Source organism: Hemicordylus capensis, chromosome 4 (assembly GCF_027244095.1).
Source record: "Hemicordylus capensis ecotype Gifberg chromosome 4, rHemCap1.1.pri, whole genome shotgun sequence".
Lineage (NCBI taxonomy): Eukaryota > Metazoa > Chordata > Lepidosauria > Squamata > Cordylidae > Hemicordylus > Hemicordylus capensis.
The window spans coordinates 127744779-127888957 of record NC_069660.1 but is presented as its reverse complement, the minus strand read 5'-3'; the positions used below and the strand labels follow the sequence as shown (position 1 = coordinate 127888957).

At 43.2% G+C, this 144179-nt stretch overlaps 1 protein-coding gene across 6 annotated transcripts; it reads left to right on the top strand.

Moving 5' to 3' along the window:
* Positions 1–24186: 24186 nt before the first annotated feature.
* On the top strand, positions 24187–134734 carry PTBP2 (polypyrimidine tract binding protein 2). 6 transcript variants are annotated; one of them, XM_053247083.1, is made up of 14 exons: positions 24187–24370; positions 26819–26849; positions 52076–52151; positions 74841–75013; positions 80077–80220; positions 93901–94065; positions 95839–95949; positions 116271–116466; positions 129179–129318; positions 130752–130785; positions 131190–131282; positions 132417–132633; positions 132772–132849; positions 132973–134734. In XM_053247083.1, exons 1-14 carry the CDS (start codon positions 24189–24191, stop codon positions 133103–133105), a joined length of 1773 nt encoding a protein of 590 aa, XP_053103058.1. In that variant the 5' UTR covers positions 24187–24188; the 3' UTR covers positions 133106–134734. The 6 variants fall into 6 exon arrangements, with proteins under 6 accessions (XP_053103058.1, XP_053103061.1, XP_053103055.1 ...); XM_053247080.1 differs by having other exon boundaries at positions 24188–24370; positions 129164–129318; XM_053247084.1 differs by having other exon boundaries at positions 24189–24370; positions 132976–134734.
* Positions 134735–144179: the final 9445 nt, after the last annotated feature.

The window sequence follows — 144179 nt, the reverse complement described above, 5'->3', positions numbered from 1 at the left end:
CAACAAGGAAATAATGATCTGCTATTACAAGTCTAGTCCAACTAGAAGAGGTTATTTTATTTAAAAAGAATGTACCAAATTTGGAAAGAGATACAGATACAGATACAAATACAGAAATAACAGAACAAAGGCTAGCAGACCAAAGAAGATTCATAATAAGAAATACAGTATTCACAGGAGTTGAGCTGGAAGAACTGCAAAGAGCAACACAGGCTCAAGATATGGAAGAAGAATTACCACCAACTGAAGAAGTTGCTCAGGCGCAGATGGAGGAGGTGTTGGAAATAGAGGATGCCACTGTTGCTGAACTGTTTCAAAATCAAAACCAGGCAACCACCCCTTTGCCTTCACCTCAAAAACCCCAATGCCATTTAACAGAAAAGCAACATGAACTAAAGCAAAAAAACAAAAACAAAAACCTGAGCACATGAACCAAACAACCACCAGGGTTCGACTTCCAGCTCTAAAAACAGTTGCCAAAAAACAACTTGCTCAGGCATTAAAAGATGTCAATGCTGCACTTGCAGAAATAACAACCAATAATTTGCAAGAAACAAACCAACTAATGTACAATGCAGCAACAATAACAACACAAGAGCTCAGATATAAGATCAGTGGACCTGTAAAAAAAGAAAGCAGTACATCACCTAAATGGAAGATTAGATTAGAAAATAAAATCTCCAGGCTTAGATCAGATGCTAGTAAATTGAAAGATATGAAAGACAAGCAGCTGAAGAATGAAAACACCAAACAGTATCTGATCCAAAAATACCACCTAGATTCAAGGAAAATTAGAGAAGTCCTGGAAATAATAAAGCAGCAAATAACAGCAGTGTCAAAGAAGATTAGCAGATACGAAGCCAGAATTATACAACGCAGGCAGAATCTCCAATTCCAGTCGAATGAGAGACCTTTCTACCAAAACATAGAAGGAGAAACTGCAAGAAACCTAGAAACACCAAATAAAGAAGAAACAGTGCAATTCTGGGGGAAATTATGGGACAATCCAATAGATTATAATAAAAAAGCAGGCTGGGTGAAAGAGGTTGAAAAATGTAACCAACAAATGCAAGATCTAATAACACCAGAATTAATAAGTGAAAGAGCAAAGAAAATTAAAAATTGGACTGCGCCAGGCGACGATGAACTGCATGGCTTTTGGCTGAAACACCTAACAAGCCTTCATAAACAACTATCAAAACAGTTCAATCACATTTTGCAAGGCGGTGATATTGAACAATGGCTAACAACTGGGAAAACTCATCTCATCATGAAAGACCCAGCAAAAGATGCAGTACCAAGTAATTATAGACCGATCACCTGCCTGCCAACCATGTTCAAATTATTAACTGGAATAATAGCAGATGAAGTGATGCAACACTTATTAACTAACAAACAGCTTCCAGTTGAACAGAAAGGAAATTGCCCAAACACCAGAGGCACAAAAGACCAGCTGCTGATTGACAAAATGATTTTAGAAAACTGCAAGAGAAGAAAAACCAATCTAAGTGTTGCATGGATTGACTACAAGAAAGCCTTCGATTCATTGCCTCACACATGGATACTAAAATGTTTAGAAACAACTGGTGTCAGCAAAAACATTCAGATATTTATTAAAAAAGCAATGAGCATGTGGAGTACACAGTTAACAATCAATGGTGAGACACTTGGACAGGTTAGCATTAGAAGAGGCATTTTCCAAGGGGACTCACTATCCCCTCTGTAATCTCCATGACCCCACTTTCACAAATACTAAACAAAACAGGCCTCGGATAACAAACATCTAAAACATCAAGTAAAATCAACCATCTGCTGTACATGGATGATTTGAAGTTGTATGGGAAGTCCCAGTCAGAAATTGAATCACTACTAAACACTGTCCATATACTCAGTAGCGATATAGCAATGGAGTTTGGACTAGACAAGTGTGCTGCATTAATAATGAACAGAGGAAAAATAAGAAAAACAGAAGGAATAGAACTGCCCAATGGAAGCAAGATCAAGAAGCTGGAAGAGAAAGAACATTACAAATACTTGGGCATTCTCCAGGCTGATAACATTGCACACACTGAAGTTAAAAGAAAAATTGGAAGTGAATACATCAGGAGAGTTAGAAAAATCCTAAAGTCCAAACTCAATGGCGGGAACACCATACAAGCCATAAACACCAGGGCTATACCTGTTATCAGATACACTGCAGGAATAATAGACTGGACCCAGGCAGATCTAGAGACGCTAGATCGTAAGACCAGGAAAATCATGACCATCTATCATGCTCTGCACCCCCGCAGTGATGTTGATAGGCTATACCTTTCTCGCAGCTCAGGTGGAAGCGGAATGCTGCAAGTTCGTCAAACAGTAGAGGAGGAGAAAAGAGGCCTTGAAGAATATATCAAGGACAGTGAAGAAGATGCACTTGAAATGGTCAATAATGCAAAACTATTCAACACCAATGAAACAAAGCAGGCCTACAAGAAAGAACAAGTCAAGAAAAATGGAATAATAAGCCACTGCATGGTCAATATTTGCACAATATAAGTGGAAAATCAGACATCACCAAGACCTGGCAATGGCTTAAGAATGGCAACTTGAAGAAAGAAACAGAGGGTTTAATACTGGCTGCACAAGAACAGGCACTAAGAACAAATGCAATAAAAGCAAAAGTCGAAAAATCCACAACAAACAGCAAGTGCCGCCTTTGTAAAGAAGCAGATGAAACAGTGGACCACCTGATCAGCTGTTGTAATAAGATCGCACAGACTGACTACAAACAAAGGCATGACAAGGTAGCAGGGATGATACACTGCACACCTGCAAAAAATACAAGCTACCTGCAGCCAAAAATTGGTGGTAACATAAAATCGAAAAAGTTGTAGAAAATGAAGATGCAAAAATATTATGGGACTTCCGACTACAAACAGACAAACATCTGCCGCTCAAAACACCAGATATAACTGTAGCTGAGAAGAAAGAAAAACAAGTTAAAATAATCGACATAGCAATACCAGGGGATAGCAGAATAGAAGAAAAAGAAATAGAAAAAACCACCAAATACAAAGATCTACAAATTGAAATTGAAAGGCTGTGGCAGAAAAAGACCAGAATAATCCCAGTGGTAATTGGTGCCCTGGGTGCAGTCCCAAAAGACCTTGAAGAGCACCTCAACACCATAGGGGCCACAGAAATTAGGGATGTGCATAAAACCGGTTCTCCCGGTTCGGTTCGGGTCCGAACCGGGTCCGGACCGGACCGGGGTGGTTCGGTTTTGGTTTTGCCAGACCACCCCCCCGGTCCGGTTCGGTTTCGAACCGGTTCGGATCCGAACCGAACCGGTTCGGATCACAAAAAGTGGCTGGTTTTGAAGGGGACATTGTGTTCTACCTGCCACCCAAATTTCAAGTCGATTGGACCTTCCTCTGATTTTTTACAAATTTTTTTCAAAAAATAAATTTTTGCCCATAACTCACAATGTGGAGCCCTTAGGGGCAAAAAAGCTGGGGTGGGTGGTAGCCACCCATGGGTGTCCTCCACCCCAAAAATCCCAAGGCAATTGGTGGCTCCTAGTATTATTGGTGAATTTCTGAAGAAAATTTTTTTTCCCATTGGCTAGAATGGGGGTTCGGGGCTGCCCCAGACCCACCTCTGTGGGGTGGCAGCACCCCCAAAGTGGGTCCGGGGCCATGGCAAAAATGCCCTCAGTCCCTCCCAGCAATCCCCGTAGAGATAGGAGTGATGGTTCTGTTGTTTTTCTGAGGTATTCTGAGTGTAGATTCTATGATAGCTTATGAGATTTCCAATGAGACACCATGAATCCACTCTCATTTGCTATCACAGAATCCACACTCACTCAGAACACCTCAGAAAAACAACAGAACCATCACTCCTATCTCTACGGGGATTGCTGGGAGGGACTGAGGGCATTTTTGCCATGGCCCCGGACCCACTTTGGCGGTGCTGCCACCCCACAGAGGCGGGTCTGGGGCAGCCCCGAACCCCCATTCTAGCCAATGGAAAAAAAATTTTCTTCAGAAATTCACCAATAATACTAGGAGCAACCCAACAATTGCCACCCCATCTTTTTGGCCCCTCTCTCTGGGCGCCCTAACACGTAACACCTAGTCAGTCCATCTTAATGCCTACCTACTACCACCACTCCTATCCAAGCAAGTAAGAGGAGGACACTCAGAGAGACAACACCCACTCTCTGATCTAACAAAAAGGCCACTGCTGTGCTGCCTGCTAGCACAGCAGCAGCAGCGGAGCAGCACACTAAGCACAAGAGCAGCACACACAGAGAAGAAGCAGGAGGCGGAGCAGCAGAGCAGCAGACCTGCCGCTCTGCATGATGGGTGACGTGATGCCCAAAGGAACCACCGCCTCACTCAGTGCCTGCCACTGACTAGGCCCGACAGACAGAAGCCAGCCAACCTGCTCTGCTCTGCTCTGATGCTCCCCATGGATGATGCACACACACCCTACATCTGCATCCCAATGACCAGACCAGACCAGACCAAGTGCGCAGAGTCAGCACAGGCCAGCAGCCACCAGCCCAGCAACAACAACAGCTACTACTGCTACCACCACAACCAGTGTTGCCGCTACAATAACATTCCCAGTCCAGTCACGCGCGCCACAGCCTGAGCCTAGCACACAGCCAACAGCTGCTGCCAGCCAGTGCCTGGCAAGCCCAGCCAACATGAGGAGGAGAGAGCTAACAAGTAGACGGCGCACGCACATCACCAACCCATCACGACGGCGCAACTGCAAGGGGAGAGGGCACAATTACAGGCAGGAGGAGGAGGAGGAGGAGGAGGAGGAGGAGGAGGCGGGCGAGGCAATCCTAGCACAGATTTGAAAGTTTAAAATCCACCAGGACATCTTCTAGAATCTAGACTTCTGTTTTTTCTACCACCAGCTGTAGTGTCTAGTTAGTCAGTGTGCTGTGCAGCTGAGCTGAGCTGAGCTGAGCTGCATGTGAGGAAGGGTGATTGTAGCTAGTTCTTTAGTTTCAGCAGACTGAGCATTGAGCATGGGCAGTGGCCTTGGGAAGCAACACAATTACACGACACTCACCTGCTGCTGCTGGTTCTAGAAGTTGCCTCTTCTCGTCTTCACCTCTTCGTGTGTGTGTGTGTGTGTGTGTGCAGTGAGTGCATGCCTTTTGCCTTGCTGGAAAGAAATGCTTCTCTGGTCCACCACCACATATCTGCTCAAGGACACAGAGGCCCAAGGCAGAGGTGGTGGCACCAGTGTGAGTGCATGTGTGCTGGTGGTGTTTGCCACCACAGGTGTTTTGTGTGTGTATGTGTGCGCTGCTAGCTAGGAGGGGGGAGGGAGGCAGGGAGGGAGGCTGGGAGGCAGGGGGGAGGAAAGGGGAGGGGGAGAGGGATGTAGAGGGGATTGAAGGGGGGAGGGTCCGGCTCAGAGTTGGTCAGCCACATATTTGTGCACACACGTGCTCACGTGTGTGCTTCGGTGGGAGAGACCAGACTCTCATCATCTGCCAGACCGGGGTTGGGGGCAGGTGAGGCGGTGGTGGGCTGGAAGGGAGGGAGGATGGAAGGTGGTGAAGAGGAAGGGGAGAGGATGAGAGGGGAAGGATGGAGGGAGGCATGGGGGGGAGGAAAAAAAACATGTAGACAGACACACACCACACTACACACAGAAAGCATCCACACACAGAGACAGTGCTAGGCATCCATTCACACAGACAGACAGACAGACAGACACACAACAGGAAGAGACAGACTGAGCCTGCACCACACACACACACACAGACCCAATTCCCCCCCTGCACAGTTATCAATCAATATGTTGTGTTGGCAGCCAGTTCATTGCTATTCTGATGGTTTTGGGTTTTTTGCCATCAGCCAACATCAACAGTGACCACAATCAAGATGAACATAAGATGATAATAATTCATTCGTTTCATTTCAAAAAATCACCCAATCATCTTCTCCATGTAAACCAAGCCCCCCACACATGATTTCTGGTGACATTTTCAATAAAATCAATTCATTTGGCATTCATCATTTTGTTCTCCCTTTGTCACCTTTTTTTCTTTCTTTTGCATAATTTTGAGGCTTGATTGTGACATGGGGTTTTTAAAGAAAAAATTATTTACATGTTTATTTACATACAGTATTTACATATCTACACTGCATTTTTGAACGTATACCCGCCGCTGCCGCTAAGTCTAGTACTCCGTGGGCTGTGCTACTTTGGGGGGGTGTGCCGTGCCCACGCCAGGTCCCCAAATGCTGACAGGTGGATAGATAAAGGGCCTGTGCTGGTCAGCATTGGGTTTCTTTTTAGGTGGGCGTGGGCATTGTAAACATCTGGCCAGTCGCAGCACTACAACTACTACTACAACTGCATCTCTGTGTGGGCACACTACACGCTGCGACTGGCTGGCACGGCTCAGCATCTGTCACGTCAGCTCAGCTAGAGGTGGAAGGGGGGAGGGTAGGGATAAGCACAGAGTTCGAGCCAGGCAGGTGACCAACCATGGGGCAACCCACGGTAATCACTCGCCCGTCTCAAACTGCAGCTTGGGGTAGCCCAACAGGGGGAGGTTCACCTTAAGGAAGACCAGCTGCTCCACCAGACCAGGGTCCAAGCGGGAGCGAGAGGGTGTCACCACGTCCCCGGCACGTGAAAACACCCGCTCGCTCTGGACACTGGTTGGGGGGCAGGAGAGGAGGCGCACAGCCACCACCGCCAGGTCCGGCCAGACTTGGCGGCGGCTCGCCCAGAACTGTGCGCAGTCCACGCCGTCTCCCTCCACAGGCTCCTCCAAGTACTGCGCAACGCATTGCTCAGCACTGGAGGGGGGCCTGGCAGGTCGAGCCTCCCGCATACCAGGCATGGCGCCATAGCAGAACCGCTGAAACCACTGGGCGGATCTCGAGTCGGTAGCAAATGGCTGCTGCGATGGCGCCGCCTGGGATGCCGCGCTGCTGGACTGGGAAGAGGGAGGGGAAGGGGAAGCTGACGCCGGCTGGCCGCCCATGCTGCTGCTGGGTGCGGGTTGGGCCGCGAGGGCTGCCCCCGCACCACTACCAACACCCTGGTCTCTGCGGGCCCTAGCGGCCTCCTCCTCCCTAACCTTCTCGACCAGGATGCCCTTCCACCTGGGCAAGTCGTCGGCACTCACGGCATTGCCCTTGAGGGCTGGGTGACAGAGACAAGCGAGGACATACTCCTCCCTGTCTCCCAGCACATCAACGAGCCGCTTGTCAACCCCAGACCTCAGCCTCCCAGCCAGAGCACGACCCTCTGGCGTGGTCAGAGAGATATGGAGTCCACCCATCAGCTTCTCGAGACCAACAGCTGTGGGCAGCGCCTGGCTCAAGGGAGTGGTGTCGCCACACAAGCCCTTCGTGGCAAGCTGGAAGGGCTCGAGTGCCGACACCGCCTCGGACATCTGCTTCCACTCTGCGTTCGAGAAGTCGCAGACATCCAAGGACTCGTCCCTCGCCAGGGCGACAAGGGCTCTCTCCTGCTCCAACAGGCGCTGGAACAGGAGGAAGGTGGAGTTCCACCGCGTCTCCACATCCGTAGGGATGAGATGGCGAGGAAGGCCAAGGTCATCCTGCTTCTGGCGAAGCAGTCTCCTGGACTTCTCGCTGCGGTGGAAGTGGGCGGCCAGCTTGCGGGACTTATCCACAAGCGTAGCCGTGGCAGCAACAGCACCTGCGATGGGGCGGGCCCCCTTCTCCTGGGACGCCCTCAGCTCCTTAAGGCCAAGGGCGTCCCTGACGGTCAGATGGAGCGTGTGTGCCATACACCGTATGTTCACACAGTCCATGACTGTCTCGACAGCGGCGGTAACGTTGGCTCCATTGTCGGTGACAATGAAGCCGCGGGAGAGGTGTGGACACCCGCCAATCCACTCCTCTATCTGGCGGTCGAGTACGGCCGCCACCTCCTCCGCGGTGTGCCTCGTGTCCATCGTCTCCACGTGCAGGACGGCCCACCTGTGCCGTAGTGCATCGGGAGCCACGCCGGACCCGGAAGCATCGCCCGCGGAGGTCCCCTCACTCTCCGGTCCCCACCAGTGGGCAGTGAGGGCCAGGAAAGAAGCGTGCATCCCACTGACACTGGTCCAGAGGTCAGTCGTGAAATGCACGCTTGTCCCGGCCGGAGCTGCACGCAGCTCGGCCGACACGAGCTCCCTGCACCGGCGGTACAGGGAGGGGACCACGTTCCGGCTGAACGTCGTCCTTGAGGGGATGACGTATTCGGGAGCCAGGTATTGGAGAATACGGCGGAAGCCGTTGTTCTCGACCACCTGAAACGGCTGGTCATCGGTGGAAATCATCTCCCCTATGAGGCGGGTGAGGTGATGATGGTCCACGCGAACAATACGCTGGCTGCCCGAGGACTGCGTCCACCGCTGGACGGGCAGTGTAGCCTGCCTGCTGGCTGGCACACTGCCGCTGCCCGCCCTAGTGGCAGATGCACAAGGCGCACTAGCGCTGCCAGCCTGTCCCCTGAGACCTGGGTGGTGACGCTCTAGGTGTCTCCACATAGGCGTCGTACCCAGGTGCGCAGGGTCCCTTCCACGGCTGACAAGCATCCTGCAGTGGACACAGCGGGCGTGGAATGGGGCATCTTGAGGGACCTCAAAATGCACCCATGCACCACTGCCCTTGGCCTCCTGCGCCCTGGGCGCCGTCCTAGGCCGTTTCTCGCAGGGTGGCTGCAGTCCTAGGGGGGGGGGGCGGCCGCCGCTGCCTGCCCACTGCTGCCACCCAACCCGCCCCTTCCGCCCTCCACAGCGGAGGAAGGGCCCGGCTCAACTGGCATCGGAGAGGCAGGCCTCTCCTCCACCACCTCGCCAGACCGCTCCCCACCAGAGTGTCGGGCTTCACGAGGGGGGGCCCCACTGAGCGGCGAAAGGATAGGGGGAAGGGGCCCCAGAGGGAGGGAGAACCTGGCTGCATCGCTGCCAGCCGCACGGTCCTCACCGCCCTCTACCTGCTCTTCCAACTCCACAGTCTCCTCCACCTCAACAACTGGCGGTAGCTCAGCAGCACCTGGTGCCGCCGGCGAGGAGGGACCCGCCACAGCCCTAACAGTGCCTCTGCCTCTGCCGCGATTGGCGGCAGCAGGCGTGGGGAACTGAATCCTGCGCACCAAAGATGGGGCCGGAGCAAAGAATTCTCCAATGGGGAGAACTGGGGTGTCCTCAGGCTCCCCGCGTCCTCTCCCTCCCCGTGCCGCAGGCGCACCCCGCACCTGGCCTCTCCCACCTCTGCCTGCCAGCCTTGAGCGAGCCCTGCCCGCCACACGGCGCTCAGACATGCTGCTAGGTCAGAAGGAGGGAGACTTTAGGAGGAAGGCCAGACAGGGTCAAAAAAATAATTTGGAGGGGCTTAGGGGCCAAAAAAAAGGCAGCTGATTTGGAGGCGGCGGGGGGGAAGTTTGTTTTCAAAAAAGGAAGCCAATTGGGGGGAAAGGAAGACTTTTTGATATGGGGGGGGAAGCCAATCGAAGTGAGGGGGAGGGTGTCCTTTTTGAATTTGGGAGTCAACCACCAAGCCAATTGGGGAGATGGGTCTGGGAGGGGTTTTTTTTAGAAAAATAGGGGGTTAAAGGGTGGAACCCCGGTGTGGGAGGGTGGCACGGGCAGTTGGGTGGAGTAGTTGTGGTGTGGGTGGCAAGTTTTTAGCTTTTTGGGGGGGGGAGAGTGGATGGGGGGAGGGCACAGCACCTACCGGGGGTGGGGGAGGGATGCAGTCAACGCTTGGGAACCTGCAGATCAAAGGAGGAAACCCTTATTTAGTGAACTGGAACACAAAGTGTGGGTTCTGGGGGGTGGTTCTCAAGTAATGCTCCTGTGGGGGGAGCATCAAACTCAATGCAGCCTATTTAGTGACTCTAAATTGCACACAACCAAAACCAGAACCCAGTCACACCAACACAGAGGTTGAACCCACCCACTCTGTGACTCTGCCTGCCCAATGCCATGGCAAGCAAGCAGCAGCAAACACTTGATGGCAGCCTCATGGATTGAACATCATGATCATCATCATACGTGTGTATTGGCCCAGCATGTAGTGGCAGCATCAGAGCCCAGCCAGGACCCCACTCAGACTGCCCCAGAGGCAAGGAAGCACTCTGGCATGGCATGGGCCCAGCATGTAGTGGCAGCATCAGAGCCCAGCCAGGACCCCACTCAGACTGCCCCAGAGGCAAGGAAGCACTCTGGCATGGCATGGGCCCAGCATGTAATGGCAGCATCAGAGCCCAGCCAGGACCCCACTCAGACTGCCCCAGAGGCAAGGAAGCACTCTGGCATGGCATGGGCCCAGCATGTAGTGGCAGCATCGCATCAGAACCCTGGACCCCACTCAGACTGCCCCAGAGGCAAGGAAGCACTCTGGAAGGCACCTGTTCAAAAACCACCTGCAAGATGCATGCAATGCAACGCAACACACAGCAGCAATTTCTTTACTGGGCATGGGCATGAAGACACAAGTTTTACAACAGTACATCTCCTCTCCAAGGTTCCCTCCCTCCTCCCCACACCCAAATGCATTTCAGAATAGGGGTGTCCCTATTTAAAACCGCCAGCTAGGGAGAGAAAGGGGCAACAAAAGGTGCACAATCGCACACGCACTAACCCCTCTTCTTCCGGTCCTTCTCCTGCCACTCACTGCTGGTCACGGATTCGCCGCCGCCAGCCAGCCACCCTGGGCTGAGACACAGCAGGGCGGCCACACGAGGCACACAGGCAACCGGGGTAGTTCAACAACGATGGAGGGGCAGAAGTGAGGAGACAACACTATTTGTGTCGCTCAACTCACCCCCAAGCAGAGACAAAATCAACCAAAAACTATAAAAAGAAAAAAAAAACCGATGGCAGCCGCCAGGTGGGTAGGCTACTGTGTGCGGCTGCAGCTGTGGGAGAGGAGGTGGAAAGTGAAGGGGAGCAGAGAGAGAAAAGACTAAGAGAGAGAGAAAAGAGAGGGGGGGCAGGGACAAAGAGAAAGAGAGGAGAGAGAGAGAAAAGAAAGAGAGAGAGAGGAGAAAGAGAGATGATAGAGAGAAAGAGGAGAGAGGAGAAGCGCAGCGCAGCAGGGAGGGGGGATTCAGGTGTGGGGGGAGGACACAGCAGTAGCAGCGGTCCAAAGAGGTGGGGGGAGCAGAGAGGGTGTGTGTGGTTGGGGGCTAGTGTGTGGCAGGGGGCCTGGGGTAAGTGGAGAGAGTCGGGGGCAAGGAGGAAAAGAGGTGGGGTGGGGGGAGCAGAGAGGGTGTGTGTGGTTGGGGGCTAGTGTGTGGCAGGGGGCCTGGGGTAAGTGGAGAGAGTCGGGGGCAAGGAGAAAAAGAGGTGGGGTGGGGGGAGCAGAGAGGGTGTGTGTGGTTGGGGGCTAGTGTGTGGCAGGGGGCCTGGGGTAAGTGGAGAGAGTCGGGGGCAAGGAGAAAAAGAGGTGGGGTGGGGGGAGCAGAGAGGGTGTGTGTGGTTGGGGCTAGTGTGTGGCAGGGGGCCTGGGGTAAGTGGAGAGAGTCGGGGGCAAGGAGGAAAAGAGGTGGGGTGGGGGGAGCAGAGAGGCTGTGTGTGGTTGGGGGCTAGTGTGTGGCAGGGGGCCTGGGGTAAGTGGAGAGAGTCGGGGGCAAGGAGAAAAAGAGGTGGGGTGGGGGGAGCAGAGAGGGTGTGTGTGGTTGGGGCTAGTGTGTGGCAGGGGGCCTGGGGTAAGTGGAGAGAGTCAGGGGCAAGGAGGAAAAGAGGTGGGGTGGGGGGAGCAGAGAGGGTGTGTGTGGTTGGGGGCTAGTGTGTGGCAGAGGGGTGTTGGGGGGAAGGGGAGGGGGCAACAACAAACAGCAAAGGAGAAACTGGAACAACTCGGGCAGCAGCAGCGATTAGGCTGGATGGGGTGGTTGGGGGAGGAGCTGGGCCTGGGCTAGGGTAGGGTCTGGGAGGAGGGAGGGTGGGGGGGGCAGGCAGGGGGGGGAGGAGGAGGAGGAGGGTAGCAAAATATATAAAGCAATATATATCAAGAGAACACAAGCCAGAAGTTTAAAAAAAAAATTAAAAGAAAGACTATAACCAGCAGAAAAAACTTGGGGGTGGGGGTGTGGGGAGGGGGAACCAAACACAGACTCTGAGGGGGGCCACTAAGTGAACAGAGACAATGAAACCACAATTGCTGCAAATTAATAATAGCAAATGAATAAGTGGAACCAAGCAAAGAAAACTGGACTCGGTTTGGCAGCAGCAAACTTGGGAGAAGGCTGGATGGGGTGGGGTTGGGGTGGGGTGTGGTTGGACTTGGAGGGGCAAGTTTGGAGCAGGGAACCAAAACTGATTATATGGGACAACAAGAAACAACAACAGAATCCTCTGGGGGTGGGGGGGAGGGATTCAGGGAACCAACTCGCAGGGCAGCAGCAGTCAGCAGAAACAAACAAAATGGTACAATTTAAGCAAAACCAGCAAGCAATATATAACTGAAACCAATGGAATGCAATGTGAAAATCAAAAAGTTGGACAACAACAAGGCAGGACAAAGAGCAATAATTAATGGAAGAAGATTTAAAGCAATGAGGATGCAGTGGGTGGGAGTGGGGGAGGGGGAGGGTAGGCCCAAAGGATGAGAAGGGAAAGGGGGGGGAGGGGGGGGAGAAAAGCAGACAGACAAGGAACAGGGAAAATTGGGGGAAATTAAGAAGAAAGTAAAGTGAAGTAACACACAGTATACAGACAAGAGACAGACAGAGAGAGGAGACACACAGAGAGTCACAAAGGGCAGGTGGACAAAGGATTAGACAGAGCACACACAGAGAGACACAGGACACAGTCAGGACTCACAGAGACACCAGAGCAGCCAGCAAAGGGCAAGCAGGTCTCAGAGATGATCCCACAACTGCAGCCAAGAGAAGTTTCCAGAGAAGAGGCTTGGGTTTATATAGGTTTGAAATTCCCTCCTTTGGGAGCCCCCACCTTTGCACTCCCCCCACGGCCAACAGGGTGCCAGCTCTCAACAGTGCAACAGCCAAGCAGCCTACCAGACCAAAGGACTCATTCTGGCCAATCAAGGATCAATAGCGCAGCCAATACAATGCCTGGAAATAGCATCACAAAATGGATGCAAGGAGGAGCAAAAGTTTCGGGAAGGAGACACAAAATGGAGGACACACTTTAAAGAGACACTGAGTGAGACTCAATTTCATTCCCGAACCGGTTCGGGAAACCCGAGCCGGTTCGGTACCGAACCGGCTCGAATTCGGTCCGGCTCGGTCCCCGGGAGGGCCCGATTCGGTCCGGGATCGAGCCGCCGGATCCGGACCGGTTCGGACGAACCGGTCCGGATCCGAACCGAACCGCACATCCCTAACAGAAATCACCATCAGCCAATTACAAAAAGCAGCTTTACTGGGAACAGCCTATATTCTGCGACGATATCTATAACAGCAACAACATTGACAATAAAATTCAGCCATCCCAGGTCCTTGGGAAGGACTAGATGTCTGGATAAAACAAACCAGTCAATAACACCTGTCTGACTGTGTAAATAAATAAATAAATAAAGTGGAACAGCATCATTCCAGAATTCCAGGGCCATCTTTAACCCAAACTTTGCCGTGACTCCATGTGCACTTCTGCAGCCCTTGATTGCTGTAGACCTCTCCCGCTGTGCCCGTCTTGTCATCCCATCCATTCTGTGCAGATTAAGAAAGGGAGACCATAAGGTGCCCTGGAAAGCAGGTTTCCCCCATGTAAATTCATTAAAGTTGGGCAGCAGCAGCAGGAGTGCAGGGACTGCGGAGTATGAGTCAACTGACTGGAGAAGCGGCCAGCGACAAGCAGGGTAGGCATAGAGTTGACGTTTTTCTGGGCTGGTCTGAGCCACCCTCTCTAAGTTTTTGGGAGCAGCCACAGCAAGGAAGCCAGGTTACAATGGCAGGAAGATTCAGATGACATGTTGCTGCTGCTGAAGTTCCAGCAGCAAAACTCACTCAGGGGAGGGGGTGATATGAGGTGTGAGTGAAAAGAGATGGCAGTTTGAAGTTTTTGAGTCATACTGACACACAGAAAGACACCGAGAAGCTGAGTGCAGAAGAATACTGGGATCGTGCAGCAGGGCCTGCAGTGGTGGCTGTGAGGTTTCCTGCTGCCGCCTTGTAGGAGTGCACATGCTGCTTACTTCCACCTAATGCTCCCAACCTGCATATCTGAAAATCAACCAAATATTACAAAGACCCAATAAGACTCCAGAAATCTCTTCTCTAAAGAAAGCCAAAACCTGGGTAGTTCCACCCCGGGAAGTTCTCACAGCTCAGGAAAATGAGGAGTGCAAAATGATGAGTACAGTACCTACTTTCTCTGCCAAAGACCAAAGAGGACAGTTAGTGATTCTTTTCATATTTAGATGAACTCAGACATTTGTGTGTATGCATGTATGCTTTTTTTTTTTTAAAGATGCACCTAAAATCTCTAGGCACTGTACAAAAATGAAAATAAAGCTGGCTTTGCCCGCAGACTTACAATCTGAAATTAAAGACAAGACACATTGGGACAGGGTTCTTCATTGCAAAGGCCACAAGCCAGTGGTGGCTCCTATCAACCCTGAGTGCAACTTTCTAATTGTTTATTAAGCCTGTCTAAAGATTCAGCCAAAGCAAGGCAACACAGCCCCTTGGCACTGTGCAGGGTGACTCTTCCCACCACTCATTGCTGCTCTTTGCTCAGTGCTGGTAGGACTCCTTTGTGGGAAATGGAGCCCCCTTAAGTCCCAGTGTCATTTCGGCAGGTGCACATGGAGTGCTGCTGAGAAGTGTAGGCCTCCCTTGTGCTTTCCCTCTAGAGCTCTCTTAAAGACCCTCTCCCCCTGGTGCTGGGAAAAGCACAGCACTGTGAAGAGGTCAAAGTGGTGGGAAATGGCTCTCATATTGAAGGCTTTTTGCCAAGGTAACCCCTGTTTTAAAAATAGTGTAATCACTGCATTAGGGAGTAAGGGAAGGGAAGCAAAAGGGGTCAATCACTGCCCCTGCTAAAAAGAAAAAAAATAGCACCTTCCAGCTACCCTGTTGATCTAGGACTTACCTTTGAGTCATTTCACTTAAATGGGGAGAAGCAACTTCACAGGATTGACTCAGATGTTACTTTAAGCACATCAAAGGGACTTGCTTGTTGGTTATGCAATAAATAGTACCCGGGTCTAGCATCTTATGGATTAGACCATGCTGTGTAGGTGAGGGGTGAGAGTTTAATGTTTCATCCCTTCCATAGTTCCGATCTAGATTATGCGCCTCTTATATGCATTCATGGAAGTTTTTTTCCCCTAAGGCCAATAGAATCTGCTAGGTGTGGGGAGAGTTTTGATCCAGATTGGGAATAGAGTGGGCAGAGGGTAAAACCTCACACAGTCCCAATCCACATGGAGGGCCCAATCAAACAGCTATTTACGGAATTTAAAAAACAAGCATGCTAGCCCATTCCTGTGTTAACACCTAGTTTGACCATTAGTGTCCGTGGAAGTGTTACGTATGGCATGGGAATCACTTCTTCCCGTTGAGGAGAGAGGTGATGAGGTCCTCTCATCATTCTTACATGTCAAGGATCCAGCTCATGGGCCTATACATTGGATATACTTTGTGTAATGAAATGGGTGTTTCTCTATGGCCTTCTCCATTGCTGCCCTGAGGTTTTGGAACACACTTCCTGATGAAATAAGAGGCAGTCAAGACACATTTGTTCACCTAGGATTTTAATTAGATACTAGCTGACTCGAGTGCCACCGTCGTGGCTGGGCTGAGTGCCGCCGCCGCCGCCCTGCGGGGGCCGAGTGTAGCGGCCACCGCCAGCCGCTGCCTCGCCTCTGCGGCCAGGCCCGGCCAGGCCCGCCGCCTCATGTCCGCGGCCGGGCCCGGCCAGGCCCGCCGCCTTGCCTCCGCGGCCGGGCCGCCTGGCTCCCCGGCCATGGCCACCGCTGTTCTCCTGGGTGCGCCAGCCAATCAGGTGCCCCCGCAGCCCAGCCAATCAGCTGGGCTGCCGGGACACATTTTTCCCTGGCACACCCAGGAGAATTATATATATACTGTAGATTGAGGGTATTCTCACAATCAGTGAAAAGTGGTCTAAGGGAGCTTAGCGTGCTTTCCACGGATCATGGGAACGACCAGCCTCGCAGGCAAGCCCAGTTTCCACAAAGCGGGTAACTCGCTAAAATAACCCTCCCCTTAAACGGGGTTAGCAGAGCAAGCACTCCGCTAACCCTGTTTTTAAAATTGTGTAGTGCTGCAGAGTGGCTCTGCAAGCAGCTTCCCGGGCTCAGCGGTCTCTCCATAATGCCCCACGTGCTTGTGCGGGGCATCCTGGAACTTCAGGGGGCCATGTGGCCCCTGATCCCCGCAGCCCCCACCAGCTCCATGACGGAGCCAGCAGTCGTGTGGGTGGCCGATTCGGCTGCCCAAGGCTGCAATAGTGATCGTCTGCTCTCCCCACAAACCCCCTTCCAGTGAGTCTCACTGATCATGAGACTCATTGTTTTAATTGTGTTTTGACATTCTAAGTTTTAATTGTTGTAATGTTTTAATCTTTTTATCTGTGTTTATTGTTTTGTTCTAAACCGTCCAGAGACTTGCGTTTTGGGCGGTATAGAAATCTGTTAAATAATAAATAAATAAATAAATAACCCCAGATTACAATAATCCCCCAGATTATTGTAGATTCCTCCTTGGGTGTGCCATCGTGTGCCCACACAACCCACGCTGCTTCGTGCAGCGCAGATCACTGGATGCTGGGACCAGTTGTTCCAGCCTCTAGGTATCCCACAGTGCACTGCACAATGAGTGCAGTGCATTGGGGGATTCCCCTGGGAGTCAGTCACTCTAGGTGCCAGACTCAGTGTATGCTCAGACTGCATGCAGCCTGAGCATACACACGACCTCTGCGCCGGGGTTAAGGGCACATCAAGGCCGGGGCTAAAAGTAGGGTTAGACTGGGTGGGAGCACCAGGATGGGGAGTGCCCAGCAACATTGAAATAAGTGAGACAAGTTAGTCATGGCTAACTGAAGTCCCATTAATTTCAGTGGGACTAAGTGATAGTTGGATCCTGCCCTCTGTTTCTATTTAGAAGCTTTAGGGGAGGTTGTGGGGAGATGACTGCATAGGATACCACAAAGCGGTAAAGATAAAAAAACTTGGGTAGGTTTTAGAGGGAATCTTCAGTATTCCATTCCTATCCCAGGTATATGGGACTCCCATACCAAATACAGATTCAGCACAACTTGGCATTTAAAAGCAGTGTAAAACATGGAAGCTGTACCAAGGAAAGTGGAAAAGTTTGAAGATGTGTGGCATTTTCCTGTCACATATAATTGTGTATACTATGCTGAACAGTCAATTCCTCTTGGCTGAAAAAAAAAGGAAGGGGGGCTCAGAAAATCAAATATTTCTGGCTGGTAACATCCATTTTGTAGTTGTTAACATGAAAGATCTCACTAGACCTCAACTAATTTGAAACTGTTTAAAACAGCACATTTAACTCAACTTTGCTAATGACTCTGCCTTTAATGTGTTTCTTTGAACCTGAACAAATTACATGATACATTTACAATGCAGATATATCTGCTTAAGAATTCGGCTATAATTCACAAGCCACTAACTTTCTAATACTCTCTTTTGTGGTCAGTGGGATTACTCAGAAGGCAGCAGTTTGAAATTCAGAAGTCTTGCACCCTGACTCTATGCATGTTTATTTGAAAATAATTTTGACAATATTCAATTATGCTTAAAGGTAAAGGTAAAGTGTGCCATCAAGTCGATTTCGACTCCTGGCGCCCACAGAGCCCTGTGGTTTTCTTTGGTAGAATACAGAAGGGGTTTATCATTGCCTCCTCCTGCACAGTAGGAAATGATGCCTTTCAGCATCTTCCTATATCGCTGCTGCCCGATATAGGTGTTTCCCATTGTCTGGGAAACATACCAGTGAGAATTCGAACAGGCAACCTTCTTTAGTCAAGCATTTCCTCGCTGCGCCACTTAACAGGTAAACCCTAATAATACTGTGCACCAGCAATAAATAAATAAATAAATAAATGAGAGAGAGAGAGAGAGAGACTTACACTTCAAAATCTTTGTGGATCTTGCACATTATGCACCAACACATTTTAACCAGATTTTATTATATTTTTCCAAATACTAATTTAAGAATTATATTTCTTATATATTTTGATGTTGATAGAACTACAGGCTACCTTGTGTATAAACCTTTATTGTTTCAGGTAATATTTTATTACACTTTATAGGATTTCTATTCCCCGCCCCCCCCCCCGCTTTTTCCATAGAATAGCTCAGAATACATGAATGGATTGTGATCCACAAGCCAGTGAAACCATAGTATTTAACTATGCAATATATTTCCAAATTCCAGACCTAAATATTCAGGGTTACTTTCTGTGTGTGGATTGGGCTATAGCTTGACAAGTTGTAATTATACTGTGCATAATGGCATAGCTACTTTCACTGTGACTCAGCAGGGCATCATATGATCATACACCTTTGACAGGAAAATTACTTTTCACCTTTATCACTGCACAACCAGATGCATTATGGGATGATTATGACATCTCCTGAAGCATTCTCCTCCAAGGACCACTTCTTAATTTACATGTTGTGCCTGATATGGATACATGCGCTTCACGTCATTTGAGAATGGTGCACATGCATTTAAACTACAGCTTTTTATATAAGCAGTGAAGGGTTTTTTGGATCTTGCTATAGAGTATTCTGCTGAACAAACAATGATTTAAATGTTCACAGACCATTCTCTTTTTGTGTGTGGACATGCACCATTCTCAACTAATGTGAGGCACATGGTTTTTGAATTCAAGTATTTGTACCCAAGTACCAAATGCATAATGACAAGCTACTCCAAGACACAAAGTTCTATCCTGAGATACAAAGTTGTTCAGGGCTGAACAACTCCAGCTCTCCAGCTGTTGTTGGACTACAACTCCCATGATTGCCAGCCACAGAGGTCAATAGTCAGGGATGATGGGAGTTGTAGTCCAACAATAGCAGGAGGTCTGTTGTTGTGTAGTTCTGTTTTATAATGTAGCAGCTTATAGGATAGAAATATCACATTTTACAAAATAAAGACATTTAGGTGCTGTGTTGTGTGAAATAAAAGCCAACCACAATGCTCTAGGGGGATGTTCCATAAGGGGCATTCTTTTAACATAAGAAAAAGAAACAAATTGCAGTGCAGTGGTTTCCCAAATGGAGGAATATAATGTGGGGTGAAGGACTGAGTCACAAATTTCTCCAGTTCTATAATGTCCTTTCTGAGGTATGGTGATCAGAACTGATTGAATGATTGATCACTGAAGCGCATTTCCCTTTTTGTGTGTGTGTGTGCCCACTTCCCCAGTTGGGAGAGATCCTTTTGGGGCTCCTTACATTCTGTTATAGATTTGCTTACCTCAACTTCCAGATCATTTATGAATACATTAAAAAAACACTGGTCCCAGTACAGATTCCTGAGGGAGCCCACTTCTTACTTCCCTCCATTTAGAGAACTGTCCATTTATACCTACCTTCTGTTTCCTATCCTTCAACAGTTACCAATCCACACACAAACCTGTCCCCTTATCCCATGACTGCTAAGTTTTCTCAAGAGTCTTTGATGAGGAACTGTCAAAAGTTTTTTGTAAGTCCAAATATACTATGTCAACTGAATCACCTTTATCCACACGCCTGTTGACACTCTCAAAGAACTACAAAAGGTTGGTAAGGCAAGATTTATCTTTGCAGAAGCCATGCCAGTTCTCCTTCAGCAGGGAAAAGCATATTTTTCTATATGCTTTTTATCCTTGAGAATGCTTTCCATCAATTTGCCCAAAACAGACATTAAGCTAACTGGACTATAATTTCCCGGATCCCCCTGGATTCCTTTTTGAAAATCGGTGTTGCTCTGTACATCTGGTACAGAGCCTGATAGTAGGGATAAGTTATATATTTTTGCAAGGAGGTAGGCAATTTCACATTTGAGTTCTTTAAGGACTCTTGCGTGAATGCCATCTGGCCCTGGTGATTTGTTAATTCTTAATTTTTCCAGACAGTTTAGAACGTTGTCTCTTGTCACCTCTATCTGACTCAGTTCTTTAGTCTCTGTTCCTGAGAAATTCAGTTCAGGCACAGGAATACGCTCAGTATCCTCCACCGTGAAGACAGATGCAAAGAACTCATTCATCTAACTGTCCAACCAACTCCCTGGCATTTTTCCTGCTTCTGATATATTTAAATAAGTTTTTGTTATTCCCCTTGATGCTTTTAGCGAAATGTTCCTAAAACTCTCTTTTGGTCACCCTTATTGTCTCCTTGCATTTCTTATGCCAGAGTTTGTGTTCCTTTCTGTTCTCTTCATTTGGGCAGGCCTTCCAGTTTCTGAAGCTAGTTGTCTTCTCTTTTATAACTTCATTGACTTTACTTGTTAGCCTTGCTGGCATCTTCTTAGACTTGGTGTTGCCTTTCCTCCTTTTCGGTATAAATTCTAACTGGGCTTCTATTATTGTGGTTTTAAATAGACTCCATGCATTCTGGAGTGAAGTGACTCTCCTGATTTTCCTTTTCAATTTTCTTTTCACCAAACTCCTTATTTTAGATAAGTTTCCTTTTCTGAAGTTCAAAGTGTCTGGGTTAGACTTCTTTGGTGATTCTCTCCTTGCATGTATGCTGAATTTGATCCTGCTATGGCCAGTCACTGTTCCTTAAAGGTTCCACGACAATGACATCTTGTATCAGATCCTGTACACCACTCTGATTGCCTTTTCTCTGGTTGGTTCCGTGTCCAACTGTTCTAGGTAGGGTTGGCAACATTAGGTTGGCCAAAAATTGAGGGGGGGGGGCAGGGCGGCCGGGGACAGGGCCACCTAGGGCTAGGACTTGCATTCACTGCCCCAGCTGGCAGCCACCAGACGCACTTACCTGGTGATAGTCATCACCACCTGGTCCAGGAGGTGGCTGGCAGCTGCTCCTGCTGCTGTGCCGCGGCAGAGCAGGGATGGTGGTGAGAGATCCTCCTGCCTCTCCAACTAGGTGAAGTTGGCAAGCTCACAGGCTGCTGCTCAGGGCGGGCACACTGAAAGGCACGCTGAAGGCACTGCAGGTGGGGCTTGGGAGAGGGCGGCAGAGTCCCTACCCAACTCGCCTTCCTCCCCCAAATAAGGTGATTGGGGCTGATTTCAGGAAGCTGAAATAATCGAAAATAAGCTTTTTCTCCCATTAAAAGTAAAAGACTTCTTGATCCATACTTGGTTTTCTTTCTTAAAAATCAAAACAAAAGAAGCAGGTCTAAAGAGTATCCGTTTTAACAGCATCAAAAATAAGGCTAATGCATTCACTTCTGCAAGTCAGCATCGCCCACATTTCAGTTCTGGTATGAATGAAGCAGACAGCACCAAAAGAGAACAGCTAGCCTAAGATACTAGATCCTGAAGTTCTCTGTCAGACAGCTCATTAACTTGCATGATCTTCTCCAAGTGCTCCATGTACTGGGCATAATTTTACAAGAAATGCGGCACCATCATGCAGGCGTGGAGCCAGACTGCCAGCGGCCCGTGTCCGGCCGCGGCCCCGCTCACCCCGCGTCTGACATCAGATGCGGTGGGAGTGGTCTGGCTCCCGAACGAAGCTGCATGGCTCCGTTTGGGAGCCAGACCATGGCCCCCACACAGGTGCCATTCGGGAGCTAAACCAGCACCCCCCCCGTCTGACGTCAGATGCTGGGGGCATGTCGGGGCCGTGAGACGCAGCCCCTGATTGGCGGCGGCCCGGATTCTTTAAACATGTTCACCCAATGGTAGGCTGCCCTCATGTTCTCAGTCACTGCCAGGTCCTTTAGGCGATCCCTGCACAGTGGCGGCTTTAAAAGTAAAAAAAAAACAAACCTTCTTTTTTAAGCAGAAGAAAGCTCATCCTGAACAGGACAAGCATTTCTCTGCTGGAAGTAAGGACATCCCGTGCACTGCGGGACAGTGGGCAACCATCGTTCTAGGGCACAGTCATTCAGCATAACTAGGGATTTTGTCCCTTTGTTATTACCTGAATGTGAATTTACCCAGTCTATGTGTGGGTGAGTGAAGTCACCCATTATGGCAGCTCTCTCTTTTATGCCTCCCTGATTTCCTTCTGCAAATCCCAGTCACTGTCAGCATTTTGGTCAGGAGGGCGATAGCACATCCCTAGTAAAACATTTCCTTTCAGGCCTTGTGTTGTCACCCGCAGAGTTTCTATGGAGGACTCCGGTCTTCCTGGGTTTTCTGCTTGTGAGATTCTATCCCTTCTTTAACATACAGAGCTGCTCCACCCCCATTTTGCCTCTCCCTGTCCTTTCTATAGAGCTTATATCCAGGAACCACTGGTTCTCACTGTCCCACCATGTTTCTGTTATGCCTACTATAACTATATTTTCATTAACAACCAAGCACTGCAGCTTACCCATCTTAGCTTAGAGGCTTCTGGCATTGGCATATAAGCACCTATATGGTGAATCTCTTACCTGGTGTGTGCTATTTTCCTTATGGCCATTTGATCTCTTTGACCAGCTAGCACATCCTTCTGTCTGCTCTTTATCTGGGTCTAATCTGTCCCCTTCTGGGACACATGCGCAGAAGCCCGAAATCAGCCTGTCTGCCTCATTTGGAAGAAGGTAGTGCCGAGGGAGGGAGTCAATGGCAGTCAATGGCAGCTGTGGCAGTCAATGGCAGCTGTGGTGCCCGGTGAGTGCTCCAGACTTTCCTTTTAGCAGCAGCCCAACACACCTGTCGCCACTCGCCAGCACACCGCCAGCCCCTGCCTCTGCCCCAGAGAGGCGCAGCACAGCCACCATTCCTTTCATAGGACATCTATCCTGCTCCGCTGCTACTTAAAAATGTTTAAGGTGAAAACGTGGGAGAAATTGCATCCCAACCAGAACAAGCACTTCCTCCCGAAAATGCGAGACATCCCACATAATGAAGGATTGTTGGCATCCCTACTCCCACCTTAAGGGATGGCATCTGCCGAACTGGATACTGCCCAGCTCCTTTCGGCTATCTCCCTGGTGCCATTTTAAAAATTTATTTTAAACACCAGGAGTTGGGTTCCATCTTGATTTAAGAGGAGCCCTTCCCTTTTGTACAGGTGTCACTTGCCCCAAAATGTGTTCCAGTATCCTACAAATCTAAACCACTCCTCCCTGCACCACCATCTCAACCACAAATTGAGACCCCTCAGCTCTGCCTGTCTCATTGCCTCTTCATGTGGAACAGGTAGCATTTCTGAGAATGCTACCCTGGGGAGTCTTTGACTTCAGTGTGCTCAGGTGCAGAGGGTGGCCAGCGGCGGCCCAGGTGCTGCCTCCGCAGCAGCCCCCCCAACCCCGTCCCCTGCTTCTGACGTCAGATGCAGGGAGCATTTAACCATGCCCCCCCACATCTGACATGGAAGCATGGTTTCACTCCCAAATGGGGCTGTGCAGCCCCATTTAGGAACTCAGTCGGCAGCTGGAGCAACTCTCCCTGCCTTTTAAAGGCAGGGAGAACCACTCTAGCCACACTGTGAACACGGGGCCATTTGGGAGCAAAATCACCCTCCCACACACACAGACGCGGGGGGTTGTCTGGGGCAGTGGCCCAAGTTCTTTGAACCCGTTCACCCAATGGTGGCTCTGCCCAAGTGTGCTACCTAGCAGTCTAAACTGGGCTTTTAGAACCTCCAGATTGCATTGCTCATTGGAACCGATGTGCATCAGACAGCGGACCCCTCCCCAGCACTGCCTAAAAGCTGACCTACATACACACCCACAACAACTGAGTTACACATCTGGAAAATATTTACCAAAGAAGAAGGGGTGGGGGGACACCCTAATTTAAAAAGGATTCCAGAATAGCACTTATGAGACTTCTCATGCTAGCTAAGTTTGAGCAGCATCTCCTAATAAAATTAAATAAAACTCTTTGAAGGGGGGGGAGGCTAAATTAACTTCCTTCACATAGTGTGCCTTCAAATAAAGCAAGCTAAATATAATAATCACGGTCTGAAGGCATAATTCGAGCAAAGCAGGACTACCTCGGGTTTTTTTATTATTATTATTTTGGTGGTCCCATTTTTCCTGCCTTTGCTATTTTCCCATTGGCCTTCTGTGGGTAAAATAGCCTCAGTCGTGCGGATTGAGCATGCCCAGAAACCTCGCGCATGCCCACTGAGAACAAAGAAGTCCGGCGCTCTGATGGGGAGCAGACTCTAGTAGCGCTCGGCAACCTTCGGCGGTTTCCGTTAGGGCCCGGCCGCCATTTTCTAGCTCCCTCTCTTCGTTCGCTACCTGCGCGGCTCCCTGCCCTGGTCGCCAGCGCTTTGTCCTGTTCGGCGATGGACGGGTGAGTGAGTGAGGGGCGGATGGCCGCTGCCGTCAGGAGGAGAAAGAGAGGGAGGAGGGAGCGGTGGCCGCCGCCGCGCCCGCCACTCCTCCTCCCTTCCCCGTTCGGTATCTGATGGGGCCAGGCAGCGCATCTCTTAGCCAGTGGGGCGCTTCTTCCTTCGCCCCTTCCTTCCCGCCTGCTGGCCCTCGGGGCGAGGGAGCCGGTGTGGGGCCGGGAAGGAGGAGAAGAGGGGCGTGGGTCTTGCGGGGGGGGGGGAGGGAAGGAGGGCGCTGGAGGACAGCTGCCTTCCCCTCCCCCCACCCCCTCGGGGGATCTGCTGTGTCTCTGCCAGGGACTTCTGGGCCCCACATGGGGCGTGAGGTGTCCTAGTGATGTGGGCTGAGATGTCGGGCTAGGCAGAGAGGAGAGGGGGCAACCTGGAAAAAGGCCCTTTCCCCTACATTCCCCAAGAGACTCAATGGTCTGTGACATCCCTCCCTCGCTTTATTTACACGTTTTCTGGCCCTAGAGAGGAGCCTCGCCTGCTCGTCTTTTGCCCTCCAGTCCTCCCCCTCCCCCTCCCCCTCCTTTCGGGTTAGTCGAGGAAGAGCTCCGAACAAGCCCCCTCGTCCCATTTGGAGCTACCCAGACGAGGGACAGGAGAGCAGCAGCAGGAGGCAGATGCCTCGCTCTTTTGTTTCCATTCGCTGCTTAGTGGCCTTCTCTTCTCCAAGGTAGAAAGATGCCTTTGTATGTGCTGGAGACAGGCAGTCAAAGCCGAAGGAAGGAAGGAAGGGATTGCAAGCGTCAGCCATATGGAAACAACACGAGGGCCTTCATTGGTGGTAGGGCACTTGGGTGGGTAGTCTGCAACGTATCACAGACAAGTCTGCCTTTCTATTGGAGGTTGGGAGTCCCGCTCTTGGCTGGAGCCGTAAAGAACACTGAATTCTATTGCAACACTCCATCAGACTGGAATCTGCCTTTGAAATGAAGCTTTCCAGCTCCTGTATACATCGTAAACAGTTGTGTTGACTTCTGTAAGCTGTTGTGTGATGCTTACCGATCATAACCAGAACGTGACAAAGTTAGCAACTTCAAAGTTAGCAGAGAGTTGTGTGCAACTTGAGACCAAGCTGGCTGAAGAGAGAAATATTGCCACGCATACAAGTTTTATCAGTCTCTGGGAACCACCTTGGGCAGCTATTTTCTGTTCACAGAGATGCAGTGGTGGAGTGGCATGCTCCATAAACTTTGTCAATTTTATTGCCCCACCTGGCTAAAAAACAACACATGATCCATTTATCCCATCTCTGATTGCATTAGGCCACTTGTGCTCTATGTGATACAAGGTGAATTCAGATGAATGCTTTTATCAGTTACATGTGATGACAACATTTTGCCAAGATGATGATATCATTTTAATGGTGATGGCTCAATGAGTGGACTTCCTTGATGAAATAGGTTCTCTGACATAATTGAATGTAAGATGGATTTTATAACCACTACACTTCATCCACCCACCCACCCCCCGCCCCGCTGCAGTGTGTTCCAAACATGATTTTCATACTTTGAACTCCTTTAGACAATCTGGATTTCTGGGAACCCCACTCTGAGATGACATATAAAAGCCATGTTACAGGAAGGATAAGCTGGTCATATGAATTCACTATGACTGCATATCATTTGCTGACTCTAGCCTTAATTTTTGTCAGATGGGCTGTGAAATTATTTTTTAGCATTATTTTTAAAGGTAAAGTCTAGTCAGTGTTGACTCATGGCGACCACAAAGCCCTGTGGTTTTCTTTGGTAGAATACAGGAGGGGTTCACCATTGTCACCTCCCACGCAGTATGAGATGATGCCTTTCAGCATCTTCCTATATTGCTGCTGCCTGATATAGGTGTTTCCCATAATCTAGTATATTGTATTTAATTTGACATAAAAATAACTTGGAAGTAACTCTGAATGTCAGACCTGCCTATGATTTGCTCTTTCTGCCTGTGGTTTTACAACTGTGGAGTAGAAAACACTTTTCTGACTTCCATTCATGTTTCCTTTGCTCCTCACCATAGTATTTGGTTGTATGTGTGGGGCCTAAAGAATTTGTCTTTATAATACTTAAGTATGTCATGAGTAAATATAATCTCTTCCAAGCTGCATTTCAGTGTTATGGGGATAGATGGGAAAAATTTGTGAGGACCAAGGTCTGTGCTATGCCATTCAGTGACATTGGAACAAGAGGGTATAGATCATATTTTTAGCACTGTGCTAACTTAGCCCTGTGCCTTTTGTAACTAGCTTTTTTAAAAAAACCTGTTCTTAAAAACAGTATATTACAATTTTTAAAGTTTCCAAAGACACTTAAAATCTATCAAAAGCTTGGTTTCAGCTAGAATGTTTTGCTAACTAGGAAAGAAATAAAAATGAATGTCCTTATCCTAAAAAGCTTGCTTTTCTTTTTCAGCATTGTCACTGATGTTGCAGTTGGTGTGAAGGTAGGCTATGCATCTAACAGATAATGTCAAATGACCAAACCATTGGTATGAAATATTAATTTGTAAACTTGCTTTCTTTGGTCAACCTGTTGATCTTTTGTCACCAGGCTTCAGCAAATGGCAAGTGGGTACTAGCCAGAGTAAGACCCTTTGCTGTAGTTAGTCACAAATAAACTTAGTAGTAGTAGTAGTAGTAACAGATACCTGAATCCAACCAGCTTGTGCTTTCAGAAGAAAATACTGCCTTTCTTGCTACACAGTGAACTGGAATCCTCTTTGGTAGCTTTCTTGCTATATCTCCTGGGGTTTGGGCTGTGGGGATAAAACGGAGATGATATTTCTTCCCAAGGCTTCTGAGCAAAATTTTGCTGACCTGTATATAATTGTATTATATTTAACAGAGATTATTCAGTCTGTGAATGTTTTATGCTTAGTAAGAATGTAAGAATTTTGCTGGATCAGACCAAATTGGGTCCATCAAGTTCAGCATTCCTTCAGCAGTGGCCCATTCAGAGGCCTCTAGATCAGGAGTTCTCAGTCTTTTTTTAATCAAGTGTACTCCTGTGGCAAATCTTCAGCTCAGGTACTCCACAGACTGAGAAAGAGAGTACATACATGTTAGTTATGAGATGGGCTACTCGAGTCACTGGCTTGCATCCAGATTAAGTTACTCATGAGTACTCCCTTTAAATTAATTTCAGTGGGAGTACTCATGAGTAACTTAATCTGGATGCAAGCCAGTGACTCGAGTAGCCCATCTCATAACACTTAACACTTAAGTATGTGTGCATGCACACATACATGAGTGCGTGCGCGCACGAACACACACACACGTAACAGATAGGCCACTATGGTCACTGTCTCACATCCACACTGTTACTCATAAGGAGTCTAATTGAAATTGATGGGACAAGTTTACTTGTCCTTTAAATTTCACTGGGAGTATTCAGTGCTGATTTTCTGAAGCTTGTCAGGTTGAGGGTAGGGGAACACTGAGATACAGCAAGTAGCCAGCCAATCGGGAGCTGAAGTGGAGGGTCTTTGTGGTCGGTCCTCCCCCTTCTGCAGTGTTATACATCACTGAGGATGCATGGGCTTCAAGCTGATAATCGTCAGATGGGGAGCAAGTAGCATGACTGCATTGTGTGAAGCCAGGAAGACTCTGAGTACTCCTAGGAGTACTAGTACCCCCTGCTCTAGATGAACTGGAATGGGTTCAGAAGAGGGCAACAAAGAAGTTGAGGGGACTGAAAACCATGTCCTTTGAGAAATGGCTGAGGGAGCTGGGTAACCTGGAGAAGAGAAGGCTAAGGGGGATATGATATCTGTTTTCAAATATCTAAAGGGCTGTTACATAGAAGTAGAAATATACTTTTGGTCCTGAGGGCAGAACTAGAATAATGGGTTGAAATGACAAGGAAAAAGATTTAGACAGACCTTAGGAAGAGTTTGTGAGAACTGTTCAACTGTGGAACAGTGTGCCTTTTGTAGTGCCTTGTACTTGGGATTATGACTACAAATGTGTTGGTGACAAAGGTTCTATGGAACAACTTGTTTATCCGGAGCCTGAGGTTTATGAAATTGTGAGAGCAGAAGAGGATGAATTTAGGGAATATTGAATACATTAGTAAGAATGGGAAACAACTGGGGCAAAAAACCCCAACTTCACATATAGATTCACTGATGGGATCTGAGCTGTTGGTTACTGACCAGGAGAGAGATCTTGGGGTCATGGTGGACAGTTCATTGAAAGTGTCAGCTCAGTGCATGGCAGCTGTGAAAAAGGCCATTTCCATGCTAGGGATAATTAGGAAGGGGATTGAAAATAAGAATACTAATATTATAATGCTCTTCTACAAATCTATGATGCAGCCAAATCTGGAGTACTACGTACAGCTTTGGTCACCGTATCTTAAGAAGGATATTGTAGAACTAGAAAAGGCGCAGAAGAGGGCAAACAAGATGATCAGGAGCCTGGGGCACCTCCCTTATGAGGCTAGGTTACGTTGGCATTTGGGACTCTTTACTTTGGAAAAGAGGTGACTACAGGGGGGACATGATAAAGGTAAAGTTGTGCCATCAAGTCAGTGTTGACTCCTGGCAACCACAGAGCCACGTGGTTTTCTTTAGTAGAATACAGGAGGGGTTTATCATTGCCTTCTCCCACACAGTATGAGATGATGCCTTTTAGCATCTTCCCATAGTCTGGGAAACATACTAGTGGGGATTCGAACCAGCAACCTTTTGCTCCCTAGGCAACTTACTTCTCCGCTGTACCATTAGGTGGCTGATAGAGGTGTATAAAATTATGCATGGATTTGAGAAAGTGGACAGAGAGAACTTGTCTCCCTCTCTTACAACCAGTATTCTCTCTAACAGGGATTTCCAGATGTTGACTACAACTCCCAGAATCCCCAGCTGCAATAGATTTTGCTTGGGGATTGTTGGAGTTGTAGTCAACAACATCTAGGAATCTCTGTTAGAGGATCATTGCTTACAGTACTAGAACCAGGAGTCATCCCATGAAACTGAAGGTTGGGAAGTTTAGTACCAACAAGAAGTACTTTTTCACACAGAACATAATCAATCTATGGAATTCTTTGCCATGGGATGTGGTGATGGCCACCGGATTGGATGGCTTTAAAAAGGGCTTAGACAAATTCATGGAGGACAGGTCTATCAATGGCTACAAGACTGATAACTATAGACCACCTCCAGCCTCAGAAGCACGATTCCTCTCAATACCAGTTGCAGGGAACAACAGCAGGAGAGAGGACATGCCCTCGCCTCTTGCCTGTAGGTTTCCTAGAAGCATCTGGTGGGCCACTGTGAAACAGGATGCTGGACTAGATAAGCCTTGGGCCTGATCCAGCAGGGATGTTCCTAGTGGTAGGCACTTCTCCTTTACAAGTTTTCAAATGGGCTAAATGACCATGTATCAGGGATGTTGCAGCAGTTTCCAGCACTGCGCAGAAATTGGTCTAGAAGACCTCCAAGGTCTCTCTCAGCTCTAATATTCTTTGGTTCTGTTGCTAAATGTAATCTTTATGTTATTCCTTCCTCTGGTATTTATTCAGAGGTATATTGTCTTGAAGGTATAGCAGTGATAACTAAAAGTCACAGATATGACTATTAACTTGTTTAATTCTCTTTTTGCTAATATAGTGGCCATGACCACGACCACATCCTGTTGCAGCAATATCTATAACCATTATGCATTGTGTGAAGAAAAAACAACTCTCTACTATCTGTCAGTTTTATTGGATGATCCCTGTGGATTGGTGTTATATGAGGGGGAGAGAGTTATCTTCCTTTCTCCATACCATGTATAACTTGTGTCATACCATCTCTTCTCTAAACTAAAAAAGCCCAAGTGCTTTAGCCTTTCCTCATAGGTCAGGTGCTCCATCACCCAGATGATTTTAGCTGCCCTCTTTTGCAAGTTTCTACAAAACAAGTTGAAATGGTGCAACCAGAACTGTGCACATTATTCCAAGAATAGCCACAGCATAAAATTGTGTGTTGTAATTATGATAGTCACAATTTTATTTCCAATCCCTTAATAATCCCTAGCGTGGAATTTACCTCTCTTGCATTTGTTACACACTGGATTGATGTTCTTATTGTGTTGTCCACCATGGCTCTTAAGATCTCTTTCCTGGTTTGTCACTGACAATTCAGACCCTATATATGTGAAGTTGGTTCTTTTGTCCTTACCTTGCAATATTTACAGTGCATCTCATTTACCAGTTTGTTACCCACTCACACATTTTGGAGAGATCCTTTTGGAGCTCTTTTCATTCTTTCTAGGTTTTCAGTATCCTGAATAGTTTAGTGTCATCTTCAGACTTGGGCATCTCAGTCCTCATTTTTTTCTCCAGGTTGTTTATGAACAAGTTAAAAAGTACAGGTAGAAATCCTTATGGGATTTCTTTCCTCTATTGTTAGAATGCCATTTATTCCTATCCTCTGTTTCATGGTTTATTATTTATGTATTTTATAACCCATTGTATCCAAAATAATATCAAGATAGTTTGCAAGATTAATACTAAAAATATCACAATTATTAAAAATGGCATATGATGCAGCAGCTAGAACAAAACTACAGCCATCACTGATTTAAAAACAATTGCAAGGGAAATTAAGCCTCATTTAAACAATATTAAAAATGCCTGAGAGACCAGGATGAACGCTGCTTGGCACCAGAAAGACAACAGTGAAGATATCAGGCATACATCTCTCTCTCAGGAGAGAGTTCCAAAGTGTGAGTGCCATCACTGAAAAGGCCCTTTTCCACACTTGACACCCACCTCACTTAAGAAGGCAGAAGCACTTGGGGAAGGGCCTCTAAAGATTACATTAACTGCCAGGCAGGTTGTATGAGAGCATGTATGTTTAGTGCCTTATATGTTAAAAGCAACAGCTTTTGTTTAGACCGGTAGCCAGTGTAGCTCTTTCAGGGCTGGCATGATCTGATTGCTTTGGCCAGTTCAACTCAAGAGCCTGGTTGCTATATTTTGAACTAACTGTAATTTTCAGATGCTCTTGAAGGGTAGGCCCATGTATAATGCATTTACTCAGATGCCGATCAATAAAAGGACCCTCTTCTCCTATGACTGCTGAATTTAGACAGGAGCCTTTGATGAGGGATTCTGTCAAAGCTTTTGGGGAGTCCAAGTACTGTATGTATAATATCTGCTGGATTACTCCACTCACATTTGTTGACACTTTCAAAGATGTTTTAGAAGTTAATAAAGAAGGACATGCTTTTTCAGAAGCCACACTGAGTCTTCTTCAAGAAGACTTGTTCATATGTGTTCATTTTAGTCTAGTTTCTTCATGGAAATTGTCTTGGTCAACCTGATGGATAATCTGTGCTGGGAGAGGGAAAGGGAGAGCAATTGTGCTCCTGGACTTTTCCATAGCTTTCAATACTATTGACAATGACATCTTTCTGGATAGGCTCTCAGACTTGGAGACTGTTGGCACTGCACTCCACTGGTTCTGTTTTGACCTGCAGAGCTATTTCCACAAAAAAAGTTGGAATTCTTTTACTTTGACTCCTGCTTGACTTTGTGGCACTTCTATTATAGGGTCCCCCAAGTTCCATCTTGTCCTACATATTTTTAAAACGTCTATATGGAACTGCTGGGTGAGGTCATCTGGCTATTTGGATTGATGCATCCTCAGTACACTGGTAAAACCCAACGTTACTCCTTTATATCAGTGTCATGAGGGAGTGGTGAACTGATGTCTGTAATCAGTAATGGACTGAAAGTAGGCCAATAAACTGAAGCTCAGGTTAGACACGATAGACCAGGCCTGCACAACATAAGGCCCGGGGGCTGGATTCAGCCTGCAGGGACTTTTTTACTGGCCCGCAGTTCTCCTGCAGCAACACAGTAGCTGGAAACTGCCTTATAGCACCATCCTAGGCAAGTTTTCTCAGAAAGATGTTCCATGGTGTATCCAGTGAGGCTTACTCCCATGTAAGCACACTGAGGATTACAACCTTAAAACAACAACCATTTAGGGAGAGGAGAAGACTTGGCATTTGTTTGGGGCTGGCAGGCCTTCCAGGGGCCCCACTGATTGAGCAGGGACAGGACCTATTTTCTGGTCACTATCCTTGGTTAAAATTATGAGTCCATTGATAGGGGGAATAGATCCACAAGTAACTAATAACATTTTTAATTTTAATGCAATAATGTGCTAAAAATTGACCTCGGCCCCTGCACGCCAAGCTGTGGATGGTTCTGGCCCACTAGGGCATTTGAGTTGTGCAGCCCTGCGATAGACTGATACTGAGTAGATGCTTTGTCTAGGTAGGAAAGTGAGTTCAGTGTGTTCTCGGCAGGGTTGCACTCCCTTTGAAGGTTCAGGTTTGCAGTCTGCAGAGACTCACATATCCATATTTGTCAATTGAGACCCAAGCAGCTTCAATCGCTTAGAGTGCCTTTTGTGCTGACGTTGAAGTGTCGGCTGTGGCCTGTCCTAGATAGAGATAACCTGGCTGAGATTGTCCATTCTTACAGTGTGCATGGGGCTGTCTTTGAAGAAAGTTTTGCTAATTCAAAATACAGCTACTAAATTCTTGACTGGGACCAGTCAGCAAAGTATATTTTACTTGTTCTCTATAGTGATTCCTGGTCAGTTTCTTAGCATGATTTAAGATGCTGGTGTTCATATTTAAAGGTCTGCATAGCTTGGGGCTACTTAAGGGAACACTTTGCTCCACATCAGCCTGTACTTGTACTATGATCATCCTCTGAGAGATTTACTGCTGCCAGTTTTATTCACACTGTGTTGGTTTTGCTAACATTGTATTCTTTTATTGTGCTTGTTAGCTGCCTTGAGGATATTTTTTATTGAAGGGAAGCATATAAACTAATAAGTTTTGAGATCTTACCTTCTCGTAATCTTTATGAAACACACCCTTTCCCTCAAACTCTAAATCTGTAACATTGTTAACTTAGTTTAATGCAGTTTAAAGTTGCTTAAATGATGAGGTATCTGGAAACTAAGGTGTGAGATACCTCCTGATCATAAATTTGAAAAACATTTTTGTACCTTTCTTTCTTGGTGGTAAACTCCTGTGGGTGAGATGGAAGCCTAGGGCCTGGATACTACCTACAATAGGGGTATCTGATTTAAAACTGCAGTCAAGACTTTATTTTAATATCCTTGCAGGTGTCTTAGTAGAGTAGGCAGTGCATCAAGCTTGTAATTTGAAATCCTGAGTTTGAGCCTCAGAAAAGGTAGGTCCAGTGCAATCTCCCTCTAAGGTTTTTTGATATCTGCTGAGTTAATTGTAGATCCCTCAAGAAGGCCCCATTCTGAATGCACATGTGCACACACTGCCTTGATACTGCCAGCCAGAACAAAACTCATTCTACGTAAAGATGAAAAAGTTAGAGGGAACACTGGTCCGGTGCTGCCCTAAAAATTCCTATCTGGCTGGGTATTAAGATGGTCAGAAATGCTGCTTGTAGGAGACAAGGTCATTGATTCTCAACCTGTTGTGGGAAGTGAGCAGGTAGTTATATCTTTTGGGAGTACAGCTACCTGCCTCTGCTCTTGCCTGTGTGCTTTCCAGAGACATCTGGTGGGCCACTGTGTGAAAAAGGATGCTGGACTAGATAAGCATTGGGCCTGATCCAGCAGGGCTGTTATGTTCTTAGGAGGGGGCATAGCTCAGTGGTACATTGAAGGTTTTAGGTCCAATTCCTGGCAAAAAGGATTGTGTGTGGCAGGGCGGAACAAGGACTCTAAGGCTCTGGAGATCCACTGCCAGGTGGAACAGAGAGTGGTGGCGGCGTAGATTGACCAGTAGGGATGGCACTGTATAAAGTATGTTCTTGCATTTATAGTTGTGCTACTGCATGCTCCATGAAACATGCAGTATCAGCCAAGCATAAGTCCAAATAGGGCTCTCTTGTGACAATGGGCATAGACTAGACCTCTCCTATTAGGAACCTCAAATCATATGATATGTATAAATTTATTTATTATTTATTAGATTTTAGATTAGATAAATTGTGTAATGTGGCACTATGGATAACTTCCATGATGAATGAGCTAATGTTTGGGGGGGCAGAGCAATAATCATGTTCTATTGTGGTTTTATCTGGGTCACTTCTTTCATTCCTATCCCGCTTGAGTCGTGAGGCAGAGCCAACCTTTGTCCCATGTATTGGTATAATTGAAGAGAGTCTGACTAGTGCAAGTTCTGGGTGGGTGGGGAGGGGAAGAAAAGGTGTCTTTCTAGAAATCATCTAAAAGTTCTGTAGCACATTCTACTCCAAGTGTCCTTGCGTATTTACTAGTGAGTGCACTTTACTTGTATTCAGCTGTGTACATTGACTTATAAAAGCTGGGCTGACTTTCTTCAGATCAGACTTCTGCTGAAAGATGAGCTCAAACAGGTTTCAAACAGAGGCTGTGATAAAATTAAAAAAAACAAACCCTCATTTTAGATTAAGCTTGTCCTGGTACAGTGCTGTTTGTAAAATCAAGATGCCTTTATTTGGAAACATGCCAGTATATTCAGGAATAGTATTTCATTCATATATATATATATATATATATATATATATATATATATATATATATATACACACACACACACACACACACACACACACACACACACACACACGCTTTAGAATTTTGTGGGTACTCTTCATGCATTCTTCAACAAGATTATCTTGAAGAAGTGTATAAATAATCTGTCATTCTTCCAGCTGGCATTTTGCCTCCTTCAGAGCTGAACTGACAGTTGTGAGGAGATAGTTTAATTTGTCAAAAGCATCATTGGTAATATCAGCACAGTTGTGGCCAAAAGACTGGCTGGCTTGCTGCCTTGTTCCTTAAGCAGCAGGATAAGCATGTCATTAACTGCAACTCTTAACTGGAAATGATGTAAAATACAGTAATACTGGTTAACCAGTAATGTATGATAGTACTGTAATTGTGAGAAGCAAAATTTTTTCCAGCACTTGCAGCTGTCCAGCTGTTTTGACATCAAGAAGCTAGTTAATTGAATGCAGCTCCATTGTGTTAAGTGGGTTACCAGAAAGTAAAAACTGTGTAGTGGAGGTTAAGAATGTGTGTGGAATCTTTGTGTGGGCACACATGCAGCTATCAGGAATGGTTAGGGCATTCTTCCTCAAGGTGAGTCATCTGGTTTAAACTGATGATCCATCTACGAATGGTACAAATCCATCTAATCAGAAATATAGGCACAATTTTCTGGGCCCCTAAATTAATTGAATCTATGCTGAGAATATTCCCCAGAATTCCCTCTGGTGCAGAAGATCCTAGGATGCACTCTTTGGATATTTAACAAACATCCACATGATCCCCTAATCCAGGGGTGGGGAACCTTGGCCCTCCAGTTGTTGTTGAACTACAACTCCCATCATCCCCAGCCACAATTATTGGGGCTGGGGATGGTGAGAGTTGTAGTTCGAAAACAGCTGGAGGGCCAAGGTTCCCCACCCCTGCCCTAATCCCTCTCCCATTCCTTGGAGCAGATCCCAAGCTTCTGGAGCTGACTGTGAGTCTGGCAACAGAATGAGCAAATATGCTTCTTCAGCAAATATGCCATACCAAAAAGTGCTGACTTACAAATCTGCTTTTCAAAATCCATATTACCTTTTCCTGTTATCAGTGCAGGAACTACTTTATTAATGCTAGTTGATCATATGTCTCTGATTTCAGAGTGGTCCTGAACAGAATAGGACAGGTACAGTTGTACATATAATATGCTTTAATTGCAAACCTTTCTGTTGGTGAAATCAAGCAATTAGTATTTGACTTGCAGACTGATTTAAAAGTAATTTTAAGCTACATGCACAGACTGGTTAAAAATGTTTGCAACACACAATCCACTTTTAAAATGATTATTAAACATGTTTAAGGCAGTAGGGATAATAACAAGTTTATTCCAGAGAAGCTCAAAATCTATATCATAGTAAATGCTAAGGAGTATTAGATGTTTTAGGCCGAAATGTTCAATCAGCTTTGCAAAGTATGGCACAAGAAGAGAAGGTAATTAAGATGACCTCTTACCCAAGTGGTAGGAAGGGTGGGCAGGGAGATAGGCTCCTACCTGCCTCCACGTCATAGACAATCACCAGGAACTCAGATCTTCGCTAATCACGCGCTCACATGCACACTGGGGTGGTGACCGGTAGAGTGATGGCAGGAGGGGTAAAGCTTGCGCTGGGTCTTTCATGGGTCCAAGATGCAGCTCATGAACAGCGGAGCAGCTGCTGTTAGTATTGCAGGGGCTCTGCTACGTGTGGCCTCTCTTTCCCTTTGGCTCACTGCTGAAAATGGCAGCGGGCTGGTTGGAAGCCTAGTAACCTGAGGGGTGATTTGTGCACATGATTGCTTACCAAGGTAAAATGAACCATAGGTTCATTTTACCTCAGTAAAACCCTGGGTAGAATTGCTGGGCTACCAAAGGACTGAAGCAGCTGGGGCCCAGGGCTCCCAGTGCTCCAGACAACATGGGCTGCCTGGGATAACCAGGCATGAGAGTAGGCTTGAGGACAAGTATTCACTGACACAGGGATTCCCAGACATTGTTGACCACAAATCCCGGAATCCTCAGCCAAAGGCCATTACAGCTGAGAATTCTGGGAGTTGTAGTCAAGAACATCTGGAAATCTCTGTTACAGGGGACACTGTCAAGGACTTTCAAAATAATTACTGAAGTTCCTCAAAAGATTTAATCATAGTAGCTTTTATGTTGGGAAGATAAAATATGTCTACAGAAAGCATTAGGAGGACAGCTCTAATTGATAAAAAGAAAAAGTCTTCTTACTGTAAGCTATGTATTTTTCTTATATCAGAATGATCTTAGTGGTGATCCAGTATCCTTGCTTCTGCACAATAGTCCCTGTGGAAGGTTTTCAAGCTCCTCATAGCGTTTCGAAGCTTCACGTGTAGAGCGTGTTCAGTATCTTCAGCGGCAGAGCACTTACCAGCTCAGTTCCTTCTCAGCCATCTTTGTGAACACTTCCTCAGAACACCTCAGGATTTGCTCCTCGTGCGTGGTTCCTGAAAGACACAAAATGAGATGCTTATCCTTTCTGACTTTGGACTATTTCTCTGACTATTCTTTGCTTCACATTCTGACTTTGTCTCTATGGACTCTAAAAAGACATTTAAACGCTGTTCTTCTTGCCGCGGGACTCTCCCCTCTCAGATAGGCATGACATTGCTTAGGGGAAGACCACACCTGCAAAATGTATTTTCCAAACAAACTTGGAAGAGCAGGGAATAGCATTTGAGAGCGGCCCTTTACGAGCAAGCTTTACATCCCCCCCCATAAAACCACGATCCCCTTTATTGTCAGCACTGTTGACATTGTTGCTATCGAAGTTGGGCTTGACTTTGAAAGCAATCTCAGGCATTACTGATCAAGCCACCTTAAAAAAATGTTTCAAAGGATAGCCACCGCAGGCATCATAAGAAGAAAACACAGGGAGAAGGATACAACATCAGTGTCTAGATGCCGAAAGATCTCATCTTCATCTTTAATGTCGACATTGACAGTCGTGGGTTTGAGCACCATTGTAAACTCTACCCCTCTGGCAATGAAAGTCCATTGACCATCTTGCGTTGCTATCGGTCTGACAAAATTGATGCCAGTTGATGCTTGAACACCATCCCCATTGGTTGTTCCGGTCATTCATCGCCGTCTTCTCCAGAAATAATCAAGCCGCCTTCCACTGTTCCATCCTTGACTTCTTGATGCTGATGCCCGTCCTGATCTCAGCGTCATCAGCCTTGCCTCTGCTTCCATCTACTTGGGCCTCAACATCATCAATGTCAACAACCCCATCCTCTGCTGATCGCACATCGCCAAGGAACCCACCTGCTCAGCCCTTGATTCCTTCATCACTGGTTTTCAGATCTCATTTCCCATTGATACTGTCAGTGTCAAAAGAGCTTCATCTCATTGTGACATCAAATTATTTTGGGATCCCCACTCACCACACCGTCTAGATCAATGTTTATGGGCTTTTCCCTTCATGGCCTAGATGCTGATGATGGCTCTAGATTCAGTGCTTTGCAGATACTTAAAACACCTTCTGCTTCCCTGGCTCAAGGAACTCCTCATCGCTCTCCAGCTTATTTTGATTAGCACTTATATACCACTTCTCAGGCAAACCTCCCAAAGAGGTTTGCAAAAATTTTGAATAAAGAACAATATATAAAGCCACACGTTTACATCTTTACATGTTACATTGTCTATCTTCTTTCTTCCCTCCTCCCCTCATGGCAAGATGGTCCCTGGTTGCTCTGTGGTGGCAGTTGGGGGAGGGAGTGAAACCTACTTGCTAAATCCATCATGGAAAGAAAGATTCCACTTCCCCCTTCCTGCCTACTCTCCATACCAGAGAAGGCTTGACTACTGGAACTCACCTGGAGCCCTGGAGCCAGGGTTTATTGGGAGGATGGGGAAATTCAAAGATCGTCTTTACATGCCTTCTCCATCTGTTCCCTATGACTACGAAGAACTCAGGCTTTAGAAACTTAAAAAAAACCCCAACCCCTCAGCATTGCTTCTCATGGTCAACCATCTCCTGCAGGTGCAGATCCTTCTTTCAAATGCTCACTGGATCCTCCTCCAGCACCTCAACCATGTGTGCCGCAGCATGCTGGTCCATTGAACCTCCTCACTTGTTTTTTCCTGATAAACCATCCACTGCTCCAGTGACACACGCATACCCTGGCGGCAGCTCCTTTGCCAAACAGACAAGCTTCTCCTTGATGACTACACTTCTTCATTGGATTCTGATGACATTTTCATGATCACTGAAAAGCCATCTGATCCCTCTCTGGACGACGATGTTCCCAATCCAACTCTCCTAAATCTTATTGGATTCAGATTGCAGATATGGCAAAAGTCGTAGGCTTGGAACTAAAGTCTCCTATCCAAGGACCCCGTCTATGGTTTCATAGTTTCTACCATGGCATATCTCCCTGCAGCATTTCCCATGCTAACAGTGCTTAGCCACTCTGCTGTGTCAGCGTGGGAAGCTCCATCTTCCTCCTCCTCCTACTTCTCAGCATCTAGAGAATTTTTACCATATTCAGAAGGATGAGTGCACATTTCTCTTTAAGCATGCTCTGCCAAATTCCCTAGTTATAGATGGTACAGTGAGCAGTAAATCATGCTGGAAGCATTCTGCTCCTGATGACAAGGAGGGCTGAAAGTTGGATTCTGTTGGCCGGAAGGTCTGTTCTTATCTCTGGCTGTGAAAATAGTCAGTTATATGGCCTGCATGGCTGAGTTTCATTATTCCAGCTGGGAGGGCTTTCAAGTTGGACCTCAGAGATACTCCAGACTCTATCCAAAACAAGTTCAAAGACATACTGGCTAAGTCTGCAGATATTACATACCAGAATCTTAGCACCTTATGGAAACAGAATCTCACATGTTGGCTAGTTCCATTTCCTTAAGGTAACACGTGAGGCTCCATTCTTCCTCCTCATAACAAGACATTTGAGACAAAATTGAAGACCTTTCCTTCGATGGGGATGGTCTCTTTAGCTCTCAAATGGATGAGATGAATGGGGGGGAAAATCAAAGTTTACTGCTCAAACCTTCAGCTCCTCTTCTACTCAACAATACCAGCCTCAGAAGTTTAGAAGGTTTGACAAACCACTTTACCAGTATGGTCGTTCTGACTGCAGAAACTGCAGGAAAGCTTTCCAAAACACACAAAAGTCTTGCTTCCCGCAAAGGCAACATCCTCAACAAAGAACATCAATCAAGGACCAATCCAAGCAGAGTCCTTGACTCTCCAGTCCCCCTGCCTATTGGTACTTCTGGTCCCATTGATCTCACCACCTGGCATCTCATTACTTCCAACACCTGATTACTAGACATTATCTTCCCTGGCTATGCCGTAGGATTTAACACAATTTTCCCTTTGCTTGGAATAACGCCCCCCCCCCAGACCCCTACACTGCTGGCAGAAGTTCAGGAACTGTTGTCCAGAGGGGTAATAGAACAAGTTTCAAAGAAGAACCCATTGGCAAGGATCTATTCCAGGTACTTCCAAGTACCAAAAAGAGACAGAGTTCTCCAGCCTGTATTGGATCTTTGTCTCCTCCCAATAATTTCATTCACACACAAAAATTTGAATGCTCACTCTGCAACAGCTCCTCCCTCTCCTAGCAGAAGAGTGGCTTGCCATGCTAGACCTCAAAGTGTCTACTTTCATGTATGAGTTCGGACAAGGCACAAGAAAAATCTGCAGTTCACCATGGGGGACTACATTTACCCGTATATAGTCCTCCCCTTCAGACTCCCCACAGCCCTACATGTCTTTACAATATGTGTGAGCACCATCATTGCCCATCTCAGTCTTTACCTATCTAGATGACTGGCCGATCACATCTCCAGACAAATCACTGCTCACCAATTACATCCAAGTGGTGCTCACTCTCCTAGAGAATCTGGGGGGTGCAGGTAAATTGGAAAAGTTCCTCCCTCATCCCTCAAACTTCTGACTCACATAGGTGCCATCTTGGACCTGAATGCAAAGCAAACCTTTCTACCAGAGGAGAGATGGCTCTCCATTGCACACATGATCCAATCAATCAGGTCCAGTCCTATCAAAGAGGCACAATCCATCCAATGCCTCCTGGGCCTGATGGTGTCTTGCCCCATGACTGTTTGTTACATCAGGCTTGTATGCGGCACCTCCAGTTGTGCTTCCTTTCAGAATTCATGCCAGATGTGGACAGCCAGCAGCTGCAACTTCCGTTACCACAAATTATTCTGGATTCCTTGCTCAGATGGATTCTTTCACGGAATCTAATTACAGGCATACTGTTTCAATCTCCTATTCCCACAACGATTGTCACAATAGATGCCTCTCTGAAGGGTTGGTGGGCTCATTTTGCGGGGCTTCATGCGCAGGGCCTCTGAAACCATGATCAGTCACTCCATATAAACTTCCTAGAATTCTTGGCCATTCTCCTAGCTCTCAAGTCCTTCCTACCAGACCAAAGCAGCAGAAGGGCCCAAGTCCTTCTGGACAACACAACTGTCATCACTTACATCAACCACCAGTGCAGCACATCTCCAGATCACTCTGCAACCTTTCCATTCAACGTTGGGATTGGTCAACAAACCACCACATCTATCCATTCATTCTTCACATAAAGGGCATCAAAAATGTCTTGCCAGACAATTTCAGCAGAAAAACAGACCTGTCCTGCCAACATGGATGAGAGGTCAATCACAACACTCTCTTTGATCATTTCCTATTCTGCGGTACTCCCTAAGTGGACCTCTTCACGACTCAGTTTAACAGGGAATTCTCCCTCTTCTGCCTGAGGGCAGCAATGGGCAAGGGCTCTCTAGCAGATGCCTTTCAAATCCCCTGGAACACACATCTCTACTACCTCTTCCCATCCTTCCCTCTCCTCAGCAAAATCTTACAACAACAAAAATCAAATGTTTAATACACCATGGTGGCTGAGTCAGCCTTGGTTTCCTCTGTTCTTACAACTGTTTTGAGGCCTACAGCACTTCTCCACCAGTGCTTTGACCTTCTCTCAGAACGGGAGCCAGGTGCTCCATCACAGTCTCTGAACACGACCGTCTGGAGACTGAACTTCTAGACCAGATCTTGCTCCAGGAGTGGAAAGCCTCGAGCAGGTGCAATTACTCCTGTAAATGGACAAGATTTACAACCTATGCTAAGACCAAAGGCTTTGACCCAACTTCCACCTCCGTACATCAATTCTTCTTGTACTTAATGTCCTTAAAACATACCAGACTTTCCAACTCATCTATCACAGTCCATATGTCAGTCCTCTCTGCAATGCATAAAGGATGGGATTCTAAAACCCTTTCCCCCCACCCAGACTGCAAAAGGTTTATAAAAGGGCTCAACAATCTTTTCCCCTCTGTTAAGAAACTGACTGAAGCATGGAGTCTCTCTCTGGTACTCTCCACCCTTACCAAAGCACCCTTTGAACCAGTATCCTCAACCCTTGTTAAGTTGCTTACCCTCAAGACAGCTTTCTTGAATGTAGTAATAACCTCCTGGAGGGTTAGCAAACTCACTGCTCTTAGAGCTGACGTTCCATTTATTGTATTTCCCCCCAATAAGGTGGTTAGGTGCACTGATCCCTCCTTTCTACCAAAGGTGGTTTCAGAGTTTCACATAAACCAGGACATGGTTCTTCCAGACATTTTCATGAACCCATTTCCCTCCTGAAACGCTCTCCACATTCCCTGGACGTGTGGAGAGATCTCCTCTTCTCTTGAACAGGACTAAGGACTTTAGAAAGTCCAATGGACACTTCATTACCTTTTTGAAGGTGCTCACAAGGGCCAGCTTGGGTCTCGACAAAGGTTTTCTGAATAGCCGGTCCAACTCATCTCCATCTGTTACAGCAAACAAGGCATGAAGCTTCCTAGTGCTATCAGAACCTATTCAACTAGTGTTATGGCCACCTCCACTGCTCACTAATTGGCACTGACTTTCCTAAAATAAGGAATGCTGCTATGTTCCCTTTGTAAAGCACTTCCAGCATGCCCTTTGTAAAACACTACACTTTTGATATCCGCTCTGTGGCTGAGGCGGGTTTTGGGTGGGCTGTACTTAAAAAAATTCTGTAATTCATCATCCTCAGACCCTCTTCCTTTTGAGGGGAACTTGCTTATCACCCACATTGTGAAGGATACTGGATCACCACTAAGATAAACAGGTTGCTCACCTATAACTCTTGATCCTTTTGGTAATCCAGTATCATTCACAACACGCACCCAGACACCCTGCTTTTTGGATGTACCTGCTAGGGATGTGCATGAACTGCAGTTCAGGAACTTTTTCGGCAGGGGAACTAGGAACTTTAAGAAGGAGAGGAGGTCCTTACCAGTGGTCCCTCTAATTTTTTTTCATCTGTGTGCAGAATGAGTTTTGTTCTGGGTGGCACTATTAAGGCACTGTGTGTGCAGATGCATTCAGAGTGGAGCCTTCCTAATTAAACCTGAGTGGCATCTAAAATTAACTGAGTGGGCATCAGAAAACTTGTGAGCGTGCACATGCCTTAGAGGGAACAATGGTCCTTACCTGTTCTCTGCCACCCCATGCAGTTTCTTGCTGGGGCGGTACACGTCCCTAGAAGCCCTGTGTAGCGTTGGAATGTGTATAGTGTCAGGGCATGCATGGGTGCCATTTGCATGGTCAGCATGGTTGCCGACCATGCAAATTGCACCTACGCATGAATGGATGCCATGTGTGTGACTTCTAGGGAAATGTGCAGCTCCAGTATGAAGCTGCATGGGATGGTGGAGAGCAGGTAAAGACCTGCTCTCCTTCTTAAAATTCTTGATCTCACTGCCCCAAAAATGCTCAAACTGCACTTCCAACCATGGTTTGTGCACATTCCTAGTTCTTGCTACACTTACCTGCTTTGTTTCATGAAGTACTTTCTGCACAGTGGCCATTCAGGAACCGAGATAGAAAGTGCTCTGCTTCCAGAGATACTGAGCTTGCAGGGTGGAGCTTCAGAGCGCTTTGAGGAGCTTGAAATATTTCCACGGGGATTATTGCACAGGCACAAAGCCCATGTTGTAAATGATTATGGATCACCAAAAGATCAAAAGTTACAGGTGAGCAACCTTTTTATCACTGCTTACGTGTAGTCTATGATAACAGAACATGTCACTGTCGTATGACAAATCCTTATTACTTCTGGCTCTCTAAATATGGGAAGATAGCTATAGAATAGCTACCTTACCACTTTGGGCAGCTGTTCATTATTAAGGCTTCATTATAATAAAAATTTGCTTGGCCTTCAAAGCAGTATGACAGATGTCATGCTACTACGCCTAAATTTCTCCTGTTTGTCTTAATTTCAGAGAGGTGGCTTCACTAATGTGTTACTATTGTTCCAAAAGTAATTGCTTAATAAAGTTGTTCTGTCTAAATACTTGAAAATTTAAAACGTTTTCATCTTGCTTTAAAAAAACCCCCTGAAGACTTGTTTTATGCCTGCCTTGTCATTAAAGAGATTAAATGTTGTGTGAGTCATCACTTGACCTGCTATAGTAGGCAGTGAGAGTTGGAGAGACTTTATTGCCCAATTTCAACTATGTGGAAGGACAGCCTAACATTTTCAGTGAGTTGCAGCAAAAATGGAGAATATTACGTCTGCAAATCAGAATGAAAAGAATGCCAAAGTACGTACTTTGTAAATGAAAAGATTAAAGTAACTTTCACAGAATGGGAGCTTTGTGACTGTCTTATGATTAACACACTACTTACTCTCTCTCTCTCTCTCTCTCTCTCTCTCTCTCTCTCTCACACACACACACACACACACACACACACACACACACACACACACCCTATAGCTCTTTCAAGAATATCAGAGAGAAAGTCAAGATGGTTTGGTATTACCACTGCTTGTTTTGTACTAGGAGTTTATGAAAGGTTCAAGGTTATGGGGGCTAAGAACAAGAGTTCTGGATTGGAGGTGATTATATATGCATTTCCCACAAAATATTTTAGTGTAGCTTTGTGCCACAAAGCTGCATTTTAAAAAATATATACAAAAATTGATTTTGTGAATAAAATTCCATAGATTAAATATCAGCACAAGAGTATCTTAGTTGGAATGGTGTCTGTATCTTCCCCACTGTCCAGCAAACCTATGAGAGCAAGAACAATAGAAAGATAATGCTGCAACTTTATGTGCTGCTTTAAAGGAACTGTTCAGAATTAAAGCCTGGAGAAATTTAAAAAAAAACAACAAAAAACTGTTTGGCACAGAAAAGACAACAAATGGGCCCTAGATATTCAACAAATGAGATGCCACAACAGGAAGCAACCCACCTTACTTCAGATGGTGGAAGCACCTGGAAAAGGGTTCCAAAGAGGACTTCAGTATATGATCAGGTTGATTTGGAAGTAGGTTATATAACCAGGCCCCAAGCTGAAGACCTTTAAAGATAAGCACCTGCCTTTTGAATTGTGCTCAGAAATGGACCATGATCTGTGGAGCTGTTTAAGTGCTGTTGAGATGTTCCCAGAGCCAATTCAATTAGTCCAGCAGCTGTTTTTGACCAGTTTTCTAGGACAACTCTTCATAAAGCATATTCTGTTCATGTGGGGATAAGCTTTGCTAAGCTGCCAGTGTCCTGGTAGGGCCACAGCTGGGACACCAGCCTTGTCTGGTGCAAAACTCTCTCTGTCAGGAGTGCCATTTGGGCCTGCAGTAACTATGAGCATTCCCAGAATGCCATCTTGATCTTGAGAGGGGAGTGCAACACAGAACAGGAGACCCCATCTTCCTGGCTATTCAGAGCACTTAAAGTATTTCTGTCTTGTCAGGATTGATTTAGAGTGTTTTGGCCCTCATCTACAACACAATGAATATTTATATACTGCTTTTCAACAAAAGTTCCCAAAGCGGATTACATAGAGATTACATATTAATATTTATTAACAATTAATAAATCTACTCCACTATTGATCCCATGCACTGGTTTAGCCCTTTGATAGGTTTACCTGAATTTAATGTAATGGAGAAATAGCATTAGATGTTATCACTATGCTGATGACATTCCAGATCCATGGATAACTTCACTGTAGATGTCAAAAGCCTTCTAGACAAGAAGGAACCTTGTGGAAACCCAAAGCACAAATGCTACAGGGTCACCGCTGGTATGTTTCCCAGAATATGGGAAACTCCTATATCAGGCAGCAGTGATACAGGAAGGTGCTGAAAGGCATCATCTCATACTGCACAGGAGAAGGCAATGGTAAACTATTGTTGTATTCTACCAAGAAAGCTACATGGCTCTGTGGTTGCCAGGAGTCAACACTGACTTGACGACACAATCTTCCTTTTTCTTTAAGAGATTCACAGTTCTCGTTCCCATTCAGCCATGAGGATAATGAGACAGTTTCTCTGCTAAAATCAGATTGAAATGGTTCCAGACAATCATTTTTCATTTCACCTGGCTCTCCGTGTCATCCGCTTTAGTTCTTTCTCCACTCCACCAAAGGCAGCACCACTACGCATCACTGTTATTGTGGATGGAGTTGGATAACCTTGACCTATTGGAGTCTGTCCCTTCACCCTAGTCTATGGTCAAGAGGCAGATTCCCGGTCTTTGTGGTTTGGTGGTAAGCCCTCTGCGCTCACCGCCTCACCCTTACTATTGTAAAGCTATCTGAGGTGAGATGTATGTGTTGAGGATGGGGTTCCCTGTCTGCTAATCATTTTAAGAAGAGAGATATAGTGGCAACAGCCTTGGCATTTATTATGATGGCATCACAGAGGAATGGAGTTGCCACTTCTTTGTTTTTGAAGCGTCTCTATGTCTGAAAATAATTTTGATATAAGAGTAACAGATGTAGCCTTTCTCATCAGTTTCCATGATAGGTAAATTTGCACCAGTTACATTTTCTTCGGCATGCACTTCAATAAACAACAATTTATATATGCAAAAATATTTTTTAAAGGGTTTAAAAATTGCATTCACTTTCTCCTTATTACAGTTATATTGTGAATTAATTTCATCAGTTCATAGAAAACATACATGGGTGAATATTGTCCTATAAATTCCTAATCCCAAATTGAATGAATAAAATCCAATTTCTTAACAAACTCGTCAATCACATTTTCTTCCTTTGCATTTTTGTAATAGATAAGTAAAGTAAGGTTAAGTGTGCCATCGGGTTGGTGTCGACTCCTTGCGACCACAGAGCCCTGTGGTTGTCTTTGGTAGAATACAGGAAGGGTTTACCATTGCCATCTCCTGCGCAGTATGAGATGATGCCTTTCAGCATCTTCCTATATCGCTGCTGCCCGATATAGGTCTTTCCCATAGTCTGGGAAACAGATCACTGGAGATTCGAACTTGCAACCTCTGGCTTGCTAATCAAGTCATTTCCCTGCTGCGCCAAAGTAGACAGCTGTAAATATTAGGGGTGTGCACGGAACCGCACACCTGCGGTCCGGCACTGTGGAGGGGGTCCCTTTAAGGGTGGGGAGGGTTTACTTATCCCTCCCGCCGCTTTGTCCCCTCCAGCACCCGTAGGTATTGTAGAAATTGGGGCGGCAGGATATCTCCCCACCGCCCCTTCTTGCTCCGCAATTCAAAAGGCTGTAACAAGCCTTCTGCGCACGTGGCGTGAGCTTCACGTCGACCCGACGAGGCCAGGTAGACCGGGCCTCCGGTGGTCGGAGGCCCGGTCTACCCGGCCTCGTTGGGTCGACGTGAAGCTCACGCGCTGCGTGCGCAGAAAGCTTGTTACAGCCTTTTGAATTGCGGAGCAAGAAGGGGCGGCGGGGAGGTATCCTGCCGCCCCAATTTCTACAATACCTACGGGTGCTGGAGGGGACAAAGCGGCGGGAGGGATAAGTAAATTCTCCCCGCCCTTATAGGGACCCCCTCCATCCGGACCAGACCGGCCAGGTCCGGACGGTCTGGAGACCTTTACAATGGGCTCTGGACCGGTCCGGACCCACCCCTAGTAAATATCACCTTCCAGATGTAATTTAATCAGCCTACTAGATGATGGGGATAGATTTTTCCATATTTCAAGTATATGTAACCATGATCAGAAGGTAGTTGATTAGTTAGGTTAATTTTTTTAAAATACAGCTTCCCTTATATACCTGGACAATTCATACCCTGACACTACTCTTATTACCAGTAATATATTTCCCATAGTTTGTGACAGGGAAGCATGGCCAAAAAACATACAGTGTATCTTTGCCCACGATCTTGCACCTCCAGCAGTTATCTTCTGATAAATATACATATCTTTTAATCAGGATGTGATGAAGTTCCATGTATACCTAGTTATTACAAATTTTCTCCTATAGTGACATTAACAGTTTGCTCTTTTCCCATATCCACCCTTCCTCCAAAATCGAGATTGGCGTCCCTTTATTCCATTTTCCCTAGCTCTTATTCTCAACAAAAGTACCAATATGTTATCTTACTTGTTCTTCCTTCTGTCATCAACAGGTATTTTGCTTCTGTGTGTTCTCTGGTTGTACCATAATTTTGGACCGATGTCAATAATTTATCTCTAATTTGAGAATACTGAAAATAATAAAGTCTGTCTCCTTGCATTATATTTGCAATTTCTTGGTAGTCTTATTCCTGCTTCTGTTCAAAACAGTATAATTTGGAGATGAGTCCAGATGTTAATAATGAAAGTTCCATAGTTAACTTGCCGCTAAAAATATCAGCTAAAATTTATTTTCCCACCTCTTGTTTCAGTATCACAGCAAACTAAAGGGCTTAATTTCCAACTCTGTTTCTTCTGCCTGAATTAACCTTTGGCAGATCCCTGTCTGATATGACTGCCAGTGTTGATGCTTGATCATATAGTTCCAAATTAGGGAATACTAGTCCTTCATCCTATTTAAGCCTAAACAACTCTGCTTTAGTTGCTTTAGGAAGTTTTCCTTTCTGGACAGATTTTAATTTTCTTTCTGTTTTTAATAGTTGTAGCCTTCCTTGCAAATAAACATAATAGTCATGAAAATAAACAATACCCTAGGCCTAGACAATATGACCATCTTCTGCAGTTGTTCTTGGCTGTGAACTAGGGAAAAGAAACTGGAAGAATCTTTCTTTTCCACCCCACCCCCTTATCGGACATGTCGTCATCATCATAGTATTGCGAGTTATGGATTCTTATCTAGTCTGGTGGCTATAGGCCACCTCCAGCCTCAGAGGAAACCCAGTTGTAGGGGAGCAACAGCAAGAGAGACGGATGTGGTCACCTCTTGGCTGTGGGCTTCCCAAAGGCATCTGGTGGGCCACTGTGAAACAGGATGCTGGACTGTATGGGCCTTGTGCCTGATCCAGCAGGGCTGTTGTTACGTTCTGACATATTATCTTCTCTGCCGCCCTATTTAGGACAATACAGCATTATGATAACACTAGGATACTACTGCCATGAAGTCAGCTAACCTGGTATTACAAGGAAATGTGATAACATGAGGTTTCTATGGAAAGTATATAAATCTGTCTTTGCAGTTTTCATGTTGTATGATTTCTACTCTTCAATTGTTTTACTTTAAAGGCACACATATTGTGAATCATTTTAAGTTTCTTTTACGTTTCCATTGGGCCAGATCAGATGTAATATGGAGCCAGGATTGAATCCTGGTTTAATGTGCAAGGCTTGAAGAACGCTGTTGATTTTGCTTAAGAAAATGTCAGGATCTCTGATGTCCAAACTAAGCACTTCTGGTTTATAGTTGACCAGAGTTCTAAAATAAACCAGCATCTGAACCTGGGATTGTATTATACTAAAACAGCCTATCTCTAAGACTGATGGACTCGGATGGTTTTATAATAGCTTTGGGGGATTTAACTTTTGTCAGGACTGGTGATCCTCTTGAGGCATTGGTTGAGTTCTGTGAAAGGGAATTGATTCATGCTGCAGACCCAAGTGCTTCTGAGTGCCCTTTCCTGGTTTGCAGCGTCCACGCTATGTCATGGCTTACCTGAGAGCTGATGACAGTGAAGCAACTGGGACAACGGTGGTGGAAAACCTAGGGCAGATCCAACTGAATGTAGGATTGAGCCCAATTAGGGTCTACTCCATGGCAATGAGATGTGGCAAAGAAGTCTTTTATGCATCCATTGTGTTGGTGCACAGTCATCCATTGGAAATACTTTGGATCATTTGGGGGCAACAGACTGGATTTCAAGGTGGGGTCAAGGAACCCCTGCTGTGAGCAGTTTGCACTTTGCAGATAAAAATTCTTCCAGTTTGCAAGTCCTAAACTATGTTCCCAGTATGAGTTTGTAAAGACTGCCTTGAAAAAGAGAAGACTTAAAATGACAGGTGTTCTGCAGGCTGCCAGAACTCCCCCCCCCCCCCAACCCAACACCTATTTCCTGCACCAAAGAAGGAAATGAGGTAATGGAAAAGAACAGGATTCTCCTCATACCCTGTTCTAAATTACTGCCTAGATTGTCTGTTTCACTCTGTTCACTTTAAAATAAGGCAATATTACTTGCATCTGTTTCTTTTGAGTCTCACATACACAAGGTTTTGAGGACTCAGAAAACAGTGTCACAGATGATGTAACAACTTCTCTGGTTACCAAGATAATGAGTACATGTTGGAGTATTGCTGCTTCAGTCCTCCAAATTTTCCTCAAGCCATGTTTAGAAAGAAAGAAAAGGTGATGAGGAGAGGACTCTGATACTTGTTCACACTTGTACATGCTCATAAAATTTTATTAACTGTATTTGAATCACCAAGCTGGTGGGACGGACACACACAGAGAAAGTTTATGCAAAAATGTATAATATAGCTTTAGGCATTGGGTGGCGGGGTGGGATGTGGATGCATAGAGTACATTCCTCTTCTTTCCTGTCTAAGCTTTTTCGAACATTATGACACCTAAGTTGGAGACAGCTAAAAACCATTGTGTGGCAACATTCCACATTATGTCTGTAACTGTTACGGATGAGCTAGCCTGATTATGGTCTGAGAAGCCTCCCAAGAAGATGCACTCGTGCTCGCTCGCTCTCGTCTCACTCCCATCTTTCCTATAACATCTTTCCTACTTTCCGGCTGTTCCAGTGTCTTCTGGTTTCTATAATCTTATCACGTAAGGCAATCCCTTTACAGAATGGACTGACTTTCTCCTGACATCTAATTAAAACATCTATGCTTCTTGTAGTCCTGCAAATGTAAATATAATAACAGGGTTATGAAGATTATTTTTGTTGTGCAGTTTTCAGTAAGGTTTGTGTGATGCCATTTTAATTTCTCAGCCTATGGGCCTTCTCCGTTGCAGCCCCTGGACTTTGGAATGTGTTCTCTGTTGAAATAAGAGCCTCCCCATCTCTGGCAACTTTTAAAAACTCACTGAAGACTATTATTCACCCGGGCTTTTAATTAGATTTATTATGGTTTTAAATTTTTAATGTTGGTTTTAAATGATTTTAATGTTTAAATGATTCTGATTTTTAATTCATTTAGTTCTGATTTTTATTTTTTATTTTGATGTAAACTGCCCTGAGCCATTTTTGGAAGAGTGGTATATAAATCAGATAGATAAATATATAATCAGTGAACAAGAGGAATGGAGTAGAAAGAAAGCATCCATACCACTGGTTTTTGGTAAACTGTAAATATTCTTGCAAATATTTATATACCACTTTTCAGAAAAAGTTCCCAGAGTGATTTACATAGAAATAATCCCTCTACATAAATATAGGATGGCATCCAGATTAGTTTTCTTCAGCACAAGGACCCCTTCTGCTCATCCAAGGATCTTTGCTGGCAGGACTGTGCTGTGCAAATGCTCTGGATGCTGCCCATTATTTGTTTCTTTCATGACTGTCTGTTGCAAAGCTGGAGTGTGAACTGTAGTTGATGTAGTGCTGATTGCTTAAAATACTGTAATTTTTGTATAAGCTGTTGAATAATTCTTGCTAGCTTCACAAGTTATGTTATAGTGCTCCATGAAGAGATTGTTTTGTCTGGATGAAAAATTGCATGCAAATAAACTTATTTTATTGGATGGCTACCTGAAAGAAGAGGATGGGGTGAGGAGGGAACTGCTAAGTTTCTGAGTAGGTTTACTGCTCTAGATTTTCACCTTAAAAATGCTATTTGTCAGTCTAAACAATGATAATAAAAACTTCTGACAGGACAAAGTGCTTACTGTTTCTTTCTTTTTAGAGAGGATCTGACGAACTTCTTTCAGGCAGTGTTCTCAATAGTCCAAACTCTAACATGAGGAGCATGGTAGTTACTGGTAAGTGATGCCTTTTTTAAAGGAGCCATTCATCATTTTAAAATCAAAATCTTGCAGAACAGAAATGAGCTGGCATAAACCATATGCCTTCTCTGTTTTTGTGTGTTAAACTTAGATTTTTTGTTTTTGGTTTAATACCAAATGCCTGATAAAATAGGTTTGCATAGATGTAGAGTATTAAAAAATATATTTGACTTTAAAATTTGGATCCTTACAATTACCTGTAGTGTGGGAGGGGCCATAGGGGTTGATTGCGTGCAGAAGGTACTATATGCTACATGGACAGAGCACTTCCATGTAGGGCTGAAAAAGATTCCTGTCTGAAACCCTGAAGAGCTGCTGCCCATTTGTGTAGACAATACTGAGCTAGATTGGTCTGATTTTGTATAAGGCAACTTTTTGTTCCTATCCTTTTTTAAAGGTTCCTCTTGACTCCTCTCTTAGCAGACAGGGGCATATTCATACACTTTCTCCCCCACCCCACTCCCAAAAAAAAAAAACTTTCCCTGGCCTCTTTCCTAGGTCATTACATAGCTTAATGATGAAATGTTGGTACCTGAATTTTGGTTTTCCTCCTCCTTCCTCACGTCTTTGTCATTACTCGTAAATTTTAAACCTCTATGATAAGAAATCTTTTGTGTTACAGGTTTTTGAATAGTTAAATTAGCATTGTAGATAACTCTTAGGTGGTGATTGTCTACTTCCTTCTACATTTGCTTGATACCCTTCCCCTGCGACTACAATGCAAGGAGAAAAGAGAATCTCATAGGAACACAGGAAGCTGCTTTATACCAAGTCAGACCATTGGTATTGGCTCGGTATTATCTCCACAGACTGGCAGTGGCTTGTCCAAGAGTTGGTCTTGTGGTAGCAAGCATGACTTGTCCACTTAGCTAAGCAGGGTCCACCCTGGTTACATATGAATGGGAGACTAGAAGTGTGAGCACTGGAAAATATTCCCCTCGGGGGATGGAGCTGCTCTGAGAAGAGCAGAAGGTTTCAAGTTTCCTTCCCTGGCTTCTCCAAGATAGGGTTGAGAGAGATTGCTGCCTGCAACCTTGGAGAAGCTGCTGCCAGACCTAAGTTGCAGGCAGGAGCCTCTCTCAGCCCTATCTTGGAGATGTCAGGGAGGGAATTTGGAACCTTCTGCTCTTCCCAGACCAGCTCCATCCCCTAAGGGGGATATCTTACAGTGCTCACACAGGTCTCTCATTCAAATGCAAACCAGGATGGACCTTGCTCAGTGAAAGGGACAATTCATTCTTACTACCACAAGACCAGCTCTCCTCCCATCTCATTCTTGGCCTCTATGGTACAGAACTACAGTGTTCTGGTGCCACTATAGAAGTTGTTTCAAGCGACCTCTTTAGCTTTTTTACTGGCTAGTTAAGGCAACACAAAAGGCAAAATTTTTGTCTTCTGTGTTGCCTCAACTAGCCAGTAAAAGAGAACGAGAGAGTCATGTAGCTGTATCTTTGCATCAGGGGAACCTCATCCAGTAGCTTGGAGGCAACTTTTAATTGCCAGGCAAGTTGCTAATTATACATAAATGTTAATAATGGAATACAGCAAACATATTTCTTGCTCTCAAGACTTCAAGCAAAGAAGGCATATGATGTAATATTTAAAATTACCTTAAGTATTAAAACTAGTGCTGACAGCTGAGTAAAAATAGGATGGACGTTTTTGTATTTCATGTCTCTCTGAATGAGTCCCTCTTTGGGTGACTTTTGATATCACCAAAAAGGTCCAAAGATGTTTGCAAAGGGAGGGAAGCATCCCTGCAACATGGCAAGATTAAGAACTTCCCTGTTGTTGAGGTAGTATGATCTCCCTTTTCACATGAATTCAGGCTGAAGACAAAGGATTAGCTTCATTTTCCCTCAATGACATTGTGATCGCTGGTCAGATTGTCTTATGTGGCGCCATATATCATCATAACATTCAGTATATGATTCCTGATTTGGCTGGAGTCGCATAGTACATAAGAGAGTTTAGAGAATGACTTAGGCCACTGTATAATAATGAGTCAGCAAACAGGTGTGGAGGGAAAGAAGGCTTAAAAGTTATAGGGTGCAGGGAGAGGGTTTTCTTTTGAATCCCTCAGAAGCCCAGTGTTTGCCTTAAGGAAGTTAATGTGTAAAAATTCAGTGCAGCACTAAGAAAGACTGATATCCAGAGAGCTCTGTGCTAGTGCCAGAAACTTAATAAAGGGCTACACTGGGTGGTAACTCCTTCCTCTTTATTGGATGCAGCTCTGCAGATGCATTGCATTCATCCCACAACTTGATTGGATCCTCTCAGTCCTTCAGCTTAAAGATCAATGCAATAGTACAGGAGAACCCTGTTGTTTGTGGGGGTTCTGTTCCGCAGGGGTGCCTGTGGATAGCGAATCTGCAAATAACGTGGAGTTAGGACTATGGGAATGGGGGGGAGGGGTTAGGTTCCCGCACCACCGGAAATCACCCCAAAAATGGCAAAATAGGCCAAATAAAGTTCGTTACTGTGGTCCACCTCGCTTCACTTGTCCATGGATGCCCCCCAAAAGTGTAAAAGTGGCCGAAAATTGGCCGAAAATTGTGGTTTTGGTGCTGTTTTTCCTTCAAAATGAGCCATAAAATGGCTCCAGTGCACAAAATGGCAGCCGGAAATGATCTCAGCGTTCATTTCCAGTTGCCTTTGATCTGCAAATACACAGATATAACCCCTTTTTGCCGTTTTAAGACTGCATATACTGAGGTCGGGTGTCTATTACCCGACCGTGGGTATGCAAAACTGCAAGTGCTGGACCTGCAATCTCAAATACTGGCCCTCCTGTATTTGAGTTCATTTTCAGTTCTGGGGTTCCAGCGCTGGTACTTACAGTGGTAAGATTTGTACTTTATATTGAAAAGTATCTATTGTCTCATGAAATGTTATGGAAGTGTTATTGTTTACTGGGGTCTACACATTTCGGCCTGGCTTGACTTACTAGCCAGCCATAATTTGTAGTTACCAGTGAAGCTTCCCCTCCCGCAAGTCTTTCTGTTTTCCTGAGATCACACTTCCTGCTCCATAGTCAATGTGGTAATGACTTTCTTCTTTCTCGAGTTAAGTTGTGAGAAAATGCAGTGGTTTTTTTGGTGTGTTGAACAGGGGACACCATCACTAACAAGTGGAACTTTTACAGTAGTTCTAGGCAGCCTGAATACATCCTTTATTTATACCGCCAAAAGGGACATCTCATGGCGGTTTACAAAAAAGATTAAAACCACAGTTTTTTAACGACAGTTAAAACAAAAAAATTAAGAGATTAAAATTAGTTTAAAATAATATTTTTTAAAATAGTTCAGAATAACAGTAGCAACAGTAAAGCTCACTTACAGCTGACTTAAGGCTTGATTAAATAAATGTGTTTTGAGAGTTCTTCTGAAGACAACTAGAGATGGTGAGGCTCTTACAGCAACAGGGAGCTCATTCCAGAACCTTGGGGCAGCTATAGAAAAGGCTCGACCCTGAGTCACCATCAGATGAGCTGGAGACGACCGTAGGTGAACCTCTTCAGAAGATCTTAATAAGTGGTGGGGATACTGAAGCAGAAGGTGCTTTCTTAAATAATACCCAAGCCTTTGTTGCTGGCACATACTGGCTTTAACATAAAGTCCTGAATTACTCTGGCTTTAGTAATCTGAGAATTTAACATACATTAGCATCAATTAAACTTGATGTGCATTGATTTCCTAAGGACTTTCTGCTGAGAGCATGGTATACTTACATTTTTTATGATCCAGATTTTATTGTGATATCAGGCATTTGCCAATCTTTCCATTTAAAAGATGGCATCAGTTTATTTGTTTTTTATTGTGCTGTTCATAACATTGCATCATCACTTCAGCAAAACTCTCCTTTCTCCTCCAAGAAATCTGTGTTTCTTGGGAACCATGGGCAACATTCAGACAAAGACTTGCAGGAGCACTTCTGCTTGCACACCATGGGGAGGTGCAGGGTTTTTGTTTTGTTTTGTTGCTAATCTTCCCTTTTTCTTTACAGCCCCCTTGCATACCAAAAAATAAATCCCTGAGGGTTCCCTAAACCTCTGGGTGGAGGTCGGGGGGGGGGGGGCGGTTCTATCTTCAGTGGCATAGGGGATTGCAGAGGGAAGGGAGAGGATCGGTGAAAGTCACCCTTCTCCCCATGTGTGAACGAAAACATGCTTGCTCAAATCTTAGACTAAATGCTGCCTCTTCTAAAGAGTTGAGCATTGAGAAACCTTTAAAATACTTTAACAACAAGTGTGTTTCTCCTTATTCCCTCTTTCTCGGTAAGTTATGAAAATCATCACTTTTGCTGGATGTGTTCAAACCAAATCTGTTAATCCCTCTTATTGGAACTACATGTGAATTCTATTCTTCCACATTCTCAATGAGCAGATACTAGCCAGTATAGCATAGTGACTAAGACTGAACTATGGATCGGGAAGACTCTGGCTTGAATATTGCTGCTTCTGTGAACTCACTAGGTGGCCTTGGGTATACCACTTCCTCTGAGCCTCAGCTTCCCAGCTACAGTGTGGAAATAAGGAATACTTAACTTACATGGTTGTTGTAACGTCTACAACAAGATATTAATGATGTGCACAAACCGGTTCACAGGCCATGTTACAGGCCTGCGAACCGGTTTGCAAGTGGCCTGGTCTGACGCCAGGTGGGGGTGGGTCGCTTTAAGGGCAGTGGGGTTGTACTTACTCCTCCCGCCGCTTTCCCCCCTCCGGCGTTCCAGTTTCAGGTAAAGAAGTCGGGCGGCAGCATTCCTCCCGGCGCGCATGGCAGCGGCAGGCACATGCGCGGAAGGTACTTCCGCTTTTGGCAGACAACAAGGGGGCAGGGGCAGCAGGGAGGAATGCTGCCGCCCTGAAATATTTACCCAAAACTGGAGCGCCAGAGGGGGGGAAAGCGGCAGGTTGGGTAAGTACGAATGCCCCGCCTTTAAAGCAACCCCCCCCACCCGGCATCGGACTGCACTTCTGCGATCCGTGCACATCACTAGAAGATATTATATTTGAAGCACTCTGAATGTTCAAAAGCACTTTTATAAATGCTGAGTATGGGTGGCCCTCGTTATCCTCTGGCCCTGTATCCATGGTTTTGCATATCCTCTGTTGGGTCTTAGAGACCCAGTTTCATTATCTGTGGATAGAAAAATAGGTGAAATTTGCTTATCTGTGATTTTGAGTTGCCGGAAATTACCCGACAATGACTTCTGATGTCATTTCCGGAGGCCATTTTCCAGCAGAGAGCCATATTGTGGCTCTTTTTGAAGAATGGTGAATATTTAACCATTTTCAGGGTAGGGGTGTGTGTTTTGTTTTGGATACAAAACATTTTGTGCCGAAAACAGGCCATTTTGGCTGTTTTGTAGCCAAAACAAAACACCCAGTGCTCGAAACAATTTTTTTTGTAGCCAAAACAAAAAGTCCCTGTTTCAGATACAAAACGTTTTGTTTCAGCTGTTTTGGAATTCCATTTTGCGATCGCAAAAAGTCTTTCTTCTTCAGTCTCCATTTTGAGTTTTGACATCTGTTTGAATTTCCGAACCTTCCAGCCTGCAGATTGGCCAGCGAAAGCATGGGCTGATCTGCTGGCAGTTGCTACCTTATTCCTTTTAAGGAAATTTAAGGGTAAAATTTATCCTCATTGGCCAGTGGGGCAGTGTGTATTTCATTGTTGTTGTTACACACTGTTGTGTGTAGATAAATTGCATTTCAGGGGCGGGGGTGTATGCGGATGTGCATGACCTTTGGAAATCTGCCTGGTTCTTTGCAAAGCTCTGCTGTTGTTGATGATGTTATTTGGGGCAGAAAGGGGGCCTGAGGGGCAAAACAGTGGGTTGGGTGGCAGTGCCCCAATGGGTGTCTGCCACAGCCCAGATTCCAAAGGAATAGGGCAAAGGGCTGATTTCTTAGGAATTGTTGAAGTTTACGCGTCATTAAGGTTTCCCCCCCTAGGGAATAATGGAGGTTTCAGCAGACACATAACTCCACCTGAGGGGCACTGGGGTGGCCGGGAGCGATGGTGTAGTGCACATAGGGTACCAACCACCCCCATGGGTTGCCGGGTTCTTTTGTTTCTGAGGTGTTCTGAGTGTAGATTCTCTGGTAGCATATGAGATTTTAAATGACAAACCACTCTCATATGCTACCAGAGATTCTACAATCAAAACATCTCAGAAACAACACAACCCAGTATCCCATGGGATTGCTATGGGGGTGGTTGGCACCCATGGGGGTGGTTGGCACCCTATGTGCTCTACAACACCACTTGCTCTGGGCCAACCCGGTGCCCCCCAAGGGCAGTTATGGGGCTGCTGAAACCTCCATCATTCCCTATGGGGAAAAACTTAAAGACTTGTAAACTCCATTAAATCTTTAAAAATCAGCCCTCTGCCCAATTCCTTTGAATTAATTCTGGCAGCTTCCTTGCCCCCACTGGGCTCTACCACCCACCCTACTCTGCTCTGGGCCTCCCTCCCGCCACGTGAAGCTATACATTTGCTGAAACCTCCATTATTCCCTATGGGAAAAATCTTCAAAAATTCACCAAAAATCACCCCTTTGCCCAATTCCTCTGAAATGTGGGTGGTAGCTTCCACCCATCGGGCCCTACCACCCCCATCCACTAGTTTTGCCCCAGTGCTGTTTTTTAAAATCCAAAACGTTTTGGATTCAGATTTTGCAATTTCAAACAAAGAACAAAATTGGGGTGTTTTGGATTGGCTGATTTTGAACAAAGAACAAAATGGTGGTGTTTTGGATTCGGGCCAAAAACAGAACAGAAAAAACAAAACAAAAATTCACAACCCTATTTCAGAGTTTTGGGGTACAGAGCTGGATAACTAGGTAATAGGTACTGTCCCTTTCTCTCGCATTTCTGTCCTTCTTGCTTTTTTGGCCCCTTTTGTTTGTTAGTTAGATACCTAGCCCCCCCAATTTACATTGTTTCAAGGTTTCATTAAGAATATAAGAATAGTCCTGCTGGATCAGACTAAAGGCCTATCTAGTCCAGCATCCTGTTACACTAATCCTGTTTCCAATTCATGGAAGACAGGTCTATCAGACTAGTAGCCATTGATAGACCTGTCTTCCATGAATTTATCTAAGCCCCCTTTAAAGCTATCCAAACTAGTAACCATCACCACATCCCATGGCAGAGAATTCCATAGATTAATTATGCACTGTGTGAAAAAGTACTTCCTCTTGTCGGTCCTAAATTTTCCAGCCAGTTTAATGGGATGACCCCTGGTTCTAGTGTTGTGAGAGAGGGAGAAAAGGCTCTCTCCTTCCACTCTCTGTCTACTCCATGCATAATTTTATAAACCTCTATCATGTCTCCCTATAGTCGTCTCTTTTCCAAACTAAAAAGCCCCAGAGGCATTATAATATTAGCTTTCCTTCTTTTCAATCCGCTTCCTAACAGTGTTCTCGCTAAGGCATGTGCATGTTCGCGTGGTCACAAGTTTTTTTTGATGCACAGACTGCGCGCACACACTGCCTTGATACTGCCGCCCAGAACAAAACCCATTCTGCACACAGATGAAAAAAATAGAGAGTATAGTGCTTCCTAATGATCTCTGGCGTAGAATTGGTCTTTTTCACAGCTGCCATGCACTGAGTCAACAATTTCAACAAGCTGTCCACAACGACCCCAAGATCTCTCTCCTGGTCAGACCCCATCAGTGAATATGTGAAGTTTGGGTTTTTTTATCCCAATATGAATCACTTTACACTTGTTTACATTGAACCACATTTGCCATTTTGTTGCCCACTCACCCAGTTTGGAGAGATCTTTTTGGAGCCCCTCACAATCTGTTTTGGGTTTCACTGCCCTAAATAGTTTAGTGTTGAATGCAAATTTGGCCACCTCACTGCGACCCCACTTCTTACTTTTCTCCATTGTGAAAACTGTCCATTTATTCCTACTCTCTGTTTCCTGTCCTTCAACCAGTTACCAATCCACACATGAATCTGTCCCCTTATCCTAAGACTGCTAAGTTTTCGCAGGAGCCTTTGGTGGGGAACTTTTGTCAAAAGCTTGTTGGAACACCAGATATACTATGCCCACTGGATCACCTTTATCCATATGCTTGTTGACACTCAAAGAACTCCAAAAGGTTAGTCAGGCAAGACTTGCTTTTGTAGAAGCTATGCTGGTTCTCTTTCAGCAAGGCTTGTTCTTCTATATGTTTAACAATTTTGTCCTTAAGTGCTTTCCATCAGTTTACCAAGGCACAGAAGATAAGCTAACTGACCTTTAAATTCCCAGATATCCACTGTATCCCTTCTTGAAAATTGGAGTTACATTAGCTATTTTCCAGTCATCTGGTACAGATCCTGAGTGTAGGGACAAGTTACATATTTTTGCTAGGATATTTTGCTCAAATTGGCCCAGTTTTTCAGCCTCTGGGCTGAAGTTCCCAAGCCGGAAAGGCTAATTTCCGGAGTGTGTTTGTGATTAGTATCCTCTGCTGTGAAGACAGGTGCAAAGAACTCGTTCAGCTTCTCTGCATCTCCTTATCCTCCTCAATAATCCCTTTCATGACCCCATCATCTAAGGGTCCAACCTCCTCCCTGGCAGGTTTTCTGCTTCTGATATATTTAAAGAAGTTTTTGTTATTCCTGTTTAGCTATATACTTTAGCTATATGCTCCTCAAACTCTCTTTTTGCATCCCTTATTGTCTGCATGCATTCTTTTGCTGCAGGTTTTGTATTCACGGTTTCCGTATTCACGCCTATAGGCGAGAATGGACCCCCGCTGAATAACAAGGGCCACCTGTATTCTACCATAGCAAATGTTCTTAATTGCTCTGGGACATGTTCATTTGAATGGAAAGTAGGATTGCTCTTATTGTTTTCATCTCTAGTTCTCTGAAAGAAACAGCTCAGGTAATCACAAATGTATAAATTTTAACAAAATTAGCACAGTCATATAGAAGCTGTCCTCTTGCTAGTGATTAGTAGTAATCCTTTTACCCACATTTAAATGACAAAAATGAATTTTCTACTGCTGCTTGTATCATAATTATTTCAAAACACATTCAAAGGCAGGTGCTCAGCATTTTATGAACTTTCAGTGCCTTTCAATTTCTTATATTATTTTCCCAGGGTTTCTTTCTGCTGCTACTGTTTCAAGAAGCAGCAATGATGTTAATATTTTTGTGTCTCCCCCGCCTGCCTGCCATGCATTTCTGGTGTGTGTGTGTGTGTGTGTGTCTGTCTGTCTGTCTGTCTGTCTGTCTGTCTCTCTTTACCTCCACCCCACTTTATTCCAGAGGTCAGAATGTACTGAGTGGGTTTGACAAACAGTCCCTTGTCCAGGTTCACACCTGGTTTGGCAGGGCAGTTGAGCTGAGCTCAAATGATCTGTTGCTAGTTCTGCCATGGGCAACATGATGGGAGGACTCCTGTGTGGTACAGTTGCACTGGGGCAGTGATTGTATTCCAGTGCTGTGTCAGTGCCATGACTTACAGAGCTGTAGAAGTGTTGAGATCCTAGTGCAACTGTAGGATCTCTCTGTGTTTTTCCAGCACAGCAGTGCATGGGACTGGGACTTTCTTGGAAAATGTCTTCTGGTTTCCATTTTCCCCCTGTGTTTTTATCCCATGAAATTTGTTAGTGCAACTCTGAGAGCAAGAAATGCACTTCATGAAGTGAAATGAAGTCTGTATTTTCCAATGTCTGAAGGGCATACCTGTGCCTTGGAGGCTGCCTGTTGCATTCCTCAATGGGTGGCTATATTTTACAGTTCTTTTATAGAACTAGCTTTTGAATCTCTTAAGAAAGCTGCCAAATAATGATGAATATTTAATATCAATTTCCATGAATAACAAAGATTAGCTCTTCTAAGTTTTCTAGACTTCTAATTGATAGGCTAAATAAAGTGTCTCTACCTATGAACAGATGTGTAAGATACAAGTACTGCTAACATACTCAAAAAACAATTTTTCTTGTATTCGTCATCCTTTGCCCAGGTAACTTTATAAAATGCTACTTCATACATAACACTGTTTCCTACACAGAGATGATTTCTGTCTAGTAAAACTTGTGATTTGAGTTTCTCTGTCTTCTATCCAGACACTGTCCCAGGCCCAGACCTGCTTTGTCAGTGCAATTCAGCTGTGTGCAAAGGAGCTGTTACTAGTTTTACTCTAGGAAATGGTGCAAATGCTCTATTATGGTACTACTTAAATGGTAGTTATATGAAGACAGCATGAGTGTAGATCTTGTTTTGCTGCAAGCACATTAAATAATACTATGAGGTCATGCTTTGATATATTTGCAATGCTAAAGTCCTTGTGTTGCTGTTTGGATGATAATGAATAGTTATACTTCCCACGCTGACCATTACACTACCTATACAAAAGTGAGTTTACATTATTTATTTATTTATCATATGTTTATACCGCCTGATATGTATATCTCTAGGCGGTGTACAAAATGTAAAATATTTACGTCACAAATTAAAATACATGTCAATAAAAAATAGAATACAGTTATTAAAACAAGTATTTAAAATTATTAAAGTTTATTCTAATAATTAATGTTAACTGAGAGAATAGGATCTTGAGGTTCTTCCTGAAAACAAACAGAGAAAGAGATGCTCTTATTTCAGCAGGAAGCTTACTTATTCCAAAGCCCTGGGGCAGCCACAGAGAAAGCCTGGTCCTGGGTCGCCACCAAACGAACTGGTGGCAACTGTAACTGGACCTCTCAAGAAGATCTTAATAGGTGGCAGGGATTATGACAAAGGAGGCGCTCTCTCAAATAGCCTTGACCCAAGCCATTAAGGGCTTTATAGGTAATAACCAGCACTTTATATTTCACCTGGAAACATATTGGCAGCCAGTGCAATTCTTTTACAGCCGGTGTTGTGTGGTCCCTTTATGTTGTCCCAGAGACCAATCTGGCTGTCGCGTTCTGTACCAATTGTAGGTTTTGGACTACATACAAAGGTAGCCCCACATAGAGCACATTACAGTAGTCATGCCTGGAGGTTACCAGCACATGTACCACTGTTTTAAGGTCATTCACGTCTAGAAATGGACATAGCTGACATATCAGCCGAAGATAATAAAAAGTGCTCCTGGCCACTGCCTCAACCTGAGAAACCAAGCTACGTACCTGATCTATAAGGGGGAATGTAACCCCATCCAGAACAGACATCTAAAGACATCCAGAACATCTGGATGTAACCCCATCCAGAACAGACATCTAAAGACATCCAGAACAGACATCTCTTTGGTCCTGGCCCCCCACAGTCAGTACCTCCATCTTATTTGGATTCAACTTCAGTTTCTTATCCCTCATTCAGCCCATCATTACCTCCAGGCAGGCATTTAGGGAAGATATACCATTTCCTGATGAAGTCAACATGGAGAAGTAAATCTGGGCGGCATATTGATAACACTCAGCACCAAACCTCCTGATGATCTCCCCAGCGGTTTCTTGTAGATATTAAAAAGCATTGGAGACAGTATGGAGCCTTGTGGGACTCCACACTACAGTTCTTGCTTAGCGGAACAACAGTCTCCAAGCAACACCATCTGGAATCTGCCAAGAGAGGTAAGAGTGGAACCACTGTAAAACAGTGCCACCCAATCCCACCTCCCTTAGGCGGTCTGGAAGGATACCATGGCCAATGGTATTGAAAGCTGCAGAGAGATCCAAAAGGATTGGCAGAGTCACACTCCCTCTGTTGATAGTGAGTTGGAGATAATCCATCAGGCCAGCCAAAGCAGTCTCAACCCCATAGCCCACCCGAAAGCCAGTTTGAAATAGGTCTAGATAATCTGCATCATCCAAAACTTCCTGGAGCTGAGAGACCACCACCCACTCATCCACCTTGCTCAACCATGAGAGATTAGAAAAAGGTCTGTAATTAGCTAACTCTGAGGGATTCAGCGTAGCTTTCTTCAAAAGTGGTCTAATAATAGCTTCCTTAAGACAAGGAGGCATCCTGCCCTCCCTCAGAGAAGCATCTATAATATTAACCAGACCCTCTCTGATAATATGATCATCAGAGTCAAGTTAGGCAAGGGTAAAGAGAACAGGTTGTAGGACGCACAATCCAAAGCAGTTTGTCCTCTTCCTCAGGGGTCACAAACTGAAAATGATCCAATCTAATCCCATAAGAGGAGTTGCTGGACACCTCCACAGTAGACTCTGCAGTAACTCTGGCATCCAGCTCAGCCCAAATCTGAGAGATTTTATCCGCAAAAAAGTCATTAAAGATGTCACAGCGAGTGACCGATAGTTCCAAGTTTAAATTCAAGAGGGAGGGGGTATGTCAATATGCTAATAATTAGATTACACTAACAGTTCCTTAGGTGCGTGCTAAACTACCTCAGTGTTGCTGAATGGTTTTGTAATGTATCTCTATAGGTAAGATCAGAAACCTACTGATAATTTCTCCTTTTAGTAAGACTCTTGTGTGAACTTATTAAAGTGAGGGGGAGAATGGTACTAGAACAGAGTAGTACCACTTTGGTGCAAAGCTCTTCTTGCTGATGCATAAGGCCTGCTGCAGTCTAGAAGTCTCTGAACCGCCACTGGATTTACAAACTGCCATGTTTACTTATATACTAATAATGCAACTGCTTTAAAAATAGGGTATAGTTGACTGCTTGGTTTTCTACTGCAAGAAACCCATCTAATATTCCTAGAGAGCTCAGTTGGTCTCTAAAATGACATAAACATATATTTGCTATGCTATATAGCACCAGATGCTGATTCGTTAAAATAAGAATGTGTATATTAGATATATAAAACAAAAAATGTGTGTAAAAAATTATACAGGACAAGCACTTCTGCAAATACCTGGACTGTTGCTTACTAACCTTATGTTAAGGATAATAAAGTAAGTATTTCACAGCTGTATCTAAGTAATTTTTTTAAAAGGACTAGCTTTGCTTAATAATGGAAGAAAAGGATTAATTTTGGGGGGTTGGAAGATTTCAACTGAATCACTGACTTTGGGGGTTTACTCTTTTATATGCTAACTGGATTTCTCGATTGCCTACCCAAGTTTTCCCTGGTCAGACAAAATTGTCTGTGTATTGATTTCATGCTTCTTTGGTAAAACTTTAAATTGTATGGGGAACCAAGAAGTCAACTTTTTAAGTACTGATGTCTAAATCATGTCATTACTTATTGCACTATCCTAAGTAATGAAAATGATCTGAGTGCTAACTATTGTTGCTATAGAGAGCTTGAAAAAGGGTCTCTTGATTTTTGCTTTGACACAGCAGCATATTGCACTTGTTTGTAGATAGGTCTTTGTGTATGTTATAAAACTTGGCTAAGATCCAAGGAGCTACTTCCAGCACACACAATGATTTAAGCATACCCTGGTGGAATTTCTGAATTGGAACAGCAGGAACCTTCCCCACCCCTTTAGGCCAGATCATAAATTACTTTTGAAAGTCTACTCTGTTCCAAAAGTTTTTGTTTGAGAAGAAGTCCAAAGCTGCCCTCACTTCTGTTTGTGTAACAAGTTGTTCTATCCTTTGAATTCTTGAGTTGATATTTGCAACTACACAGGAATTGCATGCTTGTACTAGCAAAAAATGGGTATTGTAAATGTCTATACTACTGTAACCAAGTAAGAAAATTGTAAAGCTCTTGAATTTCAGCCTTGCATTCTCTGTTCATTCCTTAAGGTGCAGTAATAAATAGCTATTCTCCCCAGTCCTCACATCAAGTATCACAATGTCTGTCTTGACTACTGTTCAGGGGACTATCTTCTACCTGAAGAATGGATGGGAAACCAGAGGATTCCCCAGACTGTGTTTGCATCTGCAACAGAATTCAGATATATTTAAGGCTGTTGACTCAACTCCTGAAGTCTTGGGTTGCATTTGCCCCATGGGTCCAGTTCATTATTTGGGTGCTTCTGGGCTATACTATCACATATAATTCACATCCCTCAAATGTATCAGCCGGATAAAGTTTTGCATGCCCTACTAAGTTTTAGATGCTTTGTTATGTGTGATTTTGTTATAATTTTATCATGTGTTAAGGTTGACTCCACTGAGGAGTCTTGATTTCATTTGATAGAAAATCTTCATCAGTTATGACTGATGGAGTATGTGACTGTATTTCATACACCCAGGCTAGCATATCAGAAAATGGTAGAAACAAACCAAATAACTAGAGTTGCACATGGTCCTGTACTGTCCAGTAAGAGGAGACACTAAAAAAATGTCATCTTCCCTCGCAAGTTGTAGAAGCTACCCATACAGTTTGCAAGGAAGGAAGAAAATATTCTATGGAAAAGATTTCAGACAGGCTGTGCTGACTCATCTGTAACCCTATAGGCTGTTACATTACCACTTATTAATGAAAAGAGAGCAGGGTTATATAACAAGTTCTAGTAAGAACTAATCATAGCCTACTTTCCTTTCACTGTCTCTACATCTGGACTAAATTTGGTGCAAATTGAGGTCCACAAGTTAGATCTCTTGCGCCTCAAATGTTCATGTGTCCGCCATCTTGGATTGGGGTGGATGACATCATTATAAACTACACCATTGAGGTGTCCCTGTATGTTTCACTACAGCTGTTACAAATTTGGTTCAAATCGGTTAGACAGTCCTCAAGTTAGTGCACTTGTGCCTCAAAAGTTCACACGTCCACCATCTTGGATCAGGGTGGCTGACATTATCAGAAACTATACCATTGGGGCATTTCTCTGTGTCCATTCAGCTGTAGCAAATTTCAAATTGGTTAGACTTTGCACAAATTAGTGCACTTGCAAAGGTTTACATGTCTGCCATCTTGAATTGGGGTAGTTGGTATCATCACAAACTATGCTGTTGAGGTGTCACTCACTGCAACTGTACCTAATTTGCTTTAAATTGGTTACAGTCCACAAATTAGCCAGCTTGCGCCTCAGATGTTCACATGGCCATCTTGAATTAGAGTTGATGACATCACACACCGTGCCCTTTGGGCATCCCTGTGTGTCCCTACAACTGTAGCAAATTTGGGTCAAATCAGTTAGGTGGTTCACAAGTTAGCCCACTTGTGCCTCAAAAGTTTACACATCTGCCTTCTTGGATCGTGGTGGATGACATCATCACAAACTATGCCGTTGAGGTGTCCCTACAACTGTACCCGATTTTGGTTCATATTGGTCCAGGCATTGCAAAGTTGATAGTGGTGGTGCCCCCCCCCCCCACAATGTTGGGTGATCTCATAAGCCTACTGGAAAGTAGACTAAAAATTAACCGTGCCCTTATCTGTTCTAATCAAAGTAGGGGGGCTTGCAGCTGAATGGAAGCTGGCATATAGCTTCTCATACTTGACAATAAAATTTTTAAGAGTGACTCATCTGGATAACCAGGAAACATCACAAGATACAGCAAGATAAGTGTTGATCGATCATTCTTGTAGAGGTCACAATGTGTAAAATAACATGTTCAGTAGTTCAATATCACCTGAACCGCAAGGGCAAAGTCAGGATGCGTAAGGAACCTCCCCAAACCTCCCTTGGAGCACCGCTGTAGGGAGCGCATTTAATCGAGCTAAAGATAGCGCTCGTCTGAACTTGGAAAAAGAAATATTATTTAAGTATGCAGCGGGTTTTGTGTTAAAAAGCTGATCTCCCAGGTAAACACCTTTTGGGATTTTGGCAACTTCTAACTGTAAATCAGTCTCAGAAATATGTTGTTTAATAGACTTCCTAGCACAATCATAACCCAAACTAATAAGCATATCCAGTGAAAACCCATAAAATTCGGATTTTGTTTTAACAAGATGCTTCCAGGTAGAATCGAAATTGTCAATTAATACCAAGGGGGCAAGTCCAGATTGAGAAAAGACTAATTTTAACCAAAATGCAAAAATGCATTTCCAATACTCCGCTTCCAAGGAGCCAAGGTCCACCTCGTGCCTAATGACAGCATTAGAAACACATCTGGGAAGCTGCAATATAGATCTAATAAACTTTGTTTGGATAGCTTCCAGTGTGACGGAATTGCCAAAAGGGTCCAACTGAGCACCATATAATAATAAAGGGTAGACCTTGGCACAAAATAGTTTAAGAGCAGCTGGAATACAAAGGAGGAGTGGAAAACCACACCCAGGTACTTAAAGATTTTAACTTGTTTCAAGTGATGACCATTCATTCGCCATATGTGGCGTTTGGGGCGCTTGGCAAAAACTAACACTTTAGTTTTTTGATAGTTTACTTCGATAAGCTCTTCAGCACAATAGGAGCTGAGCAATGAAACGGCCCGTCTCAATCCTACCGGTGTCAGGGACATAAGGACCATATCATCGGCATACAGCAAAATGGCAAGATGTTTATGGGCCAGTTTGGGGGGTGGATTGAGGGGACACTCATGATGGAAATAATAGAGTTGATATATATATTAAATAGAATGGGGGCCAAAATACAGCCCTGCCTTACCCCTCTGGAAGTAGGAATTACAGCCGAGACTTGGCCCTGTGCGCTCAGGCGGACTCTTAGGCGGGTGTTCTCATGAAGCTTGTAAATCAGCGCACACACACACACACACACACACACACAATGTTGGGTGATCTCATAAGCCTACTGGAAAGTAGACTAAAAATTAACCATGCCCTTATCTGTTCTAATCAAAGTAGTGGGGCTTGCAGCTGAATGGAAGCTGGAATATAGCTTCTCATACTTCTGCTCAGTTATGGCAATACATTTCTCACACACTGAAGCATTACAGGACTCTGAGCCATTCATCCAGGCCAAAAAGCTCCAGTCTTCTGCTATTTTCTCTTCAAACTTGTAGCTTTCTAATTTTATCTTGCTGCATATAATTAGTATGTTGTATTTTCAAAGTATGTGCCATACCTCATTCTTCCAAGTTTTGAAAGATAATCAAACCATAATAATATCTATATATACCTACTTCCTATCAATATTTATAACAAATATTGTGGTAGATTTTTTTTTGATGTAGCTTTCTCTCGGAGTTCTTCTCTCAGAGAAGAACATCTTGAAATAAGTAGCTCCTCATTCCCCTTGGAGGCAGGACTTTGTACTGTTCACTTGGGAATGAGTTGTCTTAGTCTTCTCTGAGCTAACAGTGTTGTTTACTGGTCTTCGGAACAGCAATTCCTCAAAGGCCTATTACAATCTTAGTTATCTTTCCCCCTTTCTAGCTATAGTTAGGTGAGCAAGATGTGTCAGCGCAGCTGGAAACTGCAATATGACCAGCCAGCAGCGCCAGAAAACTCTATATCTATGCAGCTGTCCAAAACAGCAGTTGCAAAGTGGTCACTTGCCCTTTGAGTTCACCAACTTCCCAGGTATAGACTCCCCAGTATGGAAGGACACTGTAGAGCTCAAAATCAAACTGGGAGGCTGTAAATGCAGTGGGATCTGTTGGCACCGAAATGCCCTCTGGAGTTGATTCCATTTGGACATGTGCTGCAGTGACAACATGCTGCAGCTAACTTTAAATCTCCTGCCAGTCAAATCATATCCTATCTGTGTGCTCTCTTAGAATCTGAGTCCATCTTCTTCTTGCCAGTTGCCTGTTAAGACTACTCCATAGCACAGATTTTAATTCAACCCGAGAGTTTGAAGCTACACTCCCCAAGTGAGGAGGGAAGCAAAAGAAAAAAGGGCACTGTTGCTTCAGTACAAGAAGAAGCTTGAATAATTAGGAAATGTCCTATTTATTATTTATTTGAAATTTCTTATATACTGCCTCCTCCAAAGACTAGGTGGTGAACAGTAACCACATTTAAAAAAAAAAAATTAAAGGGCAAAAGCCTGGCAAAAAGGTAGATCTTCAGAAGGTCTTTAAAAGCTGCTAAAGAGGGGGCTGAATGAATCTGCGGGGGAAAGGTCTTGCTGCCTGTCATAGGTACTTGGAAGTTACATTGCTTGGTTTTTGTTTTTTTAAATCATTCCTAATTTTAGAAGAATGTGGCGCTCGTTTTCAGTAGTTTCAGCTGTGTCACATTCCATGATGGGAGGTGGGGGGAACATGTCCTAGAGCAGGAGTGGGGAACCTTGGTCCTCCAGCTGTTTTTGAACTACAACTCCCACCATCCCCAGCCACAATTATTGTGGCTGGGGATGATGGGAGTTGTAGTTCAACAACTTGGAGGGCCAAGGTTCCCCACCCTTGTCCTAGAGGAAAAGTATGAAACCTGTGAAAGGCTTGCCTCTGGAAGAGAATAAGAGGAACTAGCTTAACCCATGCAGAGCATCTGCGCACTAGTACTTGATTGCTCCCCTCACCCCCTGCCACACACCTCCTCATCTCAGAGATCTCTCCACTCTCACCTGAGCTGCACTCCTGATCCTCCTCTTCCATCCCCCTCACCCCTCTTTGTCACTCCTCCATCCCTTTACTCCATCTCCCTCAACCCTTTTGGTCATGGCTGCTGTGTTGTGGCACCTATTGGCCAAGCTGCAGTGCCTTATCCCCAGAGACCACCTCATCCAAGCCCAGCTCCTGTTCTTCCCTACAGGAGCAGCAGCAGCAGTGGTTGACCGGGCCCTTCTTTGCTGCTGCTGCTGCTGGCGCCACCATGGCTGTTAATTCCCCTCAGGCTGCTGACAGGCCCAGGTCCATCCCTCATTCTCCTTTCTTCTCCCTTCTTTTTCTTTCTCCACTCATTTCCCCCCTGTCTTTCTTCCCCTCTCTTCTTTCTCCCCCTCCCACCGAGTTAACAGAACTTGTTCATCTTGTTTCCTCATCTAATTCACACAACTTCCTTCTGAAGAGGCTCTTTCCTCCCTCTCTGCCCTTCTCTTCTCAGACCCCTGCCCACAATCCTTTTATTTATATGTTTGTATTTTTTTCCACACACACACAAGCTTAACCTGTGCAGAGCATCTGTGTGCTACTACTTGATTGCTCCCCTCACCCCCTGCCACAGCCTCCCTCACCTCAGAGATTTCTCCACCCTCACCTGCTGCTCTGCTTCCATCCCCCTCATCCTTCTTGGTCACTCCTTCATCCCTTTACTCCACCTCCCCACCCCTGCTCCTCCCCACAGGAGCAGCAGCGGTTGACCGGGTCCTTCCTCGCTGCCGCCACCGCCATGGCTGCTCATTCCCCTCAGGCCACTGACAGGCGCTAGCCTGTCCCTTGCCTGCCTGCTTCTCTCTGCCGCTGGCCTTGGTAGCCCCAAACAGCAGCAGTGGTTGACTGGGCCCTTCTTTGCTTCCAATAGGCACTGCCATGGCCACTAGTTCCCCACAGGCTGCTGACAGGCTCGGGCCAGTCCCCCCCCCCCCCCGAGTTAACAGATCTTGTTCATCTTGTTTCCCCATTTAATTCACACAATGGCAACCTTCTTCTCCTGAAGGGGCTATTTCCTCCCTCACAATCCCTCTCTTCGCAGACCCCTGCCCACTATCCTTTCATATATGTAGATTCCTCTCCTCTACAACCAAGAACATCTTCCAACCAGTAACAGTTGTATTCCTACTGACCTTAACCATCACAGGCTCCTCCTCCCTATCCGTATATGGAATCCCCACTGCCCAATCACCATAGCACCACAGGCTCCTCCTCCCTATCTGCATATGGAATCCTCACTGCCCAATCACCATGGTGCTTCTGTTCACAAATTTTCATGACAGCTGCCACACATGGGATTAGCCACGGGTATGCCTTAGAGAATTAGATAGATAGATAGATAGATAGATAGATTATTATATGACATTGAGACTAAAGTTGTACACACCGAAAAATGTATGTGTGTGCAAGGAGGAGGATTTTGTTTATCAGTTTCCATTTCCCTCTGTGCTTCCTGAGAATACGTCCATGTGAGTTGCAGGATTCTTAGAGAGATATTGGGGTGGGGGTGGGGCACAGATGGCTGCAGAAAGAAGGGGGGACTTGTAAAAATCACCCTTCCTGTTGTGCATGCAAAAGGTTAGCTGGGATGTTGGCCAGTATCTCAGGATGTCATCCTTCCCCAAGAAGCTTCATAGCGAGTCCAGTGTTCCTATTTTGTTAAAAGTCAAATTATTCAAAGGTTGAATATCTTTGAATGGTATTGATTGTGTGAATATGTTGTATACGAACACAGGAAGCTGTCTGTATTAAATCAGAGCATTGCATCATCTGGCTCTGCCTTGTATACACTAACTGGCAGGCTTGAGCCCTGGCATCCATTATCCTAGAAAATAAGCACTGATCAGAAATAGTGGCGGGCGGAAAAGGTGACTGTTCTGAAGGGTCTTTGATTTCTAAACATAGCTACATGTCTGTCCCATCTTTCCAACAAGGAGTTTAGGGTGGTATTTCTGGTTCTTCCCCATCCATTTTATCTCTAGGACAACTCTGTGAGGGAGTTAGATTTTTTGTGTGATATTATAAACACATACTATATATGTGTGTCTAGCCCTAAACTTTCCAGTGAGCTTTATGCCTGAGTGAGGATTTAAACCCAAGTCTTGTAGTGGTCATACACCAACACAAAAATTCTAGGATTCTACAATGACGCTTTCCTATCTTCAATATTCTCACTGCTGTTAGTAGAATGGACTGATGGGGCCGCTTGTCCAGAAGTCATTAGAGCAGGGAGGCAAATTATAGCAATTATAGCAGTGTATAGCCTTATACTGTGTAATATGTTTCTCAGATTCTGAGTGTCAAATTATTATTTATTATCTGTAGGAATCTGACATGCTTTCAAGGCTAGATTTCTGCTTGCTTGGAGGCTTAGAGACAGCAGCAGGCTAGGTTGAATAGAATCCTTTAAAAATGTCTACGCGTTTGCACTTCATTAAGGCCATATATTTACCTTGGTCATTGGGTGATTTGATACAATATTAGTAGTTCATTACAACATGAAATAAATATGTAATCCTGCTGGTAAGGAATTAGACAAATTAATAAATGATTCCGAATTAGCTGTACATGTATTCAGTTTCTGACTCTCCCTCCCCCATTTTATTCAAACATTGTAGTAACAGCAAAATTAACAGTCTAAGTCCCACATCTTTTCCCATTCATTCAGAAACAGGAGTAGCAGATTTTCTCTGGTATTAGTTCATGTGACTTTGGCTAAACAATGTCTTTTGTAATCATAATAGTATTGTAGTGTAGCAGTTTGAGAGGCGATGAATTCTTATCTCCAGAGTCTGGAGAGTTCTGCAAGATTTTGGCAAAGCTTGTAATTTTCATCCTTTTCCCCACAACAGCTCTAGCCCAAATATACATTAGACAGAGATTATCCAAACATTCTTTAGGGTACATGATGCATTCTTCAGGGGATTGCATTTTTAATGGTCTTTCCAGCACTACATAAGAAAAACTGTTTTTAGCGTACTCTTCCTCTTGGCATTAAAGCTTTGTACATACATAGCTTAGTTCAGTGTTTTCCAAGCTTTTGATACTGGGGCACTCTTTCCCTTTTGGATTAAAACTGGAGGAGGCATACTTCAGATATGTGTATTGCAGTCTGTTCTCATTTTCTTATTTACATTTCTGTCCTGCCTTTGTAAGATTTTATTTGCAGTGAATTCCAATCATTCATAAGTCACAGGAGAGACATCTGAAATGCTGAAGGCTTAACAATGAGTCTGGCTTCTAAATTTTTAGATTGGCTCTTAGATCCAAATAAAGATTTGTCAACGCCTGTATTCTGCTATATTTGCATTTCTCTGTATGATGGTAACCATTCTATATCTTATTGGTACTTTCTGTGTTACTGCCTATTTTATTTTTTTAAGTCAAATTCTGTTTTGAAGTAATTGTCTTTTGCTGTCAAGCAGCTGTTTACATCTGCTTTCCATTGTGTTAATTGTGATCAGCCCATCCCTTTCCCACAAATCAACTACATATCATGTTGAGAAGTATATTAAATTATCTATTTGAATTTTGAGCAATTCTGAAAGTTTATTGTTTAATTTTTTTAAAAAATTGTATGTTTTGGTGTATTAGTATGCTCTGCTACCTAAAACAAAACGTGAAAGTAATACATGATGGCTGTTGGAAAGGAAATAACATTTTCACAATGCTGTGTCTTAGAATGTTGAATTAATGCTATGTTTCACAACCTTCTAATATTTGAGATTCCCCCCTCCCCCAAACTAAAAGTGGAAGCAGGCTTCATTTTTGCATCTCGAAATATTTATTTTGTTGAGTATATAATAGTAAAAATTACCTGACAGCCCATCCCCTGTGTCCTTTACCTGGACATGCCTCCTGACTGGAATAAGTCACATGTTCAATGCAGGTGGCCCTTGTTATCTGTGTTCCTGGCAACCATGGTTTAACATATCTGCAGTCGGGAAATGGAAACCCAGCCTCTTTATCTAAAATAATAGGCAAAATCCACCTATCAGCAGTTCCTGGGTGGCTGGAAATGACTTCCGAAGTTATGGTTATCGTTTGATCATTGCTTTTCAGCGCTTCAGGCAATTCTGTAATGGATGCAGGGAAAAAAAATCTGATTGGTCAACTTAACAAGTATTATCTGGGTGAACAAAGTGAACAAGTTACCTGAGTGAACAAAGTAGCAGCTGCCATTTTTCTTGAATTATCTCCTTTCTAATATGTTCCAGTAAAAGATAATTTATCTCATTTCAAAAACTAATTTGGAATTGTACATATGCACAAAATGTATTCCCCCCCTCCCCCAATGAGTTTTTAACCAATAGGGTAGCTTTCAGAGATGAAATGAACTGTAAAAAATGTCTTTCAGCCAATGGTAACGACAACAAGAAATTCAAAGGTGAAGATAAAATGGATGGGTCACCTTCTCGTGTTCTTCATATCAGGAAATTACCTGGGGAAGTGACAGAAACAGAAGTTATTGCTTTAGGCTTACCTTTTGGTAAGGTAACCAACATTCTCATGCTGAAAGGAAAGAACCAGGTACTTTCTCATTTTGTCTTATTGTTTTAGAATAGAAAACATCCTCCCATCAAACAGTTTGATTTTGCCTGGGGTGGGACTGTATGCCAGCACATGAGTCAGGACACAAGATGTTTCTTTACACTGCCTTTCAAAGCTTAGTGAAATTTTTACACACCAGTTTTCTGCATGGATGAGTGGGAAAACATAACATCTTAAGTACCAGCAGAGTAAATCTGGGCATCTGTTTTTATACACTTGTCGTTTCTTGTGCTTTCTGTTGAGCAGCAGCATATACACTTTTGAGTTCTAAGTATGGGCACAACCTAGTCGGAGTTAAGCACTTTGAAATGCCATTGATTTTAGTAGAAAAGAGAGTTAAGCACTTCTTTAATCATCCCAATGAAACTAGTAATGATGCTGAATGGACTCAAATGCTCACATACTCTTCCCCACCCCACCCCCGGCCAAACATCCAGATCCCTTCAAAGTTTGTTCCTGATCCAGCAGGGGCTTGATTTAGCTCACCAAGCCCTGCAAACCAGCCCCTCCTTTCTCAAGCTTACTCTTGTGAGGTGGTTGTGGGGTCCTATTGCATCCTGGCAGCAGTGGCTGCTCCTATGCATGTAAGCTGGAGTGTTCAGATATTAAGCATTGCTTCCCTTACAAGGGTAGGCATGAGTGGGAGAATGGTGGCAGTGGGGAAAGCTGTGGCAAAGAGGTAGTGTTGAGCCTAGTTCCAAATCTGGCTTTTGTTTCAATGAGTGAATTTAGGCACAAGCTGAATAAGCCTAAACTTGTTTGATGGAGCCTAGTGACACTAACCTGCAATAAGGGCCTGGTGTTATACACTCCATCTGCAGCTTGTTGAAAATTCTGAAGGCTCCTCTGTGCAAAGGCAGAGAATTGTGGAAGGTCCTAAGAGCCATGTTTTTTAAAAAACAGCATATTGTCTGTATATATGCCATGATAGTAGGGAACTTAGCCTACGGTTCCCAGCTCCTAGGGAAATCTAATCTCTGGATAGCATCCAGGTTAGCATTTCTGTGAAAAGAAAATTTTCACTTGTACAAAGGCGGAGGTACTATTTAGCTGATCCTTTTTTTCTCTCCAGTCTCTGTACCCCCTGAAAATATGTCCTTGGAAGTCCCATCCTCCACTCCCTCACCTCAACACATAATTTCAGGGGTCTTCAGAGAGAAGGGGCGATTGGCAAAACAATCATGCCTCACCTTACACAAGTGGAAGAAACAGCTTGAATGCTACCCGTTTAACTGCAGCAGTAAGCAATGAACAAAGGCATTGGACACCACCTTTTCTCTACCCGCATGCTTGGAATTTCCTCTAGCTTTCTCTGACTTCAGTGAACCAATGATCAGAGCCAAATTATTTTCATATGTTTTCTTGCTCTTAATAAAATTAGGGTCTAGAGTTTGGATCAGTTTTTTAAAATCTCTCAAATACGATTTAAAGCAGTATCTCAAGTTATCAACTTATCCTTCCAGTATTTTTGTGTTGAATGCTTTCAGTGGTTTCTGAAAAACTTGAAACTTTGTGTTTTGATTCTGCACACTTTTTTGGATCTAACAAATATTTCATCAAATAAAGCTAAAATTTTCAAACTGGGCAATTCAACCATACTCCACCAGAACTTTTATAACTGGCGCTGCTGGTTTTCTATCTCACTACTTGAGATAGAAAATATTTGAGGAGCTATTCTTAGCCCTTTTGATGAAATCACATGTACAGCCCAAAAAGGCACACAGACAGTAAGTACAGAGATTTCATGATACAGGTAAAAAAATTTATTCAGGTTTATTATCAGTGAATGAAGATGAGACACATAAGAGGCTGCCTTATACTAAGTCCAGCCATTGATCCATCTCCTTCAGTATTGGTTACACTGACTGACTTGTAGCGGCTCTTGCAGGTTTCAATCATGGCTCTTTCTCACCCCTACCTGGAGACTCCAGGAGTTGAACCTGGGGCCTTCTGCTTGCCAAATATATGCTGCACTAGTTCCCCACCCTAAAGGCAAGTAACTAGCCTGTTGTTACAGACTTTTATGTCCGATGATACCACATCAATTTAAGAGAATGTTTTCCATGTTATGAGCCCTGCTGCCTGTTGAGATCATCTGGGGAGATCTGCAGCTGCCACCAACTCCTCTGGTGGCAGCTCAGGGATAGGGGTGTGCACGGTCCGCTGCCCCCCTGGTCCAGCACGGGAGGGACTGTTACTTTAAGCGGGGGGGGGGTAGTACTTCTTCCCCCTCTGGTGCTGGTCTTTTGAAAAATCATCTTGGGGTGTCAGAGTTCCTCCCTGCCACCCCTGCCCCCGTCATTGTTTGTAAAGGCTTAAAAGAGATGAGTGCTAGCGGCGCGCATGCGCCCTCCTTGGCGCGCGCGCTCGTCTCTGACGCTGCCACGCGCGCTGTGACGTATGCAGCGTGCGTGCGGCAGCATCAGAGATGAGCGCGTGTGCCGAAGAGGGCGCATGCGCGCCGCTAGCGCTCATCTCTTTTAAGCCTTTACAAACAACAACGGGGGCAGGGGTGGCAGGGAGGAACTCTGCCCCCCCAAGAAGATTTTTCAAAAGACCAGCGCCGGAGGGGGAAGAGCGGCGGGGGGGGGAGTACTACCACCCCCCCGCTTAAAGTAACAGTCCCCCGCCCATCCGGACCTCCGGACTGGTCCGGCGGTCTTTTCTATTGTGCCCGGACCGAACCGTGCACACTCCTACTCAGGGACAGGCCTTCCCCGTTGCTGTCCCAAGGCTTTGGAATGCACTTCCTACTGAAATAAGATCCCCATCTCTGACAGAGATTTTAAAAGGGTTGTTGATGCATGTATTTATCCAGGCTTTTGATTAGATTTATAGAATCCATCATTATTTTAAAATTGTTTTAATGTTTTTAAATTTTGTTTTAATCTGTGTTGTTGCAAACTGACCAGAGATGTTAGTTTTGGTTGGTACATTAATATGCTAAATAAACTATCATGTCAACTTTCATGTTAACATACTAAAAATGTACATACATACGTTTGTGGGAAACAATATCTCTGACGACAAAGATTAGCAAATAATCTTTGAACAAATAATCTTTGAACAAGAAGCCTGAACAATGATTCCTTGCTAAAAACATTTTATATACCCAAGGATGCAGTGAACAAGTCATCAGCAATTCAAGGGGAAAACCCTGTGTTCCATTTTTTTGACCCAAGTATACCTCTGATCAAGCCATGACCTAAGGAAAACATTTTATTTCTTCACTATAATAGCTTCTGTTAAAACTGCTAGAATAACCTCTTTTCAGCTAACAGTTTTCCCAAATAAACTTTCATTATACAGACAGTGTGCGGATGCAGATTCCATCTCCAGCATCTGTAAATGTTCTGATAGGCAAGCTGGAGGCTACTGTCTGTTTGGTCTGGAAAGCCAAGACCACAGGTTTTCAATATCAAATATAATACAAACTCATGGCAAAGGATATAAATCCAGATACAAAATATTGCATGCTTTCTATTGAAAGCTGACATATTTGTCATAATGGATGGTATCTAAACTTTAGACAGTGGCATTTTGTTGTTGAAAGCTCCTTCTGCTTGCGGAAAAATTATGCTGATGCAAATTCCCCTTCCACTTGCAGAAGGACTTTTTCGTATGAATGCAGCTACTCCACTACTCTGCCAAAAAGTTGGATGTACCCTTGTGCCATATTTCTGAGAGGTTTCTTTTTAATTTTATGGTTTACAGTACAAATCAGTGTATTGGTGGTGTGTGTGTCTTAATAAAGGACTTTTAATTATAATTGTCCAATTCATAACTAATGGGGGGGAAATGCATTATTATTTTGTATGGGTACAAGGAGAAGGTGTGGAAATGTATGTACATTCAGTGGGCTGTTCTGTCTTGTTGTTGTAGCTTGCAGGGATCCTTTTGGAAGCTTGAGTGCAGTGCTTCCATGGGTTAGGGTTAAGGCTTGGCAAACTTCAGGTAACGCAAGCGAGTTACTGATAAGCGTGATGCATTGCCTGCTTCTTATGTTGCTGGGGCCTAGAGTCGTGCTGCCTCCTCAGGTCTTCATAGTTCTCCCTCTAGTCAGGGTAATAATACTGGCTCCTGCCACTTATGGCTTCTACTAACCTGACAGGCCATAACGTCTCTTCTTTTCCTCATCTATGTTCTGGGATGAGAGTCCACATAAGAGAGCCTTTCTCCCTAAAAATTGCTGTCAGGATTCTCCTCCACCTACTTACCTACTTCTTATTTTAGAAATAAAGCCTCCATATTCACAGGCGGTTTGGCTTTCATGTCTAACTCCATATTCAAGGTCAGCCTACACCACAATAATAGTTTGTTGGTTGGCACTGGATGGGAATGTTTTCTGGGATTTCCTTGTTTCACTTCCTTGGAGCTTTCTAGAAGCATGTAGCTGAGCACTGTGAAAAAGAGGGTGTCGGGCTGAAGTATACATGCTTTTTCTAGCAGCATTTTGATAACTGATAACTTATCTACATGGTGCGGCTGCCACCCCCTCCCCCTTTGCACAGCCCATAGCCCAAGTGCACACGATCCCTCCTCTTTTACAAAGCTGCCCACTTGGATGTGGTTTGATTCCAGCCTCCATGGAGGCCAGTATCAAGCCACCGCTGTGTGGGTGGCTTGGTAAAGGAGGGAGGATCATGCTTGCTTTGGCTATGGGCTGCGCCGGGAGGTGGGGGTGAGTGGCAGCACAGCCGTGCCAGGTGAATAATAACTATCTTCTCTCCTGGCTGCCCTTTATTGCTTCACAGAAGCCAGAACCCTCACCCATTTACTTGTAAAGGAGAATCTTTACTGGATTCCCCTTTACAAGTATTAGCTGCCGAACCATTTCGGTCAAATGAACCATACTGGCTGGTCAATTCAACTGAACCAGTTTCAGCAGCACGTGATTCTGCTCGAATTCGTAGAAATGGTGGCTGTAGGTGTCCCCATTTTGCTTCTAATAAGTTAGGCAGTCAACCGTGTGTGTGTGTGTGTGTGTGTGACAAATATAATATTGTAATATGTATTTTTAATATATAATATTTTCATTATAGGCTTTTTTGGAATTGGCAACAGAAGAAGCTGCTATCACTATGGTCAACTATTATTCTGCTGTAACACCACACCTTCGTAACCAGCCCATTTATATCCAGTACTCAAATCATAAAGAATTAAAGACTGATAATACGTTGAATCAGGTAATAGACACATTATGTAGATCAGAGTTGTTAATGGTGTATTGGTTACTTGTACTTAAACACTAGTGCAGCTGGCTTTGCTAACATTTTATAAGAGATTTGAGTTTGTTGTATAATTGCATGCTAAGGACACTTTTATTACAAATTTCAAATAGTGTTTAACGTTAATTATGATTTTAAAAATAAAAGACAATAACTTTTTTGGCTTGGTAGCTCAAGTTTGCCTATAAAAAACCCTTGCTGCCTCATGTGTAATGCAGTAGTTCCAGTATGTTTGAATAATCCATTTAAATTTAATAGTACTGGTACTATTTAATAGTACAAAATGTTAGTACCTCAGCATTTTGGATCTACTCTCCCCGTAATACAGTCAATGAAAAATATATTCATATTCACTCCAGGAAATAAATGAGAATATAGCAGGGTTTAAAAAAAAAAAAAAAATCTTGAAGATGTCTATAACCTATTTCAAATAAAGATTGTATTCTTACTTGAACAGAGAAACTACTGCTCCTTCAGGTGTTAACTTTAAAGGTCTTTTAAAAGTATTTGATGTGGCTGTTTCTTACGAAGAATGTTAAAGCGGCACTGACCCATACTATGTCAGATGGTAATATCTTCATGTTCATTTTTGGGTTCTTTCCTTGATCATACTAACAGTACTACATCGAGCAACATTCTTTAGGATTCTTTCTGTTCTGGTCTTTTGGTTAAGTGATTAGTGTGCCATTCGAAATTTAATTTTACCATCCCCTTTTAGACTGGTTTACTACAGGTGTTAAAAACTTGCTTGGTATTTTTGTCTGAGAATGTTTTTTGCCTAGCAGCTTTACCAATTAAATGTAGTGAGTGGTGGTATGTACATGCACTGCAGTAAAACCTGGGATGTAGTAAGACCTGTCAGCCATAAGCTTTCACAAGCTGTTTTAGGGTTTCAAAATTTACTTATGGAAAAATGCTGATTGCTGGATTCTGTTGCCTTAAAATCCAGTTGAATGACACTTTTGTCTTAATTTTGAAGGCTGCAAACCTTAAAGATAAAATACATGAAAGAAGGAGCTATGATGTGAAGAGCTTAATTATCCCAAGATACTGGGCTAAACTGTTTAGATACAGATATGGTACTGCCAGTCATTCTCTCTCAGCCTAATCTACCTTAAACGGTTGTTGTGAGGATAAAATCGGGTGAGGCACCATGTATGCTGCCCTAAGTTTCTGGAAGAAGGGCAGAATGAAAATGTAACATATAAATAAAGTTCCACAGTTGGGTCAACTTGCTAGTACAATTTGAGCTTGAAGAAGCTGCACTGTTTAATATATATTTCATATCCATCTCACTGAGGACTCCATTTAATAATCTAGCAATGGCTGTTGTAGGATCTGATAGAGAAAAGACAATGAGATTGGACTAGTGAATATTCATAGATGAAGATTCCTATGATCCCTTCTGTATTAAACTTCTAATCATGAAATAAGCATGTAAAAGGTGGGGGTTGGGAGAAGAAATTGTAGCTACCTACTTGAGTGAATAAAAACTTAGAACCACCATTGTTTGGGATGCAAACCATAACATTCCTGAAGTATAAGGCAAACCTTGTTGTCTATGGTTTCAGCACTCACAGATCTGGAAGTGATCCGTTGTCATCATGACAAATTGGTTACTGCACCTCCGCAGGGACCTCATGGATATAAGTTTATTCGGTCATTGACCAGCAAACATTTACAATAAACCAGTACGTATTTTACAAATAATATAACAAAACCTGGCCATAATATCAGTGTCCACATTAGTTAAAAGATAATTTAAATAAAATTCATCAGACCGGCCAGGCAAATTATCTAACATAGGAGATATAAGTCTTAAACGGGGTTCACTATAAAAATCACAATAAAGAATAACATGTGAGGTGGATTCTATAACCCCTTTGCCACATGGGCAAAGTCGTAAAAATAGCGGAACTCCCTTAAACCTGCCATCCAATACTGCTGTAGGAAGAACATTTAAACACGCTAAAGTGAGGGTTCATCTAAATTTAGGGACAAGCACCACATCATATTAGGTGGTTTAAGATTAATAGCTTGACTCCCTAAGTATAAACTCTGCTTGAGCCATGCACCTTCTTGTTGAACTTCTATATCCAGGACACGTTGCTTAACTAACTTCCTGGCTTGCTCAATTCCTACAGTATGCAAATCCACTACAGAGAGGCCAAAAAAGAAAATTTACTCAACACAGCTCGTTTCCAGCTCGAATTAAAACCATCATTGATAGCCAAAGAGGCTAAACCCGCCTGTCCAAAACTCAGTTTTAACCAAAATTGAAAAATACAGCACCAGTATAAGGATTCCAACCTAATAAGCCCAACTTCTCTTCTGATGACAGCATTTGGAGCACAACACAGTACTTGCAAAATGCATCTAATAAACTTAGTCTGGATAGCCTCCAGTAGGGCAAAATTACTTGCAGGTCCCAGTTGGGCTCCATATAAGAGCAAAGGCAGTACTTTGGCTGTATAAAGTCTCACTGTCGCAGGTATAAAAGCAGCACCATGTGTAAAATGATAAGGTTTGATCTTATTTACAATCAATTGAGCAGACTGCCTGATGGAGTTAAAATGGGCATTTCTAGAGCCAACAGAGTGAAACGTAATTCCTAGATATTTAAAGGAATTAACCTGCTCAATCTTGTGTCCTTGTATGGACCAATTATAAAGCCTAGCTCGCTTGGCGAACACTAAGACTTTAGTCTTACTATAATTTATTTCAATAGACTCTTGGTTACAAAACAATGAGAACAGTCTTAGGGCACACTTAAGGCCTATAGGTGTCTGCGACATAATAGCCATGTCATCTGCATATAATAATATGGAGACGTGCCTATCAGCTAAATTTGGTGGATGAATAGAAAGGGTGGACAAACAAGTAACCACAGAATTAACATAGATGTTGAACAAAGTAAGAGCAAGTATACAGCCCTGACGTAGTCTTCTAAAAGCTGGAATTTCTGATGTTAACTGTCCAGTTGGGCCATAACGAACTTTCAAACAAGTATGCTTATGCAGACTAATAATAAGTTTGAGTAATCTTTTATCTATTCCAAGAGCTTCCAGTTTAGAATACAGTCTCTCTCTAGAAACCGAATCAAATGCAGCTTCAAGATCAATGAATGCTACATAAAGTGCTGAACCTGGGAACCTAAAATACTTCTCTGCCAGAAATTGAAGGGTAAAAGCATGTTCCGTGGTGGAACGACCCTCCCGAAAGCCTGCCTGCTCGATAGCTAAAATGTTATTTGCCTCAATCCAGTCTAGAAGTTTTATCAAAAGATGCCTCGCGTAAATTTTACTAATAACATTAAGTAAGCTAATGGGACAATAGTTGGCTGGGTCCTCACGCCTACCTATTTTATAAAAAGGAATTATTATAGCAAGGCCCCAATCGCTGGGTATTTTAGCAGTTGTATCTACATAGGTAAATAGTGAGGCTAAAATGGGGACCCACCAATCAAGATTCGCTCTGATAGCCTCAATAGAAATATTATCACTACCAGGAGCTTTGCCATTACTAAATTTCTGAATAAGTTTTTCAATCTCTGAACAGGAGACTGGGTTCCACCTAAGAGTATCTCCACTTAGTTGTTCAGCATTATAGACCATATTATAAGCCTTACTATAAAGCTTTAGGAAATGTTGTTCCCAAACCTGAGCTGGAATCACAGAAGCTGGAAGTGTAGGTGTTTGACAGAGCAGGTGAAACAAGCCTCCAAAACTTAGACTGATTGTTAGACTTAGCGGCCTCAATTAAATTAAGCTGGTTTTTATTAACGGCTTGTGCCTTCTTCTCCCTAAGCAACCTCTTATAGGAGGATTTCATTGAGAGCGCCCTTTGCCTATTTTCCAAAGAGAATGCTGTTCTATAAGTTTAAAAAGCCCTAAGTGTGTTATTTCTGGCAATGCAACAATCCCGATCAAACCAGGAACAAGAAAAGGACTTGGTGTGATTTGGATTTTTACTTAGATATACTGAGGTGACAAAAACTGGGCACAACAGCGCTAAGACTGAAGAAAAATGATCTAACATTGAACACCTCTGGGAGCCAATGGATCCTGTTACGATTGCTTTCCGTAAACTACACGCCTCTGCTGACCCAAGCAACTCATGTGGCAAGTTCCTCAGACCACCTCAATCTTTGGTGACTAGTGTTCCTAAAATCTACCACTGGTCCAGCTGCACCTCTTGAGCCAACACCCAACCACAACTTTAAAAGCATAGGGTGATGATTGCTTTCAAGTCTGGGAATAATCTGGAAATTCAAAACCCTGGACAACATACTGGAGGAAACGACAACATAATTGATTAAAGATGGTTTGGCCCCCACCCAGTGCATATATTCCGCCGGAAAATCCGAAGGAACTGAGCCATTAAGCAGCTATAAGTCCTCCTTCATTGCCAGTAGCAAGAGATTAAACCCCCCAAAATGACACCTAGTGTCTTTTGATTGTCTAACCAAAAGCTAAAAAGGAGTTGGGGGGAGAAGTGGAAAATGATATTTCCCAAAAGTAGTGGACCCACTCGCGCATTAAAATCCCGCACCAAAATCAGATGAATATCACTAAAAGTGGTTCGAATATCTGCAATAAATTTCTCCAACTTGGTCCACGAGCTCTCTTTATAAGAATGAGAGCTAGCTGGAGAAACGTAAACATTTATCAAAATAAATTAACTAACTCCTCATTAGCGCCCCTCCCTGCCATGCACGTGCTCTGTGTCTTGCTTTTCCTGGCAGTTGGGCGCCATTTTGTCTGTTTCTTTTCAATCACTGATGCTTTCGGACCTCTGGTTCATTGCTCCTCAGTTTTAGAAAAGAAAGTGTTACTTCAAACAGATTTTCTAGTGCTAACTCGGACTGTGACCTTGACTATTCTTTGTTTTTCCATTGGACTTCGTTCTCAGATATTTGAGCTTTCGGTACAAGTTTGTGTTCGGACTGTAAGTGGGCTATTCTTGGGACTTTGATTTGGACTTGACTGGCTGTCATGGCTGAGAGAAAGAAAACTACCTTTAAGCATTGCTCTCAGTGTTGGGAAAAACTTCCCTCAGCTGATGAACATGAACTCTGTTTATTCTGTTTGGGAGAGCAACACGTCCCCACTTCTTGTAGGATCTGCAGATCCTTTTCGAAGCAAACGCTGAAAAAACGCTGAACAAGCCCTCTTTCGATGTCTGCCCCGGGGTCTGTGCGCACACAGTCTCAAACCCTGCGGGATAATCTCGAGGAGATTGTCTTCAAGAAGCCCAAGTCTTCTAACATGGGCATAAGAAGTGCAAATGACATCGTGTGGCTTCCGATAGCGACTCGCCGCCTCCAAAAAAGGATAGGTTGAAGTTGGCACATTCTTTGGCTCATTCTTCGATGTTGAGGACCCTCTCGCCATCGATAGTCCAATATCGACCACCAGTAACGTTGTCGAGTCTGTCGAAGCCACCTACTGATGCAGGGGCTGGTCTCCTTGTGCCTCTCTCAACGTCATTGTGTTCGGTGCTTCCGACCATCCCATTGATCTCGACAACAACCACTGTCTCGGCATCGATGTCGACACCGGTCTTCCCAGTGCCGAATACTTTGGTCTTCCCCTTGACTTCCTTGATGTCGACGGTCGATACCGATGCGGACGTCCAGCACTGTGCTAATCCATCCTCTCCAGTAGCTACTGTTGCACCACAGCAGCATAAACCGTTGTCTCTCTCACCTGTGAGGACACCCTTGAAATCATCTCTTACAACCTTCGATACCGCAGACAATGCTTTGTTAGATGAGGGTACTGTCAAGTCCCTGTTGAGTGCTTTGGACTCCGGCACGTCTACCCCTTTGGGGTTCCACTTTCCAGGGCTTCCTCACTCCTGGTTTGGAGAATGAGGCTGATGTCAACAAAGATATACCCATTCCAAAGACGCCTTTGATGTCTTCCCTTCGGATTGGAGCCAGGTCTTCTGCCTATATGATACCAATGATCATCCCACCTGCCACTGCTTCACCCTTGAAACCAACGTCTTCCTTTGTGCCGCCTCCTTTGGTACCTCCAAAGGACCTCACTCATGCCTGTGGGTTTAGGCACAATATTTCTCCATCCGCACAGTTGGATTGGGCGGAGTTCCAATTATAGAATACTCCGTGGATGCTGCAAGGCAAAGTTTGTGTGCCTGAAGATAACCTCTGCTTACTTAAACACCCCTTCCCCAATTCTTTAGTAATTGACTGCACCTCTTCTAAACCTGGCCACCACCACACTACCCCCTCTGACAAAGAGGGTAGAAAACTCAATGTTTTGGGACAGCATATTTATTCTTCTGTGAGTCTCTATTTGCATAGTGAACTACACGGTCTGCACAGCCTGCTGTAATTACGTTCTTTGGGACTCGTTCCATAATGAACTGACCACTTCTAATGTGGACGACCTCATCAAAAAATTTGATGACATGCTCACGAAGTGCGCTGATCTCACTCGTCAGCAGTTAAGCACATATATACTTGGCTGAAACCAAGTCCAGGACTACGACTACTGAAGTTACTCTTCGACACCGCACGTGGCTAAGATCCACTACTCTTAACCCGGAAATGAAGGACCATATTGAACACCTTCCATTCAATGGAAAGGGTCTTTTCAGCGAGTCTACTGACTTGACTATGGAGACTCTTTAAAAACCCAGTTTTACAGCTAAAAGCTTCAGAGCTGCATCCTCGACTTCACAGGGCTCTTCCCGCTATAGATCATATAACCATCAACACAGGTTTAAATATCAGGATCAAAAGGACTATTGAAAGCCCTTTAAACCCTACCATAAGAAAAGTTGCAGCCAATGTACCAAGAATCAAGGTCCTCATACCACCAAGGACAACTCCATGAACCCCACCGCCCACTGAGATCTGCTAGACAGGTCCATCTGCAGCTGCCACAGGCTCGTCTGTTGGCCACTCAGGGATGGGCCTTCTCCGCTGCTGCCCCGAGGCTTTGGAATGTGCTCCCTAGTGAAATAAGAGCCTCCCCATTTCTGACAGCTTTAAAAAAGTCTTTAAAAATGCATCTCTTCACCCAGGCTTTTAATTAATGTTGTTTTAATGGTTTTAATGCTGTTTTGAAATATTATTTTTAAATTGTTGTAGTGTGTGTGTTCTCCCCCCCCCCCAATTTTTGTCTTAACAAATGTTTTACTTTGTTTTTATTCTGTTGTAAACGGCCCAGAGATGTAAGTTTTGGGCGGTATAAACATATTTTAATAAATAATAAATAAATAAAATAAAATAAAATCTCCACAGATTATAGCAGAGGATTGCAGCGGGGATTGCATATAGGTGGCGGTGCATTTTGGCCCCGCAACTGACCGTGGGGGCTGGTCTGCAGCCCATTTCAGGCCTCTCTGAAGATGCACACATGCTCACAGAGGCAACCTGCAGATACACAAGTCTTTCTCCTCCTCCAGCACCAATCCATATATGCTGAGGTTGGGTGCCTACTCCCCAACCACAGATAGGTGAAAAGACAGGTTGCTTACCTGTAACTTATGATCTGGAGGTGATCCGTTGTCAGTCATGAGAAATGGGTTACTGTACCTGCGCAGGGACCTCACAGATGGATTAACTAGCTCCTCATTGGCACCCCTTCGTGCATATGCTCCATTTTGTCTCAGTTTCTTGGAGATCAGTCTTATGATAGATGTTCCACACAGTGTGGAGTTCATTGATCAAAGGTAAATCAGTCTTGAGTTGAAAATTCTGCAGCATGGCGGTACGGGTGGGTCTCATGACTGACAACAGAGCACTTCCAGATCATAAGTTACAGGTAAGCAACCTGTCTATCTTGAAGTGTTCCGTTGTCATCATGAGAAATGGGTGACTAGCTAGCTTTTTCCCCTTGGCGGAGGGTGCAGCCATTTCACCCACTACTGAAGGCCATTGTGCTTGATTTGAGTACTTCTCTCCTAAAGTTGGCCTCCACAGCCAATCTTAAGTCCACAGCATAATGTTTGATTAAAGGTAGGGTGTGAAGACCAGGTGGCCGCAGCACAGATGTCTTTGAAGCAAAGGCCGGATAAATGTTCAGCAGAGGCAGCATACGCCCTCGTTGGAGTGTGCTTTGACGAGTCTGGGAGATTGTTGATTCTGTAACTTGTATGTTAAGAAATTGAGCTCCACCAACCAGTGGGAAAGTTGCTGCCTAGAGATGGAGAGACCATTATTCTTGCCTTTGAGCAAGATAAAGAGCATCTTGGTCCGTCTAATATCTGCTGTACGTTTCAGGTAATAGAGCAGACATCTTCTAACATCGAGGGAATGTAATGCTAATCGAGACTCGGGATTTTGAAAAAAGGAGGGGAGAACAATGTTTTGATTCAAGTAGAAGTCCGTGATGACTTTAGGAAGGAATACTGGGTCAGTGCACATTACGATTCTGTTAGGATAGAATTGTGTGAATGGTGCATCTGCGCACAAGGCAGTCAATTCACTTACAAATCTGACAGTAGTAATCGCTGTTAGAAAGGCAGTCTTAAGCGTTAGGTAATGTAGGCTGGCTTCATGAAGAGGCTTAAAAGGCACTTCCATCAGGGAGGCCAGAACTAGGGAAAGGCTCATTGTTCCATTGGAGCATGGATCGGAGGGTGGGGGGAGTAAAGATTATTAACACCTCTCAAAAACCTTTTGCACATTGGGTGCAAGAAGACAGAATGACCTTGTCAGCCGGCATATTTGGAAGAAATAGCGGCAAGGTGAACCCAGAAGGACACATTAGATAAGCCAGCTTCTTTCAAGCTGGTGAGATACAAGAGGACCTGCGTAGGAGAAGCCTCCATCAGGCAAAAACCATAGTCCTTAGCATATATCGCAAAACACTTCCATTTACTCGCATAACCTTTATGAGTGGAAGCTCTCCTGGAATTGAGGAGGATATTCTTTAGTAACCGACCTTCCAGGCCATGAGCCGCAAGGTTCTTAGAGTCGAGTGCAAGATTCCCCCCACCCCCATCTCTTGACAGCATATCTGATTCCATAGGCAGGTGATAGAAGTCACCCGCTGTCAGTCTGAGTAGCGACGCAAAGCAAGTTTGGCGAGGCCACCATGGTGCTACTAGAATGGCTTGTGCATTGTCACGGATCAATTTGCTTATTATCCTCTTGATCAGAGATAGAGGGGGAAATAGGTAAAGCAGGTTCCCTCCCCAGTGATGCTGAAAAAGATCCCCTAGGGAGCAAGGTCCAACACCCGCTCTAGAATAGTATCGTGGAAACTTCTTGTTCCTTGCCGAAGCAAAGAGGTCCATGTAAGGTAGGCCCCACTTCTTTACTAGACAGTCCAGGCAGGACTGCTTCAACTCCCATTTGTGATGTTGTTGGCTATTCAAAGTCCTGCTGAGATCGTTGGCCAAGACGTTGTGCAACCCTTTGATGTGAACAGCCATTACAAACATGTTCTTGGATATACACCAAGTCCATAGCTGAGAACTCAGGGTGCAGAGAGAGCGCGACACTCTACCCCCCTGACGGGTCACATAGGTGATCACCATAGAATTGTCCATCAGTAACTGCACAATCGAATTCTGAAGCAACGGGGCAAAAGACTTGAGAACCAGATAGGCAGCCATCAACTCCAAAAAGTTGATGTGCATGCAACGTTGGCGCATTGTCCATAGACCATGTATGCGGTGTTTGCTGCAATGGGCTCCCCAACCCACGATACGCGTCAGTGGTGACACAGAGGGACGGAGCTGGAGTGAGGAAAGGAACCCTGCTCAGAAGGTTCACTCTGATCGTCCACCATGTTAGGGATTTCAATATCTGCGGAGGAATGTCCAGGAGCATTGCCTGGCTGTCAACATTCAGTCAGAAGGCCTGCAGGTAACAGAGTTGAAGAGGCCGCATCTGTAAGTGGGTATAGAGATCTGTGGATTTGTATGAGGCCATAGGACCCAGCAATCTATGGACAAGATCAGCCCGTTGGCGAGGGTCACGTTCGAACTGGCTGGTGAGCATGCAAATCTGTTGGTGTCTTTCCAGAGGGAGATATGCCCTTTTCATTTGAGTATCTAGCAGGGTGCCTATAAAGTCTATAGTCTGAACTAGCTGAAGTCTGGACTTGGCCCAGTTGACCTGGATTCTCCAGTCTCGCAGGAGATGGAGCATGAATTGGATGTGAGATTCCAATTTGCATTTGTCACTGCGTACTAAAAGCCAATCATCGAGGCATGGGAATACAGTGATCGCACAAGTCCTCAAATAAGCAACGATCACGGACATACATTTTGTAAAGACTCTGGGTGCTGTTGATAACCCCAAGGGGAGCACCCTGTATTGGAATGCTAAACCTCCTATGGCGAATCTCAGGAATTTGCAATGATTGTCCTGGATCTCGGTATGAAAATACGCGTCCTTGAGATCTAACATGGCAAGCCACTCCTCGTTGGCCAGGAGCAGAAGATTTCCCTGCAACATTGTCATACAGAATTTCCACATAGCCACATAGCAGTTTAGGTCGCGGAGATCCATAATGGCTCTGATTCCTCCATCCTTCTTGGGGACGAGGAAACAGTGGGAATAAAACCCCCATAGGCTATCTGTCCACTGCACCGGGACCACTGCACCTTTCTCCTACAGGGCATGTACTTCTTGCCAGCGGGCCAGAGTTGGAGGAGTGGACTTGATGCCCTCGAAACTCGGCAAAGTTATTAACTTGATTGCATAGCAAGAGTTGATAATTCGTAGGACCCACTGGCCCGATGTTATCTGGTGCCATGCTGAGGCATGACTGTCTAGTTTGATGATGTTGGGTGGCAAATGAGTTGGTATCGAGGGCCACAAGCGGCCAGTTGAGTGGTGTTGAAGGCGTCGGCTGGCAGTGATGGTGCAAGTGGTGGACAGTCTCCCAGATCAAGGAGACTGCTTGGAGTTTGTTTGTTTGTTTGTTTATTAAAACATTTTTATACCGCCCAAAACTTGCGTCTCTGGGTGGTTTACAACAGAATAAAAACAAAGTAAAACATTCATTAAGGCAAAAATTGGGGGGGGGGGACACATTACAACAATTTAAAAATTTTAAAATAATATTTTAAACAGCATTAAAAACATTAAAACAACATTAATTAAAAGCCTGGGTGAAGAGATGTGTTTTCAAAGACTTTTTTAAAGCTGTCAGAGATGGGGAGGCTTATGGTGATATTGTACATGTTTTAAAAACTTTTAATTAGATTTTTATTTTTATATTCAAATATAACTTTTATTATGTAGTTCTTAGTTTTATATTGTGTTAAGTGTCTTTGTAAACCGCCTTGAGATTATTTTAATGAAAGGAGGTGCAGGTATAAAAGTACATTTGTACTCTGCTGGTGGGATGTCTGCCGCAAGGTGGAGTACGTCCAAGTGCACCTACGTAGCACCTGTACTGTATTAGCAGAAGCAGTATTTCACAGGTACAGCCAATGTGGATATCCACATTAGAGTGTCATTCAGGTGGCACTGGAGTGTCTCAATACATTTTTTTATATCATTGGGGATTCTCATTCCCCTCCACAGCCATTAGTTGTTGCACAGAGTTTTGCATAACTAGAGCTAATTTGGGGTGAAGTTTCATTTTATGCTAATCTCTTGTAATAGGAGATCAGAACTTCTGGGCTTTAATTATTGTCAAAATAGCATTTAATACTTAATGGTGAGAGATTTTCCTCTAAGTGGTGTTCACCAGGTCTTTATCTCATGCATATTTAATTTGTTTCAGTGAGGAATATCATGTAAGTTGTGGGATCTTCAATCTTTACAGTAGTTTGGGTAATAATTTTAGAACGTATAGTTCTACATTCCATAACCATTCCATGTTATGGTTTTTACTTGGCAGTTACACTTCATTTTTGTTACATGTATTTATTTGCCCCCTTAAAGCTACAGTATATAAACAGTTGCCCCTCCTAATTTTTTTCATTTCTGTGTGGAATGAGTTTTGTTCTGGGCGGCAGTATCAAGGCAGTGTGCGCGCACATGCATTCACAATGGGGCCTTCCTGATTCAACCTGAGTGGAATCTAAATTGAACTGAGCGGACATCCAAAAATTTGTGAGCGCACGTGTGCACGCCTTAGAGTGAACAGTGTATATAAACATATGAAGTGTGTGTGTTGACAAAAATAATCTGTTTGCCCATAATTTTATTTATGTAGACTTCTGTGCTATTAATATGTAACTAGCTGGCCCGGGCACAGAGCATCTGCGCCTCTAGTTCTCCCCCTTGTCCTCCCTGCTCTTTTCTTACCTGTTCTCAGCCCATTTCGCCCCCCGCTGCTTTTCCGCATCCCCAGCCACCACTTTCCCCAGCACCATGTCCAGCCATCCATTAGCCTGCCTGTTGGCTTTTCCCCTGTAGCTTGCTTGCGAGCTCTCACAAGAGCTGCCATGCATGGGATTAGCAATGGGTATAGATAGATAGATGATCATGAGGGTGTTTGTTGTTGTTGTTTACAAAAAAAGTGTTGCTTTAAGAAATGGCTTGAGTTTGGATTTGTGTAACAAAGTTGGTTAATTTGATCTTTCTTTCTGACCATTTCCAGTAGATTTTATAGTACAAAGTTGACATGAAAATTGTCAAATTTATCAGAAACTCCAAGAGAAGACATTTTTTATTAAAAGAGATTTCTGTATTAGAGATAATACCCATAACTAATACCCATAACTATAAAAACAAGAACACTTCATTTCCTTGCAAAATCATATTATCAGGTGCTTCATTTCTTTATTTCTTTCTGTTCCTGTTGAGCAGGGGCTGAGGGGCTGCCTCAGGTTTTCTTCCAATGTTTGACATTGAGTGGAGTGAGGAGAGAGTGTAGGAGACTTGTGTGAGTCTATTGTCCAACAGAAAAAAGACTTGGCTTACATTTCTATAGTTCCAAAATGCACCCCTGTCCTCTAGAGTTTGCTTCTGGCCAACTTCTGCTCCTTCCTAGAGAAAAATGCCAACACAAGGCTCTCCTTAGTATCTTATTACTGAGACATGCTTATTCTATCCCTAACTTTTCTTCTGCTGATATAGATTCTGCTGTTAACTGTTGCTTATATGGATAGATAAGACCTCTAGGAGCACAACAATTCCCCCCTCATCTTAATCTCATCCCATACACATATGCATCTGCCACATGTTAACAAACGTTAGTAGCTTAAACAATTACCTTCTTACTCAGTCTCAAGGCCTAGTAAAATGTAGATGCGTAGTGTGAAATTTTGGTACATTGTGTATTCATGGAAAAGAAACCCACATTGGCTGACATACCATGCAAGGGAACAGGGCAGCTATGGTAAGACCATGGCACTCCCCCATAAAGCTCCACGAACTCAGTTGCACAGTGTGACACCCATTATTTCAAATAGCCGTTGCATAACTATTCACAGAGCTTTAAGAAAGAGTTCTGCTGTCCTCAGCACATTGGCATTCCTACACATATGCAGGGGAATCGGCGTGGGCAGTGCTCCTGTTTCCTTGCAGGGTATGTCAGCCTTTGATACTTGTAGCAATTCTGTTCTCTCATTAATTCTTTTGTTGTTGATGTTTTTAAAATAATGGTTTGGGCAACTATTGAATATACTAATCTCTCAAAACGATTTCACCTATGTTTCAGTTTTTTCACACACACACACTTTTTTTTTTTGCAGAGAGCTCAAGCTGTTCTACAGGCAGTAACTGCAGTACAAACAACTAATACTCCCATAAGTGGAACGACGGTTAGTGAGAGCGCAGTAACTCCAGCACAGAGTCCTGTTCTTAGAATAATTATTGACAACATGTACTACCCCGTAACCCTTGATGTTCTCCACCAAGTAAGTCTCTCTTTGGCAACAAAGTATCTCAGTCCTTATGCCACCTCACATTAATATCTGAAATAACTTACGTCATGATATTTCACATTTCTCTGTTCTCTGCAGTCAGCAGCCAAGGAAGCAGAGTGAAGGCAATGAAATGTGAAGCATTTTGACATCACAAGGCATGTTCTTCTAGAAAGGAGAACTAGACACATGGTTAATATTTTGACAGCAGCTCCATGTTTACCATGGCATCTTTTTTGGTCCAGAATTGAATACCTAGAGTACAATGAAAAAATTAATATCTGATGTATATATTTGTCTAGCTGTAATTGTGTATATAATAAACTTCTGCTGTTTTTTATGTTATAGCAGCACCATAAAAGTGTGATATGACTTTAAAATGGTTATAAAAGCACCAAGGAAGGATACTTTTAAAAGGCAGGAGGGAATAGAGGGAATTGCAACATGGAAGTAAAAAGGGGTGATTAGGATTATTGGTTTGGTGTAAGATTCTCTTCTTAAAATTCCCACGCACAAACACAGTGAGGGAAATAAAAATAGTAATGCAAGTGTTTTATTGATGATGTCCATGAAAACAGTTGCTTAAGGCACTAATAATAGTTATGAACTGCTCAACTTGAACATTGGGTCCAAGATGTGAAAACTTTGTGTCATGTCATATGGAGGATAGTATTTCACCATTTAATTTCCAGAATCTACAATGCCCAACTTACCTACTAGATGTAGAAAAGAATCAAATTTTGTCGATAGGAGCTAGAAATTAGTAGAACTGAGAGGGCTAAGTACTGTGAATACATTTGCACCACTAGAAAAGCATGCTTAATTTTCAGTTACTCTTTTTCCCTCAGAGAAGGCAGAATGGTTTAGGAGTAGCAATGATTTAGGAGGAGGGAATATTGCCTCTGACAATCTCTGTTTTGCTGTGGCAGTGAAACTACCATAGCATGGCAAAAGAGGTCTGGATGCACATTGAAGTACAGGTGTTCTCTACCCACACTATAGTATTATCAGTAAGACGTTTACCTGAATATGCATTATTTTTCTAATAGAGCTGAATCAAGGCAGCATAGCTTCTTTTACGCTCAGTGATGTTGCCATGCAGCCCAATCTGATTGGCTAAAAGCCTTTGTGATCTTATATTTATTTAATGGTGATTCTGGGAATATCTGATGCTCCATTATGTATTGCTGAACCTAAGCAGATATAGATCTGAGCAGTCAGTTGGAAAGGAGGCCGTCATCCTACAGCAGGATCTAAATATAAGAAATAAGTGCCAGAGCAGCAAAAGATCAGGAGAAGCATTGCTGTGGGTAGGCTTAAACATTAGTGCAATAAAATGGAAAGTAGGAGTTGAGTGTTTTCCACACGTCTCAAAAGCAGGAATTCATGAAAATGTTCATGGCCAAAGATACAGTGCAGCTCCATTTGTAGTGCTTGGCATTTACCTGTTAGAATGAACAAGCTGAAAAGATTTGGGATTTAGTGCTGGCTGACTGGCTGCCAATTTGAGAAGCCTGAGATGACCTCTTCTGATAAACCTCTGTTGACATTGTTTTGCTAAATTTGAGGGGGGAGGTATACAATGTCTAACTTTTTATTATGAGAAATCATTCCCATTGAATACAGTTTGGCTAGAGTATAAAAGAGCATGTGAAGAATTTGATGTGTTTGCCAGTTTAGATTACATAGACCTTGTTAAGTAAACATGATGGGAGTTTTGTGATGTGTACAGTATTGTACTTATAAACTTCTGATTATTTTTAATAGATATTTTCCAAATTTGGCGCAGTTTTGAAAATAATCACATTTACAAAGAATAACCAGTTTCAAGCCCTGCTACAATATGGTGATCCTGTAAATGCCCAACAAGCAAAACTAGTAAGTACAGTTTTAATGCATTTTACTTGACACATACTGGTTAATATGGCCTATACTGGTTTACTTGACACATACTGGTTAATATGGCCTATTTACTTCAAATGATAGAACACGTTTGTCAGATTGTGATACAATCCAAAGTAAACGACTCTAGGAATCATAAATGAATTGAGTACTGTCTCAATAGATATACCTTTTCCTAAAACAACCATTTTATCCCTGTTACTTCATCCAAAGAAGTACTTGGAATCCAAATTGGAAATTTTAAGTTATCAAGTTAAGTTAAGTTATTAAGTTACCTATGAATCTTTTTGATTTTTATGCAAATAAAATGTTTTCTTTCCTAAGACTTTGAGAACAAGAGATTAATGAAATGATGGAAAAGTGTTAGATAATACAGGTGGACCTTGTCACCTGCAGTCCCGACACCTGCGGTTACACATATCTGTGGTCGAGCAGTGTTTACAAAAAAGTCAAAATCTCCATATCTGTAGTTCCTAGGTGGCTGGAAATAATCAAGGTAATTTCCAGCCACTATTTTGTACAAAGGAGCCATTTTGTCGTGTGTGTGTGTGTGTAGGAGGACCTCGATATTTTTGGGGGTTCAATTCCATAGTACACCCACAGGTATAGAAACCGCAAATATCGAGGCATTAGGGCATTGGGGAATTGGGGGTTAGGTTCCCGGTTGGGGGAAAATGTCTAGGAACCATCAGATTTCGGGGGGGGGGGATGCAGGGGGAAGCTGCCTACCATCATAGCTGCTTCCCCTGAGTCACTCTGTGTCCCCGAATACCTCCAAATCGACCGGAAATTGGCAGTGGTGTTTTTTTTAAACCAGCCATTTTGAGGCTCTAAAACACGAAATGGCATCCAGAAATGACTCCCACAGTCGTTTCTAGCCACTCGCAACCCACGGATACACAAGGTCAGCATGTTCCTTTTCCTCATATGCCGAGGTTGGGTGTCTTTTACCTGACCACAGATACGCGAATCCATGGGTATTGAGGTCGTGGAAAATTGGCCTAATTTGGGGGGGCCATTGCTGGACCTTGCTCCTTTTTTTGCCCTCCAAGAATCTAGCCCCTAGTTCCCATTGACTTGAGGTCTTGTTATCTGTGGTTCCATTATGTGCAGTTCTAGCCAAGAATGGAACCCCCTGCAGATAACAAGGTCCACCTGTACCTCATTTCCAGGTAATTTTAAGGCTGACTGTAGAAGGTACATTATTTGTTTTTAGGTTGCCCGTGTTATTTATGTGCTATTTTTAGAAAACAATTTTAATGGGATGTAGAACTCACTGATTTAACACACGTTTCAGCAGATGATCATATGACTCCAGTTTATAGATGCCCTGAAGATACTTCTAGGTAATGACCTGAAAGTGGTGGTAGATGTTGAATAGCGTCCACTTAGTATCTATCTATCTATCTATCTATCTATCTATCTATCTATCTATCTATCTATCTATATAATTCGCTTACGGACGACCGAGTTGAGGACTACGTCCGGAGCCGTGCGGATGCCTGAAGCCATGATTGCCTAATGCCTTGGGAAGGGAGGGGCAGTGAGCTAGGGTGGAATCTGCAGACTCAGGAGACAGAAGAAGAAAGGAGGAAAGGCAGAGGGGAAAGAAGGAATGATTGCCTGGGGAGGGACTGGGAGCAGCAGCGAGGGAGGTGGGAATCAGCAGACTCGGGAAGGGAAGGCGGAGAAAACCAACCACAGAGAGGGGGTGGCTGACCACAGAGAGAGAGGCACGGGGGGGGGGAGACAGAGCGAGCAAGAGAGGCATGGAGGGAGAGACAGAGAGAGGCGCTGGGGGGGGGAGACAGAGCGAGAGAGGTGCCGGGGGGGAGACAAGAGCGAGAGAGGCGCCGGGGGGGGAGACAAGAGCGAGAGAGGCGCCGAGGGGGGGAGACAGAGCGAGAGAGGTGCCGGGGGGGGAGACAGAGTGAGCGAGGTGCCGGGGGGGGAGAGACAGAGCGAGCGAGAGAGGCGTGGAGGGAGAGACAGAGAAACCGAGAGAGGCGCAGGGGGGGGGAGACAGAGCGAGAGAGGCGCTGGGGGGGAGGGAGAGCGAGAGAGGCGCTGGGGGGGAGACAGAGCGAGCGGGAGAGGCACCCGGGGGGGGAGGCAGAGCGAGAGAGGCCCGGGGGGGGAGAGACAGAGCGAGCGGGAGAGGCGCGGGGGGGAAGAGTCAGAGTGAGCAGGAGAGGCGTGGGGGGAGAGACAGAGCGAGCGGGAGAGCTGTTGGAGGACCAGTCAAATGAATTCTCCCAACTAAACCCAAAAAGGACGTATGCTTTGTGCAGGTTCAAAGATGCTCTGTGCGGGTTCAGCTAGTAAAATTTATTTCACAGCAATATGGACAATTTCTGAACTACTGTCTGTTCTGACTACTACTATTTGTACACTATTGCCAAGAGATAGGATTAAAGGACTGGAAGATTGCTTTTAACAACTAATTGGAGATTACAGTGTTATAGTTTCTGAACAAGATACTTCAGATCAGCAAGAAAAAGATTGTTGACCAGTAGGATGCTGTCGTTAAGAAGGGAGTTCAGTGATTGGGTTTCCTTGGGTAATTGTGACCACTACATGAGTTTACTCGATTGTGCAGTTGAAGATGACCTTTCTAAGTGTGCAGCACTATGAAAATGAATATTTAAAAGGACAGATTTTATGTCCTTTGAAATACAAAAAAGCAATATTAGAACGGTAAACTTAATTTCCATCCAGCTATAGAAAAGTTAAGAAAAACACAAAATACACCACTTTCTATGTTAAATTACCTAGATGAAACAGTTGTTTTAAAAGCCTAAATGTTCTCAATACATATTTGAACTGAAGGGGAAATTTACAAAGGGAATATAAGAAAAAACTGCATATTTAAATCCATTGTAAGAACATTTGAAAACATGATTATTAATATAACACTTTTAAACTAAAGTGTTAAGTTCACAAAGCAGTTTATATAGACTAGTAACAGACTTTTCTTTCCTGTTAAAGCCCACAATTTTTTTTAGAGAGAGGGAGAGACCAGCAGCAGCTGCTGGAAGAATTCTGTGATCCATTGTCATGAGTGGGTTACTGCGCCTGTGCAGGGACCTTCCAGATGGATTAATTAGCTCCTCTCTGATGCCCCTCCCTGCCATACTCCCTGCCATACTCCCTGTCAGGGCCTTCCTTTTCTTGGCAAGCGCCATTTTGAATCAGTTTCTTTTCGACCACTGATGCGTCAAGGCCTTTGGGTTATTGCTCCTCAGTAATTAGAAAAGAAAACGTTATTCGATTGGATTTGACTGTGTTTTTGACTACGGACTGTGAGATAACTATTCTTTGGTTTCTGGACTTCGAACTTGTTTGTTTGGAATACTACGGCTTTGCTGGTAGAATGGAGGGAGAAGAGAGAAAAAAAGACTACTTTCAAATCTTGTTCTCAATGTAGAGCAAAATTGCCTACTACTGATGAACATGATCTGTGCCTGTTGTATTTAGGTGAATAGCATGTCCTGGCCATGTGCAGAATTTGCAAATCGTTTTCAAAATGAACTTTGAAAAACCGATCATTGCCCCTCAGAGCAGCTTTCTATGGTGATGCGCTGTGGCTGCCAACGTAGAGACCAGAGTCAACATCGAGATCAGCATCTACGGGCTCAGTGCCAGAATTGACATTGGCTGCTTTGATGTTGTAGTCGGAGTCTGTGCATATGATACACAGTCTAAAACTCTGGTGAGTGGCCGGGAAGAGATCATCTTTAAAAAGCCGAGAAGCTCCAATGCTGGACATTAGAAACATAAATGGCATCGAGTTTCTTCCGACACCAACTCTCCACCTCTGAAGAAACATAAGTCGAGGACTCTTTCACCTACGTCCGTTCAATGTTGAGATTAGTTGACATTGATGGATCCTTTGCTACCAATCCTTTCGACTTCGAGAACCTCTCTACTATCTGCTGGTCTTCTATTGGGCCCATTGACATGTTGATAGCTACGGCCATGTCGATAGCTACATCGGCATCAATCAACCTTATATGCAGTTCTTACCCAACAAGGTGGTTATGCGTACCAATCCATCTTTCTTACCTAAAGTGGTAACAGTTTTTACTTGAATCAAAGTATTGTGCTTCTGTCACTTTTTCAAGAACCTGAGACATGCCTGGAACGAACTTTACATTCATTGGATGTCAGGCACTGCCTACTCCTACTTACCTGAAAAGAACAAAAGACTTTCGTCATACAAACCTGTTCTTTGTACTATTCAAAAGCAAAAATAAAGACATGCTAGTATCAAGACAGAGACTCTCAATTGATTATTTGAACTGATTTTCTTAACATACAAGTTACAAAACTGGCAACCTTCAAAGGTGGTGAACGCACACTCCACTAGAGCATACACTACTTCAGCTGCTCACTTATCTGGTCTCCATTTTAAGGACCTGTGTGCAGCTGCCACTTGGACTACATATATGGCTTTTATAAAGCATTATGCCATAGATGTACGTATGGCTGCTGAGGCCAAATTTGGAAGAGACGTACTGAAGAGTCGTTACCTCCTCCTTCTGATCAGAAAGCAAATAATTAACATAAAATATGTCTGTATGCTCTGGATAAACGACCAGTAATGGAGCAGTAAAACGTTGATGAAAGTTCCTGTAAAGGGAACAGCAAAGTAAAATGTGAAAAATCGATTCCTGATCTCCAGAACCACACAGGCACAGTCCCTGTTCTATAGGAATCCTTCTGAACTTACCATCCAAATCAGCTGAAGGTAATGCATTAAATTGGGCCAACGTGACCATCCTGTGATATTTACCAATTGTAATTTTATCTAAATAACTTGCAGGTTTGTTGTTGTAGGGCTGTAGCCCCACAAAAAAACTTCCTTGGGGATTAAAGATCGATCAGTTTGCATCTCCATATAATCATATACCAGTTGTTTTAGTGCCAATCTCACACGGATGAATCCCATCTTCGGCAGGACATCTAAGCTAAAGCCATAAAGATTTAGTTTACAAAAAATTGACGATTTCCAACAGGAGTTAAAATTATCCATAAGGGTAAGATGAGCAAGGCCCGTAGTAAAGAAGTGTTACTTCAGCCAGTAACTTAAAATGGAAAGCCACATCTGGGCCTCCACTCTAAGAATACCAGCTTCCAGCCTCAGGATCGCGTTTGGGACGCATCTAGGGGTCTGCAAAATAGATCTTAAACACTTTGAACCTCCAAAGCTGCAAAATTAGCATACAGACCCAATTGCAATCCGTACAACATCTGAGGGCAGGATTTAGCTAAAAATAATTTAAGTGCTGCTGGAACAAATTGAGCATCCCCCTGATGAAAATAGAACTGAATAGCTGCTGATGATTTTCGTGCAGTATTCTGCACATATTGCAGATGTGCACTACGTCTTGTAGAGGCCTGGAAAACAACACCTAGGTATTTAAAGGTCTTAACATGTTCCAACTTATGCCCATCCAAAGGCCAATTCAAGATCTTTGGATGTTTTGCAAAAGCTAGGATTTTATTCTTACTATAACTACTTTCTAGGGTGTATTCGTGGCAAAAAAAAAAAGAGCCAAGGAACGAAGTGCTCTGCGAAGGCCTACAGGGGTTTGAGAAAGAATTGCAGTAGCATCTGCCTATAGCAAGATGTTAACCTGCCTATTGGCTAGCTTTGGTGGATGGAAGGACGAATTAGCTATATAATCTACAATAGGATCTTCTCTCTCTCTCTCTCTCTCTCTCTCTCTCTCTTAAACATACCCGTCACTAACCTATCTCTTTATAGTGAGTCAAAAGCCCATTTAAAATCAATAACAATCGCCATTCCCCAATCATTTGGGGGCGAAGCCATCTGATCAATAGTTGTAAAAAGAGAGGCTAGTACAGGTAGACACCAATCAAAGTTATTCTTGATGGCTTCTACCAGTAGATTATCAGAGCCAGGTGCCTTTCCGGTTTTAAACTGATCAACTATCATAGCAATTTCTGTACACGTAACTGGAGTCCATTTGGGTAGTGTGTTAGGATCCAGCTCCAGTTCTATTGTGTAGATACCGAATCGGATCACTTTCTAGCATATATAGATCGGAAATAATCAATCCATTCACCAGCAGAGATAAGAAAAGATGGTGGAGAAGGTCTAAAAGTGGTATGGGACGTTGTGAAAGACCAAAACAGAGATGAATTTTTGGCCTGCCCTGCAAAAAAAATAAGCCGCTACCAATTTAGCCTATTCGCCTCCTTTTTTTCCTTGCAAGCAAAGTTTTATAAGACTTTTTGTTCTCAATTAGTTCCTGAGAGGAAAGCTGCTTAGAGTTACACCTGTGTAACTTATAAGAATTAACAAGATCAATCTTTGCCCTGTGACATTCCCAATCAAACCACACTTGGGAAGATTTGGCGTGGGGCTTAGTATTTCTTGAATTAGTTGAAGTTAAAGTCAGATAAAAAGACTGTATTAAACTATTATTATAGTTTTCCAGTGAGGTGTCATTAGCTACACTATCTATTATCCTGGCACGAATTGGCATACAGAGCTCATAGTTTAAATGTTTAGAGACACATTCATCCAGCTGAGGAGACCATTTAAGATGCCTGGGGTGAGATTCATCAACTATCCTTAGATCAATATCAAGGGGTCCCATAGTATGTTGGTCAAAGACTTTCAAATAAAGGGCATTAGGGAGATGATCACTTTCCAAGTGAATGTCTATTTTAGTAAACTTATCCAACAGAGGTATTAAAGGTCGAGAGATAGCTATATAGTCAATCAGTGAGGGTCTGCTGCCTGCCCATTGGGAATATTCCACTGGGTAATCATCCTCTGAAGCTCCATTAAGAATAAAAAGACCCAATATATCAAAAGTCAACTGGAGAGTAAATCCCTGAAAATTGCATCCTATATCTTTAGATCAGGGATCCTCAACGTTGGGCCCCCAGATGTTATTGGACTTCAACTCCCATAATCCCCAACCAAAGGACACTGGGGCTTGGGATTATTGAAGTTGAAGTCCACTAACATCTGGGGGCCCAACGTTGAGGATCCCTGCTTTAGATGATCGTTGTAGGAGGAGATATTTTTATACCGCCTTTCTGCCTTGACAAAGGCGCCCAAAGCAGTTTACAATATTAAAAGAAGCATATTACAGAATGTTAATAAAATGTTGTCTCAAGCCATTGGTCTTTTCAGGAGCTGAGGACAAGAGCTCCCTGGCCTAGGCACCTCCTTACTTGCCTTCCTCTCAGTATAAGAGCCACCAGTTTAAAAGGTGCCTCTTTGCCTACTTAGTGGGCATTATGTGAGTTTGGGGCATATAATAATAGAAGGCACTTTTAAAAAAGTGGTTAATCTCTTGTATTTAGCAGGGGAGAGCAACTGACCCAATTTAAAACAGCATAACATGCTTCCAAGTAATTGATGCTTATTTCTTCCTTGTGTTTCTTTTTAGATTGTAAGTCACTTGGGACAGGGCACCATTTTCTGATTCCTTCTGGTGTGTAAATTGGTTTGTGAAGTTATTGTTGAAAAGCAGTTTATAAATATTCTTAATAAAATATCCAACACATTGAAGTGGTCAGTTTCAAAATCTTGTAATGCATGAGAGAAGCTAAATAAATTTTGAAATTACTCTCTCTTTATAGCAAATGAGAATGTGGCCTAGGGAGAAATTGAAGACTCAGTAGGACGTTTAAAGAGCAATTTAAGAACATCAAACACATAGAAGACAGCATTTTCCTAAAGAGTCTGATGAAAATAGTGATGTTGATGACAAGGTTATCTGCTATAAAGTACCTGCTATTGAGATTGCAAAAGCGGATTTTGCCATGATTTCCTGTACTCCTATGTTTTGGTTCATGGTGATTCTTTGCTTAGTTATCTAATATTAAAACTGATCGCAGTTTCAGTGTTGAAATACTGAAACTCTAATATTTAATTGAAACTCTGCCTTTGCAAAACAAGATGGCAGTCCTAGGTAATTTAAAAGCAAACATAACTTGCTATGCATACTGTCAAGGTAGACAACTCATTTTTTAAAAATCAAGTTTTTATAAAATTCTGATTTAACTTTTTCATTAAAAAGTCTCTAAAGGACTCTGAAGACAGAGTTTTGCAATACTTTATACAGATGTGTTTCAGCTTCTGCAAGTTATAAGTTAGTTTCAATACACATCCAGGGCTCCTGGGATAACAGAGGCAAAAGAACAGCTTTACCGCCATGTTTTGGAATATAAACAACTTGATAAATAACTTGAGTTTATATTGGCAAAGCAGGAGATAAATTCTAGTTGTGGTACTGGGATGAACCAACCACCTTAAGTGGCGCAGCAAAGAACTGCTTGACTAACAAGCAGAAGGTTGCCGGTTTGAATCCCCGCTGGTACTATATCGGGCAGCAGCAATATAGGAAGATGCTGAAAGGCACCATCTCAAACTGTGCAGGAAGAGGCAACGGTAAACCCTTTCTGTATTCTACCGAAGAAGGGCTCTGTGGGCTCCAGGAGTCGAAATCGACATGACAGCACACTTTATCTTTATTGGGATGAAAGTCAATAGAGGTATTTTAGAGCCAAATTAGGTATTTTATCTAGTCTTGGAGGGCATTTCACCTCTGAAAAGGTAAATCCTAATGTTTGGTGCAAGAAGATCATACTTTGCAGTTTTAATATTACTCTCCTGGGGGGCTAACCTGTTTTCTACAAAACACAACATCATAGGTAGCCATGTTGATCCTTTGAATATTTTGGGTGTGTTTGTGTGTTCTAAATAGACCAGTGTGACTATCTACCATTTTAAGGTTTTAAAGGTAAGTTTGTGTTTTTTTAGTAAATGCAATTAGTGCAGATGATACTCAGTATCTGTTCTGGGTAGATCTTCTTCCCTAAACCAAGATGTCCATCACCAGTCTATAGAGGAGGCATGTAACTGCTAAATAAAGTAGGGAGGGGGATGTAGGTAAGAAAGAGACTGTGAGGAGAGTTGAAAAGTTGTGAGATAGTTGCTAGTGGGTTTATGCTGTTGTGTATGCGCACGCTCTCACGCTTGAGAGTCTGAGAATGTATTTGCAACTTTAGTGGTGGTTGGTGTGTCAGTATTATAACAAGGAGACAATTATAGATTTTCTTTCCTATAGCATGTGTTGAATAGTACAATCCTAAGACCATCTGAGTTCAGTGATATATCTTCTCTAGTAAATGTCTTTTAACGGGGCACGGGAGTTAAAGTGAGCAGCTTTTTTTTTTTTTTTAAGATTCTGCCACCATAAGCCTCAAAATTCTATTGCATATAAATATGACAACTGTTGAGCCAGTAAGGTGAAACTTTGTGTGATCTACTTGTTGGAGTTGACAAATGTGCCAAGTTTTAAGGAGCTCTGATACAAATTGCCACAGCTACAGGAAATTTAAAAGTGCAGAAAATTGACCCCCTTTTGTCCAAACTTTATCCAAGTGTATCATCTGTTTTACATTTTGGTGAAAATGACTGATGTACAATTTTAGGCTTGTCTAGGAGGTGTGCCTTTTAGTGGTTTGGAGATGTTGAGCAATACAGATGCTACAGGCAGTATAGGAGGAGGACAACATGGGGCATATTTGCTGGTGCCAGGCACTCCATCCTCACCATCTTGAATTGGACCTCAGAGTCCAAGGAGAAATGTGGGTGCATGGAACAAGTTGGAAGTGAGCACAATTTGTGACACAGGACAGCATCATTACTGATCATGTGGCATATCTGTTATGGCCTTAGGTTCCAATTTCCCAGCTTTGTGGAGCTTGCGCCCGATTGAGAAAGCCTTAATGTTGCTCTTATGCCATCAGGTTTTTTGACTTTCAAATTGCATCATAAATTGAGACACAGCAAGGGATTGAGTAATTATTTGTAAAATCAGTTGCTAGCAAAATATTCCCCCCACTGCACACATGCGCGTGCACACGCACGCATGCACACACTATGGAAGTGCTTGTAAACAGTACCACAAACCTATTACTCTGCTCTGATTTTCTTCAAGAGTGGCTCATTTTGCATAAATCAAATAATCTGTCTCCAAGCAGACTAGGATTGAATACATAGTACTTACACACATGGCATGTTCTTATTTTGTTATTCAGGTGAAATCTGTTTATCTGTTTAAAAAATTTTATACGGTTGGTGTGAAAGAATTGTTTCAGCACGCAACCCAAAAGTCCTGCTGATTTTAGCCAGTGATAATGATGATAAATCTCACTAGCAAGCTGTTTCATTCAGCAAAATTGCAGGCCGTAACTTTAGAAGATGGACCCATACTGACCTATTGTAGAAATAAAACTTGCTTATCCTTCTCTGTCGTGAACATAGAAAGCTCATGAAACTCAGTGGCTGACATCCTAACAGAGCATGTGTAGATAGCACCTCCAAGTTACACCACCCCTGCAGGTCCATCCATTCCATTACACATACATTTTTGCACAACGGAGCCAATGAAGCATTTCTGCTGAGGCAAAGGGCTTTGGGGGTGCAGGAGAGTGCTCCGGAAGAAGTGCCCACTGGCACATTGGCTTGGTAGTCCACACTCTAGTCGTCCGCAATGGTTTGTAGTCCACAATGTGTATACAGTAGTACCTCGTTAATTGCGGGTCCAGCACTCATGGTTTTGCATATCCGTGGTTGGGTAATTAGCACCTGACCTTGGTATAAATGAGAGAAAACGGGTGAAAAAGGGGTTAAATCCATGGATCAGAGGCAGCCAGAAGTGACTGTGGCCATTTTGTGTTTGGGAGAGATCAGGAGCCATCTTATGGCTTATTTTGACACACACCATCCCCCCCCCCCAGTTATGAAAATAGCAATTTTTCACTTTAAAAAACCCGGATTTGGACTCTCTGTGGAGTGGCATTACTGGTATGCGGGGGGCCTGCGGAGCATGGTAAGGCACTTTTTTTTGCTGTTTTTAGGGCCATTCTTAGCCATTTTTGAAGCATCCAGGAACCGAACATTCGGATTTCCATTGCCCCAGTACCTCGGTTTCGCAGCTTCTGTATCCGCAGCACTAGTTGAAAGCGGAACCCTCGTGAATACCAAGGTCCTTCTGTATCACATTGGCTTGGTAGTCAGACTCTGCACCATTAATCTGGATGCCAGCCAGCAGTGACATCTGATGAGTAAACATGCTTTCATTGGCTTGATCCAGCTCTTGTTTTAGGCAGCTAATTGTGTGTAACAATCTTTACTCCAGGGTGGGTATGAGCATCAAAACACACATCTTGCTGGTTTAATACAGCACGGAAGAGCACTGGAAGCTAAGCCTTATGGCCAGAGTGTGCTGGAGGAAGATTGAGTTGAGTGTTTGGGTACCTCGGGTAGGAAAAGGCTGCAGCCTGAGGCTGGAGCTCCTCCTCATGATGGTGACAAAGCAAGGAGACTGCCAACATTTGGCATCATCACATAGGCACCATCTTAGCTTAGAAGAGCCTGCTGCCCACAGTTTTTGTTAATATTTTTAATTAAAAGTTAATTGAGAATAGTTTTTAATCAATTAAACAATTTGCTTAATCAGCTAAATGTTGCATCCTACTTGTTGCCAATTAATTCTGAAGAGAAAGAGATTGTTCAGTAGTCTTTGCAGGAGTATTGTCGAGATGATATACATACCAATGCTCTTGCTTGTATGGTATCTTATCTTTTAAATATTACACATCTCTTTTATCAAATCAAACTTTGATTTATATTTTAATTTGTCAGGAGGACAGTGGTTTTTCATCTCTTTTACTATGTATGCTGTCCATATATCATGACATCTCTTGGTATTCCTTGAACGTAGTGATAACAAGATGAAATGCTGTTGAATATGGGGAGAGATAAGAAGGAAATTTGAGAGAAGGTGTGAGACGGTTGGGTGGGTGGGGGAGAGTATTATCACCAGAGCTATTCATAGTGTCAACTGAGGCTGTGTTCCATAGGTTGGATTGGTTTCTTTGCGGTCTCAAAACAGATGGCAAATGTTTACATCACTGAAGAGATGCTAATTATGAGCATGCATGCTGTGAGATGTTTTTGTGAATGCTCACTTAGAGCCACTTGAGCTCAAGGTGGTTTTTTTAAAAAACTGGAAAGTAACTTTCATGTTTACTTCCTGTGTTTGTATGGGAAAGGAACATGACGATTCAACAGCATTACCCTTAGATTTGAGCTTTTTTGTTAACTTTGCTCTTTTCATATTTATGTAGACATAAAATTGAAGCCCTTCATGAAGTGGGTATGAAAATATACTTTCAGTTTCGACCTTTAAACAGCATGCTGACCAGCAGCATGTCCATTTATATACCCTTTCCGTCTTATTTGAAATGGGGAATGGGGTTTGAGCTTAGCCATGTTCAGCTCAGTCTGGATAGAAAGCATCATTGCCAAGTTTAGGTTTGAGGAATACCTCTCTTGACTTTCATAACCTTGTCACAGGTTTCATCTGTGTTCATCTCATGAACAGCAGCAAGCTTGGAACTATTGCTGATGTGACGATAATTAGCATGCAACACACACACCCTCCCCTGGTGCACTTGAAAAGAACAATTTTTCTAGCTTGTGGTACTAATTATTCTCTAACTCAAGGCATTTTCCATTTCATCATGAATCCTGAAAATGTAAGAGATTCTGTTTGTTAGGATAGAAGCAAACAACCACCAATTACTGTATGGTAGGCACTTCAGAGCTGGTTGTGTAGAGCAGTGTTTCTCAACCTTTTTGAACTCAAGGACCGCTAAATCATTTGTGCAGAGTGTCAAGGACCGCTACATTCTTTGTGTGCAGTTTCCCGGACCAGCAGTTAGTAAAGGGCTTTCAAGTTTAATTTTATTTTAAATATCTAACAGATATAACATCTAACATTGTAATTAAAATAATATCATAAAATAAAATTTGTTAAACAATAAATGTTAAACATCCTGCAATATTTGAAAATTGTGATTTGAGATAGTAGTATCTAGCAGGATTAAGATTAAATTATTGGATTCCAAGGAAAACACTCTTGGGGATCAAAGAATTTTTTATTTGAGCATCCATATTAAAAATGTGCTGTTTAAGAGCTGCTTTAGCTCGAGCATATCCCATTCTTAATAAAGGTTCCGGGCTGAAGCCATATAAATTTAATTTCTGGTGAACTGCTCTTTTCAGAAGAGAGTATTGTCTGCCAATATCAGGGGAGCCAGACCAGCAGGATGATAGTTTTTTAGGGCCTAAACTTTAGGCTTAATCAAAGACATTCAACCATATCCTAGATTCAACCTCAGGGTTGGCTGCTTCTACATGGGGAACTACATTGGATATGCATTGAGGAACTTGAAAAATGTTTCTGATAAATGTTTGCACCATGCCTCTAGTGCAGGGAGTTGCTATACAAACAAAGTTGTGCTCCGTAGAAGAGTCGAGAGCGGGGTTTTGCCAGAAATAATTTTACTGCCACAGGAACACGTGTCATATTTGAGCAGCAACATCCTCTGTAGAAATCAATACTGGAGCTGAATCAAACTGCCATTTAGAATCTTTAGATTCTTGGGCAAACTTGGGAAATTTTAGATTCTTGGGCAAACTACACTTGCGAGGGAGGCACGCAGGAGGGAGGGAGGGGGGCGCCTGTGGCCCGATAATGATGCCCGCCGCCCCCGATACGAATTCCGTCACCCCCGAGCTGCTGCTTCTGCCGTGCTACTTACCCAAAGCGGCTCTCCGACCCTGGAGCTACTGCCGCCGCCGCGTCCTGCCGCTCCTCTCGTGGGCGCTGGCTCTCGCTCGCTGCGGGGCCAGAGCTTGCGGCTTGTGGCGGCTTGCGCGGGACGCGCAGCGTCCTGCTCTCGGTCTCGGGCTTGCTGGGCTTTGAGGCAGCAGCAGCGGCAGCAGCAGCAGCCTCTTGCTCGCCGCCGCAGCCGCCTCCTGCGGGCTTCCTTGCTGCTGCTGGAGCTCCTAGTGCCTGAGGTGCTTCCAAGCTGAAGTCTGCCGTGGGAGATGCCAGCAGGCAGGAAGGGTGGGTTCCCGCCTCGGCACAAGCCTGCCCCGATTCCTGCACTCACAGGCCATCTTCCCGCCTCGGCACAAGCCCGCCCCTGCCCCACCCCTATTGGGCAAGCTTATACTGGGGATAGAAAAACAAATGGAAACGGTTCGGCTCCGATTGCTGCCACCGCCTACTCTGCAGAGCCCTGCCTTCCTAGCAGCTAGGTCGCGGACCAGCACTCAACCCTCCGCGGACCGGCAGCGGTCCGCGGACTGGCGGTTGAGAAACACTGGTGTAGAGAACTCTCATGTGATCAGTTAAGCCTGCTAACAGGGCAAAGAGGCACCTTTTAAAATTGGTAGATCTCTTATATTTAGCAGGGGAACAGCAACTGTCCCAACATAGCATCTCTCTGGTGCGTGTGACTTTTCAGCACTTTTGGAACAGAGAATCATTTTCTGATACCTTTTGCTATATCTAAACTGCTTTCAGTTCTCTTTTGTTTAAAAGCAGTATATAAGTATTTTTAATGATGGTGTCTGACCAAACTGACTGTTATTATGTCCTCTCACTCTGCATGACTGTAGGAAAATCATAGCCATTGGCTCAACATGGCCAAAGATTAGAGAAGGCTAATTCTCCACATGATTAGAGCTGCTATGCAGTGCATTTTGATGCTGTTGCTATAAAGCAGGTATCTGTCTGATACCACAAGACATGTTTGTTTAACAGATGTGTGTGCTGTTTCCTGATTGAAATTGCCCCAAGGCATCCTACAGTTTGTACAAAAACATAATTTTAATGCATAGTGTGGCTGCCCAGATGCTGGTGGGTGTCTGGCAGCATGATAGTGCGACACCAATTCTGTATAGCTGCACTGGTTACCAATTCATTTCTGGGTCTAATTCAGGGTGTTAGTTTCACGGGCTGGGCACAAATTATCTTAAGGATTACCTAAGCCCATGTGGCTCTGCTTTACAAGCAATCTTGTGAGCTTTACGAGCAGTCCTGTGAGCCCTATTCTCTGGCCCTCTATTGACGCATGCTCAGATGGTGAGGACCCAGGGATGAGACTTATTCTGTGACGTTATTGCACCTTTGAAACTCCCTTCCTGAAGAGGTTTGCCAGATGCTTTTAAACAGTTGGCTAATAATGTTTCATTTCATTAGATGTGTGTGTTGCTTCCTGTTGGAAATTGTTTTTGAACAAAACAACAAGGATTTTTTAGTGGGTAAAAGAACCAACAGAAATGAGAAAAACAACCCACCCCCCACATATAATGTTCTATGGATCCTAATCTGTTGTAAACATAAGAACCACAATTTTATTTTCACTATGTAAGTTGCAAATGTGTAAAATCACAATGGAAAAACACTAATCAAATAAAATTCCATAAAATAATAATACTGCAATTCTTACAACATGTACGTAAACAAGTGCACTGCAGTTGTGTATACCCTGTTTCCCCAAAAGTAAGACCTACCCCGAAAGTAAGACCTAGCAGTAATTTCTGATGTACCGCTAATATGCCCTAGTGCAATTTTTTGGGCTAATATTAATATGAGACACTGTCTTATTGGAGCTAACCAAAAGTCTATGCTCTTCTTATTGGAATTCCTCTGGAGAGTAAGCAATCAAAGTAGCTCCTTTATGCCAGCCAAATGCATTTTGATCCTCCTGATCTTCCTCAGTGGCTTTTGGAGCAACCCTTGTATAGCTTCTTCCTCCACCACAGGACTGTAGAGATATCATATCATGAAGCTGCTGCACAATATATTCATCCTTACTGGGCATCTTGAATTATACATGCATACTTCTAAAGATTGAACATAATTACTTACATGGCATTCTCCAAGTAAAAAGTACTTTTAAATTGTAGGTCTGTATCCTGTACCTTCTTCAGAAAAAAGTGAGCATGAATCCTCAACTCTGATATAGAATCTATATTATTAATCCCCGTAGACGTGCCTCTGTGGGGGATGCGTCCCAGCAACCCAGCGGATTGGCTGGGAAGCCGAGGCGCCGGATTGGCTGGGCGATGGAGCTCATGCACGGCAGGATACATGAGACTGTTGAGCTGCTGCCCAGGGAAATGGCGGACGGGTGGGCGGACGGCGGCGGGACCAGCCGTGGCGGGCACTGCGCGCCGCCAGTGTGAGGAAGTGGCATCAGGAGCAAACGGGCCAGCAAGCCGGTCAGAAACCACAAGTGGGTGGGGGGAGAGAAGCGAGAGGGTGGGCGGTGGCTAGAGACACCTGGGGGAAGAGTTAGGGAGAAGGGGCTGAAGGGGGGGTAGCCATGGAGAACTGGGGCGCAGATGCTATGCGCCCGGTCAACTAGTATATAGTATAATGTACAAATTAACCCCTGTTGAAGATTGGTATCACCATATAACTCTTAAAAGGACCCTATTCTGCAAACATTTCAGGGGCTTTTTTTAATAACATTAGAACAAGTCATGGCAATCTATGTATTATAGTTAGGTCTACAATTCATCTACTTCAATGCACATCAAGCAGAAAGAAAAGATCATTTAATGCCAGTATCTCATAATATAACTCCCCAATTTACATCTTCATTCAATCCCCTGGGGGTCCAGGTTCTAAAAGTATGGATCCAGAACAGTTCCCTTTTCAGAAGCCATTTGTTAATGTTGCCACTATATCCTCTATTTTTCTCAGTACACCAAAATCTTAGGTCTTCAGCACTATGTCTATGTTCCTTAAAGTGTCTCACCAAAGGAGCCTGTAAGTTGATCCTCCTTATGCAGCTCTTATGCGCAACTATTCTCTGTTTTACTGCCCTGATTGTTTTGCCTACATAATACAAATTACATGGACATTTGATTATGTATACAACTCCTTTAGTTTGGCATGTGAATCCATTTCTCAATGTGTATTCCCTGGTAGACGATGAAATCCAGAAGGACTTTAATCTAACACATTGCGGACATACAGAACACCTCCCACAAGCAGTTTGTCCTTTGAAACCACATGTCTGTCCTAATTCAAAGGAGAGTTGCCTGGGCATTCTACTGTGCACTAAGTAGTCACCTTGAGCCCCTGGTGGCGCAGTGGTAAAATCTGCCGCCCTGTAACCAGAAGGTTACAAGTTCGATCCTGACCAGGGGCTCAAGGTTGACTCAGCCTTCCATCCTTCCGAGGTCGGTAAAATGAGTACCCAGAATGTTGGGGGCAATATGCTAAATCATTGTAAACCGCTTAGAGAGCTCTGGCTATAAAGCGGTATATAAATTTAAGTGCTATTGCTAAGTGCTATTGCTATATTCTTGCTCCTTCTATGGATAAACAAAGGGGGTGCCTTGCATCTAGGGATGTCCTTCAGAAGGTGCCAATGTCTCTTAATGATCCCCTCTATGTTTTTGGGATGAGTTCCAAAAGTGATAGGGATGAGCATCCTATCCACTATTTTAGGCTCTCTGTTTTTGATTCTTAATAAAGACTCCCTGTTCGTGTCTCTGGCTTTGTAAAAGGCTTGCCTGATTACTTTATCTGGATATCCTCTCTCCACTAATTGTTGTTGTAGAATTGTGGCCTGTTTTTTGAATAGTCTTAAGGTGTTACAGTTTCTGCGTATTCTTAACATTTGGAGAGTATGGTAAATTAGTCTTGAAGGGTCTGGGATGAAAGCTATCATACTTCAGAAGGGAGTTAACATCTATGTTTTTTCTGTATAAGTCAGTATAGAGCATATCTCTTCCCTTAGTAATCTCTACATCCAAAAAATGTATTCGATTCCTATCATTTCACATTTCAAATTTCTAAAATTTTAAATTTCCTTCTGTTTCTAAAAGAAAATCATATGTGTTCCTGGGAATATGCCCCAAAAGGAGAGCCTCATCTAATGTCCTTAACAAGATAGATCTAACTTCATTGCTTGGATCCCTAGGCTGGATTTTATAGTGTGTCTTATTAGAAAGTTGACGTGATACTTCCTCCACCTAATCTTTGGTGTTCAAGATGACTATGGCCCCTCCTTTGTCCACTGGCTTAATTATAATGTCCCGCATGTTTTGTAAATGAAATAGAGCCTCCCGTTCTGCTCTCGTGCAGTTGTACCATATTCTTCTCTGATATATCTCCAAATCCTGTACCTCCTGAGTGACCAATTCCTGAAACATGGAAATGTACAGATTATTTGTAGATGGATTGAATGTTGATTTAGGTCTAAAACGTGTATTTTGAACATGTCCAGAGGTATTCTGATCTTTGAAAAAATCCACCAATCTGATCTTTCTAAACATGGCCTGTAATTCAACCATAGTATTCAAGGAATCATATCTGGGAGTAGGGACAAATGACAACCCTTCTGATAGTAGATCTTTTTCAACTTCAGTTAAAGGGTGGTCTGAATAGTTTACCACTAGATCTACCTGGGGGTCCTTTGTTTGTACACATTTTTGTATTCTGTGAGTCTGCTCTGTCTGGTCTGTGATCAATTGCCTTGACCTAAAAAAGGTCTACTTGTATATAGTCTGCCCTCCAAACTTTCCCTACTCCGAACTGTTGTACACAAGGACGCCATAGATGTGGATAGATTGACATGATAATCTGTAGTATCTGCCTCAACACTAGTATCGGGTGTGAGGTCAAACGATACTGATTTTGTATTCCCTTCATATCTGCGCCAATCATATACCTTATTAGACTTATAATCTTGAAGATCTCTTTGAAGTTTACGAAATTTATTCTCCTTAAGATCTCTCTTGGAACATTCTAAGTCCTACTGTAATTTGGAAATCTTATCATATGTGTCCTTGTCTCCCAACTTCTGTTTGATTTCTTTCAATAGATTATCTCCTTCTTCTCTAAGCATCCTCATCTGTTTCTGTGCTGTCTCAATGAGAAGAACCATAAGGTCCAAAGAGCACTTATTCAAAATGGCAAACCGTTTATTCTTGAGTTCCTCATTGTGAGGAAACATGCCTGGATCCTTTAAGATTCTAAGCCCCCTTTGTGCTTTGCAATATTCGCCCAAAGTTCCTGTATGAATTTCCAATTTATTAATCTTGTGGCAAACTCGTTGGTATCTATCCCAATGGGATTGGGCATCTCCCCCCAATGGTTGTTGAAAAAAAGAAGACATAGGATTAAGAAGACTAGCTATATGTTCTGCTGAGTAGCTGAACGTATCCAATCTTTCTGCCATGATGTAACAATCCCAATATGCAACTAGACAAAACAACAAGGATTTTGTAGTGGGTAAAAGAACCAACAGAATTGAGTACAGTAGATTTTATTGCCTAATAATGCAAAACTAGATAGGTGGTAGTTGGGTTACAATAAACTCGTCAAGAATTTAGTAAACTCAGTTCTAACATTGTCTGGCTCCTATTTTCCAGCTATTTAATGTAATCTCTGAAAGTATCCAATTCTATACATGATGCAGTGGTGGTTTTGTGATTATTTGCTGCCTATCATTTACTAAGGCATTAGTTTATAAAGGAGAACCTCTCTATCCAAAGATTCACCATCTGCGGATTCATGTATCCACAGTCGAGTAGTAGATATCCGACCTCAGCATATGCAGGGGAAGGGGCAAAAGGGTTACACGTGTATCCGTGGGTCGAAGGTGGCCAGAAATGACCTCGGAGGTCATTTCCTGACACCATTTTGTGGAGAAGAGCCATTTTGTGGCTCATTTGTTGTTTTTAAAGTGGTTTTTCATGGATTTTCAGGAACTTAGGGGTTTGGGGGCCTGCATCACTTGACTGAGGAAGGCCTGCGGAGCTCAGTAGGGCACTTTATTTGGCTCATTTTCACTGGGTTTTGCCACTTTTTTTGGTACTATTTTTGAAGTCTGGGAACTTCAATGCGTCATTATCTACGGTTTTGTTACCAGTGGTGATCTGCAGGAATGGAACCCCTGTATCCACATGAGGTCTACCTGCATTGCTAAAAAATGAGGTCTACTTGCATTGCTAAAAAATCTCCAGAGATCTTGTTATAAGTATATATCTTGCATAGCAAAGTTTTTGGGGATGGATTTGTCTCAACTTTTAAAATAGCGCTTTGTGGTTTGGAGAGCATGGCATGGAGTGGGGTGGGGATGCAATAAGGCCCAATTCTGAAAGCACCATGTGCTCATAATGATGTAAGTGGAGTGAGAGCCTGCGAAAAGTGTGCTAAGAATGTTGAAGCATGAATGTATGCTTTTTTAAAAAATTGCTTAATCTGTTGGGTAGGGGCAAAATTTTCAAAGTCTATATATGAAATTATTTTTAAACATTCTTAGATTAATTTCAGTGGATATATGGGTATGTGCTGATTTTTCAAATCTACAAGTATAAGTTACCTTGTTAAGTGTTAATCAGTGTTTTCTTATTTTTCCAGGCGTTGGATGGTCAGAATATTTATAATGCCTGTTGTACCTTACGGATTGATTTTTCCAAATTGGTCAACTTGAATGTAAAGTACAATAATGATAAAAGTAGGGATTACACTCGCCCTGATCTTCCCTCTGGTGATGGCCAGCCAGCTCTGGACCCAGCTATTGCTGCTGCATTTGCAAAGGAGACCTCACTTCTAGGTATGATTGTTCATTGTTGTTTTCCCCCTGTTCTCTGTTTACAGTGCCTGCTAAGGTGGTGTCTGCAGATTGTATTAATATAGTTCATTATTATCCCCAAAATTATGAACAGCATAGCCCTAAGATCTGAAGAATTTTCTTGGCTACTTACCAATGACTTGAAAGTTTAGCTTTCAGCAAAATCTTGCTTCCCTCCACCCTTTTAATTTATTTCAAACTTATTTTATGCATATTACTACCAGTCTTTTCTAGTTTGAGTACCTGTGAATAGTTAATAGATTTGCTACTATTTGGACTACTTTTAATCCCGTAGTTTAATATAGATTTTTATAGGCATTGTCTACCTCTCCAGAATTTTAAAATACATGTAATATTTCATGTGTCTCCGCTTTTTCTTTGTATTCTTGGGTGGAGATTATCTGGCCCCATATGAGCAGAATCCAGTATTGGTGGATTTCCTCCCTCCCTCTGTAGCCTTTCTTACCCTTTCCCATCACCTTCTGCAATGTCCACTGACACTCATAAAATACTTTTAGGGGGTGCAGGGGACTGCTCTGGGGTTGAGAAACAAGGATGATCCTGTTTATGCAAGGTTTGCATGCAGTCATTGAATTTTTGTGCTGTACCCAAATACTCTTTGTCATAATATCTTTAAGCTGTTTTTCATAGTTTTGTCTTGAACACAAGCTTTCTTACACCTTGTTTTTATCCTCTATAATAAAAGCCTTGGGTGTGCGCCCATGTCTCTGCGCCCGTGTCTCCCTCGGCTGTTCCGCGCATGCCCAGAACTTCCGAGGGAGATACAGCCGCAGGCACCAGGCGGCCATGTTGGCTCCCGTCCGGGTGGAGGAGAAGCGGGGACCGGGGAGGGCAGAGGCGGCAGCTCGGCCGCAGGGATAGGAGACGCGGTGGCGGCGAGGGACAGCAGCGGCGCCGCCATTTTCTTCTTGCCGCCACCAGCCCGGCTGGGCGGCCCGCCCAGCCCAGCTCTGCCCTAGGTTGAAGCAGAGCGAGCAGGAGGAGCCGCGCCTCTCGGCTTCCGTCGCGGAACAGGAGTGGGGAGCCGGAAGCGGAGGCTGGCAGCACCATGGGAAATGGAGTCTGTGCCGGCGGCAGGAGCCCCGGAATGATGGGTGGGTGATGCACGGCCACTTCCGGTAGAAACGGCTAGCGGCTGGGCTGGGTGAATCTATGTCCATGGGGAGGGATGGCGACGCTCGGCATCGGGGAGTCTATGGTGAGACTCCCCTTTTCATTTGCATTGGGAGTTAAAGGGGGAAAACGCCTCCGCTATGAGACTGGAAGTGTTGCTCTAGACTTTTTTTTTTACTCTATTGGGGGGGGGGGAACTGATGTCATTCCCTCAGGATGATGAGTCTGGACATCTCCCCCTAGATCCCGATAGATCCTGGGAGATCTATCCCTCCCGATAGATCCTGGGAGATGGAGGCAAAAAGGGAGGAAGTTAGCGGGATGCCCATAGAGAAAAAGTCGAGAGTCTCTTTCACTCACCATTGCATCCTTATTAGCATTTCTAAACTGTTTCCCGCCCTAATTCCCAATGTAAAACATAGAGGAGTTTCACCATAGAGAGCGTCACTAACTCTTTAAAACTCTGGGACTAGAGTGACACAGCCTGATTCAGCAACAATTGAAAGCTGACCCAGGCCATGTTTTTTTATGGTCGCTGTGTGGGGTTATTGGTATGTCTGTATGGTAAAACTATACTTTTGCGCTGATTGAATAGAAAACTAGCACCCACCCACCCCACTAGAGCCCGTTATTTAAACGGGCTTAAAAATACTAGTGCAGACATAAAAATCAACGCTGCCTAGATCAAAGCAGCTCGGCACATCTTCTGTATTCAATGGCACTGATTCTGTAGTTCAACTTCACTTAGTACTCTGAGCTGCTTTTTAGAAATACCTTGATGTGAAATCGAATATGAGTTACAGCTGTAGCACCAACTGCCCTTTCCATTCAAAATGCACCCTGTTAGTCCAATTTATCAACAGTGAGAAAAATTAATCAATTATCAACCTCGGGCAGCATTTGGATCATGTCTGTTCAATTGGAATGATACTTAGGTTAGTCATGACTAACTTGTCTCATTGATTTCATAGTGCTTAGTCATGAATGCTGCCCTGTAGAATAAAATAGGCCATTGGAACAGATAGAAAAATAACTCTGAGAAGGAAATATAGGTCACTTCTATGTCACTAAATAACATTGGAGCAGCCATTTTAAATGTTTAATGTGGGTGAAAGGGAGAGCTGTCCATAAAAATCAGTGGGTCCTGGATTTTGAACTAGCTGTAAGAAACCAATATCCTCCCGCTCCACAAAACAAAAAATGACCCAAAATATGCAAAAGAGAGGAGTTTAAACTAAAGTCTTATTTCATGTAAAAACCAAAATGTGTAATTACATTTATGTTGCCCATAGGGAATCATACCTAAAGGCAACTTTCAAAATTATAACAGAAATTCAGCCCGTGTCACTAATCCAACTCCATGACCATGGAAAGCCAGGACAAACAAGATGACCACACTACACTTTGAGAAGATACTCTGGATCAGAAGATTATATCATTATAGCGCAGCCATCAAGAACACCTCTCCGTGTATGGTTTCATCTATATATGAAACATTAAGTGCTCTGTTCCTGAGCATGTAGTATCTAATCATTTTACACATGTACAGTGGCTGAAATACTTTTCATATCACAGGGTCAAAACTGCCTTATGGATTCTTATTGCCTATAATCTGTGCCATTTAGAGCATACAGGTTGGAAACTCATTGAAGGTTTTTCTCCCACCAAACTGTACCTGTCCCCCCCCCCCAACACACACACACCTACCCCTCCCTATTACTTAACTTACTTCCCCACTCCAGCTCTTAGCAAGAGGATCCTTTCATATGTTGGCACAGTGGCCAATGGGGGGGAAACAGTCCTATTGGGATGGGTGATGTTTTGTTGGTGGATTTCTGGGCAGGTTCATTGGTGCTTGAAGTCAAAACATGATCTCAGTGCTTGCAATTCCTAATTGGGGGAGGTTTGGAATTGCAATTCCTTAACAAAACTGTTTTTTACAAACTCCAGGACTAGAGGATTGTATCAAGCCTTGAATCATCTGCATTCAGAGGAAATGCTTCAGCTACTCACATGAAGCTATCTTACACATAGTCAGTTAGTTGGCCCTGTTTAGTCCAGTGTTTGTTCCAGCTGGCAGTGACTCTCCAGGCCAGAGGTCTTTCCAGTCCTGTTACTTGACATCTTCTTTACTGAATGCCAGGGATTGAGCCTGGGACCTTCTGTTTGCAAAGCATTTCCACGGAGTTACAGCCCCTTTCCCTTTGTTATAATTCTGAAAATACAATCCTTGAAAACTTTCCCTTATCTTGTATTCTGTGTGTTCTTGTCGTGCTAGGAATTATTTCCGTTTTTCCTTTGGCCTACCTCTATGAATTGGGGGTGGGGCAGTTTTGTTGCCAGAAAACATGCAAATTTGTGCCATTGGTCTTCATCAGGGCAACAAGTTGTATTGTCAGAAGACACAAATACTACTTGTTTGTGCTAGTGAATATTGCTTCAAGGGAAAATATAGTAAACTGTGAACATGACTGTATGTGATGTTATGCATAAAATCTTATTCCATTTACTTATTTGTGACAAACCATTGGATATAGAAGCAAGAATGTGCTCTTCAGAAAAGTGTAGTTGTACATAGGCCCAGTACAGTGAACTTTCTGACGGATCAAGGTTTACACACACAGTTCCTCAGCAAGTATTGTTTAATATTGTCTCCTAATGTTTAAGAAAGATGCAGACCTAGTGCACTACTATACATCCATAGCCTTGCCTTTCTGGTCTCTTGCATCTGAAACATGTACAATCTGGTGCTATTTCTGGGTGTCCAAAATTACCACATGAAATGTTAACAGATAATCTTGCCCAGACACAGTAATATGCTCTGTTCTCCATCTCATTCTTTGTAGCAATCATTTGTTGAGATTGTAAATTGGGCATCCTTTTTAATGAGCACTTATCTTTTCATAGAAGAAAAACTCATCAACAAACAGAACGGCTTGCTTTCAGATCTATTGTCAGGAGGAGTGTTCAATTCTTTCTAATGACGTACATTTTGAATTTTATGGAAGAAAATTGCATAAGGAAAATCTCTGTGGAAGTTTACTAGCTCTATTCTTTTATCTTAAGAGCAATAATATTATATAATTTAACTCTGAGGGGGGAAAGCGTTTAAAAGTTTGCAAATTCAGAACTAAAGGTAAATCATTGGTGGGAACTCTCCCCACCCAGAGGCCTATTACCAGGGGAAAGTGAGGCAAGCTTTCCTGCCACTCTCCTCTCCTCCCCCCACCCTGCCAAAGAACCTCATTCTTCTTCTAACAACCTGAATGGGAAGCAGCTCAAAATGCAAGTAGAAAGAAAGGGCTCTGTTTTGCCATCTGATTTCCTTTGAAGTTCTCTAAGCAGGGGGCATGCACATTTTCCCCTCTTCACCACCACACAATAAACACTGGTCTTGGAGATGAACACCCTCTCCATATGTATGCCACATAAAATGCTGACTCATCTTATCCTAAAGCGGAAAAGCAAACTTTCCTACTCCTCCTTGGTCAGGAAGTAGGAGATCATATTGCAGGCAGAGTCATAGTTCTGCTTGTAGTTAAAAGCCTGGTATAATAGGTACAGGAGACCCAGACTGAGTCAGTTGGGTCCAGGTTTAAGGAGGTGCAGGGAGATTTCTCTAGAGAGAGAAAGTTATATTTTTCCAGAGTTATTGAAACTGCATGTAACAGAAAGATGGGGCTAACTCCTTTGCAACAAACATTCTGCTGGCCTTTTCAGCAAGTTCTTCTCTCCAAGGATTCCATTAAGGCTATCCAAATGCCACTACAACTGCGCTTATGTGATAGCTATTCAGAATAGAGAGGACTCACTCCAGTATGTGGGACACAAATAATGTGTTTGCCCTGTTAAAGGTCCACAAGACTTCTGCCCTTGCTATTGAATTTTTGACATTAACTTCCATATTTCAATAGGCTGTCCCTCTTGTGCACTTAGAAGAGATTTCCGCAGAAATTGAAACAAAATGAGACAGGTGAAATGTTTCGTCGAAACAGCATTCGACCCAGTTGTTTCGACAGAACCAACCTGGTGATGATCGTCTGCTTCCCCTTGCTTTGCAGAGTCCAATAGGTGTCTTATGTAGGGTTGCAAAGCAGCCTCCCGCTGGCTTTTCAACTTTATGCTGCATTCCATCAGGGGATCAATTGAAGACTTTGTCTGCCAAGGCAGTCCCCAGCAGCAGAACCTCAGTTAGCCCCTTTGTGATGAGGGACTTGGGGAGCATCTCTTCCTCTTCTCTCACTCTTAGGATCTGCCTGGATGATGTCATCCAGTTCTTCTTTTCTCAGCTCATCCTCATGAGATTGGAGGAGTTCCTCCACCTCATATGGCTTGATGTCTTGCAGGCCTTCTCCCACCAGTGGTGTGTGTATGGTTGGTGATCTGCTCCACTTAGTGAGCTTCTGAGTGAGATGAAGAGATGACTGCCCCAGGCCACAACTTCTTCCAAACTGTGTTCCATATGCGGGACTTTATCTTTGCAAGGGATGCCACAATGTTCTCAGTACAGTCCGCGATGCTGTAGCTCCTCTAGAAATCACTGACTGACTATAAGGGAGGAGCTTTCATGAGATGCATCCTCCTCCTGAAGGTGTGGCAAGTATAATAGGACTTGAAAGTCACAATCAGACTTTGGTCCAGCAGGTAGTGTTGGGTGGCAAAAAGGTGATCTGCAGGTTCAGGTGTGTGAACAACAGGGTATCGGGATGACCAGGGGCATTGTCAAGCACCAGGAGGACTCTGGAGGCCAGATTCTTGGAGGCCAGATGTCTCTTCACCTCCTGCAGAAAGCAATTACTCACCCGGTCAGAGAAAACCGCTGTGGTCACCCATGCGCTTCAGAAGGCAGGAGGCTGGCTTTTATTCTTCCCTTTCAGGGCACGAGGGTTCTGTACTCAGTACAGGAACATGGGCTTGATTACGCAGTTCCCTGAACCATTGCACACACTATCAGAGTGAGGTGGTCCTTTGCTTCTTTGAAACCTGGAGCAGTTCATTCTTCTTTGCTAATGAAGGAGTGGGATGGCATCCGCTTCCAGAACAGGCCTGTCTCATCAGCATTGAAGACCTGCTCGGGCCTGTATCCTCCAGACTCAATAGCAGTGCTTGAATCTTTCAAACTAGCCCTTGCTGTTCTGGAAGCCATTCACGGTGCCTTCAGATGTTCCCACTGCTTGACCGCCTCCCACCACAAACCACCTGTAGATCTGCAGCACTTTATCACTGATAACGGCTCCACTCAGTGACATGTTCCTCTGGGCTTGGTCCTCTATCCATAAATGAGGGCCTGTTCTATATGTTCCATGTGGGGATCACATGGATGGAACGCCACCTTCAGACTCCAAGATACACTGGACATAACACTTGTATAGATACTAGCTTTTCTTTTCTTTATGGAGCGGACAGTGGACTCATTAATGCTTTAATTGCATTCTATGGATCCCCATGAGCCAGCAGGTCCAGCAGCTTCCCCTTCTTGCTCAAAGGCAACACTTTGCAAGATCTTTTGCCACTCCCCCCAGCAGAGGTCTCCACTGTGCACTTGCTCATTTTGACTGCAGAGAAAGGAAAAAATGTACAATGATGTATGGTACAGTACAGTAATTGTGCAAGACACATACACGTTAATAAAGGGCAGGACAGGAGAATGCAGCAATGGATAATTAAAATCTATTTTCAATGGATACGTACTTAAAATCACTTTTTGAGTGGATACAGTACGGTATTTGACATCAATTTTCAATGGATACTATATTTAAAATCAATTAAGCAGTTACACAGTTCACAGCACTATAATTAAGAAGATTAAAATTAAAAATTTTATTTGCATATATATATATATATATATATATATATATATATATATATATATACACATAAAAATTAAATTCAAATTGATTAAAGTGATTATTAGCATCTTACTTTATTTATTATTTATTTATTTGATTTCTATACTGCCCTTCCAAAATGGCTCGCGCAGTTTACATTAAAATAGCTTGCCAGGGCTACAAGAGGCTCCTCCAAGAAGCTGCACAGGAATGGCCGAGGAAAAGCTCTGAAGGCCTCCCACAGACCTGCAAAGGCTCCACAGAAACACACAAAAAGGCTCCAAAAGCTCTAGAGCAATGACTCGTAAAGGCTCTCAATCCTGTTGTCCCTGAGGACAACAGGATGAGGCCTATATGTCCCAACTGCAGATTTCTGGGACCGCGCATGCTTGGACCATGATTGATAAGAGCCACCTATAGTAACTTCTGGTGTTTACCAAGAAACCTCTTGAAAATTTATTTAAGTACTAACCCCAAGTTGCACTGCAGTATCCAAAGCACTTAAAACAGTATCCAAAACACAGCCCTTCCTCTGCAAAATGAGTATTCTTGTTTTGAAGGTGCTGTGTGTTGCTGTCCCCTGTTTCTCCTTATACTGGAAGTGTGTGTATGTAAATATAAATAAATAGGTCAGCAGAATCAGGGGAGAGGAAGCATGCCCAAGTAAGCAGTCATAAGAGATATGTGGAATATGAGTAGGTAAGATCATAGAATCCTCATTTCAAGACATGGCTATATGCATCCTTTCTTGTCAGGTGCCATAGTTCCAGTTTGAGTCCTTAAAGAACTAAGTGAAAACTATAAGAACAGCCCTGCTGGATTAGACCCCAGGCCTATTTAGTCCAGCATCCTGTTTCACACAGTGGCCAATCAGATGCCTCTGGAAAGCCCACGGGCAAAAGGTGAGGGCATGCCCTCTCCTACTGTTGTTCCCTTGCAACTGGTATTGAGAGGCATCGTGCCTCTGAGGCTGGAAGTGGCCTATAGCCACCAGACTAGAAGCCATTGATAGACTTGTCCTCCATGAATTTGTCAAAGCCCTTTTAGAGCCATCAAAATTAATGACCATCACCACATTCCATGTCAGAGAATTCCATAGATTAATTATGCATAATGTGAAAAATACTTCCTCTTGTCCGTCCAAAATTTCCCGATCTTCAGTTTCATGGGGTGACCCCTGCTTCTAGTGTTGTGAGAAGGAGAAAAATTTATCTCTGTCCACTCTCTCTACTCCATGAATAATTTTATACACCTCTATAATGTCTCCCCTTAGTCACCTTTTCCAAACTAAAGAGCCCCATATGCTGTAGCCTTGCCTCACAAGGAAAGTGCTCCAGACCCCTGATCACTTGGTTGCTGTCTTCTGCACATTCTCCAGTTCTCATTCTTAAGATACGGTGACCAAAACTGTACGCAGTGCTCCAGATGTGGCCACACCATAGAATTGTATTAAGGGCATTATAATATTAGCATTTTTATTTTCAGTCCCCTTCCCAATTAATGATCCCTTGCATGGCATTGACCTTTTTTTTACTGCTGCAGACTGAGTCGACACTTTCAGTGTGCTCTCCACCACAACCCCAAGATCTCTCTTCTGATCATTCACTGATAGTTCACATCCCATCATTGAATATGTGAAGTTGGGGTTTTTTGCCCCAAAATGTATCAATTTGCACTTCCTTACATTAAACTGCATTTGCCATTTTGTTGCCCACTCCCCCGGTTTGGAGAGACCTTTTTGGAGCTCATCAGAATTTGTTGTGGATTTCACTACCCTAAATAGTTTAGTGTCATTTGAAAATTTGGCCATATTACTGCTTATCCCAAATTCTAGATCACTTATGAACAAGTTAAAGAGCATTGGTCCCAGTATAGATCCCTGGGGGACCCCAGTTCTTCCCTCCATTGTGAAAACTGTCCATTTTTCCCTACCTTCTGTTTCCTTTCCTTCAACCATCCATTAGCCCAACAGACAATTCTGTAACCCTGTCATCACGCTCAAATGTTTGTAAATATTTATCAATTAATAACATTGAATTTAAAAAGTTATTTCTTTACTTGCAACAAGTACCTTGCTTTTAGAATAAAAAGGATACATGGGATGAGATGAGTTGTCTGTGTTTGGGGCTGTAGGGGTGTGTGTGTGTGTGTGTGTGTGTGTGTGTGTGTGTGTGTGTGTGTGTGTGCGCGTGCGCGCACACACGCATGTGCACATGCACCATGGGGAGTGGAGAAAAAGAGGCAAAATCCCTTTGAGTCAATATTGGCAATATGGAAAGATGCTGAAAAGGGGTAACTTAAAAGACTTATGCTTTTCAATATCAGTTTATGTAACCCTTTAAGTACCCTTCCAGACAGGAGAACCTCTATATTTGCGGCAGTTCTGTTCCGGGCTGCAGCCATGGATATAGAAATTGTGAATATCGAATCAATGGCTATGGGATTGTGGGGCTTAGGTTCCTAGTCGGTTGAAAATCAGCTGATTTTCACAGACAGGAGCTTATTGCCGTGCTCTGCTACTCCCCCTACATTGCGCTGTGCCCCCAAATCGGCCAAAAATGAGTGGGTTTTCCCCCCTTTTCTATTTTTTTTAACAAAGGCAGGAGCCATATATGTGGCTCTGTCTAAGGAAATGGCAGCTGGAAATGACCTCTGCGGTCATTTCCGGCCAGTTCCAACTCGCAGATACACAAGGTCAGCGTGGTGCTGTTGTTTGTCACCCCACTCCACCCCCGTGTATGCTGAGGTCAAGTGTCTTTTTCCCAACCGCAGATACACAAATCCGCAGATAACAAGGTCCACCTTTTTTCATTATCTTAGTGACTCATGGGGGGATTTTAAAATATGACTTAGGCACAAAAATAGCTATGGTGTTAATGGCTGAGATCATTATCACTCCCCCTTGAGTTAATTGGGAAAATCCATCTTTTAGTTTTAAAACAACAACCACCACTCAGAGTCTTGTGGCACCTTAAGGGCTAACAAATGTATAAGACAAGTTACCATTCACAACAGTGGTAACTAGTGATAACAAAATCCTCCTAGTACCTAGAAGGTGATGGGAAACTATTGTCTTGATTCAGGCCTGTATGAATCGAATCAAACCTCTTGATAAATTCTCATTCAGCAATTTCATTCTGGAGTTTCCCTTTGAATGTTGAAGAATGGTGTCTTTCAGGTTAGCAGCAGAGTATACTTGGAAACTGCCATGTTCTCAACCTAGTTTCAGTGCAATGCTTTTGTCAGATTTGTACGCATTTCTTTAGACCTTGTTCTCCTATGTAAGAGTAGAAGGGCACTGTCATCAAGTGATGGCATGTACCATGTTGGAGAATAATAAAGTGTTTATGTATACCTGTCAGTTGAAAGATGATACTTCATGCCGTTTAAGTGAACTGTAATCCAAGAATGCTTCTGCTGCAATATATGTTTTTAAGGTACTAAAGACTCTTTGCTGTAAAGACCACCATGACTACTCCTGGAAGTATATTATTTATTTATTATTTATTTAGCATATTTTATACCACTCAAATTGCAAGTTCTCTGGGTGGTTTACAAAACAATAAAAACAACCAATAAAAATTAACATATTTCAACAATTAAAATTTAAAAAGTTAAAACTATTAAAACACAATTAAAACATATCTAATTAAAAGCCTGGGTGAACAAATGCATCTTGACTGCCCTTTTAAAAGTTGTAAGAGATGGGAAGGCTCTTATTTCAGCAAGAAGTGTGTTCCAAAGCCTCTGGGCAGCAATGGAGAAGGCCTATCCCAGAGTAACCACCGGTTGAGCCGGTGGCAACTGCAGATGAAGTTGACAGCAATTAGTCACTCACTCACTCACTGCAAGTGTGACAGAGCACTTAAAGGAAGATTAAGGGTGATTTCAAATGAAGTTGATTACCCAGACATGTGCGTGTGCACAGCCTCCCGCCTCTGTCTCTCCCCCCACCCCGCGCATTATCCTACCATGTTCACAATTACAGTAGGTGTTGTTTTTTTTACAGTAAGATTTTTTCCCCAATATTACTTTGGCATGATAAGGATGATGCAAAAATTTACTCCAGCTCAGAGGAAATCTTAGGGGCAGAGCTGAGAGCTGGTCTTGTAGCAAGCATGACTTGTCCTCTTAGCTAAGCAGGGTTCTCCTTGGTTGCATATGAATGGGAGAACTGATGTACGAGCACTGTAAGATATTCCCCTCGGGATGGAGCAGCTCTGGGAAGAGGAGAAGCTTCCAAGTTCCCTCCCTGGAATCTCCAAGATAGGGCTGAGAGAGATTCCTGCCTGCAGCCTTGGAGAAGCTGCTGCCAGTCTGTGTAGACAATACTGAGCTAGATGGACCAATGGTCTAACTCAGTATATGGCAGCTTCTTATGTTCCTGAGTAGATCATATGAGTGAATTTTGAAGCCTTAACACTTGGATGGGGTCAGGTGCAACAAGTTTGAAAGAAGGAAAACACATTCTTACTTGTCTTTTAGTAAGAAAATCGGTTGTTTGGGCATGGTGGCCGAATCGGTTGTTTGGCCACCATGCCAGGGGGAAAGGCCTGAAAACAGGCTGAAGGCCAATTTTGGAACTAAGAGAGGCTGGTGGGTGGAGGAGGAACCTCCGCGGACGGACACACACCCTCCACCTTGGATAATTCCCCCGGAGGCAGTAGGTTGGGGTGTGTGTAATTTATATATATATATATATATATATATATATATATATATATATATATATATACACACACATACACACACACACACACACACACACATATCTATATCTATATCTATATCTATATCTATATCTATATCTATCTATCTATCTATCTATCTATCTATCTATCTATCTATATCTATATATATAAAAAAAAAAATCGCAGACCTCCTCCCTTGAAATGGGGGAGGTTCGGCAGGGTGCCGGACTGAAGTGGTCCTGTTCAGACTTGATCCGGACCAGCCAGTTCCATGCACACCCCTACCGGAAACTGGGTTGGATGTGGAATGACTAAGCATGGCTGGCAGGGAGGATTGGATTGAATTGGAGGCTGGGGGAATTGGCAAATGTCAAGGCTAGTGGGAGAACTTTGCATGTGGCAGAGGTACAGGACAGTGTCTTACCACTTCACCTCAAGCGCCAGAGTCTTGCGGCAGGGCCTGAAGAAGTTAGAGGTATTTCCCTTCTGCTACCGGTAGTTTCGTTTTCACATATTTGATTATGATAAGAGAGATGGCTTAACTAGATATTGCTGTCCCAGTTGTGGATAAAATTTCATTGATAAATGAAAAAGCAAGTAATTCCAATGTTCAATTATCTTCAAGGAGAGAGATAGAAATATAAGATTCTTTACATTGTAAGTGAACAATTTAAAGTGGGGCATTTTAAATGTGATAGTATGTGTTAGCCAACATGTTAAACTCAAGGATAATATAAGATCAATGCAGCTTGTACTGCTGCAATAGGTAATAAGCCAAAGTTTTATCATCTCATAGATACTCTTTGTTCAAGAGTATCTGTGAGATGATAATCCAAATTATCATGATACTAGGGTAGTAAATTTGTTTGCAAAATGGTTTGAAAGCGTAATTGTTTTCACACAGGGAAACTGAGCAAGCTTTGGATAACCTGAACAGTGGAGCAAAACCAACATAACACTTCTAAACTAGAATATATTGGGACGACTTGTGTGTGTTTCGTAAAATATGCTTTATTTTAAAATTAGGGCTTCCTGTTGCAGCTGTTCCAGGAGCGCTGAGTCCATTGGGAATTCCAAATGCTGCTGCTGCAGCGGCAGCAGCTGCCGCTGGCCGTGTGGGTATGCCTGGAGTCTCAGCTGGTGGCAATACAGTCCTCCTTGTTAGCAATTTAAATGAAGAGGTCAGTGAACCTACTTGTTCATTCATCTTTTTCCTTTTCCACACTTCATTGAGACCTTCTTAAAAACCTTTTTATTTTGAGCTTGCTTCCACTTCATTCTTTATTCAAGTCAGTTTTATTTAAAAAATGCTTCAGATTGTTTTACAACTAGAGCTTAATATATTGTTTCTATTATAGTTAAATACTTTTGTTTTCCTAGGTAGCCGGCATCTTTTAAAATATCCTTTGCTATTCGGCTACCTATTTTTCCTAAGAAAAATATGGTAAATATTGCATGTTTTTGATGCCTCAATTATTTTTAGAAGTACCAGTGTGCTTCATTTTGTAAATTAGATTTTATGAAAACTACTGTTTCGTTCTTTATCTTTGTTAATTATTTGCTTGTTCATTTCATGCTTACATATCACTGCATTTTTGTAGTATTAATGTATGTGAACAGCTCTAACACATTTTTCTTTGAAGGTTCTCCCAAAGATCTTGATGCGACACTCTTCAGTCCTCTCTTAGTAATTTTATTTTTCCTTTGCAGTTGTCTTCTAAAAAATTTCTCCACTTTAATCCTCCTTTAACTCTGAACTCTAAGAGGTTTTGTTTAATTTTGCATTTTATTGTCTTGTACCTTTACTTTGACTTGCTGTGAAAGCTGGTATGAAATGTGGGGTAGTTTGTATCAGTTTGTCCTCCTTGAATATGTGTTCCATTTTTACTGGCCTCTGTTTATAATACAAACCATTATACTTTTGGTCATTTTAGTACTATTTTTTGTCATTCATAGTCTTGCATGTTAAAATGCTTGCTTGGATCAGAGTTCCATTTTAAAAGACTCTGGTCTGCATTTCATAACCAGCCATGCTTATGCAGTTAAAGTTTAGAGTTGTTTTTAAGTTTCTATTGCATGCTTTTTTTTCTTCTCACGTTCAGATGAAATGTAATTTACTGTTTGATATAGATGTACTTTACCCATATTTTGTCTTGGGTGACTACATTTTACTCAGTTTTTCTTGTACAAAACATAAACCAACCATTTTCTGACCAAATTCCTGCATTTCCTATGTACTGACCTATATATTATTTTTTTTGTTTCCCCACTTCCTTATTTTTCTTCTGCATTGCTGTTTCCCTACCCCATTTCATCCTTCTCCCTTTGTGCTCACCTGCCCTTTCCCTGTCTCTCCCCATATTCCCACACCCTTCCCTCTCCTATCCTTTGCGTTCCTTGTCCTTGTCTCCATTCCCGATGTTCATGCTTCTGTGCTTGAACAAAATGTTCCTCGGACCAACTTGCCCCAATTAACCGCCTTGAACCATGATCCATGACCACCTCACCATTCTGCGGGAACCACCCTTCGTTATGGATGATCTGTTCATCTCCGCTCTTCCTCGACTCTTCTCTCTTCTTGTCTTATGCTGCTTGCTCTTCTCTCCTTCTAAAGATGGTTACGCCCCAAAGTCTGTTTACCCTCTTCGGTATGTTATCGTTAGCACTATACTTTTATTATTGATTTAATTATTTGTTTCACCTTAATTCTTATTTGTAGCTAGCACTTTGGCTTAAAGTTGAATAGTAAAATCTTTTGCTATTTTTCTTTTGCTGTTTTAAAACTCTCCATAGACACAAAATTTCTTTTAATGCATGTTTTTTTTAATTTTGCATGATCTTTAATATCATTCACATAGCTTTGAGGGTTTATCAAAAATGTCTTCCTTTTTTCAAAATTCACCTATTCAAAATCTTGTTCTTCTTTACTCATTTGTGTGAGTGTTGGGAGAAGTGAGAGACATGTCCGAATGTTTCATTGATATGTCAAAATGTGCTGTTAACTATGCTTAAAATATTATTCTTTTGGATTGCTTCTTTGATTTCTAAAAAGGTGTTTATGGGGATGTGCAGCGTGTGAAGATTTTATACAATAAGAAAGACAGTGCTCTTATACAGATGGCTGATGGAAACCAATCGCAGCTAGGTGAGAAGCACCCCCCCACCCTAACATGACACTAAAATGTTGATTTTCAGCATTCTTCACTCATGCAATGAGTCATGTTTGCATTTCAATATTTGCTTTTAACTTTTATAATATCTGTGATCTAGTGCGTAAGGAAAGTTAAGTTATTATCTTAAATTCTGAAAATTAAATACTGTTTTGTGATCGTGGGAATAGTTCTGCTGGAGCATATGGCCAGGACCCAAATGGTCTCTTTAGATGCGCATAATTTGTTTTATACACTAGAATTTTCTCTGCGTGTGTTGGATTTTGTTCTGTATTTTTCAGTGCAGCTCCTCATACTGCTTTGAACATCTGCTCCTGAACTTATCTCACTTTGGGCAGCAAAGGGGAAGCATCTTATGTGGAGGTTTCAGGAGGTTGTTGTATGCATAGGATTATCTACATATGCTTTGAATATCAGACCATGGCCAGGAAAACAAAGCCCTGTTCTGTGCACACTGAAAATGCTTCTTTACTTGCACATGGTAGAGGTGGGCAGGGAAGTGTTTCATCCCCCGCCCCCATGCTTTTCCACCACAGTTCCCTGTGTTGCATTGGATACAATTCAATCTTCAGGAGTGGCTGTGGGGAAGTGGGCTGGTCCCAGGGACCTGGAAAAACCCTGGGGCACACAGAACACCTTGTGTGGCCTTTTGGATCCTGACCCATATCTTTTAAAGCTCAGCACTTCTTTGAATAAAATAAAGCCCCATTGAAATAATTATTTGCATAAAGACATTATCACAATTACCAATAATAATGACTTACTAGAGAACAGTTTTAGTTTATGACTGGCAGTCCATGTTAAGTATTCTGTTTTATTCATTAAATAAATAATGTGGTGCGGCGGGGGGGGGGGCCCTCAGGGTAAAATACTGTTCATGTTTGCCTTGCTGGATACATAGCTGTGTGAACAGAGCTTTTAAATTAGCTGTCAGTAAACTTTGGAATGGAAAGATTTCCAGCCTACAGGATTAGCTGCACTTGTTAATTTAACGAACTAATTTGCTGTCAAACAGTTTTTTCTTAACACTGAGCCTATTAAATATGTTAACAGTGAATATAATGGAAACTCTGAAATGAATAATTTAGTATTCTTGTTTCATTTTCCAGCCATGAGTCATCTTAATGGGCAGAAAATGTATGGAAAGATTATTCGTGTTACTCTTTCCAAACATCAGACAGTACAACTACCTCGAGAAGGACTTGATGACCAAGGGCTAACTAAAGATTTTGGCAATTCGCCTCTTCATCGCTTCAAGAAGCCTGGCTCAAAAAACTTTCAGAACATATTTCCTCCATCTGCAACTCTTCATTTATCTAATATTCCGTAAGTGTGAGCTTATTACTTGAAAGAGTCATATAAATTACTTGAAAGAGTCATATAAGATCCAAATATTAGTTTCTAAGCTTTTCATCTATCTCTCTCTTTTCTCTCCACCCCCTTCCCCTGCCTTTCTTTGTGTAGACCATCAGTATCGGAAGATGACCTACGTACACTGTTTGCTAATACTGGGGGCACTGTGAAAGCATTTAAATTTTTTCAGTAAGCACGTTTTATTTGAAATTTCTATCATTTTAGAAATGAGCAACCATCTCTAATAAGAAGGGGTTAATGTTACAACTTTCTAATACTGTTCCAGTGTCTAATTTTACTGCTTTGTTCCAGAAGAGATCACAAGATGGCTCTTCTTCAGATGTCAACAGTAGAAGAAGCTATCCAGGCTTTGATTGATCTGCATAATTACAATCTTGGAGAAAATCATCATCTGAGAGTTTCTTTTTCCAAATCAACCATTTGAAGTGAGAGATCAAAATAATAAGGTTGTATCACGTTGTTTAGTGTTGTCATCTATGACTGTTCGGGAAAGCGGGGACCAGAGATGGACATCTGTTTTTCATGCTGTTACCATTCCTTGATTGTTTATGTATAAATGAAAACAAAAAAAAGGATTTACAAGGAAGAAGCAGTGATATTATCTGCTGGTTTTGCATATGTTTATGAAACCATTTTGTTTAAAAGGGATTCCATGGTAATCCCATAGTTTTTCAACTTAGTTAACATACGTGCCTTAAAAAAGGAAAACCTAGAGTTGCTAGAGTTGCATTTACTAGTTTAAAAAATTTGGTTGTCTGGGGCACATTGTTACATGGGAATTAATGGGTGCAATCCATTGAATGTTAGGTGTATCTAAATCCCATTGAAATCATTAGAATTAAAACACACAGTTAAGTGCTCAAGTACTATTGGTTTCAGAGGGGCTTTGTGCGCCTAACTTTGTTGGATTATGCCAAATGTATTTTAGGCAGGAGTGTGTAAAAAGGGTTAAGCTTTGTTTCTCCTGCTTGGAATTTATTGGCTTTTTGTGAACTTTTTTTTTTTTTTAAAGAAACAAAATGTGCTGCATTACTTTAAGAGAAATGCAGCATGTTTGACCTGTGCTACTTTTTTCTTTTTTTAAAACTAAATAAAAATGGCCTTGTGTATTCCAAGTATAGTTTGGTTAAGAATATAGGCGTTAGTCAGAGTTAACATGATGCAGAGAATTAATTTCTTTAAAAGACTCGTGATTCTTTTTGTTTGTTTTTTGTTTGTCCCTGTGGCTTTGAGCCCTCAGTGGGGAAAGCATTGTAAAGTCTTAACCTTTTTGTACACACACTCTGGGGGCGTATCATATAAATGTTGGCACTAAGTAATGTCTTGTTTGTGGCTGAATATTTTTTGTAGATGTTTTTTGAAGTTGACATGACTTACGTGCATTTAAATATATATTGCCATTTTTAGTTAGTAATTACAATTTGAAATATGGTTGTGGATTTCTGAGCATGTGCAGACTGGTCTAGCTAGTTCAGGAGTTGGTGCATGTATTTCAAGGATGAAGAAAGTGTATTGCAAACTTTTGCAGAAAGATTAATAATTTTGTGGCAGTTTTCTTTATTAAAAAAACACAAAAACAAAACTGACAACCAGGTGGGACCAAAGTTTATGTGCCTTTAGTCTTAATTTACCTTGCATTGTAATATTCAGTTTTAATAAATTTCTTCAAAATATTTTGTATCTAGAAATGGATCTGACTTTACTATGAACATGGCTCAGAATCTACAGGAAAAAAATTAATTTGAAAACAGTTCTCTGTCAGTCTGAACTGTTGTCTTGATTCTGTTTGAATGACCAATACTTTTTGCAATTGATGTACTTAGTTTCAAGAGTCATAGATTCTGTTATCTATGTAGAAAAAGGTCATGTATATTTTCTATTAGTTGAGTTTTTACATCTTTAGAAATGTAATATTTCAGTATAGTTTGAAAGCGGCACAATTAAAAATTAATTTTCTAACAAAGTTGGGAGGTTTGATGGTTGTTTAATTTCTTCTTATGTGTACGCTGCTTGCCTCTGTAGCATGCTCAATAAACACTTCTGTAGCTCTGTATTCACCTCTTCTGTCTTTCTCTGCTGCCTTTTCTCTCTTCTCTTCTTTGTTTTCCACTCCCACTGTGCTTCTGAATTCATGTTTATTCTCTGCCAGGGTGGGAAAAGCATAATAATCTGATTTTATAATAGTCTGGCTTTATACAATATGAAAATCAAATGCTGTGGAAAACATAGCAGCTCTTAATGTGTACATACTTTATATGTTAAGAAGATAGTAACTGCTTTGTTGAAGCACAGATATAAATCGATATTAAACATTTCCCACCCTGTTATAACCTACAGCTTTTAAAGACATAACTTTTATTGTAGCTTGTAAGTTCTATCTTTTCTGTTGTTCAAATAGATTTATGCACTAATTGACCTTTCAGGTTTGCCATGCTTTTGCTGCAGTTTCATCTTCCATTTTCTGTGTCTGCTAAAATTTTTCCACTAATCATAAAATACCTCTATCAGGAAAAAAATAGCCAACTTGCTCAAACACAATTTAATACTGGACTGAATTCTGGATACCATTGTTGGGGGGCAAGGGAGGAAAAGAGGAAATTTCTACACCTCAGTACACTAAAAGGTGCTGTAAACAGTGTGACAATTCATAGATTCTCTGAACATTATTTTATACAATTTTTCCTTGTAAAAATCTATTTCCCATGGTTTCAAACTGTAATTATCACCACATGTTTCCTAAGTTACTTTGTACATTTTAAAGAACTATATTTAACCTCAGCTGAACAGTACAGTAGTGCCAATTTACTTATATATTTCTATGCTGGATTGCAGCCATTATCCATATATTGGTCATCTGTTTAAAAGTCTTCACACAACTTGGACCCTAATGTCTTAAATCCATGTACTCTGTTAATGGGTCACATTTCATGAACTATCCCTTTATAAGAAGCTGGCTGACATCCAAATTCACCCTATGCCAGTGCTCCAAATTTTCTGTTGTGCAAGGGGGAGAAGGACAACATTCAGCTATCATCCCCTCTCTGTATACAGCTGCCTGTGCTTCCTGAAATTATGTCCCTGAGGGTTTGGAGGACCCTCAGGGTTAGTTTCAGAGGGCACAGCAGGTTACAGAGGGAAGAGAAGATTGTTGTATATTAGGTATGTGCACAGAACTCTTTTTTGTGGTTTGGTTCAAATTCGGACTGAATTCAAACGGAACCACCAGTCCACAAACCAGTTCTGTCAAACTGACTGGCGGTTCAGTTGGTTCAGTCGAACCATTTCAAGGGGCTATGCTTGTAAAGGGGAATCCTGCCTTTTAAACGGCTTCTAAGGGTGGTGCCGGTTCTCCTCTAAACCACAGCCCTCCCCCCAGCAGCGTGGTCCGCACATATGCACGGAAGCTAGAACTGCATCACCACTGCATGGTTGAGCCCCTGGTGGTGCAGTGGTAAAACTGCCGCCCTGTAACCAGAAGGTTACAAGTTCGATTCTGACCAGGGGCTCAAGGTTGACTCAGCCTTCCATCCTTCCGAGGTCGGTAAAATGAGTACCCAGAATGTTGGGGGCAATATGCTAAATCATTGTAAACCGCTTAGAGAGCTCCGGCTATAGAGCGGTATATAAATGTAAGTGTAAGTGCTAGAAACCTTATAAGCCTGTTTAAAGGCAGGATTCCCCCTTTGCTTGTAAAGGGAGCTCCTCAATGAATTTCTCTTTACAAGCAGAGCCTCTCAAACCATTCTGTAACAGATGGGGTTCAGTTTGTTTTGAACTCGGACTGGCTGCCTTTTTGAAAGGCTGGTTTGGTTTGAATTCGAACCAGTCAAACCAAGCCTGTTCAAAGCTAAGCAGTTCTGCACACCCCTGTTCTATATCACCTCTTGCACGACAGAAAACCCTGGTGCATCAGAGCAGGGTTACTTGATGTCTACCAAGTTCCAGTCCCTATAAATTGCATTGTTAACTTAGTTTAATGCCAAAATACATTTGAATGTGTGGTCTGATCCTATTGGTATTTCTTTGATATATCTATATATGTTCAGATGCAAATTGGCAAGGAAAGGTCTCTACCAATGATTAACACCCTACACTTGTCAAAAAGGGTGAAGGGAGGCAAGACCCCAAATACAGTGCATTGGAAGTTGAGTATGCAGTTAGAAAGTGTTCTTACAACAATAACAAAATCTTGGCAATTTACAATAAAGCAACCATTAAAGTAAAAGAAACAGAATGCACATTCAGTGAACTGAGTACAAAAGATCTACCCTACAACAATTTTTTTTTTTGCACTGCACAATAACTTGGCCAAAATCCTAGACAGACTGCTTTTTAAAAAACCTTTTGCCATAGAATGCTATAGCTGCTGCGAGGGGGAAAGAGGAAAAATACTACTCTGTGTGGATGAGCCCTTGCATCTCGCCTAAAGGGGCTCTTAATTTAGCAGCATAACTACAGGTGGTGAAACCATTATATCTGTTCTGCAATATCCTTACCCTCAAAAGTGTGACACCTGAGGCAGATCTTGCCAAATCTAAAGTGAGAGATTTGAGAGTTGAAAAGGATACTATTTTGGCATTTTAAAAACGAGCTTCTTTATTCCTGACCCTTTAGCATTTCTGCAGTCCTGTGTTGGAACGAACTCTTTTCTACAACCACTTATTTTTAAACTTCTTTTGAGTTCCATTAATATTTAGGAATGAGGTCTGCTATAAATGTGAATAAAGCATAAGAACTAGAGTTGTACCTTTTTATTTCTAGGAAAGTTAGGATTTGGATTATTCTAATAAACCCACACAGACCTGTACAACAGTATCTCAGCAGCTGTAACTTTCTTATTCCTACATTAGAATACCAGTTATAGCTTGACAGGAAAATGTGTGTTTCCTGTAACATTTTAGTTGTTGACATTGAGTGACTCATACCTTCATTTTCTTCATTATGGGTCTTTTTTAAAAGTTCAAGAAATTAATAAGCAATTGGTATGTTCTCCTTGTCATGTGACACTATGCAAATGAAGTGAATTTCATTTGCAAAGCCAGGTGAACCTTTTAAAAATGTAAATAATTTCGGATACCATGGGCTTGGTTGATGAAGAGCCAGTGTAATGTTGAATGATTTATTAGAATCATTTTTCCTGATTAGTAATTGCATCAAATTTTTCATTTTTGAGTTGCACGTTATTCGGAAGGTGTTTTTTTTTTTGCAACAGCTACATATATCTGAAGATCTATCAAACTTCTAATAAGCACTTGAATGTTGTTTTTCATACATTTCTGGTATCAACTAGAGTTGTCATTTTTCTTTTTCAGAATAGTTTTTCTTTTTTAGAATTGTGAGCCCAGATTAATGCGCATGTACACAAGAGGCCCACACAGTGTATTGATCACTGGACAGATTTTTGTCATTCCCTTGATGTTAAGTCAGCAACTAACATCCACTTCTGCTCACGTTGAATCACATACACACTGAAGCTACTGGATTGCAATGACCTGCTCTTCACATTTACGGTTTGGTTGACAATATTTAGTAAATCCATAATGATCTGGATCGTGATCCTTTGCATTCATAATGAATGGGTTCTGCGCCTGCACAGGGACCTCACGGACCGATTAACTAGCTTCTCGCATCTTGCGTATCCGTTGATGGCAATTTCGCCCAGCACTCAGTACAGCGCTTAAAAGTAGTCTTAGGCTTGGCTGACCCAGCCTCTGACATCCTCTCACAATGGTGTTAAACAAATCGTTTATACGCTTCCGTAACATACAAGGGTGTCCAAATACAAGTCCAGTTCAATCCAATGTTCAAAAAACCAATTGTCTGTCATAATCCTATCCGAGTCGTTAACCAGTTGATAAAGTTTCCAAGGAGCAAACAGTCCAAGGTGTAGACGCAACGGCAGTCCACTATAAACTGAATAAACGTGCCTGCAGCTGCCTCGGATAACAAAAGCACAATCGTGTGCATGGCAGTTGGGGGCGGAGCGAGGAGCTAGTTAATCGGGCTGTGAGGTCCCTGCACAGGCGCAGAACCCATTCATTATGAATACAATGGATCACCTCCAGATCATCGGTTACAGGTAAGCAACCTGTTTTTTCCTTCAGGAAGCTGCTTTCCTCAAATTACTGTTTGAAAGAGACAAGTCTTGCAACATACCAACATAGAACCCAAGTTATTTTAAGCTTAAATTTATGATTGGCAGGAAGTTATAAGGGGTGTGCAAACTTTCCTACTTGCTTAGTCTCTGTTTGGGTAGATCTAGACATTAACAAGAAAACAGGGCTGCTTCAGAAAAGACCCTCGTTTGTTGAGTCCCTCACACTCATAGCGGAAAAGACACTCCGTTGGTGAGTCCCTCACACTCGTAACACTTTGTTCAACATATCCCATGTCCTGTCATTATGATGTGCATTTCTCTGCCACTATTTCACATAATTAGCTAGAGGATGTGTAGAAATGCACATTGTAATAATTAAGTTGTAGACATCATGAAGGGAAGAAACTCAAGACAGATTATTTATTTATTATTTAGTTAGTTAGATTTATATGTCGCCCTACTTCCATAGGACTCAGGGCGGCTTACAAGCAATAACATACACAGCAACACAATTCCATAAAAATATAAATCTCTTTACAGATCTGTTTTCTGACAGCATCCATATATTTTTTGTGATATGTTCTGCGCTCTGATGCTTTTTTAAAAAAGCTAGAGGTGAAGGAAACGGATGGCACACTCAGTGTACCTAACCAAGATTCTAAACATGCTGCTGTTACACACTCTGGACTTTCTCTCTCCTCTCTTCAATTTACCAAATAGCTGCTTCCCACTGCGTTACCTTCACTGGACTGAAACTATTCTATCTGTGAATGGATTGTAGCCAGAGGCTATAAAAGTCCACAGGGATTGTGCAGCTTCAGAAATGCCCAGTTAAACCATCAGGATCTAGACCAGGGATTCTCAACGTTGGGTCCCCAGATGTTATTGGACTTCAACTCCCATAATCCCCAACCAAAGGCCACTGGGGCTGGGGATTATGGGAGCTGAAGTCCAATAACATCTGAGGACTCAACGTTGAGCATCCCTGATCTAAACCAGTGGGTGTGTGAGGAGAATCAAAAACCAGACCAGGAATGTCTTTTATGATTTTCCTTAAGGAAATAGATTTGGAGAGGTACAATAAATATAAGGTCCTGGCAAGCAGCTGATCTACCTAACTAATACAAGCAGGTTGCTTAACAAGAGAAGGGGAAAGGGAATGGGGAGCAGGAAACTTTGGTTACCCCAAACTTCAGGGAAACCAATTGATTGGCCAGATCAAGGTTTCTCCCAGCAACTGAAGATGCTACGGTTCTGTGAGAAGATGGGGTGTACAATGCTTGGGTGTGGGAACACTGCAGCATTGGAGAGGAAGAAGAAACGTCTTCTGGACCTGCCCTCTGAGAGTTTCATCTGGAGCCTTCTGGTTTTATATTCTTCTTGGTCCTTGACTGCTCTTGGAATCGGTTCTCACCTCTGTCACAACTTATAGCTATGACAACTCCAATGCCACCTTTCAGGGCTCTGGTCTTTAGATGGTCTCCTTTCATCCTCTCAGTATACACAGCTACACACAACCTCTTATCTTCTACGCCCCAGGACATTCAGATAAGTTCTCACTTTTTCTTAACTCAAAGACTTTGACCGTGGTGGTTAGATGCTAATTGCTAAACAGTCATCTCTTTTCCTTTCTGGTCCTTTAGTCACAAAGTCTGTATCAGTCTTTCAAAATGGGAATTTTGAGGAAGGAGGGGACAGGGGCAAAATTACAATTATTCTTAATTGCTGTATAGAATGCTTATGCCAGGTGTCCTGAGTAAAAAGCAGTAATACATATACATACAAGGTTACAGAATTAAGCTCTTTTTTTAAAAAATCTAACATAAAGATATTTAGCACTTGTGGGTTCTCCACCCAGCAAGGCCATTCATAAATCTGTCAGCACATTCAGTATTTGGTGACTTGGATGTAGCTTAACTGCTGATACGGTAATTCTGCTATTCTCCTATGACATGAATGGAAGAGAGCTGCAGTAGTAAAATAATTAGCCAAGAAATTATAACTGTAGAAAAGCAGGGGTACTATATAATGGAATGGCAGACTAGCCAGGAAGACTGGGGGTTCATATCTCTGTGGTCTGATGCACAATCCAGTAGGAGGATTGTTGAAGAATCTTCTGCAAGGAGAACTGTTAAAGGTAAGCAACTGTGATTACTTGCTGTATATAGCTTTTTCAATGAAATATCAGATAACCATCTTAAGTCTTGCTGAATTTTACTACCAATTGGAGCCTTAACAATTTATTGGATGCAATAGGCAAAGGGATTAATCACCCAGAGCAAAGTATTTTACTATCTGGTCTAGATTCGATTGCATCTCCGGTGCCTTGGGTGCAATACTTTCGTGTCATCCTATTACTTTAATGAAACCTTGTAGCTTTCATATACTGAGCAAATAAATAAGATAAGCAACTTCTTCCATCACTGGAAATTAGATAGAAGTTCAGGTGTCTGACTCTGTAGCACACAATAAGCCTCAGGGAAATGTCTCATTCAAACACATTTAATGGTATGTATTTTATAGTTAAGTAGGGGTGGGGGAAACAAAGAATAAATACCCAAGCTACTCATATAATAAGCAAATGAAACTTTTCTGCTTTTGACCTGGATATTTTAGACCTGTTTGTGGTAGTATCTGTGCTCATAAAACCCAGTTCCTGCCTGCACAATTAAACTAAGTTGTAACATGCAAAATGTTTTTTTAAAAAATGCACACTGAACATTGGTTGCATATTAGATTTTTTAAAGGGTTTTTTAAAGCGTTGAGAGCAGCGTTTCAACTATCTTCAGTTCACTGTTATGCAAAATACTATACTTAAACCTGGATAGAACTGTTAAGATTGGCACTTTGTGTATGCTTTTTCTGAATCTGCTACTTAAGGATTGCAGAACTGGAATAGAGCCGTAGCCTATTTGGTTAGGGGTTCTTTCCCTTTTGTGTGTTGTAAGAATAGAGTAATAACAAAAGGAGACTTGTGTAGTGGCCCATATGAATGTATAATCAAGGAAAATGACTGGAAATTGTGAGGCAAGATTAAGACCGAATTTTCACCAGGAGGCAGAGGCTGGACTCCTGTAGGTTGGGACTTGCATTATTAAATATTCCATACCAACTCCCCAATCCCCATACTGGCATTTAGAAAACTAGCATATCAGAGAAGAGATTGGGGTATAACATCTTCCCCTGACATCTAGGAGCAGGATGGGTTTTGTTGAACTATTATTTATTTATTTATAGCATGGAAGAGCATTCAGTCATGAGAGTCCCCTCATGTAAACTGAAGTGGTGCAGCCTGGACATGGGTTTGCAACTCATTGCCAACGAGGTCATAGTTGTGCAAGGTCTTCTAATATCTGTCGATGTTAAAACATTTTAAAGAGGCCACCTTCAAGCAAATGTCGGAAAGACATGGGCGCCATTTTCTTTTTCAAAAAAGAAGCTGGACTTCTCAAGGATGTGTTTGCCTAAGTCACACTATATCATACAAGCATTTTGGAAAAACAATTTGCCCTGACCATAGTTGATGAATAGACACTTGTCGAAATTCATTGGTTGTATTTTAAAATGGATTCCAACTAGAGCACTATCATTCATTTGCAGCTGGTTTCTTTTACTCTGGTTTTGAGTGGAGTTTCTGTAAACTGAGCTCCCCCATTTATTTCCACTTAAATGAATTACATAACCCTTATTTTATTTTATTTTATTTTATTTAACATATTTGTACACCACCCAAAATGCAAGTCTCTGGGCGGTTTACAACAAAACAATAAAAACAAATATTTTTACATTAAAACGTTATAACAATTTAAAACTTAAAACAATCTTAAAACTATTAAAAATAATCAAACTATTAAAACAATATCTAATTAAAAGCCTGGGTGAACAAATTTGTCTTGACTGCCTTTTTAAAAATTGTAAGAGATGGAGAGGTTTTTATTTCAGCAGGGAACACATTCCAAAGCCTCGGGGCAGTAACAGACAAGCCGGTGGCAACTTCGAATGAACCTCTCCTGATGATCTCAATGGGCAGTGTAGTTCATAGCAAAGAAGACGTTCTCTTAAATACCCAGGGCCCAAACTGTTTAGGGATTTATAGGAAATAACCAAGACCTTGTATTTTGCCCAGAAACTTATCGGCAACCAGTGTAGATCTTTTAAGATAAGAGTGATATGGTCTCTCCGAGATGAACCAGAGACCAACCTGGCTGCTGCATTCTGGACCAACTGCAGTTTCCAGACTATGTACAAAGGCAGCCCCACATAGAGCGCATTGCAGTAGTAGTAGTCTGGAGGTGACCAGCAGATGTACTACTGTTCTGAGATAATTTATCTCAAGAAATGGGTGCAGCTGGCCTATAAGCCAAAGCTGATTAAAGACACCTCTGGACACTTGCTCAATCTGGGACACCAGGGAGAGGTTTGTGTCCAGAAGCACCCCCAGACTGCGTACCTGTTCCTTCTGGGGAAGTGTGACCCCATCCTGAACAAGCAGATCAAAATCATCTTGAGTTCTGACCCCGCTCAATAAGTAACTCCATCTTATCTGGATTCAGTCTCAGCTTGTTATCTCTCATCCAGCCCATCACCGCCTCCAGGCAGGCATTATGGGAGGTTATGCCTTCTCCTGATGTTGACATGGAGAAAAAGATTTGGGTGCACCAAATCTCCTGATGATCTCTCTCAGTGGATTCATGTAGATGTTAAACAACATCGGAGATAATACAGATCCCTGAGGGACACCATACTGAAGTTCAGATTTTGAAGAACAGTGGTCCCTGAGGGACACCATCTGGCATTTTCCTGAGAGGTAGGAGTGGAACCAGTGCCTCCCACTCCCAACCCCCTTCAGACACTCCAGAAGGATACATCATATCAAAAGCTTCCAAAAGGAACAACAGAGTCACAATTCTTCTGTCAATTCCCAATTGGAGATCATCCATCAGGCTGACTAAGACAGTCTCCACCTCATAGCCCACCCGAACAGCAGTCTGAAATGGGTCTAGATAATCAGTTTCATCCAGGACTGCCTGGAGTTGCCCAACCATAGAAGGTTGGAGACCAGCCTATACTTGCTTAACTCTGAGGAATCCAACACAGGCTTCTTCAAAAGAGGTCTAATAATTGCCTCCTTAAGGCAAGGAGGCATCCTGCCCTCCCTCAGAGAAGCATTTTGTAAACCGCCTTGGGGCTATATTTTAACGAAAGGCGGTATAAAAATGCAAAAATAAATAAAAATAAAATAAATTTATGATCTCTACTAGGCCTTCTACAACAACCCCTCTACCAGATCATATAAGCCACGTTGGGAAAGGGTCAAGAGAACAGGTGGTAGGCTGCACCACTCCAAGCAGATTGTCCAAATACTCACGAGTCACAAACTGGAACTGATCCAGCCTGAACA

What these genes read in the sequence shown, in the direction of transcription:
- PTBP2 (XM_053247080.1), top strand. Translation starts at nt 24,189, where the DNA reads ATGCCCACTGAGAACAAAGAAGTCCGGCGCTCTGATGGGGAGCAGACT. An exon ending in ATGTTGCAGTTGGTGTGAAG is followed by an intron (nt 26,850 to 52,075) that starts GTAGGCTATGCA and finishes CTTTCTTTTTAG; the next exon opens with AGAGGATCTGACGAACTTCT. An exon ending in TGGAAACCAATCGCAGCTAG is followed by an intron (nt 131,283 to 132,416) that starts GTGAGAAGCACC and finishes TTCATTTTCCAG; the next exon opens with CCATGAGTCATCTTAATGGG.